The sequence below is a fragment of the Conger conger genome, chromosome 4 (genome assembly GCF_963514075.1).
Source record: "Conger conger chromosome 4, fConCon1.1, whole genome shotgun sequence".
Taxonomy (NCBI): Eukaryota; Metazoa; Chordata; class Actinopteri; order Anguilliformes; family Congridae; genus Conger; species Conger conger.
The window spans coordinates 8,799,215-8,939,972 of NC_083763.1; the positions used below are offsets into that span (position 1 = coordinate 8,799,215).

Below are 140,758 nucleotides of genomic sequence, written 5' to 3' on the forward strand. Positions count from 1 at the left end.
GGTTTACAGTCGCAGGCATTGTGTTTGGGTCTGTGAATGGCCTCTTTCTGCGTCTCGGCCCGCCCGGAACTCGGGGCCTGTGGAGGACTTTGACAAATGATTCGTAAAATGCAAATAATGGGCCGCGTAAAACAAAACTCCTCTTTTAAATCTCTTCCTCAACCCCCTTGGGTGACGGGCACCTTGTGTGGCGTGCGTGCGGTCTGGCCCCGGCGTCTAAATCACACAGGATGGATGCGGGGGAGGGATGGGTTTTGACACCCAGCGAGTTTTTCACCCAAGGCTCCTGCGCTGTCTGAGGAGCTTCCTGTGTGCGGCGTTCTTCGCCTTCCCCCCTCCCAGACGCCGTCTGATCTCGCCACGCGCACTTCACCTTTGGCACCAATGAGCGACGTGTCAGCGCCCCGCTTTTTCAGAGGCTGACAGGGCAGCGTTATAAAGCACGGCCGGCGTCGATAAATTACACGACAACGGCGTCGCGAGCGAGCGAGCAGCGTGGCGGGGCTTTGTGCGAAGGACCTGTCATTGTCAGCGCGGCGAGACGAATCGCCGGTGTGGCCCTACGGTATTTACATTCCTCGCTCTCGGATACTGTCATTAATCTGTCCCTTCTTACCGCGCGTCGTCTGACAATGCGGCCCGTCCGGTGCAGTGAGCTGTCACCGGCGGGTGCAACGCCGCGTGAAGCCACCGCACACGGCGTGGCCCGGGGGCCATTTTGTTTCTGTCGTTACCCCGCGTTCTCCCATGCAGGCCACGTCAAAGTTGGGTGTCAGTCTGTTGCGTTGAGCTGTCACCAGCAGGTACTGCACAGTATAATTGCCACGTACAGGTTGCCCTGGGGGCCATTTTGTTTCTGTCGTTACCTCACGTTCTCTCATGCCGGCCACGTCAAAGTTGGGTGTCAGTCTGTGCTGTCACCAGCAGGTACTGCACAGTTATAATTGCCACGTAGAGGTTGCCCTGGGGGCCATTTTGTTTCTGTCATTCCCTCAAGTTCTCCCATGTAGACCGTGTCAATCCTGGGTGTCATTCAGGGCTGTGAGATGTCACCAGCCAGGTACTGTTTGGAATAACCGCCATGCACAGGTTCGCCCAGGGGCCATTTTGTGTCCGTCGTTACCTCACGTTGTCCCATGCAGACCATTTCAATGTTGGGTGTCATTCAATGCTGCGAGCCAGCCAGTACCACGTGGAGTAATGGCCACGTACGCGGTGACCTGGGTGCCATTTTGTTTCTGTCAGTGCCTCACGTTCTCCCATGCAGACCTTGTCAACGTTGCGTTTCTCCTTCACAGAGCCGTCTGTCCCGCTGGACCCCATCTCCTCCTCCAACTCGTCCTCTCAGATCATCCTGAAGTGGAAGCCCCCGACTGACCCTAACGGGAACATCACGCACTACCTGGTGTTCTGCCAGAAACAGCCGGAGGACAATGACCTGTACAAGTTTGACTACTGTCAGAAAGGTGGGTTCTGGACGTCCTGTTTCAGGAATTGGGCTGCCTTGTGCAAAGTACTCCAAGACTTGTTTTCGCTGCAGCTCAAGTTTCTTTTGTACGTGTTGTTGTCGTGCTTGTACTTTGCCTAGTGCTTAATGAGCGGTGCTTGTAGTGGCGATATCGGGATGCTAACCGACTCCTGATCCGACCTGTCATTCACGCGTTACGTTAGGGATGAAGCTGCCCTCACGCGCGCCCACGCACCTGGACAACGAGGAGGAGCAGAAGTGGAACCAGACGGACGAGCCAGGCCACGGCAGTCGCTGCTGCGCCTGTCCCAAAACCGAGACACAGCTGAAGAAGGAGGCCGAGGAGTCCGAGTACCGCAAGACCTTTGAGAACTACCTCCACAACGAGGTCTTCGAGATCAGGTAGGCTCATCTCCTCGTGCCGGTCACGGCTGGGCGCTGGGGAAAACAGTCGCGCTCAAATGCGCATGCCTTGGGACAGTTGGTAAACGTATCGAGTGGATCGTATAGGGACTCCATTTACACGAGATGCATTTCACATATGTTTCTGAGCGCAAGATAGTGACGCAAACGACCACCATCAACGCCTGTAAAAGCTTGAGTGATTAACGACCCTAACGATAATACCTCTCTTCTCGTACTCTTGTCAAAAAGGCAGCGGGTCTCCCGCCGATCTCAGGTGCCTTTTGTCGACAGATTCGCCTCCCCGTTCCCCCGGCCCGCCTTGTTTTTGATGTGGGAACAGGATGCACTTCTCCCAGGCCCTGAAAGAGAGCTGCATTCCTGGAAGTGTCATTAAGTAGAGTACACGGAACGGAGGTGCGCTGGGTACAGGTTGTGCCTTTCCGCGGTTTTAAATCTCCCCTTACCTCACCCCGCCGCCTACCCAGCCTGTGAGGGTAGGATCCGCCGTGCCAAAGCTCCCCAGAGAAACGCCAAAAGTTCCCCGTGTTCTCAAAGAGCAGATGACGGTCCCGAAAAAAAAGAAGAAGGGAAAAATGGGTTACGGTACTTCGCTTCTCATGTTGGATAGGAAGAGTAGACTCAGGAAGGTCGTGGTTACACGCCCCCCTGCTGAGGACACTACCGTTGTACCCCGGAGCGAGACACCGCAGCTCACAGAACATGATATTTTAAGTAGTTTATCCCACCGTCACTAATACAGACCTCATTCGCCTCTTGGAAGCTCAGCGTCTTTATGTAATAAACCAACCTAACCTGATCTGTCCCCCTCCGCCGCCCCCATCGCCCCTCCCCTTGATCTGGGAACTTTGATCCATACCAGAGTGCAGAAAAGGCCAGAACATGGTCTGGTGATGATCTGTTCAGTTAATGCGCTGTGTGGCGGTGAACAGCAGTGCCCAGAGAGAACCGAAAATCCTGGGTTTTATTCTCCCTGCTCTCTAAACGCTCCCAAACCGGAAAGACTCTTGAGCCTGGCTGATTGAGGGCCCTCTGAACGCAGTCGCTAGTCAGTCGCTTAACGCACTTGGTAAAATTGCGATCGCTGTTCGTAAAATCTCGTTTTTTAGAATAGCTTTCTCAGTCGACCCCTTTCTCAGCTTACTCCTGTCAGTCGACCCCTATGGGTCTGGAAGTGTGGCGTCAGGCAGGGCCACGTGTAGACGTCCTGGCTACCCGGTCGTTAAGGTGACGGGGACGAGGAGCTCTGAAAGTTGGTGATCTCTTGTTTTTGCAGAACGTCTCCCGCCCTGAACCAGGCGTCCGACAGCGGGTAAGAACCGGCCCTCTGCGGTAATGCGCAGGCCTTAGCTCTTAGCCAATGAGGGGAGAAATAACCAGCGACCGTATCAAGCGTTGCAACGTGTAATTTGATGCACTCATTTCTTTTGTTTTCGCTTAATCATTTAGCTTTCCACTCTGCTCCACTTAGCAGGGGGAGTGGGGGGGGGGGGGGGGGGGCGTGGGGCGGGAATAAATAAAATGAATGAATTGTGCTTTAAATCAGAAATGTAATAGTTGGTTATGGTTAAATAGATGCACTTGAGTGTCGTTCGTGAGTGCCGGGAGGCGCCCGGGGCGCGAGTGTAATTGTGAAGCTGCACATTCCCGCTCCGATTGTGACACCCGTGGAACGTGTGAAACTCGCCCCGCCACCCCCAGCGGCTGTGTTGGCAGGTGGAATCATCCGCGTGGCTGGGTTTGAGACGCACGGCTGTCTGACTCCGCCACGTCCCCCCCCCCTCCCCCCCTCCGGCCCTTTTGCACACAGGAAAGAGGTGTTTGCGTTGGGCGCCGGAGCGTGTCGTGGGAAATCACCGGGGCAAAAATCGCCGGCTGAATTGCTCACTTTTCCGCCGCTGCCGTTATGCACGCTCGCTGAGCGCTTTATTAGGAACACCTAGTCGTTCGTGTGATCTAGTCTAATCGGCCAATCGTGTGACGGCTGTGCAGCGCGTGAAATCGGACAGACGTGGGTGAGGAGCTTCAGTTAATGTTCACATCGGCCGTCAAGACGGAGAAAAAATGTGATCTACAGCAGCAGAAGACCAATAAGTCAAAAAGATAAGTCTAATAAATATCTAACAAAGTTCTCATTCAGTTTATATACACTCAGTGGCCACTTTTTTAGGTATTTATTAGACATATCTTTTTACTTTTTAAGTCTTCTGCTGCTATAGCCTATCCCCTGACGTGTTGTTGTGTTCAGAGATGCTCTTCTACATACCACTGTTGTAATGCGTGGTTCTTTGCGTTACTGTCATTCCACGGTCAAAGTCACTTAGATCACATTTCTTCCCCGTTCTGAAAATTGATCTGAAAAACAGCTGAACCTATTGAACATGTCTGCACGCTATTATGCATTTAGTCGCTGTCACATGATTGGCTGATTATTTGCATTAACAAGCCGGTGAGTGTATTTATATATGTATTTTAAAAAGAGGTTATTTTACAATTATTTCTGTTCTGTTTTAATGCCGGCACTCGGAGGTAGCAAGTTAGAAGATCTTTTATCCATGGGAATGCATTTGTGTTTAATTAATTGTGCTAACGGTTCTGCTCGGGCGGGAGATTACGGGGCCTTGGCAGCACTTCACACGGAGAGAAGACGCGGTCTGGAAACGGGCGGGAGGGGGGCTGTGATTTCGGCCGCTGGCTGTGGCCCCCGCGTTTTCGTGCCCGCGGGCCCCCCCCCCCCTTGGCTGGGGCGCTCGCTGTGTTTGCACGGCGCATTCCGGAACCCGGCTGCCGGGGCCGGGGGTCGACGGGTTCGTCCGGGGGTTACCGCGGCGAGGCCGTCGTCACGTGTGCGGGTCTGAGAGGCGGGGCGGCCGCGCGGACGGTCCTCCGCAGAGCGCGCGTCTCCCGCTGGGTTTTTTAACCTCGCGCCGGAGAGAGGAACTCGCAGTTTTGGGAGCGGAGAGGTCGAAAGGGAAACCAGCGACCGCTGCTTTTCACGCCGCCCTGTCGTGTCCTGTGAGATGGGTGGTGGAAGCGCCTCTCCTTTTTTTTTTTTTTTTTACGGTTTCTCAACTTTTCACCCCCCCCTGTCGAGTACAGCAGCACACCTCGAAACTCAGCCCCGAAATGTCTTTTCCGCCTCTTGTCAAGAAAGCGACGGGTTGGAAGGCGCGAGTCTCCCAAGTTAATTAGCGCCTCGGTGCCCCCAGGTGTGCGCTAATGCGCTACGCTAGGTTAGCCTGGCGTTCCCCAAACCTGTGCGTGCGCTCTCTGTTCCCTCGTGACCTGACGTGAGGAGGCATTTCAGATTGAGAGAAGAGGGCTATTTGACGGAAAGTTCACGAGCGAGGGCCTTCTGCTACAAAGATGTAACCACTCAGACAGCTGAGTCATATCGGCCGGACGGGAGCAGTACTGCTGCTGCCTCTCTGCCTGCAACCGAGAATTTGCGGGGCATTATGCAAAATTTGCGCTGAGCTTTTCGCTTCCATCCACATCAAAGCAGGCTACCAACGCCGTATTACGGTCGAGAGCCCCAGTTTCCGAATCACTGTATCAGTGACACTCATCACGGTGCCCTCATTATAACTGCCAGAAACCTCACCATCCTGTTTTGTGTTTGCCGGAGCCTGACGTGGGTTTCGGTCCTAACGGTTGAGAGGTTTGCAGTTCAGTACAGGTTGCACTGCGCGCTGTCCCCTGGAAACGGTCCCATTCTGTTTGGTTCAGCGATGTACTCTTTACCAGTTTGCCTCCTCACCGTTAGCAAACGCAAACGACTAGCAGGGGAAAGCTCTAGGGCGCCACCTTGTGGGAAGCAGCGTCACCTTCCACACGAGAGAGTGGAAACCGATGGAAAATGTCGACCATTTGATACATACATACTTTTTTTTCTTTTCTTTTTTTGTTAAAGTTTGGGTAAAGGTCAGCATAACTGTCGGGCATTCATTACAACCATCTGTGATTTGAGGAATAATTTATTCTTCTGTAATTCAGTCGCATACCTCTGCATGTGAAGTAATTGGAGGGAAATAAAAAAGGAGGGAAATGGAAATGAGGGGTAACGTTCGTTACAGTGTGCACTTGCTGTGTGTTTGGGTGGGTGTGTGGACTTCGCCCGCGGCGAATGCAAGCACAGTCCCGGGCCGACGAGTAGTCGCTGGTCCTGGGGTTCGATGCCGGTGACCTTTGGCCTCACGTTCCCCCTCCTCCTCCTCCTCCTCCACCAATCCGCAGGCCCTCACGACGGCGGAGGTCGGCGGTGGGCGTGGCCAACGGGACGCTCCCGAACTTCCTGACCACGCCGCCCAGCGTGGCCGGCGCCTCCACCACCCGCGGCCCCAAGGAGGAGGAGGGCAGCAAGGTGCCGCTCACCGTCTACGCCAAGGAGTCCACCGTCATCTCCAACCTCCGCCACTTCACCAGCTACCAGATCGAGATCCACGCCTGCAACCACCCCACCGACAACTCCCGCTGCAGCATGGCGGCCTACGTCAGCGCCCGCACCATGCCCGAGGGTAGGCCTCTCTCGCTCCCGCTCCCGCTCCCGGTCCGTCTCGCCTCACACCGCCGCTTAGAAACATGACACGATTCAACACCGTCACTGTGTCCACACCGCTTTATTCACACCTAAATTGCGGTGCTAAACTAATCGTGAAACTAAAGTATTGTAAATGGTACACGCGTTTAGTTTAAGTGCTTCATTTCCGCCATTTCCCAAGTCTCTGTACCGCTCGCGTCCAGAGTTATCCCCCTAATTGCTCCAGCAGACGTTTTTCCACTTGGAAATTTTTTGGACTTTCCGTCCTCCCTTTCCCTATAGCGGAATGCAGGGCAGTAATTGAAGTTAATGAAAAGGGCTGTTAGGAACTCTGTGTGTGTGTAATAATAGTAATAATAATAACAATAATAATAATAATCATGACAACCATAATAATGATGAATATTATTATTATTAATAATAACACCAGTCGTAACAATAATTATACGGCTGATTATGATCATTATTCATTTTTTTATTGATATTGTTGTTGAATTACTGGCTGCTACTCTCTGCCAGGCTCTGCTCCACTGACAGCCGGTCTGTTCTTGGTGTTCCACAGACAAAGCTGATAACATTGTGGGCCCCATCAAAGCGGAAATGACTGACAACCCGGATGTGGTGCACATCAAGTGGATGGAGCCCAAAGCCCCCAATGGCATGATTATCCTGTACGAGGTCAACTACAGGAGACTGGGAGACCAGTCAGAGGTGAGTACGCACATGAACACACACAGAGACAAACACATACACACATACACACACACACACGTACACACGTACACACGTACACATACATATACATACACACACACAGATACACACACAAGCAGGCACAGACACATACATGCACATACACATACATGCACATGCACACACATAGATACACACACGCGTACATACACGCATACACACGCATACACACGCATACACACGCACATACACGCACATACACGCACGCACATACACATACATACACGCGCACACACATACGTACACACACAGATACACACACAAGCACGCGCACACACACACACGCACATACATACACACGCACACACATAGATACACACGCGTACGCGCACACACATACACATACATACATGCACACACGCACATACACACGCGGACACGCGCACACACACACACACACACACACACACATACGCATACGTGCACACACACATACACACACATACATACACATGCATAAACACACACACACTTACACATGCATAAACACACACACACATGCACATACGTACACGCACACACACACAAACACACACACACACATATGCACACACATACACATACATAAACACACACACGTACACATACACACACATTCATACACAAACATACACTCGTGTAATCGCATCGTTTTTGCACAAAATTACTCGTGAATGCATGTTCCCTCAAACTTTCAGAAGTGCCGTGTCCTCTTCAGTATTTTGGGAGCTTTTAGACGACCGCAGCCCCCCCCCCGTTTAATCTGGAATATAAACTTCAGATGCATTTTAAAATACTCGCGTCTCCATTTCCCTCTCGCCTGCCTTTGTGTTGGGTGTGAGCAGGAGTGTGGGCCAACAGCCATCCTCTCTCCTCCTGCACACCGCTTCGCTGAAGTGCGCTCGTAGTATTTCTGTTGCCATGGAGACTCCACTAATTGGCTAGAATCTGGCGGTACCAGGAATAGCTCTGTTTTTCTCTGTAGGCCAGGTGCTAGGAGCTATCTGTGGCTCTCTCCTGTTTGTCTGGTGTAAGCCGTGAACCATCAACCATCTTAAAGCCATGCCGTCCACCCGACATCAGAATGGACAAAATCATTTGTGCAAATATCCTGCCGCAAATTCTATATAAGTGTATATGAATTAAATATCTTCTTTTTTTCCCACATTAAAAAAATATATAAACACCTGGCATGCCTGCAGAAATACTTTGCACACGTGTTGCTTTTGTCCAACTTTTGCAGTTGAGTGGTTAGGGAGCTGTTGGGAGGGGGGGTGGCGGCGGGGGGGGGGTGGTAAATTTAACTGTCAAATTCTACAAGCCAAAGAATTCATCAAAGTGGAAGCTGGCCCTACAAAGACATTCCTCAGATTGCTCTCCCTTTGTGGTTGACTTTTTGCTGGGCTCTGGGGCTGTGTCTGTGATGTCTCTGTTCCTCCTGACTGTGAGTGCCGCGCTCCCTTTCCCTCCGCTCAGGAGCAGCACCACTGCGTGTCCCGGAAGACCTACGAGACGAACGACGGCGGCTGCAAGCTGCGCGTGGTGCACTCTGGGAACTACACGGTGAAGATCCGCGCCACGTCGCTGGCGGGCAACGGCTCCTGGACCGAGCCCACGCACTTCTACGTGCCCGACAGTGAGTCGCGTGCCGTTCCGCTGACCTCAGCCGCTTGCAGTTGATTAGACTAAGCAGGAGACGATCCTCCCCTGGAGCAGTGCAGGGTTAAGGGCTTCGCTCACGGGCCCAGCGTCTGTGCGGATGTTGATAGAGGCTACACCGGGGATTGAATCTTGCAGGTCCCGGTCATGTACCTTAACCGCTCCGCTACAGGCCGCCCTCAGCTTATGGATTTCTTCACAAACCTGCGCAGGTGTAAACCCGTTGTGTAGCGTATTGTAGCCGTGGAGATGCCTCATCTGATTGGGTCTGTGTTAACCTGTGGATGTTGGAGGAGGAGGAGTAGAACGCCTCTCACTGCTGTGCGTCTTTCAGGGGCAGACCCTGACGGCATACTGAAGATTGTGATTGGCCCGGTCATTTGCATCATCCTGCTCCTGATCGTGGGAGGCGGCGTCTTCATGGAGTTCAAAAAGAAGTGAGTTGTGCTCTCCTTGCCCTCCTTTCTCCCCCCCCCTCCTCCTCCTCCTCCTCCTCCTCCCAGACCTACGCAAAGAGGTTTGCCTCCTCGTGACCTTGGATTTATGATCTGTGATCTGTGTAGCTTTGAGATATTGAGCTAATCCATTTCTGGATTCGCGAAGCCTCATTCTTGCATTACTGAAATGCGCACGTCAAACTGAAAGCTACAGCTGTCGCTGATGGATTTGTGGTTTCTCCTTCACTCCCATAGGCAAACCGAGGGTCCCACCGGTCCGCTCTACGCCTCCTCCAACCCAGAGTATCTCAGCGCCAACGACGGTAAGCCCGCCTGCGCTCGTTTGCTCGGACTCCGTGTTCGAGCTTAGCCCTTGGTGCTCGTTTCGGGTGTGACCGCGCGCTTAACCGTCGCGTGTCCGCGCCCGCAGTGTACGTGCCGGACGACTGGGAGGTGGCCCGCGAGAAGATCGCGGTTCTGCGGGAGCTGGGCCAGGGCTCCTTCGGCATGGTGTACGAGGGCGTGGCCAAGGAGATCGTGAAGGGCGAGCCTGACACCCGCGTGGCGGTGAAGACGGTCAACGAGTCGGCGAGCCTGCGGGAGAGGATCGAGTTCCTCAACGAGGCCTCCGTGATGAAGGCCTTCAGCTGTCACCACGTGGTGAGTCCAGAGTCCCCCCCCCCTTTTCAAAATCAGAGCCCAACCGCTTTCCAACTGCCACTCAGCTTCTTCTCTCCGTGTTCCCTCCTTTAAAAATCAAAGGCGAACTGCTTTCCAACCGCCACTGATATTCTCCTCTCCGTGTTCCAACAGGCAGAGCAAAGCCGTGTCGACAGCCTGTCTGTCGTCGCCTGTAGTTTCCCGTCGGTTTTAGTGTCGTTTGCCTGGGGTGTCGACACCTGCTTTGGGTTCACTTGCATCTCAATTGTGTCGGTTTGTGAATATGGATTTTAAAATGGATAAATTCATCTAATTTAGATTCGTTTCCTGAAGCGGCATAACTGAAATTGAATTCACTCCAGTCATGGCTGACATGGCCGTCACAGCAAGAAGGTCTGGGGTTTGAATCCCAGCCGGGGCCTTCCTGTGGGGGGAGTTTGCATGTTCTCCGTGTGCCAATGTGGGATTCTTCCGGGTTGTTCCCACAATAAAGGTTAATAACAATAATGAATAATAGCAGCCCGTGGCCAGTACAGAACTCAGGAGGTGAGCACAGCTGGATCTTGCGGTTGACTTGCGAGAGCGTTACTGACCGACCCCCCCTGGTGTTTTGGTGTAGGTGCGTCTCCTGGGCGTGGTGTCGAAGGGCCAGCCCACGCTGGTGGTGATGGAGCTCATGACCCACGGGGACCTGAAGAGTTACCTCCGCTGCCTGAGGCCGGACTCTGAGGTAAGGCGCCTTTATCCTCGACTAGAACTTCATGTCGCAGCTCTTTAAAATCTCTTGTAATCATGCGTCGCCTCTGGTTATGACATGCCATGACTTTACTGGCTTAGACCATGCTTACCGTGTGAACTAGACTTGATATTCATGGATATGGATAAGTGGATATATGTTACATTACATTCCTGTTTTTGGTTGCTTTTATCCAATGCGACTTGCAGTTCATTAGGCTAATCAGGGGCCAATCCCCCCTGGACCAATGCAGGATTAAGGGCCTTGCTCAGGGGGTCCAACAGCTGCACTGATCTTATTGTGGCTACACTGGGACTTGAACCACCGCCCTTCCTGGTCCAAATGAAGCACCTTGGCCACTCGGCTACATGCTGCCCCCATACACTGCCCCTTATCTGACTTGTGCGTGCACTTAATGTACGTCGCTTTGGATAAATAAAAGTCTGACAAACGCATGTTATGTAATAGAAGGCGTCCTGAGACACCGGTAGATACGCGCACATCCACGGTGCTTACCGCCGTCTCTCTCTCCCCCGGTCCGTCCGCGCAGAACAACCCCGGTCGCCCTCCGCCCTCGCTGAAGGAGATGATCCAGATGGCGGCGGAGATCGCCGACGGCATGGCCTACCTCAACGCCAAGAAGTTCGTCCACCGGGACCTGGCTGCCAGGAACTGCATGGTCGCCGAAGACTACACCGTAAAAATCGGAGGTAACGCCCGACCCAGACATGTCCAACTGGCAACGACGTATACCTAGAGCAAGGCTGCCTAACCCTGTTCTCGGAGATCTACCGTCCTGTAGGCTTTCACTCCAACCCTGACAAAGCACACCTCACTCAACAGCTAGAGCAGGGCTGCCCAACCCTGCTCCCGGAGATCTACCGTCCTCTAGGTTTTCACTCCGACCCTGACAAAGCACACCTCACTCAGGAGCATGACCTTGTTGAGCTGCCAGTTACTAGAATTAGAGTTGAAATGAAAACCTCCTGATCGGTAAAGGCTCCGGGAACAGGGTTAGCTCGCCCTGACCCAGGGGATTTGACACTCCAGGCCTCCTCTCCCGGGGCCTTACGCCTGGTTTCAGGGCCACTCGGGAACAGGGCAGACTGTGTGTGAAACGGGGTTAATGGATGATCTATAAACGGATCGACACCAGAGTGTTTACTCCAGCTCTGCGCTCCGCCAGGCCGGGTCTCTAATGAGCGCTAATGTGCGTTTTTCTCTCTCTCTCAGACTTCGGCATGACCAGGGACATCTACGAGACCGATTACTACCGCAAGGGCGGGAAGGGGCTACTGCCCGTCAGGTGGATGGCTCCGGAGTCTCTGAAAGACGGAGTCTTTACCGCTCACTCGGACTGCTGGTGAGACTCTCTCTCTGACTCCCGTTGAAACAGGGGGGCGTAAATCTCTGATCTCAAAATGATTCAATCCAATTACAATTCTTTAGGAAATGATTCAATGCTTCATGAAATCTCTCCCAACACTTTGATTATTGCGATCCATTTCATTACAGAATCATTTTGGAAAAATACCCTGAATTCGCAAACTTGACTGGATAAAGTGATGTATTGCCACTACAATTAAAACCATAATTCTCAGCTAATTTATTTTTAAGTAGTGGCATATTTAAGTTTCTTACTGAATTTGTTATTTTAATGAATAGTAATCGATTCTAACATACCAAATCGATGCAGTTGAATGACTCTGTACTGTGATTGGTCAGTGCCTACACAAATTCCAGAGCAGCGTGTAGTGCTGTTTGGCTGTTTGTCCTGGGTTTTGATTGGTTGCCTGTCTTCCAGGTCGTTTGGGGTGGTTTTGTGGGAGATCAGCACACTGGCAGAGCAGCCTTACCAAGGAATGTCCAACGAGCAGGTCCTCAAGTTTGTCATGGATGGCGGGTACCTGGACCGGCCAGATAACTGTGCTGAGAGAATGTAAGTACAGAACGTCCGTTAGAATTGGCCTTGAACCCTCAAAGTTTGTCAGTTATTATGACTTTGTGATAATATTGTCTTACATATTATGGCGAGGGCAGGTCCTGTCTGGTGTGTTCTTACACACTTTTGCATTGGACATACATTGAGAATCCCATTAGTACCCAACACAGCAGCAATTATGAAATATGAGCAAGACATACATTCAGTTTTATTTTACAGCTCATGCCCATCTTCAGAGCCGAGTTAATGTTAAAACCCTAAATCAGGTCAGAATGCATGTAAGGAGGGGGCTTGGACCTCACTTATGAACTGACAGCACTTGCAGTTACTGCTTTGAAAAGGTTTTTTTTGTTGATGTTTGGGTCAGTACGCGGGTGCTATCATTTCCACTTTGACCTCAGTTGAGTGCACTCACTGCTGCGACGGCCATTGGTCCTCTTCCAGACTGGGGGGGGGGGGGGGGGTTCCAAGTGTTGCGGGGGGGTGACGCTGTTTTTGGGGGGGGGTTCCGCTTTCGTCTCCAGACACAGCCTGATGCAGATGTGCTGGCAGTACAACCCCAAGATGAGGCCCACCTTCCACGAGATCATCGAGATGATGAAGGACGACCTTCACCCCTGCTTCCAGGACGTGTCCTTCTTCTACAGCGAGGAGAACAAGCCGCCGGAGACGGAGGAGTTCGACATGGACCTGGAGAACATGGAGAGCATTCCCCTGGACCCCACGTCCTCCTCCCAGCGCGAGGGCAGCCTGCTGAGGGACAACGGGCCGTCCGTGGGCCTGCGGGGCAACTACGAGGAGCACGTGCTCTACACGCACATGAACGGGGGCAAGAAGAACGGCAGGATCCTGTCCTTACCCAGATCCAGCCCCTCCTAACATTTCCTCCTCTTCCTCCTCCTCCTCCTCTTCCTCTTTCCTTTCTCCCGTTTTGTAATTATAATTTTATTTTATTATTGTTCTCACAGAGGCCCTTCAACAACAGATCTCAGGACTTTTTTTTTTTCTTTTTCTTTTTCCTCCCGTTTTCCTTCTCCTTCACAGCTGCCACAGCGCGATGACACGGGATGCAAGACTTTTTGTATTCGTTTGAAAAAAAAAAAAAATGAGAGAAAAAAAAGAAAGAGCGCATTCGTCGTGTCATCCGGATAGTCCACTTCTCCTCTGTCTCTATTTTATTTTTTTAAACAATTGCCAAGTTTCCAAGACTGGTCAATGGAAAAAAATAATAATAATTAAAAAAATGTAAAAAAAAAAAAAAAAAAACTGTGAACACAAATCGTCAACAACCAGAAGGCTGCTTGTCCTCCACCTCCTCAGAGCGTCTCGTCTCCACGGCGACGCCTCTGTCCGTGTTTATAAACGACCTTTTTTTCCCGAGAAAGTGGCCTTTTTTTATCTGTGGCCTATACACGAGAGAAGTGTAAATGCTTCATTTCCTCTGAACAATGAAATAACTGTTTGTAACAGTGGGATGACATGAACTCTCTCTCAGTACAAACGTCTATATCCGTAGAGGAAACATTTTTCTGTTTCTTTTTTTTTTTTGTTCTGCGGAATTCCAAACTTCATACATATTCAGTAGATGTTTGGTTATTAGTTTTAATTTATTTGTGTTATTTTCTTTTCTTTTTTTCTTTCTTTCAGTTATATGTCTGTTCTCACATCACGGCTGAAGGATATTTAAACAGTTTTAAAAAATTGGACAAAAGAGTTCCTCAGATTGACCAATAGCTGCTGCTTTGATATATATTTTAGTGGGTATAGAATATTGCATATATATACATATATATGTATGTATATGTATATCAAATATGGTTTTGTACATAGCTGATATTTGTAATGTTTTCTTCAGAGGCTTTGCTGGTTATAGAGATGTTTTTTTGCATTTCTGTCATTTATCTTTTTTATTTTTTTCTAACCCAAAAAATCACACTAATTCACCTTAAAACCTCTACTTTTTTGTGCCCTCTGTACCGTCTGAATTTGAGCTGTTTTCTGGGCGCGTGTAGCCTGAGAATGTCAGCCCCGTAATTTTAAGACCAAATAAAATCCCAGTATAAATACGAGCACGCCGCGCTCCGTCGGTCGGCAGTTGGGGCGGAGACGGGTGTCGAAAGAACCGGGGGCGTCCCGCGTCCTGGCGGGTCGCAATGCGAGAGGCGCTTCCACTGTCGAAGCACACCGACGTTTTTTGGTTTCCGATATCGCGATTTTGTTTGGTCTTAGAGAGTTCGGACGATGCAGTTGACTTCCGCTCCTTGTCTCGTCGGACGGGCGTTGTTGTTGTGGGGGGGGGGGCTGCCGTTCGTGTTGGCGGTGGAGACCTGTGCTAGGCTGGGCGGTCGTTTCGTGGTGTCCGTGCTTGCTGTGGTGGGGGGGGGTTTGTGGGATAGGGGCTGAGGGGCGCGCGCGCGTGATATCGACCCGAGAAAGAGCCCGGCTTGCGCGTGTGCTGCCCTCGCGGTGTGTGTGTGGAAACACTTCCTGTTTTCTTTGGTTTCTGCGCTTCCTGTCGCTCGCCAGGGCTCGAGTCTGTCCTGCTGAATTCATCTCGGCTTCAGGGGCCCATCCATCCATCCATCCATCCTCAGATTCACCAAAAAAAGCTGTCTCAACCTCAACGCTCCTTTTCCCGAGGAGATCCCGCATTCTATCAACCCTCGTTCGAGGTGGCAGTCGTCGAGTCTGGCTCTGCTAGCCAGGACTAAGAGTCCAAGAGAAAGACTCTGAGTCTCAGAGTCCTGTACTGCCCTTGTCAGCCATCTTCAGCCACCTGCCTGTTATCCTGGCTGACTTCCCCAGAGAGGAGTTCCCCCCGCACCCCAACGCAAACTTCCGTCGAAGAAAGATTTTGTCTCCTGCTTTTTCTCAGGCACCTGTTCCATACGACCTGTTTCCTTGCCGTTGAGAGTCTGGAAGCGTCAGTCTTTCTCAGCCCTGTTATATGGTTCGCGTAACGAAACGTTACGGAGCAGTTAAGCCCGATGCCTTTGGCAGCCAGGCCCTCTCTGTGGCGATGTCTCTCCTGTCCGGATTCGGGTTCCTCGGGTCTGTGGGTCTCGTTCCACGGCTCCGACGCTCTCAGGCGGACGAGGTGGGCCTTCAGACCGGCTCCGAACGCGGGTCCACTCTCAACTGCCGTCCCTCCGACCGTTAAAGCCGTGCGTCGATGGGTTCTGCTTGTGAGTCGACGTCGGTGGGAATCGACCGCCTGAAAAGAGAAGAAGGCTCTGTTATGGAAATCTGCCCAGCTTGTTACATACACATACAAAAACATTCCTGTGAGCTTTTACCAAGATATAGCCCGTTCAGCGCATCCACGCGACGCGCGATTCGCAAAAACAGTACAAAAAAAAACCTCATTTACAGAACACTGTAAACTCGAGCTGTGGTGGTTTTTAGGTGAGAGAGCGAGCCGATGCAACATTTCCAGTGAAACACACAGGTGGTCCCTGGGGGGGCGTGCGTGCGTCATAATCGCCTAGGTTTTGATTGGCTGCTGCTTCGTCCCGGAGGCGGGTTCGAGCTGTTCTCTGCACCAACCCCCCCACCCCACCCCACCCCCCCGGCTTGAAAGTCGGACAGTTTCGGAGGTAAACGCGCGAGAGAACAGGGGAAATGATGTTCTTGTTCCTTCCTGTCTAGAGCAGTGAGCCGAATCGGTGCAGTTGTACGTGCATTCTGCAAACCTGACGTCCGAAACGTCTCACCATTCGCTAACTACTAATCCGCATCGAGTGGATGTCCGCTAAGCACACTAAGTAGTGCGCTAAGTAAACGGTGAATTCGGACGGTGGAGTAAGATGGCGGACGGCCAGAATAGTTAGCCGCTTAGTAAATACGGAGCCATTTCGGACACAGCCGTGGTGTATTGGTTGCTTCTCTCCGGTTTGCTGGCTCTAAATGGCCGACACGTTGACGCTGCAGACGTATGCGGCCGTTGCCTAGGCTACCTCTCTCCGCGCTTCTATGCGCTCGCTTCCGCGACCGTGCGGACGGGTGAACGGGAACGGCCGGTGGAAGAACGCGGTGTGAACCTTGCTTTATCGTGCTACAGCTCGGCCGCCCTGCCCGGCCTGACCTCACCGTGCCTCTGTTCCTCTGGGGGCGCCGCCCGTTACCTCCCGAGTGGACCGGCGTTCAAAGAGCAAAGGTGGGACTGGAGCGTGTGTTTTTCCCGCTCGCCTGAGGGCTATGCGCTTATATGCGTGTTTCGGCCATTAACGCCGGCGGAAACGAACTTGCGTCGCGAATCTAAAGATGAACGTGTGGCGTTGAATGGGAGGGGGCCTGCAGCTTGCCCTGGTCGGGGTCGGCTCACACACGCAGTCAGTCTCGCGTTCAAACGTACGCGTCGCTTTGCCACGGTTAACCTCAGCCCGAGAGGCGGTTTAGCGGGGCAAATATTATGACAGAAGGAATGGTGAAATGCATATCTTTGATTCTGAGCACAAGGAGGTTGTTTTGGCTTTGTTTACGGCACCAGTCAGAGACGAGGCTGCCTGCGTTCACGTCACCCCCCCCCCGACTGGTTTTCCCTGAGTCTGATGGAGACTGACTCCACTTCATAGCCAGTGTAGTCCTGCGGACCTGCGGACTCGCTCGACTCTTGTGCTCTTTCTCTTTTCTGCTGTGTAAATACTGTAAAGAATTCATCTTATGTGGTGCCTAGGTCTCTTTTTTTAAGATCGGAAAAATTTAACTTACTCTAAACGGAACACCCTCTCAGTTCTACACACACTACAGTGGCAGAAAAATGTCAAAAAAATATATATTTGAAAATACAAAAAAAAAAAAGAAGAAAGAAATCACACAATTTTGTAATTCAAAGGATTATCTTATATTTGGAAAGACAGATATTAATATTTTATTTATTTTAATATGATATTAATTGTAAAAAAAAAAAAGAAAAAAAAAAAAGACCCAATTAGCATTTTTTTAAAAATGTTTTTTAAATAGAAAAATCGGTCGGTTTTGGTTAAAGAGAAAAAGCAAAAGGAAGAGGAGGTTAGCTGCGGGTGGAGAGAGGGGGAGGTGGAGCGATGTTTTTTGTGTTTTGTGTGTTTGTTCGTTTCGGGCACAGTCTACCTCATTGTGTTGTGATGTTTCCGTACGAGCCCGGTGCACCCCCTGCACGCCCCGCGGTGTTCCAGTCCTGGTCTTCTGTCGGCTCAGAGTCGGGTCAGAGAGTGCAGAGCACAGCCCGTCAATCTAGACACTGATATCATCGCCTTCCAGCCAAGTCCAGATTCCTCTCACCCAGACCTCAACAATGTTCATCTGTCTGGAGACGGAACACAACTTTTTTTTTTTTTTTTTTTTTTTTTTTTTTCTCTCTCGAAAAAGAAAAAGAGGGTACTTCTATTTGGTCTTGATCATTTAACCCCCCTCACAAGAATTGGAAACTTTAAATCTCTTGTACCATGTTACAGCTGTAGAAAGTGTAAAAAAATCATATTGCTTAGATTGCGGTTTGTTGCATTCAGTGGTTAATCTTGTTCAAATTCTGTTTATATTATATTGACAACACTACGATTTTGCACCATAATTATTTGTAAGACCATGTAAGGAAATCAATTTATATTTGTTGATTTAAAAAATTTACAGTAAAATCCTGAAGGTACTGTAAATCTGTGCCATGATGTAGAGTGAAAACACTTCATGAAAAAAACAAGCTTAACTGGCCTTTGACTGAAAATGTTTTATGAAAAATGAAACGCGTTGTTGACATAACGGTAATTGGCGGCCATTTTGAGGTACTGGTCTCAGTGTCTAGTTGGCGTCCCGTGTTGTTTTGTATTGTAAGCTATTCTCCTGTTCTATTCAGTCACCGGTTCTCCATCAACATGCTCAACTTCACGCGGGCTTCCTGCGAAGTGAGATTTGTACATAGGGCTCCTTTTGGATTAGCTATTTCAGTTACTACACAGGCCCAGTTCAAGGCCTGACTACGGCTTCTGCACTTGCTCCTTCCCAGCAGCCTTTGCTCCGGCCCTCAGACAGAAATGTGTTATATCGAGAACAGACGACGTCAGTCATTTGTTTTGACGTGCTGTAGAGAGTTTACTGAAAGACGCGTGCAAAAAAGAAAAAACTAATTTCGTGAAAAATAGCTAAAAAGCTTTGGTGAGGAGCGGACTGTTTTGAGAAACTCGTACAAAGGGCCCTCTATCAACCTAGCATTCTGGGCTGCCCCGAAGTCTTGGAGCAGGAACTTACCCCAGTCAACAAGGCTTTACAATCTGTCTCTCTTGACTAACACTGACCCCAACAACCCCCCTCCCCAACCAGCTTTTCGAGCTGCAGAGCTTCTAAACATGTCTGCCCCCCCCCCCGCTTGTAAATATTTGTTGAATTCTTAAAAAGAGATGTGTTCTGTGAAAATACTGAAATATGATCGTTTGCTTTTTTTTTTTTTTTCCTCTCGATGGAAGGGCTAGGAGAGTCCCGTGTCCGTGAAGCGTATCCCGTGATTAGCAGCGTTTGAGAGACGCAGCTGAAATGTACATAGCTTAGGCCGCGCCCTCTCACTAACAACTTGTAAATAAGGGCGCTTTGAAGCTTCCATGAACATCCACAATCACCAGCTATGTGTCACTATGACCTCAGAAAATGGCATGCTCCAACACTGCAGTGCTCTTCTAAATCTCCTGCAGTGACTCACCTGGGCAAAGCATTCGAAATAAAAACACTGTCCCCCAAGAAGGTGGGCAAAAAAAACTGAAATCTCAGTGTCAAGATGGGGCCTTTCATGTGTGGTCCAAAAAAAACTATAATTGTTAATTTGTTTTATTTGTCATTTGTTTGAATATTGTGCTTTTCTTTTCTTTCTTTTTTTAAACTGTGAATAACAAGAATCACCTGATAGAAATGCCAAGGTTGGAGGATATGAACACTGCATGTCTCCCTAAGTGACGTCTGCTAACTGAATATTCCCAAAGAGATTTGTACTAGGACAATCTTGTGTGCCATAAAAAAAGGAAAAAGGAAAAAGGAAAATTGATGTTGTGATTGAAACTTGCTCAGGGAGGCATGTGTTGGGAGGGGCTGAGAGCGACCTGGCACGGTCCCAAGCTGGGGGGGGTGAACTTTACCCTCCGAATTTTCTCCCTTTCCAGCCGTTTTACGCGGTCAGCTTTTCCCGTTGTTAGCGGCGCGATGATTTGCAGCCTGCTGGGAACGGGAGCGGCAGAGCTGACGCCCGCGCGTGTGCAGCCGGGGCAGTGACCCATAATGCCTTGCACCGTTTCGCATGCCCCTCTCCACCACACGCCCCGCACTTAAACCCCCGGGATTGGATAGTCTTCAAAAAAAAAAAAAAAAACCTTCCTCTGGAAAAATAGAAAACCGCTTCGTCAAAGGAAATACTGGAGTATTGCCGTATTGTGCTTTTTAAGACAGAAGAGAGACTTCTTTATTTGTACTTACAGAAAAAGGCCAATTTTAGGTTAGCACATCTTTCTGCTTGGCTCAATATTACTGTATTTGGATATGTGAATGATTTTTCAAGGTTTAAAAAAAAAAAATGAGAAAAAAAAAGAGTTGAACTTGTCTCTACTTGGCTAAGCCTGGCTTGCTATGTGCATGAATTAAACCATTATAAACTGCTAATTGTACATTTGTCATGGATGAGATTCCTCAGAGTGACGCTATTTCAACCCCACCAACCTGCCCCCCCCCCCCCCCCCCCCCCCTTGCCCCCCCTTGCCCCTAGCCTATACAGCACAAGTCTTAATTTACGAGATTCGCAACAAATAATTACAGGAAATACCATCGAATGCATGCTGTACTGCATTGTCCAATGTAAACGGCAGTAATTTCCCCCCAAAACAAGAAGCACTTACGTTTGGAAACCTTGGGCTTGTTTGAACGTCCTGAAACCGGTTTGACAGAGCAAGTTAGTAATGCAGCGCAGGTTGAGATCAAGGCATTATATGTATTGTATTGTTTTTAAAAGTAAGGAAGAAAAAAGTATTACATTTAGAGATGTTAATTTCTATTTTTTTAGCCAAAATAGGGAGGGCAAATACAATGACTTTTCTGACTGTAAACTTTTACTACTCTTGTACATTATTAAATTTAACATTAAATTTGTTATCGATGTATATAACTTTTACTAAATAAACCAAGTTTGATGTCCTTTGCTCATGACACTATCCCACTTAGAAAAGAGTGTAAAAATGACTCATTGGATATGTAGCCTGACCTTTATGTGACCATTTCACCTCTCCTCCTCCACCTGGTCTGTGAACCAGCTTCATGAATTTGCTGTCCGAGAGTAAAAGCTAAATAAAATGCAAATCTGTATCCCCTGTAAAGTCCGTATACCAACCCACTGCAAGTACTGAGAAATTATTGCTCAGCCGTTTTAATGGGCTTCATTAAGTGGCATATAATGTTTGCTTTTCGACGTGGAAAACTGGCAAAGACCACTGTGCACTCCAGGCAGGGAAATGCATTAATCGAGCGAAATATTTATGAACGGATACGGTGCAGTTCTGGTGTAATAGGGAGGCGGGGTTAGCGACCGTTTTGCAAGGGCCCGAATGATGAAAACGCCACACAGTACGTGTACGCATTACCAATCTGTGTAAAGTGCACCTTGTCGGTAATTCTATGAAATGTGCGTGATTTGTAAAATGGTATGCCGAGACACGACCACTTTTTTAAATAAAGCGTCATTGGTCGAACTGTTCATCCGAATTTACGGTGGGTTGTGCCGGCAGAGCGCCGAGTTGTCTTCGTGTTTTCTGTATTGTGTGTTGCTGAAATGTGACCGTGTGACCACGGGCGGGTGCTCCGACGAGAACGCAGTGGCGATGGGGGAGGTTTAGCGGTAAGGGGCGGCGGGCGCAGGCTCAGTGGTCTTCTCCAGTTTACACGGCAACAACTAACGTCTTTTGCCCCCGTGCGTCTCTTTATACATGGAGTTCTGTACTGTCATTGGTTAAATCTTGCCATAGTTTTATTTGTGTTCTCTAATTGCTGCTCCCTTGTCCCAGAATGCTGTGTGTAGTGTCGCAGGATACCTCTTCATTTTTAATGTATGTCATATATTGTATAAGATATATTGATATACTATTTACACATCATATTTACCTTGTTTCTCATGTATACATATACACATATATACATTGACGTGTAGATGTGTATATGGATTGCCCACACACAAACACAAGCAACCCCACACTGGATCAAGATGTGTTTTTATCCATGTGTATATCCTATATATCATATTAACAGTTGCCTACATGGACGCACACACACACATACACACACACACACACACACACATACACACACATACACACACACACATACACACATACACATACACACATATGTACAGGATCAAAATGTGCCATGATTAAATACCGCTTGACGATTTATTTTTTCTATGTTTTCAAGTAGAGCCAAGCAGTGACATGTACAGAAAATGTTGGAATGATATGAAAATAAATCTTGCTGTGTGTAAATTATTCAACAATTAACTGTTTATATTAAAATTATGAATAAAATTATTGGAGAGTATGTTTCTTGTGGTGTTGCTTCCACCCTGACAGAGTCCCAAAACAGAATATGGGGGGCCTTGTGGCCATCCAAGGGTAGAAACTCTTTTGGGTTGCGCTCATGACATCTTATTTTAGTGTGTGTAACAGGCTCACAAAGGGGGGTATTGATGGGTTTCGTCAACATAAGCAAACTGCACATGCAATGTTTCATTTAAACCACAAGAGGGCGCTGCTGTTAACGCTTCAGACAGGCCCCTGGCAAAGCAGTACGGCTTTTCACATTAGCATTCGATCTGGGAGTTAAAACAGTCAAAACAAACCTCTCTGCAACATTGCCTTTTACAGAGCTGTCTCACCCTTTGGCCTCTGTCTCACGGCTGTATTTGCTCTCATTTTAATCTCGTACTCAACGTGTTACAGTTCTGCTATTGCATGGCAGTCGGTGAATATTGTAAGGCCGCGTTCGCGGAGCTGTTTTTCCTCTGCGAAGGCTTGTGAAATTATCGCCTCCCAATACGCGAGCGTCGCCGTCTGACGCCACGTTCTTCGGGTTTGTGGTTGCTGTTCTCATGTGGAAGTTGTATAATTTCCTTTGAAAGCAGAACCCGAAGTTTAATTTAACTTTTCAAATCCATTTAATCCATTCAAGGTTGGTTTCTCTTTGACGAGTGCTGGGTTTTCCCCATGTTCTTCTTTTTCTCCCTGGGCTTCCCTGGTTTTCCTGGTACACTAAGGTTTGTAGTCCATCTCATGATTTTTAGAAACCAACTGAGGCTTCATTATGTCATCTGTGGCCCTTGATCAAGGATCTTGTGACAGGAGGGAAAAACACCCCTTGTGATGTGACCTGGTATCCTGATGACATCGTGATACCCTCCTCCCCTTCCTGAAACAATGCAGTCAGCTAAAGTCATGGTTCCTAACCCCCATTCCCGGAGACCTGCCTTCCCATATTTTGTCATTTCTACCCTAATTCGGCTAGTTCACTCATAAGCACAGTCAAGTGCAGGAACGTGAAGGCCTGTAGCAGGTTACCGGGCCGACTGTAGTGTAGTGGTTAAGTTACATGACTGGGACCCACAAGGTTGGTGGTTCGATCCCCGCTGTAGCCACAATAAGAGCCACACAGCCGTTGGGCCCTTGAGCAAGGCCCTTAACCCTGCGTTGCTCCAGGGGAGGATTGTCTCCTGCTTCGTCTAATCAACTGTACGTCGCTCTGGATAAGAGCTTCTGCCAAATGCCATTCATGTAATGTAATGTGATGTAATGTTACTGCGACTCAATCTATCCTGGCCATAATCACCCCAATGGTGGAACACGTGTGCCACAGTGGTCAGAACAGGACAATCATCAGAGACAATCATTGTCCATCTTCAGAGGCAGTGCAGAGGCCCACCTCTACAGACTGCATGTTACACATACACTAGAAAAAAAAGGGTTCTAAAAGGATTATTTGGCTTGATTCCATCGGGGAACCCTTTCTAGTTATTAATGGAACCCTCTGTTATCGGGGTGAGTTGTGAAAACTCCCAGACCAAAAAAAAATATTTTTCCTGACAAAGAACCCTTTATCTAGATAGGATTCTTCAATGCAATCACAGAGTTCCTATTATAAACATCAAGAAAATGCACTTGTGTTCTGCTACATTCTAAGTAACATTGTCAATTGGCATACATTGGCATACATTTCAAAGAGCCCAAACAATTCATAGGTTACCAAATTAACTATACTATATACAGTATGCCCTGCGATAGACTGGCGACCTGTCCAGGGTGTATTCCTGCCTTTCACCCAATGTATGCTGGGATGGGCTCCAGCCCCCCTGCGACCCTGTTCAGGATAAGCGGGTTAGGATAATGTATGTATGTATGTATGTATGTATGTATATACTTTCATACTTTTATTATTATGCTTTCTAACACTAAAACATTAAAAATGCAATAAGTCTAAATGTGATGTTCCACGATCATTCTGTGTCAGTGAGAATATATCAGTGATTCCAATGTCTTAGACATAAATGTACAGCCCTTCTCTACATTGATATGATGTCACAAAAGCTCAGCCGCATGACCCTACAGAAGACTCATTCAAAGTGCTAGGTCTTAGCAAATTAAAGAGACATGTTACTCATACTTGAATGGTAGTGATTAAAATTTAATTTGCGCCAGGGGAATGTTAAAATTAATATGAGATACATTAAAGCTACAGTTGTTTGCTTTCAGCTGTTTCTACTGACAGATTCGTTTCGGCGTCGTTCTCGTTAGTTAACGCGTTTCACAGAAGTTGAAAAGAGGAAGCCGTGACAGGATCCTGTGTCAAATTTGCGGTTATTTTTGCACCGTGCTTCATTCTTCTTCTGAGTGGCAGCTGATCTGCTTTCTTACTCCGGACAGTTGGAAACGACTGTAGTCAGAAGTCAGTGGTGGGACACAGAGTGTTTCCAGATTATTTTCTGAAAATATTGTTCCAGAACTTCAACTGGTGAGTTGGCCTGTTTTTTTTTTTTGCGTAGGGCATTAGTGATTCACGCGCCCGCTCTTTTGCGTTTTACGTTTATCATTTCCAAATTTCCTTATTTAATGCGATTAATCTGTGGTTTTGTGTGCGTATGTGCAATTTGATTTGGGTTTAGCAAATCTGCTGTAGCGTTGGTTTCTTGTAACCGTCCATATAGTAACGCAAGAAAGCCCGTGTGATCTTGCATTGAGCCTGCAAGTGTATTGTTAATGTCGTGGTAAATTTACAATTTAATATGTATAAGTTAAGAATTCAATATATATATTTTGAATCGCTGAAGTATTGGCTCCAAAGTAATCAAACAGGTGCAAGTAACCAACGAATGACTGACCCACATGACTCGACTTTAACCTCTTCCTGCGAGTATAAATTATAGGCTAGTTTACGTATCATTTCCTTTACCCTACTTGGCTCTAAATCAGTGAGCTATTTTTAAACTAAAGTAGTTAAGGCTCAATTAAACATTCGTTGCGTATAGAGTTTCGCCTTCAGAAAGCAAAGATGGACACAATGGATTCCATTGTGATTCGCGACCTCTCATTCCGTTCTAAATTTCGCTTGGTTGCACTTTCTATATATATTTATCTGTCTATTCCCCTTCATCCTAAAATTGTAGCTACAGGTCAGCATCATCTTCCTCCCTCTCTCTTCCACTCTTCTTCCCTCGTTTTTCTTTCCCCTCCCTGTCACCATCAGAGAGTCCTCCCACTTTATGTTCCTCCGTTTCTTCGCGTTCCTCCCACCCCTCCCGCTCTCTCCCGCTGGCCGCTCAATTCGCTTGCTCCCGCCCCCGGTAAGGAACCCCCGGTTTTGCATCATATGTTAGATAATCCCCAGCCCTTGATCCAGCTCTGGGCCTCCTGCTCTCCTCATTTGCTCACAATCCCGCTGAGATCACCCGGCTGGCTCCCTGTATTGCCTATGGCGGACTCCCCCTTGAACCACTCCTGGCCCTCTTTTTCCAAACTGTGGATGAAACGATGGTCCTTCAAAAGAGGTACAGCCACGTGACCCCTACCTTTCTGTCCTTCTCGTTTTACCATTATTTTTAAAGGATATTTTTCTCTCTTTTCATCGCTTTCTGATGTTGAAATTTTAGCTCCACAGTTTTAAAAGTTCTGTGTACACTGTATCAGTGGCTTTTTAAAGCTTCCAGGGCATTCATGCATAGGTCAGATAAAATCTTTCATGAGTGAAGAAATGCCATTTTAACTGAAATCATTTTCAAAAGTGAAAATGTGAACTATATCTACAGTTGAGACACAACCTTTTGAAATTGTGTCACTCTGCCGTATTCTGTCTATAGCCTCAGGAAAGTGTTCCCGGGGACACCCTATATTTTGGTGACAGTGTTGTTTGTCACATCATAGTGAAAAAGGGTGCCTTCCTACATACAGTCTTGGTAGCACACATACATTTTTGTTGTGGGTCCATTGGTGTAGTCTTCCTTTGTGCTTTGTGTGAGTTTAACTGTACTTGTCCAGAAAGCTTTGAAAAATAAAAAAATAATAATAATATAAAATCTATAATCAGTACAGTTGGCCTAAAAAGGAAAGTGCCTGGCTGTGATGTCATTGCTTGTCAGTTTCTGCAGTCTATGTCCTGGCAGGGTCCCTAAAGAGAATTTTCCTCCTGAACGGGACGTCTGTGTTGCTTCTCTCGGCCATTAAACTGCAGTCTGGGCTCCAGTGTTCGGGGCATGGTCAGTGTAAGGTTTGAATAAATGTGTGTCCGCTGAACAAAACATGTTGTTGTAACTGTACACGGCCTGATATGGCGGCACGCTCCATCTTAATGATTCATATGTCACCCAAATGGCCTTTTTACTAAGCACATTGTCTTCCAGATAACCTTGTACTAATGTACAGTAGCTGCCCTTGTCACAATAAATCCCTTCCGTCAACTGTACTTGATTTTGCCCGTGGAGCACATTCTCCACAAACCGTTTTGCGACATACAGTACGAAAGTGTAAAATCTACTGCGTGCACATTTTCTTTTTCTTCCCACATATCTTCTGTGTGCCCTCTTTGTCAGGTTAAATCACCTTGGTGTGTTGATATGAAATATAATTGTGCCGTCGGCCTAATCGTTTAGCGGCCTTCGAGTTTCCGTGCGACGCGCTGTAGAACCGCTTCCGTCTCCCTCACACGGCGCACACATGACCCCCCGCGCACCGGTACAGTTGTCAGGCCGTCGGGCGGTTTTGGGAGTGCACCATCTTCTGACGCACTACTGAAAACTGAAACTGAAAGGTGGCGTGGCCAAACCGACTTCGAGACATCGATCACTGGGCGTGGGACTCCACGGGGTTTGGAAATAGAGCCGTGTGACCTCTTTCGAGCACATGGTGGGCACGGTGCTTATCACAGTGCGAGCATCGTGCTCCTCACCGTGTGCAGTGGTGATGGCCCAACACCTCTGCCTGCTGTTCGTCCCTTGTTTGTTTCGAAGGGGATTTGAGGTTGTGTTCGGTGGATATAATAACTCATTACTAAAATCTTTTAAAGGATTTTTTCCCATTAGTGAGCCTATCTGTTTCTGTTTCTCTTGCCAGTCCCCTCCTATGGAGTAATCAGATTCAGTGTGGGCTAATGGCAGGGCAGCTAACAGCTAATGCATCTTCTCTGCTTTTCCACCACATCTACAACCTGCCATATGCATATACCCTCACCCTATATATACCCTATACGTACACATACCCTCGCCCTATATTTACCCTATACGCACACGTATACCCTCGCCCTATATGTACCATATATGTACACATATACCCTCGCTATCGATAATGCTAATTTGGTTAAGTGCTCGAATATGAATGCGTGGAGCTTAGGAAACGGGGGTGGGTGGGGTACGCTCAAAGGTCGAAGTTCAATAGGGCCAAAAACTTTCAATATAGATATGGTGAGATGGGCTAAATGTTGACAAGGTAGCTGCACCCCTCCATTTCATAACCCAGCAAGTAGTGTCACAAAATGGCCCAGGAATGAGACATTAACCCTTGATAACATGTTAGTCACAGTGTCATCCATTACTTTATGTGTATTCATTATTTTTCTTTGTATAAATCCGTCTCTTTAACTTTAAACTGGCGTAACTTTAAACTCACTTGTGCGCAGTCTATAAGAATAGAAATGCACGGTGTTGTTTTTGGCGTTATGAAACGTTATGAAAAGGTGGTGAAAGTTGGCTGATTGCAATCAAGCTAAATGACTGGAGGAGGTGGGGGAGGGTCAGTGTTTTAGCCACAGCAATGCAATATCAGATCGGCGAGGCTGGCCATAAAAGGATATGGAGGCATTTTGAGCATCTGCGGCGCACGGGAGTTTACGTGCAGCGAGAGTCTCAACTGTAAGCAAACAAAGGCTCAGGCCCCATTGGAAAAGCGACGGTTGTTCCCGCGGGATGTGTGTGCTTTATACATTGTCCGCATTTATTGTTTAAAGAAAAGCATCTTTGCCGGTGCTGTGAGATGAGAAAAACGTCTCTGTTGTTTTATAACAGATTTGTGTGGCTAGCGCTCCTGGCTGTCCTCCATGCTGTCTGGTTTTCATCTCACCTGAGCTTTAAAATGAAAATCATCCCTTTCCTGAACTGTACAACTTTTTGTCAGGTATTAAACGTCTCTTATGTAACCGCGGTGGTCGGTTATTACAGTTTGTACATTGCTGACATAGAACATGCAGCTGAAAGCTGTAAGTAATTTGTAATAGCCTGGTAAAATAGCATCAAGCATTAAATAATCGTTAACAAAAAGTAAAGCAGACATGATTAAATTTAAGTCAGTCTTGGGCATAATGTTGTTTTCGTTCTTGAACTTACATCTATTGCAATGTACGACAAGTCACTGTTTAGTCGCTTGGTTTTTGAGGTTGATTAAAAGCGGTAAGCAGATGGAATGACATTACTATGCAGCCGCAATGTGCTTAATGCAGGATCATTGGGGTTGCCAACGGCAACAGCATTTTACAGGGTCATGTGATCGTCAGAGTCTGTTTATGGATGTGAAGCAGCTTTATGGAAGGCACGGATGGAGTTGTCGTGGACAGCCAGTGCTTTACGCGACGGGACTAGTAGCCGCTTCCGCTTCCAATAACAAAACCCCAAGAAAGTCGGTTTGCTAAAATAAACTTTGAAGTCTGAAGTTGGGACAGAGTGTTTGTGCTGGGTTCATCTTGACTTGCAGTCATACACTCCCTCTGAACAGAGTCAGCATATATTTTCACATCTGTCCGTTTGTCTAACAGACAATCGTGTTCGCCTGATCTCACAAACTACAGAGAGAGGGAGTGATGCCACAGGCAACGGTACATGACTTTCTCGAATGCACCGATTGGCTGGTCTTTGAGGAGGCAGTCGACACTGTGACTACGTATATACAATTCTGATAGGATAAGGCTTTCCATTTAAAAAAAGGCAAACATCATCTGCTGGATAACCATGTAGTCAAAGGCAACTTGTCTGAGGAAAAACTGTCTTTTTCACCTGGCAGTAAGGTCTAAATTAAGGCCTCTTTTTCCCCGGCAGACTGGCCTGATTGCGTTTCAGGGTGTGTATCGGTACGTGGCCACGGGACGCACAGTAAGGATAAGCTGTGGAGGAGACACGGGCCTCTGAAGTGTTGGCTTTGTTGTTTTGGCAGCGTCGGAGTGTAAGCCATGTGTCACGCAGCGTGCAACCAGCGTCTCTGGGCCAGGGTCAGCCTGCTCCCCGTCCCCACCGTCCATAGCAGAGGACGTCTTCTTCAGTACGAGTGAGGAAAAGGTTAGCCCTCGCTCCCTCCCTCCCTCCCTCCCTTTCTCTCTCTCCCTGCCTTTCTCTCTCTCTCCCTGCCTCTCGCTCTCTCCCTGCCTTTCTCTCTCTCCACCCGCCTCTCTCTCTCTCTCTCTCGGTATATTGAATAGTGATAATTATCTTAAATCAACAAAAACATTAGAGGCGACCGAAAAGAAATAATAAATAAATGAATAAATGAATAATCGCGGTTAGGTTTGCGGTCACTCGGTGTCCAGGCAACACAACGTGCACAGAAACGGCGAATGACTGTAACGTTACCAAACAAAGCCCTAAACGTAACCGGCTCTGTCCCACTCCCCCCCCCTCCCCCCCGCCCCCCCTGAAGGACGACTCTTGCTGCGAAAGTGACTACGAGGACCTGGACGCGCACGGCAGTGCGGACGACCTCTCGGGCCCGGACTCGTCTCTGAGCGGCACCGAGTTCTTCCGGGACCTGGCGGACGTCTCGCTCAGACTGAGCGTCCCGCAGCTGAACCACAGCGCGCTCCTCAGCCCCCAGCGCCCGGGCCCGGGCCCAGGCAGCATGCAGGTCCTCCAGGCCAACAGCAGCTCCTGCCCCGGCTCTCTGGCCTGCCAGGGCGGCCCCGCGCCCCCGAAACCTGACACGGCGGCGGGGCGCGATGCCCCGGCCGCCCCTCTGCTGGACTCTAGCGCCCCGGGGGGAGGCGAGGAGGAGGACGTGGACTTCGATACGGACACCCTGCCCCTCCTGGTGCGCTCCATGTCGACGTCGCGGAGACACAGCTGGGACGTGCCGCTGTCGCCGTTCGACCCCGGAAGGAGGTGCGGGAGCCTTTACATTACATTACAGTTGTTCAGCTGATGCGTTTGATCAGATTTTGATTCTATTTTGTCTATTAGACTAAGACAGAGCAGAGCAAAAAAACTGCACTGATTTTATTGTGGCTACACTGGGGCTTGAACCACCAACCTTCCAGGTCCCAGTCAAGCACCTTGGCCACTAGGCTATAAGCAGCCCCATGTGTGTGGTGCGTGTGTTATACAGATGTGTTTCAGAGCCTCAAAGCACTGTTGTGCCGATTAATTCTGTTTTATTCTGTGTTTTTCATCAGTCTGGGGTGCATCTGTCATCCTTGCTTTGCCCAACAGGCGTGTGTGTGTTTGGGTTGTTGCTTCACTCACACCTTCGGTTATTCACACTACATGATTTAGCATTTTCTCCCCCCTCACAGCCCAATTTATTTCAGGTTCAAGGCTCTTTGGGTGGCATTTGAAGCCAAAACATTCTCTCTCAATGCAAATGAAGCAGGGGGCTTTTTTTAGACATGTCACAACACCCTCCCAAGACCAGACTTCCACATTCTGCTGAGGCAGAACGAAAGTCAAGTCAAGTAACTCTGCGGTCTGCTACCTTTTTTTCAGCTCAAGCCAAAAGTGTGGTTTGGGCTGCTGAAATGGTCAAATGGAAACATACTAAACATGAACAAGCCCTTAGGAGCAAAGAAAAAACCCACTGCATCCGATGTACAATGCAATAGAACATTAGTGCTTCTGCATGAACTCCAGTTTGTATACATGCAACAGTGATACAGGTCAAGCTAACAACACAAAACATGCACAAGCCATTGGAGTTTAATTACACTCGCCCTCAAAGAAAAAACATCAAACCAACATGCAGTAGTATGATAACAGGCAGCGTATTGCCTGTTGCAATGCCTAACCACCTCCTGTTTCAAACTCCACAGACACACCTAACTGGCACCCAGCAGCCGTGTTGTGGTGAAGGGGAGGGTTTGTAATGCTTGTTTGTTACATCACTTAGCTCACACTTTTATCCAAAGCGACTTGCAGTTTATTAGACTAAGCAGGGGGACAGTCCCCCCCCCCCTGGGAGAACTGCGAGGTTAAGGGGCCCAACAGCTCGCCGTGGCTACACCGGGGGGCTTGAGCCAAAAACATTCTGGGTCCCAGGCCTGTAGAGTAGCCACTAGGCTACAGGCTGCCGCTGTAATGGATGAATATGTGGGTCTGTCAGACTCAGCCTGGACCCCTCAGCCATGGACAGTGACGGGGAGAGAGAGACGGACAGTCCACTGCAGCAGTCCTTCGTTTTCGCCGTGTGCCCCTGCGACTCCATGGGAACGGTGGAGGGGGAGAGCGACCTCTCGCACTGTAAACCAGAGGAAACGGAGTCGGTGAGCTCGCCTTTGTTGTTTGTCACACTACTACGGTTGAGCAACTGACAGGAAACCGGCCGTGGGATATCGCAGTGCGCGTGTCTGCTCGTATGGTTGTTTATGCTACGCTGCCTCTGTAAAAATAGCTCTGCATGCCTCAGTGTTTTAGATAAAAGTTATTTGCGAAAGACAATCCTTTGATCAGTAATGTCGCAGTGTTTTTAGCCCCTTACTCGCAAAGAGTCTCAGAATAGGAGGTCTGAGATCAGAAGTTTGCATTTTAATAATGGATACATTTGGGGAAATCTGATCCTGGCATTCTTTATGAACAGAGGGTCTTGGTTTTGTACCCTGCTGACGAGTTGACCAGTTCAGACCGGCTCCCAGCTGGTTGACCAGCTACTAGCTCAGACAAGCTACCAGCACTGGCTGATTGACCAGCTCATACCCAGCTAGACCAGCTTTATGACCAGCTAAATCTTCAAGCTGGCCAAGCTGGCATAGCTGGATTTTACAGTTCTTGTCCTGTGGGCTTTCTCAGTCTGTTTCCTTTTGCTGCAGGAGCTGGATGTTTCCAGAAGGAACCTGTGCTCCAGGTCTGACATCCTGGCATCAGAGGCCAGCGCTGCACGTCTGTCCCGCGTGCTGGAGACCTCGAAGCAGGCTGCAGTGGTGGAAGGAGGTCAGTTTCAGGCCCGTTCAGGTCCATTCAGGGGACCCGAAAAACAACACGGCACTCGAAGCGTTACCTCACGCTTAACATCATGTAACAATGTTATCTTATGTTATGCTTGTTTACACATTTTTGCTATTTTTGCTAGTTTTGTTTGGCTAGGTAAGCTGTTTATTGTTCCGACATGAGTGTTTATCAATCTATTGTGTGGTTTCGGATGTAATCCATTGTCAGGTTAATCAAATAGGCCCTAGTCCTTATCTTTGTTGTGGTCTTAGCACTTGAAGCTGTACTTTCCTCTAGGGTCTTTCAGCGCACTTGTTCCTGATGATGGGTATGCACTTTGCACTTTGATGTACGTCGCTCTGGATAAGAGCGTCTGCCACATGCCAATAATGTAATGTAATGCAATGTAAACTAGCAGCGGGATATGCACTCAGCAACAGCCTGCAGCTTAATTTTTTGGTCGAGCAGGCTTTCAGGGGGAAATTTGACAAAAGCTCACACCTGAAAGACAACTTTTGTTGTCGTTCTCACGTTCGAGCTGTAGTCCCTCTTTCTCTCACACGTCTCTCTCTCTTTCTCCTGAGGCAAGGTGTTCACACCGCAGATAGAACTGGTGATCTGAAATAAGGTGAGGTTTTTTCAAAGAACAGTGGGGCCCGAATGCAACAGCTTTTTCCTTTGTGCTGCAGAGGATCCCGGCCTGGAGAGCTTGCAGACGGAAGAGGGACAATGCCGCATGTACGTCAACCTGCCTCTACAGCCTCTTTCCCTCCTGTCTCTGTGCCTGGTCTCCGGGCTGTCAGTGAAACTTATTCACATAACACAACACAACACAACACAACACAACATAACACCATAATGAGAACAGGCCTTTCAGCCCAGCAATGATCCTACCACTAATGTGTACCTACTTAGGTTGCCTAAAAGTGAAATAATATCTAGCATCATATCAAGCCTGCTCTTAAAAACCCCCACTCTGTGTGTAAAAAAAAATTCTGTGGAGAATTTATCCTTTGCTCATTTTCATTTATTCCCCCTCGCTCTGCCAACTGAACTCATTGCAGAGGAATTCCCACACTTTTAAATGGCCTACTTGAACTACATAACTAACATTGATCAACATTATTCAAGAATCAAGTTATTTGTTGTTGGATAGCCGTGGAGCTGGTGATTCCTTCCCACCATTTCAGGAAGGCTGGGTGTGGAGAACAGAAGCATTCCTGTGTTCTCCATTGGCGCGTTTCCTCAGTAATATGCCAATTTTTGGCAGTTTGTTCCACACATGCCCGACCTTAATCTCTCAGCCCCTTCTTACAGCTCATAAATCAGTCTCTCTGAGGGCATGGGGCCACTGTGTCCAGGCAGGTGTGTGTGTGTGTGTGTGTGTGTGTGTGTGTGTGTGTGAGTATGTACTGTATATTGTATGTGTGTGTGTGTGAGTGTGTGTGTATGCCTGTGTGTGTGTGTGCATGTGCATGCGTGTGTGTGTGTATGTGCCTGCGTGTATGTGTGCGCGCGCATGTACTGTATATTGTATGTGTGTGTGTGTGTGTGTGTGTGCAAGCGCGTGCAAGCGTGTGCATGTGTGTGTAAGTTTGTGTGTGTGTGTGTGTGCATGTTTCCGTGCATGTGTGCATGTGTGTGCGTGCGTGTGTGTGTGTGTGTGTGTGCATGTTTCCGTGCATGTGTGTGTGCATGTGTGTGCGTGCATGTGTGCATGTGTGTGTGTGTGTGTGTGTGTGTGTGCGTGCGTGTGTGTGCGTGCATGTGTGCATGTGTGTGTGTGTGTGTGCGTGCATGTGTGCGTGCGTGTGCGTGCGTGCATGTGCATGTGTGCGTGTGTGTGCGTGTGTGTGCGTGCGTGCATGTGTGTGTGTGCGTGCGTGTGTGTGTGTGTGTGCATGTTTCCGTGCATGTGTGTGTGCATGTGTGTGTGTGTGTGTGCATGTGTGTGCGTGCATGTGTGCATGTGTGTGCGTGCATGTGTGCATGTGTGTGTGTGTGTGTGTGTGTGCGTGCGTGCGTGTGTGTGCGTGCGTGCGTGCGTGTGTGTGTGTTTTGGTGAGGGAGGGGGTGCACTAATTCACCTCCCTCCCTGTGAGTCAGCGTGGCGGCAGAGCTCAGTGTCAGTGTGTTGTTTGTCTTAGGCTGATGGTACAGAAAGTGCTGCGTGAGCTAAAGCAGTACCACGGGTAAGTAAACAAGCCTGTCCCCCCCCCCCCCCCAACCCCCAGGGGCGGTCTCCCCCCTGGGCCACCCCTCCCCCCCCCCCCCCCCCGCGCCCCCCAGTGCCCTGATTAACACAGCTCAGCTGGTCTGGGTGCTAGCATGGAGGGAACTCACCTAACACTCAGGCTGTGGACTTAACACTGTGTGACGGGGTGGGGCGTGCAGCAATAACGGAAGTGTGTGCGCTTGCCTACGCTTGACTGGGCATCTGCCCTTATAACACGGGCCTGTCTAAAAACTGCTGGGGTCTTTGCTTGTGCGTGTGAACGTTTTAAGTTCTGCGTTCAATTTCCACTCACAACCAAAGGCTGGAGAAACTGGGCTGTATTCGTAAAAAAAAAAAGAGTAGGAGTAGTGGTCTAGGATCAGTTTTCGCTGGTACACAGCCTCACCTTATCCACTGTGGGCTAACAGGCAAAAGCTGATCCCAGGACAGTAGTTCTACTCTAAAGCTGCAGCTTGGGATGGCCCACCGGAGAGCTTCAGTAGCTCTCAAAGCGAGCGGCAGCAGTGTGCTCTGGCATGGTGTGGGTTTTTTAAGGAGCCGTCTGAAGCTCAGAAGAGTTCGGGGGAGGTTAGCGCCCCCCTCTCCAGCTGATGTCATCTCTTCCGCAGAGCCAAGCAGATGCCGCCGGAATGCCGGAAGGAGAAGGTTCCGTCGGAGAACTTCACCTGGTATGAATTCCTCTGCAAGGAGTAAGTTCCCCAGAGGGGCCGCCTCTAAAGATTCCTACAGGACAACCCTGTTACTCGTGGGACTTGGGTCATTCTTTGTGTGAATTTCAGTTACATTACATTACATTACCTTAACGGCATTTGTAGAGCGACGTACAGTTGATTAGACTAAGCAGGAGACAATCCTCCCCTGGTGCAATGCAGAGTTAAGAGCCTTGCTCAAGGGCCCAACGGCTGTGCGGATCTTACTGTGGACCTTGCGGGTCCCAGTCATGTACCTTAACCACTACGCTACAGGCCGAGTTGGTAGTATGTTTATTTGGGTAAGGACGAGGAGCTCTGTATAAGCATTTATTGTTGGTTTTCGTAATTTCCTTTCGATCAGCGGCCGACTGAGGCCTTGGAAAAAAGGTGCGCAGACTCTTTACCCAATCAGTGACTCAAATGAAGCTCGTAAGCTCAGGAGCACATCAAACACTAGCAAATGGCAAATGGTAATGGCTGCCATTCATCCAAAGCGCTGTACAATCAACACTTCTCATTCACCCATTCACACTCACACCAATGGCGATTGGCTGCCATGCAAGGCACCAACCAGCTCGTCAGGAGCATTTAGGGGATTAGGTGTCTTGCTCAGGGACACTTCAACACAGCCTGGGTGGGGGATCGACCCGGCAACCCTCCGACTGCCAAAAGACCGCTCTTACCGCCTGAGCCAATGTGGCCCCTAGCAGATGCAGAGGCCCCTCCAGGATCTGAGTTTGAGAGCCCTGGCCTTGTGCGTACTGCTCCCGTGTGGGACGCCCCTCACCCCGCTGTTTTGCGACAGAAACGATGAAGAGGAGGAGGAGGAGGACCGGACGGAGAAAGTGGAGAAGTGCAAAAAGGTGAAACGCACTCTGAGCTCTCTGAAGAAGAGGATGGCCGGCTCCTTCGTTAAAGACACGGTGAGTAAAACGCTCACTACTGCTTTTCCTGCTTACGGGAAATGCCCTCTGCGCGCGTGAAAATGAAAGGTACTCGGCATTATATTAAAAAAGAACTTCACCTTTGATAAGGGATGTGAATTAAGCACAATTTACATCGCATTACATCAATGGCATTTGGCAGACGCTCTTATCCAGAGCGACATACAGTTGATTAGACTAAGCAGGAGACAATCCTCCCCTGGAGCAATGCAGGGTTAAGGGCCTTGCTCAAGGGCCCAACAGCTGTGCAGATCTTATTGTGGCTACAGTGGGGATTGAACCACCAACCTTGTGCGTCCCAGTCATGTACCTTAACCACTACACTACAGGCCACCCTTAATTTAATAAACGATAGTTCAGCGATAAAGCTGGTGCTAATGAGCTTGACTGGCATTCCCTTTAAACATGTTAAATCCTACTTTGTCAAAGCCCCTAAATGGATGTTTTCCCATTTCCTCATTGAAGATGTAAGATCACAAATTCTGAACGGTTAAGAACATTCTAATGCTGATGTCACAATCACTACTGCTAATTGAAAGCGATGGAGATCTAGAACACAGACTTGGAATTTTGAAAAATGTTTTGATGCAAATGTCTGTGAATCCATAATGTGAAATAAGACTAATGTCCTATGAAACTTACCATGCTTATCTTCTTATACAGAAGCATAGGTATAGTTCTCCTTACTCCTGTTATGTAGCTATATCTTCTGTTATGTGAAAAAAAGAATTCAATACCATATCATTGTGGCAGAAACAAGTGAAGAATCTGTGGAAAACCCATAGCTAACAATGGGCCCTGTTTTTCTGCTCTCGCAGGGTAAGAGTCGAGAGAAAGAGCCTCAGAAAGAGAAGGGGAAGGAGAGGGAGAAGGAGAGAGAGCCCAAAGACAGATTGAAGTGGCGCAGGAATAGTGCCTGTGGACACCAGCTGGTCCCGGGCACCTTCTCCTGCTGGGCCACCTGCTCTCTGTGCAGCAAGACCCTGCAGGGAAAAAACGGGCTGCAGTGTGTGAGTGAGTACTGCTGCTGCATGGCCAAAAAAACACCCTCACACACCCTCACACACCCCTCACACACCCCCACACACCCTCACACACCCCCACACACCCTCACACACCCTCACACACCTTCACACACACCCTCACACACCCCTCACACACCCCCACACACCCTCACACACCCTCACACACCCCTCACACACCCCCACACACCCTCACACACCCTCACACACCCCCCACACACCCCCACACACCCTCACACACCCTCACACACCCCCCACACACCCTCACACACCCTCACACACCCCTCACACACCCCCACACACCCTCACACACCCCCCACACACCCCCACACACCCTCACACACCCTCACACACCCCTCACACACCCTCACACACCCTCACACACCCCCCACACACCCTCACACACCCCCCACACACCCTCACACACCCTCACACACCCTCACACACCCCCACCCCCACACACACCCCTCACACACCGTCACCACACCCCTAACATACCGCACACACACCCTCACACACACCCCACACACCCCACCGCTCAGGCTGCAGTGTGTGAGTGAGTACTGCTACAGCATGGCCGCAAAACACCCTCACACACCGTCACCAGACCCCTAACACACCCTCACACACCCTCACACACCCCCCACCACACGGCCACCCCCTTGTCACACACACACACACCCCCTGGTAAGCCCACCCCCCCTCCACACCCCTCTGGTACGCTCCCTTAGCACACACCCCTAGCACACCCCACACACTGAGAAATAAAGGCCGGAAAAGTACCTCAGCGGGTACAAATGCTTGTCGCTGGGGCAGTACCCGATAGCTGCATAAAGCTGTGCAGCTAGCCAGCAATACTCATTTGTGCCTTTTTTGCTTGGAAAAATGTACTCATTTGTACCCAAAGAGAACATCACTGTACTTTCAGGGTACGTTTAGGATCAGGGTACATTCACGGTACTTCCACTGTCACCTTATTTCTGAGAGTGCACCCCAAGGCCCACCCGCCCGCCCCCCCTCGCAGGCCTCTTCAGAGTTCAGTGTTCTGCTTGCCTGGCACTCCTTCACCACCCTCACGTTACCCACCTCCTGAGTTCCCTGTCCGGAGCACTGATCGGTTCTATTTGTCTCTTGGTGGTCTTGGTGTTGCCGTCTTATTGTCCATCTTGGTTTCATTTTGTCAAGCCGTGGGAGAGTTTGTTAACAGGTCTACGGTTTCACCGGGCCCTTCTCTTGAGGTACTTCTTGTATTTTCTGACCTGTCTGACTAACTTCCCCCTGCATTAGTAGCTTTCTGTTTTAGAGGGAGCTATCAATAGTGCAGAAATATATAGCTGTGGTTCAGGGAGGTCAGGTACAGCACAGGTGGGTTTTAACCATTTAAGGTGTGAGGTCTCATATGTGATTAGAATGCTCTCAACCGAGCATTCTGATGCTGATGCAACAATCACTACCGGTCCAATCGCTCATCCGTTTCAATCACAGGCAGTGGAGTTCCGGAACACTGACGTACGTAGAGTTCTGAAGAAAACAAAACAACGTTCCAAAACAGCTGCTCTTCAAAGGGTTAATGTTGTGACATGACCCACAGTCAGCCGTCTAAACCAGACTGTGCTGTGCCGTTGCCTGATGTGGGCGGCAGGGAGGATTGTTCCTGTTTTGTGCCGCGTAAGAGCGAATCCTCGGGCCGATTGGGGGGCCGAGGTCCGCCCTGGCTGACTGCACAGGAAGCGCACTCCCACGACACAGTCCCTGTTCAGTCAGGGGGGCCGCGGAGCGGAGAGACGCAGGAGCGGGCGGAATGTGCTAGAGAAGTGAACACTTGCGCTCTGTACTCTCCCCTCCCCTCTCTGAGGGGAAACCACTGCAGCGATGAAGCTGGCTCGCGAATATGGGCATGGGTATGCAACATTGGGAGGGAATTACAAGTGGGGAGAAGAAATGGTTGCAGAAAAAAGGTTGAAGGGAAAGTACAGTATGCAGAAGTTCACCAGCAGGGCCAAAAATAACAGTTTGGTGAACAGTTTGTCCTCCGACGTCCTCTTCCCCCATGTTTGTGCACTCTCACAAAAGGTACGAAAAGTGCCTAAAAAGATACAAATGTTTGTCACTGGGGTGGTACCCTATAGGTACATAAAATACCATAGCAAGCAGTATATAATGAATTTGTACCTTATTTGCTTGGACAACATACTAATTTGTACTCAAAGAGAATATTACTGTACTTTCAGGGTACATTTTGATTTGATCCATGAAGAGCAAAAATGTACCTCCACTGTCACTTCATTTCTGAGAGTGTGGATCAGGGCACAGGCGGTGGTGTGCAGTGCTGTGCCCTGATCCACACTCTCAGAAATGAAATGACAGTGGAGGTACATTTTTGCTCTTCATGGATCAAATCAAAATGTACCCTGAACCCTGGGTGCAAAGCTCAGATTAGTGTGCAGCGTAACACTCGTCAGATAACCGGAACTGAAACTCCAGCCGAGAAAAGGGAATTATGGGTCATCGCCCATCGTTAGTAGCTGTAGCACTAGCAGCGTGGGTAATCGTTCTTTAAAATAAACGTGTCAAGTGCACGCCTGTTTTCAGATTGGAGCTTCCGGAAGAAAATTACAGTGCAAAAAGGACAGGGCAAAAAGTGCCCATGATGGAAAAGGCCACATAAGCTGTCACCTGGCTGTGGACACCTCCCTATCGACTGGCCCTACCTGCTGCACGCTCACTCAAAACCATGCGTATGATGCTTACCTGACAGCAGAGGGTAAAAGGCCATGTAATGATGTGTTTGGAAGTTTTTATTATTTTTTTTATTATTGCCTTACGCAGACCAGAAATACCCTATAAGACATTCTGTAGAGATTTAGGAGAGTTGCTGCTTCGGAGCTTCGTATTGCTTGTTCTATTTCCCAGAAAGGCATCGGGAAAGGTCAGTCATTGTCACTTTAATGGAATGTTTTCCTCCATGGTATTGCTGTTGTTAGATTTAATATACAGGGTATTGAATCATGTGACACGGTCCATTATACTGCTGCTCCTTCTCTGGTTGAGATAATATTGGTGTTCCATGGAACCTAATGTGCCTAATGGAGAATTCATGATGAGCTAGTTCATGCCTGAATTTTCTCAACCTTTCCTGCCTATCACATGATTTACTTTTGGGGAATACTAGGCCAATCATACAGCATGTGAAAGGAGAGTCCTTAGTTTTGCTTCTTGTTTTTGTTTTGTTATTTTTGGTGGTGGAATATAGCTTAGATGTGTTCATTTCATACCATTTCCCCCTTTTTAAGAGAATGCGGACATCTGTGTTTTTCCAGTTCTCAGAATTTCTCAGAGTTCTTCCTGATTAGAATCTCTGATCTAGGAATTGTTCCATTTCGGTGAAGTTTGTCTCCCTTTTCCTCATAATTCTGTATTTCCTGTAACATGTATTGAAGAACAAAGAACTTAATTTTCTTTGGCGAAAAAATCCCAATTATGGTTCAACTCTAATTAAGATGCCTCTGTTTACAGATAACAGCTATATGTTAACAGCCTTGTGGAGAGCGACTTACAGTTGATTAGACTAAGGAGACAACCCCCCCCCCCCCTGACAATGCAGGGTTAGGGGCCTTGCTCAAGGGCCCAACAGCTGTGCAGATTTTATCGTGGCTACACCAGGGATCGAACCATGGACCTTGCGGTATATTCTCTCTTTTCCAACCCTAAAATATAGAATATTTTGTGTTTTACCTTTCAAATGTACAGGACACTCTGTACTGAAGTGTCACTGTGAGAGCAGTGACAGAAGACAGAATCTCCACCTCGTCTCTTTGTTCCTTCAGACTAAACTGGAGCTACTGATACACATCTATATTAAGAGTTTGATTGAAATTAAATATTGTGAATCGTACATTAAGCTTCCTGTCCATAAATGGGTTGTGTTTGTTTATACAGAACCAAGCAAGGAGACAGACCCCAGGATCGCCCAGACTCACGCATTAGTTTAGAACAGTGACAGGGTTGTTTGGGAATCTTATTTATGACTGTTTAGATTCAGTTGCTTATTAAACAAGTCCGGCTGATATATTTTACAAGGCTCCGTACATTCACCACTGTTTCAGCTGAATACAATTTAACATTAACCAGTCTGAACAGTGGGAGGACTGCCAGCCGGACACCAGAAAACACAGAGGTAGAATCCGGGGCTATTGAAGTTGGGAACTACTCCTGGTCAAAATGCTCTTCTCAAATCTGACACTGATCCATTTTGCTTTTTTTCCTGTTCTTCCATGCTGGAGAGTACTATAACTCCCCATTTTTTTTGCATGGTACTTCAGTCCTCCACTGGCTCAAACAATTATCCCATAATGCACTACCTCAGTAATTCAAGTTGATAAGGCAATTGGCACTACTTAAGCACAGACAACAATTGAATACATCCTGGCAGTATGTTGTCTGGTAGATTTCCTTTACTGATTTTTGTGAATGTCCTATGGTACTGCTGGAAGACATTAGTAGTATGGGCTGCTCTTTGGCAATCTTATCATTTGTTTCTTTGGGCATACATATAGTAACAGATAGGGTGCGGAGTGTCAGCACTATGTCTCCCTGTGTGTAAAGATGTCATGAGGTTTACCATCTGGTAGAGTAAACTGAGATTAGGTGTTTCATTAGCAAGCAGAAGTTTTATTAGATTTTTTGGTCGTTCATTATTTCCAGAACTTGGATTGTATTTTAGCCACTGTGGGAATCCCCGGAATAGCAACAGGATAGCTGGAACCTATTCATTCATAAACAAGTGAGCTATCGTTCAGAGGGAGTCAAACTAGAGCCTAAACACTATACTTTGCAACACTGCTTTCTGTTGGTTGTTATGTGTACCTCCAGTTGAGATTGCTATCAATTTTGGGTCATCAAGGACGATATGTTAAAAGGGTAATGACTGTTTCAGTATCTAGGGATGTCGTTTTCATGGTGGCTGATTTGTATTAACATACATACATTCAGCTGAGTGCATTTCCTTCCAATAAAATCAGACTGTTAAAACCACACCCCTGGATAACAAGTGCAGACAGCTTTTTCAAAAAGGAGAGAGCAGTCCCATGGTGCACTGCACTGCTCCATTGTGTTTATAAACAAAGACCTTGGCCTTTTTAAATGCAAATAACAAAACAATAAGCAATTTTGAAACAGAAAATGTGTAATGGATATTGCTAATTTACCATCCTCTGTAGTTTAGTTTTCAATGTCAAAAGCATGGTGGCTGAGAAAAAAATTAATCGTTTTACCATACCATGCGGTAAAATTACCATTTCTATATTTAGGAACATAAATAGGCCCACCATTCCTGTTTTCTGATTTGCTATTCAGCATGCCTTAAAACACGACTGAGATGTGCACACATTCAAGTTACTCATGGTTGTAACTGAAGAGGGCCATGTCTGCGGTTGTTAGTTAAAATGACATACTGGACCTACCCCTAGACTTAAGAGATGTAGATTGTACACAACTTGTGTGGTCATTTCCACTCAGTTCTCCTGAATTGAGAATGTGCTTATCATGACACGACTGCCGAAACCGTGTCTGCGCACCGACTCGTAACGTAGATGGTATTCATATACATGTATAGTATTTATAGAGATATGTTGCAAATATACTGTACAGTTTACTGTGTTATGAATACACAAATACGATGCGATGTGCGACCTTAAGTTGTGCAGAAAAGTGTGAGTGTCCCTTTAAATGTGGACCCAGCCCTAAGGGAATCAGGCTGTGGAATGCGTTGTGTCGAATGTGTGCCCGTGATTGTTCCCACAATGCCTTGAGAGATCGGTGAATCGACTCGACTGATTATCAGGGTGAGTGGGAATTATTAGTGTTTTTCTCGTGTTTATGGAATTCATAACATTGGGCATACCTGTCTGTGAGACGGATCCTCGTCAAACGGGAAAACAACAAGCATATGTCACTAAATAGCTAATTGGCTTGCTACCTGTAACGGATAGAAGTACATGTAGATCAGGTGGCTGTACAGTTCTTTCCCTGGAGTTTCGCAGCTAGCTTGTTAGCTTGCTAGAGGTTAGCACTAGCTTAGAAATTATCCCTAATCAACACTCCACATAGCCTGCTAGCTAGGCTTTTTGCTGACATGTAGGCCTTCCCTGTCATTTTAGTTACAAATCACTGCACTCTCAAAAAACTGCTTGGTTGCTAAGTAGCTAGCTTGCTAAACGAAATGTTTTTGCTTTGGAAATCTAGCTTGGGCAGCAAGGTGTGTTTGCAAGTGATTCTTTCTATTTAGCTAGCTAACTAGTTCGAAGGTATAACGTTACTGTTCTATATATTCCTATTTTGATAACTTGCAGAGATCTTCGGCGTTAGCGTGCTAACGTTAGCAATTTAGTCACCAGCTGTGCCCATTCAATTGTTTTGTTGAGCTAGCTAGCTAGCTCGTTGCGTCCTAGCTAGCTATTACAAGCAGTGATGTCGTAATGTAGTTGGTGCTGTTTTCTGAGATGTCTGATAAAGGCTGCCCTTAACTCTTTAGCAAGCTAACTTGTTGGTTTCTGTTACTTACAACTGAACCATCTGCACAAGTTTATCAGTCATTCACTCTTTTGGAGAATCTTCTTAAACGAACCCAAAAGCTTAGCTAATGTTTAAAAACGGCGACTTCAGCTTCAGTTTTCAAATCTGAGGAAAGGACAAGTGAATCTACGACATGTTTATTCAATTAGCATATTTATAGATCCCATTCCTATCAAACATTATGTCAGCTAGGTGTCGTGTTTGACGATGCATATTCTTGTAAATTCAGCTAGCCCAGTTCTCTTAGCTCGGTGTGCATCGTTGATAGCAAGTTACGTAGTTAGAAAATAATGACTTGCGTGCTGAGGCTCACAGTCCAAGTTGGAAGCTAACATTAGCCAGCTAACGTTAGAGAGTTTATTTGTTGTTTTGGTTTCTGTGTGTAGCGCACATAGTAGCTGCCAATGTTAAAGTGACTTAAGGTCATTCATATTTAGGTCATCTATTTTGTTGGTGAGCCCCAGCACCCTGTTTAATTTGTCTAAGCACGGCGTAAGTTTATTTTGTGTCATCTTAAGTTACCGTACAAATGCCTGCGATGCACACGAACAGCCCCTGACTTGCAGACGTGGAGCGTTGTGTGAGAACAATACTACAGTCTAAACATCCAGTCCAAGATCAATGATTGTGTCATTCAGCTCAGTGAATGCCGATTTCTTGCATCCCTCGTTTGGGCTTTTGGAAAGAGTGCTACACTCTTCTTTCCAAAAGCTAAAACACCCTTTCCCCTCAATCAACTTGGTTTCAAACCTCTCCGTATTATCGTTACTTTTAAGAGGTGTGTGGAAAGACCGCCACTTTCATTGTCATCTTATTACGTATCAATCGTTTTTAAACCCTCTGCGTATTTAACGCTGGACTTGTGTGCGACACAACATTAAAGTGGCCACATTTTCCAACTGTTCACAGCCCCCTGGACCTCCAGTGGTCACATGCTGTTAATTGTACTTGGCAGAGCCGCTGATGCATTACTGTTCACATCAGTGAATCTGAGTCTCTGTGAGGACACAGTTCGTGTATGCATGGTTGTCTCCGCCACCGCTGTGTGGATCTGGCCAGTAATACCGCCTTTTTGCCTACGTCCCCTTGGAGTTTTGCTGTGGAATAGCTCGCCGGCAGGTGTCTTTACGTTTTTAAATCAAGTGATTGTAGCTTCCGCTGTAATACATTTGGTCAGCGAGTGGCCCACTGAGGGTTAAGAAAAGTCAGGTCGTAAACAACTGGATAGGCCTGGGGTTGAAACTTTTGCGTTCAAGACTGGTTTGATCTCATTTGTGCTTTGTGTGTTGCTGTATTAGAGGTTTTGAACAAATTAAAGTTACAAGATTATGGGGACTTTGTGGAATTGTTCTGCTCAAGTAAAACAAAGCCTTTGGGTTTTTGCAGGATTAAGGTGTATGGGAGGGGATCCGTGTGTTAGTGTAGTTTTTTGTCTTTTAAATCCAGATGTACAAAGTGAAACTTTGGCCTTGGCAGGCCCTCCTCTGTGAGAATGAGTAATGTTTATTAAATGAATGATATGCGCTAGAGCTAAACAGTGTTGTTCTCTCAGACCTCCTGTTCTACCTGTTTCAGCTTTCTCTGAGGGCAGCTTCCAGTCCTCCAGCAATAATGGAATTCACAGGTTGTTTCAATAGCCAGATTCCTGCTATAGCTGTCTAGCTTGTACAGGTCACCTTATGAAAGGAATTATTTTTAAATTTTGAGGGATCCTGAGGGAGGAAATTCAGCAAAGACAGAAACATGCACCATGCACCCTTTCTCAAGGTGGGGCACTCTTATCGTTTGGTTTTTATTTTATAGAAATGTTAGCATGGAGATTCTCACTTCCTCCTCTGCTCTGTTTTGAATAACCGTGTCCCCCTGGAAGAGACACCTGATTGCACTCTTGCACCTGCTGCAGGAGACCTCTGCGGGCACGTGTGTGTGGTTTATGAGTCAGGACAGCGGTTTGAGAGAGAGTGTGTGTGTGTGTGTGTGCGCCTGTGTTTGTGTCTTGAGTGCTTAAGAGTGTGTTTGTCAGTGATTCAGGAGTGTGTGTGCGCTTGTGCAATGTGAGTCAGGAGGGAGGCGCGCTACTCCTCCCTGTGTGTGTGTGTGTGTGTGTGTGTGTGTGTGTGTGTGTGTGTGAGAGAGAGAGAGAGAGAGAGAGTAAGGGAGAGGGGGAGAGGGGGAGGGGCAGGGAAAGTGAGGCATGCTGAAACTCACCTGTTTAGCTTCTCTAGTGTCTGTCAGCAGGTGTAGCAAACAGTGCGATCAGCAGCTTCCCAGCTTAACATGATCAGCAGTCTCACCGCTAAATATGATCAGCAATCTGACAGTTAAATATGATCAGCAATCTGACAGTTAAATATGATCAGCAATTGGACAGCTAAACGTGATCAGTGGTCTGACCACTAAACATGATCAGCAATGATTATTTTTCGATTGCACTTTGATTTTGTTGAGGTGTTGTATGTAGGGAATGTGTGGTTTGTAGTTTGGCTTTCTGTTGTGTATTAACTAAATTCAAATCACTGTGATTGTTTTTGAGTAATAGCCCATGAGGCATTTTCAGATTTCCTTACACATGTCTATTTTGATATTCACTGTTTAGGCTGTATAGCTAGGCCTAATTTTGGACCAGGCCTTGTAGCCAGCTTAGATTTATTTATTTATTTACATTTCTACCCTGATTACAGCGGCGTCCTGCTGCTGTTTGTCCTAGTGACATCTACTGTCTGAGCCGGACCAACTGTCTGACCTAATTGGGCCCGGAGGGGCGATCCAGCCTCTCCTCCTCTCAGACTGCGTTTGGGCGAACGCTGTGAGATTTGAGATACGGAAGAATGTCGACGCCGACGCTGACGTCCCGTTCCTCCTTTTCGGTCCAACAATAAAAACGGGCTTCCTCCTGCCGCCGCAACACCTTTCGTTAAACGCGGGCCGTCGACCCTCGTGCGAGGAGCTAGCTGCCAGCGAACGGGCCCGTTTGGGGGGGCCGCTCTATAGCCTCACCGGCGTTCCTCATGTCGGTGCCAGCGCATGTTCTGCAGTGACACCGGTGAGTAGAGCTAAAGGAAGCTGTGTGGAGACGGGTAATGTTACGCACGGCATATAACATTTCTGTGAATCTCTTGAGAATCCGCTCCACTTCCTGACACCCAAGCAGCGGCCGTTTGTTCGTAGTCGTCAGGTGCGTCTTCGGAGTGAGCGGACATTCCACCGGGGTTTCGTGTTCTTATCTGCTGCGGAAAGTCAAGCTGGGAGTGCACTTGATAAGCAGGCGAATTCCGCCCAATCGGAACCACGGGCGCCACCTAAAAATGTGTGTGCACTCCTTGTTGACAAAACCAGGCTTCTTTTTTGCAGCTGACGCTAATTTAGCTGGTTTGTCTCCAGTATCGGTCATTCGGACCCGTTTTCACTGTAAAGTCAATGTAAAGGTACAATTGCGGTCAAAATGCGAAGTCAATAGTTTTTTATCCATCCATTATCTGAACCCGCTTATCCTGAACAGGGTCGCAGTGGGGCTGGAGCCTATCCCAGCATACATTGGGCGAAAGGCAGGAATACACCCTGGACAGGTCGCCAGTCCATCGCAGGGAACACACACCATTCACTCACACACTCATACCTATGGGCAATTTAGACTCTCCAATCCGCCTAACCTGCATGTCTTTGGACTGTGGGAGGAAACCGGAGTACCCGGAGGAAACCCATGCGAACACGGGGAGAACATGCAAACTCCACACAGAGAGGCCCCGGCCGACGGGGATTCGAACCCAGGACCTCCTTGCTGTGAGGCGGCAGTGCTACCCACTGCACCATGCATGCCGCCTGTTGTTATTATTATTATTATTATTATTATTATTATTATTATTATTATTATTATTATTTAGTTTATTATTTTTATTTATTTATTTATTTTTTCATAAGAAAGTGTGCTGACAAATCGGCGATAGATTCTTTCGCTCTGTCTCACTCGCTTAACAGAGGAGCCACACTCTGCTTCCCTACTGCGCAAATGTTTGCAACACGGTGGCGTCAGTGAACTTGAGGTTCTTCTACGGTTAGTGTATGGAATAACCGTGAATTGGTCCATATTTTTTTCTTGCAGTCGATGGTACTCTCCTGGCGGCTTCGGGCGGTTCGTTAGTTGACCACGCCAGTGTGTGGCGCTGATTCAGATTCTGTGCTTGTGATAACCACTGGAAGTGGCACCGGTTACCACGGTAACAGCATCGGCTATTGTGAAGGAGCAGAAGCTCTGACAGATGGACGTTGATGATGTTAAAGTTGCTTTCGTTTATTTTGCGGTGCAAAAAAACTGTTTGTCCATTCGGGCACCCAAGGTACTTTCCTTCCCTCAGTGATGCCTACTTTGGAGGTCAAAAGTAAATGTGTAGTTTCATTTTCACCACAAATGCATCATTTAGTTCATTATGAACTAGGCACAGTTCATTTCCTCCACAAGTATAGGCCTACTCCCGGCTTTAGAACCTCAGCGAAAGGCCCGAGCTTGGGTTTAACCAGGCCGGTGAAATGAACTCTGCAGGCTGTGAGGACGCTCCAGTAAAAATGGCAGGCGGTCCTGAAACAGTCCTCATTACATTACATTACATTACATGACATTACATTAATGGCATTTGGCACACGCTCTTATCCAGAGCGTCGCACAGTTGGCGTACAGAAGCGGGAGACACTCCTCCCCTGGAGCAATGCAGGGTTAAGGGCCTTGCTCAAGGGCCCAACGGCTGTGCGGATCTTATTGTGGCTACACCGGGGATCGAACCACCGACCTTGCGTGTCCCAGTCATTTACCTTAACCACTACGCTACAGGCCGCCCCCCTCTCTGCTTCCCCCACGCTGCCCTGAGAGCGCTGGTTGTCGTGGTACCGTGGCGGTGGTGGCAGTGGGGCTTTTAGTTTAAGAGAACTACTCTTAAAAGCATCGTTTTCAACCATCAAGATAAGGTTTCGTTGTGTTCATGCAGCAGCTCAGGTGACACATTTTGACCGGCGAGCGTCCTTTTTTAAAGATGAAGATACACGCGTGGAACTTCGCCTGTTATCCGGTAACCTTTTGTACCGCATTTCATGGAAACGTGAGACATTTTTGTCTGCGGAAAGCATGATGAGTACACATAGACTGAGCCAGTAATTGTATATGGCGGTAAGTGGCATTGTGGGGCACATTTGAACGGTAGTGCCAGGTTTCGCTTGCCAGGTTTCTCTGACCCTGTGTCATAATGAAAACATATCACTGTCGTCACGCTGCAACTAAAATGGTCTGTGAGTTGTCATGGTAACGATGCTATTTCTTATGTGGGTCACGCTTCGCAATAAGCATTAACTAATGTAGCTGTGAACATGAATTTATGACGGACAAATACATTAACAGAGAAAACCATAGGATGAACCATAATTGGTTAACCATTAACAAATGCATGAACTGACTTTTTCATTCCAGTATGAATTGGCAATAACTAATAGTTGTTAACATGAATTAATGATGTACATTAACAGAGCTGTACAGAGCAACTTCTCAGTCACAGTTTAACAGCTGCGTTAGTTCATTCCAGTTCACGAAAGGCTTATTGTGAAGTGTCACCCTCTTGTGTAAGTAAGATAAGGCGTTGGTGCTGTGAGCTGAACAGCAGGTATAGAGGTAGAGCAGCATCGCAAATCCTACATGTCATTTCACAAAAAGGAAGTGATCTTTGGACGCTAGCATGACATCTGAAGATTGCCTTCCGCTACCGCTTCAGGTACCTTAACCACTGCGCGACAGGTCACACATGTCACATTATACATTTTCAGAGCTAGGGCCTGCAATGAATTGGGCACTGCGGAGCGGCAGTGTGAGTTCAGGGACGACCGCGCGGCTGTTGATTGGGCGAGCGTGTCTGGAGTGGGGGGACGGTAAACCGCGGAGATCGAGTCTGATGAGGAAGTCGACGTGGCGCCACGGCAACGGGAGGTTATGGCCTAAGTACCTCCCGCTGGCCGCGCTAACGAGGCCGGCGGCTCCACGCTGCCCGCTGGGCTTGCCCTCCGTGACCGAGCGGCACCATCGATCGCCCAGTTTTCTGTTTTTTCTTCTTCTTTTCTTTCAGAGACGCACTTGTTTTTCCACCATGTTCCCCGAGTCAATATCGAGCTAATAAAGGCCGGTTATTTGTTCGCTTTTGTTCTGAGCTAATGTGCGTGCTCTAGAACGACTGCTTTAAATACATGTCCGCTCGTGTCTTCGTGCCACTAACGAGTCAACATTTTACAACCCACCGGGGGAGCATGTGCAGTTTGATAGCCTTACAAGTGTTTGCTACATTTTAACTTGTGTTGGACACGTTTTTCAGATTTGGTAAACTAATGCGTTTTTAGCTTGCAGCCCTTGCGTTGGGAAACATGACCATATTCATCGGTATGTTTGAAAAAAGATTCCAAGACACCCGACTCTACAAAGACTTGACAGGATACGAAATGGCAAGATTGTGCTGAAACGGCCTTTCCGCTGGGTGTGATGTCCAGAGTTGCTGTCGTTGTTTCTGAAAGCACACAGCTGCTCCCGCACCCTCAGACGCTGACAGGCAGGAGATAGAAACGCTTCCCTTTCTCCTGACAGATTCTCACCTCCCGCGGTGACACAGGGAGGGAAAGGGGCGGGGGGGGGGGTGTTGAAATTGAAAATAGAACTAAACCCCTGTTCACCACCTTCCTCAGATTGCGACGTGAACGTCCACAAGAACTGCAGGACCCTGCTGGCAGAGTGCAGCAACAGCAGCAACATCAACAGGAAGAGCAAGGTACGCACAGTCCTCATGTGCACAGGGGGGGTTTATGTTTGTTTTTTCTGTTGGTTTGTTTTTAAATTATGGGTCGGGTTGTTCGCCCTGAGTCCTGGTCATCGTGTATTGGCCAACCTCCATACTTTTCAAAAATACAGATTTTTGCATAGATTTTCTGGAAATTACTGTTGCTGTGTTTAATAATGCCAATAAGGTTGCTTGACAATGGTATTTGCAACTCTCATTGAGTTACGCAATCGTTTATTTTTTATGTTGTACTTTTTGACGTGTAGGGCTTCATCAGAATGAACCCATGTGTCATTGTTCTACGCCCCGTGATGAAATAACATGCTTTGAGCCCGCCTGTAGCCTAAGAGCTGCAGTACGTGACTGGGAAGCTGGAGGTTCAAGGTTATCTTTGGGGCATCAGCAAGTGTGAGAAAGCATGACTTTTTCCCTCTTTTATTTATTTATTTTTTTTACTCTGCACTAAGAACTTTCTAGAAGCACTTCACTGTAGTTTATTCTGTAAATAACTGTCCGCGCCGCCCTCTGCCCATATTGAAAACCAGTAGAGACCCCTGCCTGGTTTTAAATGGAGAATTGGACGGGTGCAGGTTTTAATGGCGTCCCGCCTGGCTGTCAAATGTGACCGGTGTGGCAGTCTGTCGGCGTGAGTACATGAGTGTGAAATAAGGGCTTTGGGTGTTCTTTTACAATACAGCGGGGAATCCAGACAATGTGCCTTTGATGGTAACGGGCAGTGCTGTTCCGGCCACCGTGACGCAGGGCTAGGCCTGTCTGTTGACCCACATTAGCGCCGGAGTTTCAGTTGAGCTGTTTTGCATTGCCTCGGCAAACGGAGGCGTTATCTCTGGAGGCAGTTAATCATTGACCTGACTGTGGCTCAGGAATCCTCAACAGAGCAGTTCGCCTTTCCAATTCACCAAAATGTTACCTCTTCCTTCATAGTAGGCGAACGCTGTCTTCTGAATGCCTGAATGTGGATGCTAATTTAGCAGAATCTGAAATGACAGAAATATATATATATATACGTTTTGCAAATAACGGTGTACCTGACCGTGTGTGAAAATCTCACATTGAGAATGCGATTGAAGACACAAGAATGTAAGGATGTTGTGCTCGCTCATAATGGCAAAAACAGGCCATTGGTCTCATTGTGACTCCTAGGACTCCTTCGACATTTTATCGCCGGTCCAAATTAGCGGCGAGCCCATTTTCGGGTACATGAAGCGTGTGAAGTGCTTTGACGCAGACGCCCCTCTCTCTGCCCTCTCTGAGAGACAGCTGCAGGCTGGGGGGCGGAGATGAGCCCATGACCAGTACAAATGTGTTTCTGAACTTTACTTAATATTTAACTACCAGGACCCTAATCGCCAAAAACAACCTGCATGTACTCACCTGCCAGTCTCTCTCTCTCTCTCTCTCTCTCTCTCTCTCTCTCTCTCTTTCTCTCTCTCTCTCTCTCTCTCTCTCTCGCTCCCTCTCTCCCTCCTTCTCACACACACACTGTCCGTAGTCGTTTTTTTGGACTGTGGTAAGTAGCCTGATGTGTTTGCAGTGACAAGCACAGTATGCACAGCAGCCATAATGTCACTGGAAATTTTACTTATTTAATCTCTCTCCACCCCCTCCCTCTCTCCCTCTCTCTCTCTCCCTCCCTCTGTGTCCCTCCCTCTCTCTGCAGTTGAGGAATTCCCTGCCGAGAAACACTGGGCTAGTGCAGAGTACAGTTCAGCAGTATAACCAAGGTGAGTGAGGCGAGAGAGCCACAGCCGTGTTTGTCACACGGCGTCCGTTCCAGCCCACGCGCGCGTGCACACGCGTGGGCGAACGCCTCGCGGCGCGGCTGTCTTTGATCCCGGCCTGTCACCTGGTCTCAGCTGGGACGGAGCTTAATTACCTTTCCCCGGTCGAGCGGTGCGCTGCCCTCTGATTGGATAAATGAGCAGGTGACCCGTTTCCACGGGGACTGCGGGATAAGGTCGGTCCGTAGGGATCAAATTAGAGCTGGCAGGCTGCCTGGGAGACGGGAGGCTCATCTGGAAGGATTAGGGGGAAGTGCTACCTGTTTCACTGCAGCGGAAAAGTAAACAACCAGGTGTGGGAATTCATATCCTATATTCCGCCCCAAATTAATTTATTAATTATTACAAATTAATATTCCTTATTAAGTTGCTGTAAACGTACAGATTTGCTGAGCTCTCATTTCTGTTTTGGCTCCGTTACTTTTCATTATTATAACCATGTTTTATGTTCAGTTGTACAGTGGACACCGTAACTCATTGCACCTGTTATTTTGGTTCTGTACAGAAGTTGCTGTCATGTCTAAATGGTTTATCTGATATGGATGGAAACGCCCTCAAATTAAACCTGAGTCTGCACTTCAACCAAGCTTTCATTGTATCATTTCAATCTCAGCGCTAGTGTACCGAACCGAAAGTACAAAAAATGTGTCACTGAATGAATTATGGTGCTCACTGTATTTTTAGAGTGTGATGATAATAATCGCATTGTGCAATGTGTCGGCTATTTTTCACTTGATGCAGTACAAATAACAACCTTAGCTCTTAAATCAGATCTATACCCCCCCACCCCCCAAAAGCACACAAGTGAGGTTCGAGAAATTCCCCTGTGGGATGAAAAACTAAAACGGTTTTGAGAAGAAACTCCCCAGTGGGAGGAAATGTCATTCAGAGGCGTTAAACTAACTAACTAAACTTATTTAATAGCTGGTAAAGTCGTCCAAATGAAGGAATGTTTAATATGGACTCAGGGACCACTGCACTCATAGCATAGAGTTCCACTCTCCTCCTGTAGGTTCCCAGAGAAAAGACAACTGTTCAAGCTTGGCTGTAGTTCAAGGGAGTTTTTCTGCCAGGGTGAAGTATATGAAATAGCCGAAATAAGAAAAATAAATGCTACCGTATTTGGCTGCATGTTAATTGTGTATATTGTAGAATACACTCCTCCTTTATTGCGAGTATTTAGATTTGATTGGAGTATTTTTTTATTTTTTATTCAAAAACGGCCTGACTTGCCTTAATGCTGAAGGCTTTTTCTCTTCGTTTTGAACTTCGTCTGTTCAGTTGTTTGTAGTCCAGTCACACCTCCATCGCTGTATTTGACCATGTGTGGAGCCTTGGTGATTGGCTCATTAGAGACTCTGACACCTCAGCGGTAAGCAGCAGAGATGTTAATGGGTTTAAGAACACTGGCTGGCTCGGGGGACCTGCCCTTCCCAGGGTGCCGCAGTTCTGGAAGCTTCCTGTCGAACCTGGTCTCTTCTTCCCCAGAAGAAGACGAACCGTTTCACACACTCGCTGTCAACTGTCAGAAGGGCGCACTGTAGAAAAGCCTAGAAAACACGGTGTAGTATGCATCATCTGATGGGGAAGTAACAGAAGGTACACAAGGAGAGTAACAGGCAGCAAAACTAGTTATAAATTGCTGATTTTAACACTGGATTTGGGGATTTTGAGCACATACACTTTACTTGTACTTATGCTGCATGGTCTGCTGGGAGATTATTTAGAAGTATTAGCATTTAATGTCTTGTCATGTGGACAGACATGTACTGACCACATGAACACCTCGTTCTAATTCCATATTATAATTGAGTACAAATTACATACGTTAAAATGTTGTAAGAAATTACATTTAAAATGGTAATGCATAAACACAACAAACATAATGGGAAAATTTGAGACATTTCTAAGATGACATCGAGGAAAAGCACTGCACACTAATGCAGTAAGGTTACAAACGATAATGTAAACGTAACCACTGGATTGTGAGGCAATAAAACCTACCTGTAAGCATGAATTTCTAATCGTCAAAAAATCTAAAAATAATAATAAGTCCTGATAAAGCAGCAATATCTGTTTCCAAAATGAAGGCGTTGCATGGTGGTGCGGTGCATGTTTTTAAACTAAAAGCCTTGGTCACGCCACAGGTCACACCATGTCCCAGCTACCCCTGGGGTTGCTAATCTGTGTCAATTCCAGATGGTGGCTGTGAACCTGTCTCAAGAGAGAGAGGCACAGTCTGAGAGAGAGAGAGAGAGAGAGAGAGAGTGAGGGGGAGAGAGGGGGAGAGAGAGAGTTAGGTGGAGAATGTGCATGCGTGATTTCTAGAATGTACGGAGGCAGGGTTATAAAGCCGGCCCACCCTGAGCTTCGCGGACACATCGCGTGTGTGCGCTCACTGGACGCGACTCGACTGGTCCGGTCTGGATTCGCCTCGTCTCGCGGAGACCCAGCGAGGATGGAGCTGGCGGTTAGCAGGGGCAGAGGCGCGCGGGGGGGTCGGGGGGCCGTGTGGAGCCTGTCGCGGCTCGGCGTCCGGGTGACGCTGCACAGGGAGGTCCTGACCTGCAGCTTCCTGGGGTCCGCCCGGCGCTCCTGGCTGCGGGAGTACTGCCGCACTGACGCCCTGCGTCTCCCCACAGCCTTCCGGGACCCCCGGCGAGCCTCCTCCTCCTGCCTCCCTGCCATCGATGGCCCCTCCAGCGCACCGCGCGGAACAGGCATGACCATCACCCCGCGAGCAACCAACCAGCCCGCCAACTCCGCCAGCACCATTCGCCACAACAAAAGCTCCGGGTCAGTGCCTCTGACCGGTGGCAGACATGTACCGTCGGTCGGTCTGTCTGTCTGTCTGTCTGTCTGTCTGTCTGTCTGTCTGTATGCCTGCCTGTCTGCATACCTGGCTACCTGCCTGCATGTCTTTCTGTGTGTCTGTCTCTTTCTGTGTGTGTGTCTGTCTGTCTCTTGTCTGTCTGTTTCTGTGTGTCTGTCTGTGTGTCTGTCTGTCTGCTGTCTGTACATTGTCTGTATCTGTCGTTCTGTCTGTCTGTCTGCCTGTCTGTGTTTGTGCTTGTACATTGTCTGTCTCTCTCTCTCTCTCTCTCTCTCTCTCTCTCTCTCTCTCTCTCTCTCTCTCTCTCTCTCTCTCTCTCTCTCTCTCTCTCTCTCTCTCTCTCTCTCTCTCTCTCTCTCTCTCTCTCTGCATCTGCATCTGCATCTGCCTGTCTCACTCTGTCTGTCTGTCTCACTCTGTCTGCCTGTCTGTCTGTCATCATTGCTGTCTGGCACAAGCTTTATATTTGTATACTATGCGGACTCAGAATGGCCTCTGCCCTGGCTCTGTGTTTGTTGCTTCAGTTTCAGTAGATTTTCATTGCCTGTGAAGTCTTTGTGCAAGCATGCATGTTTTTAATTGCTCAATTAATCATAAATGAGATGCATTTCCCCATTTGGATTCTGAAAATGAATGTCCCTCTTGAAAAATGATGTTTTTATCGTCGCAGTGAAATTATGACTTGTTTATTGCTGCAACTAATCACCTGGATGATTAAAATTGGGTAGCTGTCATTGGACAAGGGTATTGGGTGTAGCTGGCCTGATGGATGCTCAGCCTGGAGCTCTGGGGGTCCTGACTGGCTGGGTCCTGACTGTCTGTCTGTCTGACTATCCTCGGTTTCAGATCCATCGCAGGGGCGATGGACGAACCTGACGCGATGCGGGTTAAGCCCTCTCTGGACGACACCGTGTCACTGGCCTCCTCCACGGCCGAGTCCGTCATCGGGGAAGGTGAGCGTCCGTCTGTCCGTCTGTGTGGCAGCGACGTTAGCGGGGTGTTAGCCGCGCCCGATGTTGTGATCCCTACACACCATGCCTGTTGTCCTGTTTTTAGGCGGAGTGAAGCGTTTTGTGTCATTTCATTTAAACTGTTATTTGTCCCTGGGGGGGAGGTGTTATGGGTTACACCGCACAGTGCACGTGAAAAACGTGAAAACGATCAAATCCTCTCACACAAATACAAAGAGCACCGTGGCAGGGATCTACGGCTGGCAGCCCTGGTCCAGGAGAGGATGGGCTGGCTTTCGTTGTTGCTCACAGCCTAATTGATCAATTAAAGCAGTTGATTATGCAGTAAATTTGCATCACCCGGTTTCTTGGGTCTGAATCCGCTGCTTATTTTAAGACAAAAAAAGCTAAAACCAGCACACCCTGCGGCTCTCCAGGACCAGGGGCTGCCAGCCCTCTATCTACAGTAGCACGCCAGGATTCAGTAAGGCAGCAATAACATTACAAAAACCCTCTGCTCGATATCTGACAATCAAGGCAATATCACAGGCAGCATGAACAACAGTAGTAACACGAGCGGATGTTATCCTGACTGACGGCAGTAACACTGTCATATGTTATCCTGACTGACAGCAGTAACACTGTCGTATGTTATCCTGACTGACAGCAGCAACACTGTCGTATGTTATCCTGACTGATGGCAGTAACACTGTCGTATGTTATCCTGACTGACAGCAGTAACACTGCCGTATGTTATCCTGACTGGCAGCAGTAACACTGTCGTATGTTATCCTGACTGACAGCAGTAACACTGTCGTATGTTATCCTGACTGACAGCAGTAACACTGTCGTATGTTATCCTGACTGACAGCAGTAACACAGTCGTATGTTATCCCGACTGACGGCAGTAACACTGTCGTATGTTATCCTGACTGACAGCAGTAACACTGTCCTATGTTATCCTGAGTGACGGCAGCAACACTGTCATATGTTATCCTGACTGACAGCAGTAACACTGTCGTATGTTATCCCGACTGACGGCAGTAACACTGCTGTATGTTATCCTGACTGACAGCACTAACACTGTCTGATGACAGCAGCGTGTCTCTGCGGCATTGCTAATGTGGGCTGTGGGCAGGGTGCCAATGCAGCGCAGAGATTAGCAGGTTAGCAGGGTTGAGGTGTGAATGCGCTGCAGCCAGTTAGGGACGTCCCCGAAGTGAGCCCCTCTGGTCTGCCCCCCGCAGACGCCCATTATGCCTCCCTGAAGGCTGAGCTAGAGTCTGACGCTCAGGACCTGGAGGCAGAGTCGTGGAGCCTGGCTGTGGACCAGGAGTTCATGAAAAAGCACCCGAAAGAGGCTGTGAAGAGGCAGGACATCATATACGGTAAGTCAGCTGAGCCGTTGGGCTGGATTGTAAAGTAACATTTCCTTTGCATTATCTGAGCCTAGCCCGTGTTTATTATGGGATGCTCATTATGCCCGTGTTTATTATGGGGGGGGTGGTGTTGGTTGTTTTCCGGATATTAGTCTGAGCCTTGTGTTGCCAGGGTAGCAACACCTCTCGTGCTTCATAGCCTTTAATGTTCGATGCAAAATGTACGACAGAAATAAATGATCTCACTTGATATCTGTCAGACAACTGGGTGGGATGGGCCATGTTTATCTCGTATTTGACTGAATATGTTCAACCCAAAGCAGTTATCCTAACAGACTGTTTCCGTTTATGGCAGTTCTCTTCAGAGTTTATCTGGAAATGGCACTTATATTAAAGCAGTGCATCCGGTAATGGCGGTTTATATTAGGTAATGGCAGTTATCTTGAAGGAACGTATCCAGTAATGGCGGTAGTCCTAACCCAGCGTATCTGGTCATGACAGTTATCCTAATAGAGTGAATCCGATAAAGGTAGTTATCCTAACAGAGCATATCTGGTAATGAGTTATCCTAACAGTGTATCCGGTAGTGGCAGTTATCCTAACAGAAAAGGCAGTTATCCTAACACGGCGTAGCCAGTAATGGCAGTTATCCTAACAGAAAAGGCAGTTATCCTGACAGAGTATCTGTTAATGGCAGTTATCCTAACAGAGCATATCCAGTAATGGCAGTTATCCTAACACGGCGTAGCCGGTAATGGCAGTAATCCTAACAGAAAAGGCAGTTATCCTGACAGAGTATCTGTTAATGGCAGTTATCCTAACACGGCTTAGCCGGTAACGGCAGTTATCCTAACAGAGCATATCCAGTAACGGCAGTTATCCTAACGCGGCATAGCCGGTAACGGCAGTCATCCTAACGCGGCGTAGCCGGTAACGGCAGTTCTCCGTGTGGCCCCCCGCTCAGAGCTGATGCAGACGGAGATGCACCACGTGCGCACGCTGAAGGTGATGCTGGGCGTGTACGCGCACGAGATGCGGGAGAGGCTGCAGCTGGAGGAGCGCCGGGTGGAGCGCATCTTCCCGCAGCTGGAGAACCTTCTGGAAAACCACCGCCTCTTCCTGTCCCGCCTGAAGGAGCGCCGTCGCGAGTCCCTGCAGCCGGGCAGCGAGGGCAACTACGCCATCCAGAGGCTGGGCGACGTGCTGTGCTCCCAGGTACCCCGCGGCCCCGGCCAATCCACGGCTGTTTTCGCCCCAATCGGGGCTTTCGTTTCTGGAGCACTTACGCGGGCGCTGTACACCCTGGGTTTTTGGGTTCGATCCCCGGTGTAGCCACGATAAGATCCGCACAGCCGTTGGGCCCTTGAGCCAAGCGCTTAACCCTGCACTGCTCCAGGGGAGGATTGTCTCCTGCTTAGTCTAATCAACTGTACGTCGCTCTGGATAAGAGCGTCTGCCAAATGCCATTCATGTAATGTAATGTAAATGTAGTGGTAACCAGAAGCCTACCGTCCTGTAGGTTTTTCGTTTCAACCCTAATTTGGCACACCTGACTGCTAATTATCAGCTGAACACAGTCTCTGGCTGTTGAATAGAATGTGCTAGTGCGTAAGGGTTGGAACAAAAACCTACAGGATGGTAGATCTCTGGGAACAGGGTCGGTTACCACTGCTGGAGGGGGGGATATGCAATAACTATATAATAGACTTGGGGAAATGTCAAAGTAGTAAAAATGTTTTTGAATATAAGCCTTTTTTACTTGCAATGGGGGTTGGGGGGAGTCTCTGGATCAGAAAAGGTTGAAAAGTGAAACAGGCTTTTTTCTACAGGATTTGTTTTGATTACTGACATTTCCCCTCTTAAAGCTGTGCTCAGCTATGCCCCCTGGTGGTGTTAACCTGATGTGTCACTGCATGCAAGGCCGTGAAAAAAACTGTCTTAAGAAGGAACCCTTAGTACATGACAGGGTCGATTTTAAAAGGATTTTCTGTCCTTTTGAGAATTTATTTATTTATTTATTTATTTATTTTAGTTTTCAGGCGAGAATGGTGACAGAATAAAGGAAAGCTACGCTGATTTCTGCAGTCGCCACCACGAAGCAGCCAACCATTACAAAGAGCTGCAGCAGAACAACAAGAAGTTTCAGAGTCTGATGCGGGTGAGAGAAAAATCCATCGCTCTTCTGTGCACTGTGGTCTGGGAGCACTGAGGTTACGCTTATATATCCTATGAAAACAGGATATATAAGGTATCTAATGAGGCTTTTATGGAAGCACTTTTGTCCCCTAGTGCACTGTGTCTGTATCAAGATGTTATTTAAACTGTACGAATGATTTTCCAATTCTTTGTTCCCCTCTAAAAATGACATTTTGAGAGGGGGGGTGTCTATTAGAGATCATGTGTTTTTTTTCATATGAACTACTATTGTGGGTACTGAGCCGAAATTACATGACTATAAGTTCTTGTCTCCTGTCGGACTCGACAGGGAGTCCGTAACCTGCCCATCGTGCGGAGGCTGGGGGTGCCGGAGTGCATTCTGCTGGTGACACAGCGTATCACCAAGTACCCCGTCCTGGTGGAGCGGATCCTGAACAACACTGAAGGTAAGGAGCCACCTCTGAGAAGAAGTATAATGTCCTGGATCGAGGATTCTGGGTCTGAGCTCCGACTGGCTGGCTGGACGCGTTATTGATTATTTGACCCTCGGTCGATACAGCCGGGAGCTCGATCTGAAGTGCTAAACGGAGTGGAGCCTTGTCAAGCTCTAGGGGACCGGAATAAAAGGTAGCAGGCTCCTGTTTTAGCTGGTGCAGGGGGCCCCTGTTTCGCAAAGCAGGATTACTGAGTTAGCCGGATAACACAGAACCTTCACAAATCTGGAACATGGACTGAAGAAAAATAGAGCTGTTCTGGGTTTTACTCGGTGTAGTTCTCCAGCTAGTTCCATACTCCACAGTGGTATTTCACAAAGCGGGAGTTATGGAACTAGCTGGATAACTGTGCTGAGTTAAATCCGGAACAGGTCTTTATTTTCTTTTAATTTTATTTATTGGTTTATTTGACAGGGACTATGCCGAGCGCATTATAACAGGTTCCAACACCATGAAACAGATGTGTTGCATGTAGGGTTTCTAGCCAAGGCTAATTTGCAACCCCCGTCCCTTCAGTCTATGTTCCACATTTGGGAGGGTTCTGGGTTTTAGTCGGTGTAGTTCTCCAGCTAGTTCCGTACTCCAGGGTGGTATTTCACATAGTAGGAGTATGGAACTAGCTGGATAACTGCACTGAGTAAAACTCATGTTTTTACTTCAGTCCATGTTCCAGATTTGGGAGGGTTCTTGGTTTTACTCGGCGCAGTTAGCAGGAGTATGGAACTGGCTGGATAACTGCACTGAGTAAAACTCATGTTTTTACTTCAGTCCGTGTTCCAGATTTGGGAGGGTTCTGGGTTTTACTCGACGCAGTTAGCAGGAGTATGGAACTGGCTGGATGTGTGAAATGGCGCCCCGGTCTGAGAGTCTGAGTGTTGTCTGTGATCCCCGTAGCCGGTACGGAGGATCACGCGGACCTGGCGCGCGCCCTGGCCCTGATCAAAGACGCCATCACGGCGGTGGACACGCAGGTCAGCGAGAACGAGAAGCTGGCCCGGCTGACGGAGATCGCCGCGAAGCTGGAGCCCAAGTCGCTGGGCAAGATCAAGGACGAGCGCGTGTTCGGGCGGGAGGACCTGACACAGGGCCGCCGCAAGCTGGTCCACGAGGGCACCGTCAACTGGAAGGCCGCCTCCGGCAGACTCAAAGGTACCCCCCCGCCCGCCCTAACCTCCTGAGACCCTTGGGGGGAAAAAAGTGTCACAAGTGTCTTGGACAGCAAAAACATGTTGCGGTGAAAATATTTTCTATATATATTTTATTTAATATTAATTGAATGTCCCTTACATTAAGAGAAATACTGGACTGTACAGAGCTCAGGGAAGCCACGCTATTATGTCCTCGTTTGAGGATGCAGAGTCCCAGGAGTCTAAAGCGCTGTCCCGCCCTGCCCCCTGAACTTCTGCTTTTACACTCCCTGTTACCTGGGAGTCAGGTGTGACAGTCTGGCCACTCAGCAGCACTGAGTGTGAAGTTAAGTACCTGGGAGAAAGGGGCCAGGTCAAGGGCCAGGTTTGAGTTTCTGTTTACAAGCTCATCTCAACACCAGAGAACCTGATATCATGAGCCGCTGAAGACTGAACTGCCCCCGACACTGGCTGAAAGGCACAGTTGCACAGTTGTAAATCTTTACTTGCATTTAAAATGTAAAGGAAATATAGGTCATGAGTTCAAATAGGAAAATAATGTTTTGCCTGAAGACTTTTGTTGTTGAAAAACATAGAGAGTGTTTGGTTTTTAAGTGCTACACTTTTTAAGTGTAGTTTGTGCCTCAACTTCCGCACTGTATAGTCTCCAGATCTAATGAAAGAAATACGTGGTTGTACGAAAAAGGGAAGTGGGACGTTTGTGTGTTGAAAGAAGTCCGAACTTCTGTGCCAGCCTTGTGTGAGCATGTCTCTGTTCATTTCAGACATCCATGCAGTGCTCCTGACCGATGTTCTTTTGCTGCTGCAAGAGAAGGATTCAAAGTACATTTTCTCCACTGTGGTGAGTTTCATAAATTCTGCTTCATAATTTATGTTAAATCTTTTTGCTCCAAATACCGAACAGCCCGTTGTTCCACACAGCCCCATATGAAGACGCTCCACCCAAATCCAAAGGGGTTTTGAGAAAATAGAGAAAACTATAGAGGCTGAAAATGATAGTATAGCAGCCATTGTGATTGGTTGAGAAGGTATAAGGGGCGAGAGTGCGGTATGGCCTGCGGTAGGGCCTGAAAGGGTTAACAGGCCGGCGTGCGTTTCCCCTGACTCCAGGACAGCAAGCCGTCGGTGATCTCGCTGCAGAAGCTGATCGTGCGGGAGGTGGCCCACGAGGAGAAGGCCATGTTCCTCATCTGCGCCTCCTCCAACGAGCCCGAGATGTACGAGATCCACACCTCCTCCAAGGAGGAGCGCAACACCTGGATGGCCCTCATCCGGCAGGCCGCGGAGAGGTAGGGAGGCCCCACGGGTGCCATCCTGTAGTGCTGCATGCAGGTAGACCCAGTGTGCAGGTTGCCCCAGTGTGCAGGTAGACCCAGTGTGCAGGTAGACCCAGTGTGCAGGTTGCCCCAGTGTGCAGGTTGCCCCAGTGGGCAGGTTGCCCCAGTGTGCAGGTAGACCCAGTGTACAGGTTGCCCCAGTGTGCAGGTTGCCCCAGTGTGCAGGTTGCCCCAGTGTGCAGGTTGCCCCAGTGTGCAGGTTGCCCCAGTGTGCAGATAGCCCCAGTGTGCAGATAGCCCCAGTGTGCAGATAGCCCCAGTGTGCAGATAGCCCCAGTGTGCAGATAGCCCCAGTGTGCAGATAGCCCCAGTGTGCAGATAGCCCCAGTGTGCAGATAGCCCCAGTGTGCAGATAGCCCCAGTGTGCAGATAGCCCCAGTGTGCAGATAGCCCCAGTGTGCAGATAGCCCCAGTGTGCAGATAGCCCCAGTGTAGACTCTGTGTACAGGTAGACCCAGTGTAAGCTGGCCTGTACAGGCCCCTCTCTAACCCCTCTCTCTCTCTCTCTCTCTCTCCCCCCTCCCCTCTCTAACCCCTCTCTCTCTCTCCTCTCTCTCTCTCTCTCTCTCTCTCCCCCCCTCTCCCTCTCCCTCTCTCTCTCTCTCTCTCTCTCTCTCTCTCTCCACAGCTGTCCTCACACGGAGGTGCGCCCCGTCAGTGAGCAGGAGGCAGCCCGGGCGAGCAGGCTGAAGGAGTTCCAGGGTAGGGCTCCGTAGGGGGGCGGGGAGGGGAGGCTGAGCACACTGACCTCAGAGGAGGGTTTGGGGCAGGCTCCTCGTCCTGGGGCTTGAGCTCAGTCTGATTCATCGAGCTCTTTCTGCTCGTTCAAATTTGGGATGAACGTCTTCATTCTCACTTTCCTGTAGTTTTTAGGCACCACAAAGCTTATTATAAAGTCCCTCATGTAGTTGCTCATTATTGTTATTACTTTTGGTAAGCTTGTATTAACTGTTACACCGGGTTGTCCAAAGAGTCTCCTGGAATCACGGGTGACTTTTACGATCAGTTTAAATGTGTTTTCACGGTGGGGGTTTGTCATGGGATGACCGTGTGTCTTATCGTGGGTGTAAAATTGGGCGTGATCTTTGTGACCTCAGAGCGTCTGAGTCAGAAGGATGCGCAGATCGCGCAGAGCCTGACGGAGAAGCTGCAGATGTTTGCGGACTGCGCGGAGATGATCCCGGGCCTGGAGGAGGCCGGCTCGCGCGCCCGCCTGCTTCTGCGCGGGGACGCCTCCGACCTCCAGCAGGGGGAGCAGCTGCTCAAGGGAGCCATCACTGAAGGTACTGCGGGCGGGACTGGGGGGGGAGAGCGTCGTGGCTTCCCTAAAACTGCCCATACGTGTGTGCACACTTCTCTACATGACACACCCGTTTCACCAGTTTTGGTAACCTTCATATGGAGAGCAGTCAGACCTGGGTCAGATTCCTTTTCTTTTTTTTGGGTTCTGTGCTCGATTGATCTTGCCTGGTGCAATTATCCCAACTCAGAGGACCACAAGCAGGGGAGTATTTCATAGGTTCCAACACACCAGACAAGTGTAGGAAAGTATTTGAATCCAAAACAATTGCCCCAGGTGTGAAGTTAGTGTTGTAAGATCAGTCATCATTTGTAACAGACCTGGGCCAGGTTTGTGTTTAAAATTTTATTTGTTAATATCATCTCTTCCAAATCTGAAATATTATGCTTTATCATTTTGGATGATGTTTACATTATGATATAAGTATGTAATATGTGTGTTTTTTCAATCTTGCTTTCTACAAAGCTGCTTTAAAAATTTGACTTGTGCCAAGTCTGACAGACACTGAAGGCTACTGAAAGAGACCTATGGTTAAAGGGCCTGGTTTCTCTGTAGAAAGAGAGACCTGCAGGTGTAAGCGTCTGGTTTCTCTGTACAAAGAGAGACCTGTTTGTATAGGGTGCCTGGTTTCTCCGTAGAAAGAGAGACCTGTTTGTATAAGGTGCCTGGTTTTTCCGTAGAAAGAGAGACCTGTTTGTATAAGGTGCCTGGTTTCTCTGTAGAAAGAAAGACCTGTTTGTATAAGGTGCCTGGTTTCTCCATAGAAAGAGAGACCTGTTTGTATAAGGTGCCTGGTTTCTCTGTGGAAAGAGAGACCTGCAGGTGTAAGCGTCTGGTTTCTCTGCTCCTCTTCCAGTGGAGAACCTGCAGAAGCTGCTGCAGTCTGGCGTGAGAGAGACCGCTCCGCGGCCGGAGGAGACCCAGGGGCAGGGCTCAGGGCTGCTTCCCCGCCGTGCGGACACCTTCGGGGGCTACGACAGCAGCCCCTGCAGCCTCAGCAAGAGTAAGGCCTGGAGCTCCCTCCTCACCTACGCCTCACCTACATAACGCCTTCATATAAGCACACCATAGCACATTAATAAGCACTCCATGAGCAGTCATAAGTGCTTATGTCAATAATCTACTTGAGGGCCTTGTGTCAGTTCACTTATGACGTCATGGTGATGTCACTTGCTGCGTCAGTGTTGACATGATACACAACATATCTATTTGTGGGTATTGACATAATACACATGCTGTAATGTAGTGCTTGATTTGTTATTTGGCTGATGTTTTTGTCCAAAGCGGCTTACAGTTGATTAGACAACGCAGGGGACAGCCCCCCCCCGCCGCAATCCGGGGTTAAGGGCCTTTGTCAAGGGCCCAACAGCTGTGTGAGTCTTATCGTGGCTAGTCATGTTCCTTAGCCTCGAGGCTCCAGGCTTCCTCTGAGAGCCTGGCCCTGCGTTGTGGCCCTGCGTTGTGGTCCCGCTGAAGCTCAGCTCAGTGTGTGACGTGAGCTCCTCTCTGTGCAGACGGCAGCGTGAAGAAGACCTGCAACCGGGACGGCCGGCCCCCCCGCGAGCGCAGCCAGAGGGCCAGCTCCGACCCCCAGCTGAAGGAGCTCTGCGCTGCCGAGAGCCTGGAGCAGCCTGTGAGTGCCTCCTCTCTCCTCCTCCTCCCCCTCTTCTCCCTCTCCCTCTCATCTCTCCCCTCCCTCTCCTTCTCCTCACCCTCTCCATCTCCTCTCCCCTCCCTCTCCCTCTCCTCTTCCCTCCCTCTCATCCCCCTCTCCTTTCCTTTTCTTCCCCCTCTCCCTCTCCTCTCCCCTCCCTCTCCTCCTCCTCCTCTCTCTCCTCTCCCCTCCCTCTCCTCTCTCCTCCCCCTCCTCTCCTCTTACCTCTTCCCCCTCTTCCCCCCTCCCTCTCCTCTCTCCTCCTCTCCCTCTCCTCTCCCCTCCCTCTCCTTCTCCTCCCTCTCCTTTCCTTCTCCTCCCACTCGCCATCTCCTCTCCCCTCCCTCTCCCTCTCCTCTTCCCTCCCTCTCATCCCCCTCTCCCTCTCCTTTCCTTTTCTTCCCCCTCTCCCTCTCCTCTCCCCTCCCTCTCCTTCTCCTCTCCCTCTCCTCCTCCTCCTCTCTCTCCTCTCCCTCTCCTCTTCTCCTCCCCCTCTCCACTCCTCTCTCCTCCGCCTCTCCCTGTCTCCTCTCCTCCCCTCCCTTTAATCCAGACTCCATCTAAAGTACGGGCCGTGTCACATATCTGATAGACTGTAACCAAGGGCAGAGGATTCCATCTCCCACAACAAACAAGCCAGGCTAACGTGCTAACGTGCTTGCTTGCCGTCAACAGAGATAAGAGGAAGTCAGATGGGTTCCTCAGCCCTGTAGGATGAGATCATTCCGTCTTGTCTTACACTTGACACGTTGCTTCTGTGTAGATGTTGCTTGTGTCTACTCGTGGAAAATTTGATGATTTTTTAAAATGTTATCTGGTTAGCATTGGTGCAGTGGATAGCACAGCTAGGTATGGGTGTGTGAGTGAATGGTGTGTGCCCTGCGATGGATTGGTGACCTGTCCAGGGTGTATTCTTGCCTCAAAACCCTGACTAGGAATAAGCAGGTTAGATAACGAACGGATGGATGGATTAAATGTGAGCGTTGAATGTCTGTCCCTGTCTGTCCCCTAGGCCAGCGAGACCTCTCCACCAGACTGGAACCCCATCTGGTCAAACACCTTTCCTGAAGCGGAGGTAGGGATCTGGGCTTAAACCCACTCGTGTTTTAGAGTCACGTTCAGCAAGCACATGATGATCGTCAGTACAAACACACGATGCATTATGATTTCATACCACATTCTGTTTGTTTAAGAATGGCCTTTTTGGAAATGTGTATCTTTTCTGTGCATATAGATTTCATCATTTTGAAATGTTATGTGAAATTTGAGAGAGTCTGCTTGCAGTTGCCATGGTAGCAGGGTTATGTTTCCGTAGATCAGCTGAACAGCATATTTGTGGTGAATGTTGGCCCCACGTGTTAATATTGCCTGTTCTCCATTTTGTAGTTTTTCGATCGAGTGCTGATGCTGTCGCAGAGGCTGTACAGCCTGCAGGTGAGACTTGTCGTCGTTTTTCCATATTCGCAAAAAACAATGTTCAAAGACACTTCTCTTGAACGAGGATCCATCACAGAGCCACAACATCACACGTCTTCTTATGTGACCCATTTTCAGGAGTTATTTAGCTGTCATTTTCATCCGAAGCAACTTACAGTTGATTAGACTAAGCAAGACCAATCCACCCTGGAAGTGCGGGGTTAAGGGCCCAACAGCTGCACTGGGGCTTGAACCGCCAACTGTCCCGGTCCCAGTGAATCACCTTAGCGACTCTGCTATAGGCCCAGTGAATCACCTTAGCGACTCTGCTATAGGCCCAGTGAATCACCTTAGCGACTCTGCTATAGGCCCAGTAAATCACCTTAGCGACTCTGCTATAGGCCCAGTGAATCACCTTAGCGACTCTGCTACAGGCCCAGTGAATCACCTTAGCGACTCTGCTATAGGCCCAGTGAATCACCTTAGCGACTCTGCTACAGGCCCAGTGAATCACCTTAGCGACTCTGCTACAGGCCCAGTGAATCACCTTAGCGACTCTGCTACAGGCCCAGTGAATCACCTTAGCGACTCTGCTACAGGCCCAGTGAATCACCTTAGCGACTCTGCTATAGGCCCAGTGAATCACCTTAGCGACTCTGCTACAGGCCCAGTGAATCACCTTAGCGACTCTGCTACAGGCCCAGTGAATCACCTTAGCGACTCTGCTATAGGCCCAGTGAATCACCTTAGCGACTCTGCTATAGGCCCAGTAAATCACCTTAGCGACTCTGCTATAGGCCCAGTGAATCACCTTAGCGACTCTGCTACAGGCCCAGTGAATCACCTTAGCGACTCTGCTACAGGCCCAGTGAATCACCTTAGCGACTCTGCTACAGGCCCAGTGAATCACCTTAGCGACTCTGCTACAGGCCCAGTGAATCACCTTAGCGACTCTGCTATAGGCCCAGTGAATCACCATAGCGACTCTGCTATAGGCCCAGTGAATCACCTTAGCGACTCTGCTACAGGCCCAGTGAATCACCTTAGCGACTCTGCTATAGGCCCAGTGAATCACCTTAGCGACTCTGCTACAGGCCCAGTGAATCACCTTAGCGACTCGTCCCCCAGGCGATCATCTCACAGCAGGACAGCCACATCGAGCTCCAGCGGGCGTCCCTGACGGACCGCGAGCGGCCCGGCCGTCACCGCGGCGACGTGCTCCTGGAGCAGGAGAAGCAGCGGAACCTGGAGAAGCAGCGGGAGGAGCTGGCCGGCTTCCAGAAGCTGCAGGCGCAGCACCGGCAGGAGCAGGCCCGCTGGGAGCGGGAGCGCCAGCGCCAGCGGCAGCACATGGAGGCGGCCGAGGCGCGCCTGCACGAGCGGGAGGAGGAGTGCCGGCGGCTGGAGGGCCGGCTGACCGAGGAGCGGCAGGAGCTGGAGCGCCAGCGCGAGAAGTACCAGCAGGACCTGGAGCGCCTGCGCGAGTCCACGCGCGCCGTGGAGAAGGAGAAGGGCCGCCTGGAGCAGCAGAGGTTCAAGAAGCACAAGACCATCGCCAACCCCGGCATGTTCGCCCTGGACCCGCAGGTGAGAGGGCTCTCTCTCTCTCTCCCTCTCTCCCCCCCCCCCCCCCTCTCTCTCTCCCTCCCCGTCTCTCTCTCTCCCCCGTCTCTCTCTCTCCCCATCTCTCCCCTGTCTCTCCCCCCGTCTCTCCCTCCCTCCCTCCCTCCCTCCCTCTCTCTCTCTCCCCCTGTCTCTCTCTCCCCCTCTCTCTCTCTCCCTCCCCCTCTCTCTCTCTCCCTCCCCCTCTCTCCCCCTCTCCCCTCTTCCTCTCCCTCTCTCTCTCTCTCTCTCTCTCTCTCTCTCTCTCTCTCTCAGGCCGCCTTGCTCTTCATGATATGCTATGAACCTGACCTGGCTTCACTTAGCATTTGTTTTGGATTCAAATGCTGCTGTGAACACAATGATAGGAACACCCAGTGCCCTACGGTGCTCCTATTTTAGGATTTGTGTGTCAACTGGAAACATTATTTGGGAGCACGTCTTCTAATTTGGTGCTCCTGAATTTACCCTTCTCTGAACACACCTCTAGCCCCTACCATCCGTCAACGTTATCTCCTTATCACACAGCAGCACCAGCACTGAGTCCCTCTCCAGCCTGCCTAACCGCCCTGAACACTTCGAGAGGCTTTCACACAACCACATAACACAACACTGAACACAGAGTCCATCTCCAGACTACAGGCCACAGCCCTGAACACTATCAGAGTCTTTCGCAAACCACTTGACGCCACACTAAACCCCAGAAGAGCCTTTCCCCAGACCGCATAAAACAGCACTGAACACTTTGTATCTCCAAACCACGTGACAACTTTGAACACTGCAAAGAGGCCTTCCCTCAAACCACATACAGTATCTCAGCCCTGAGCACACGGACTTTAAAGCGTAAAAGGACCGAGAAGTGAAACCGGCGGGGACATTTCCCACGCTCCTCCCTGGCTCTGTAACATCAGGAGGCCGCGGCTCCGCGGCGCGCTAACAATGCCGCTCTGTCAGGTAGAATAGGGGCCGGCTTGGCCGCCCGCCACGTCTCAGCCAGGATATCTCCCATCTCGCAGGACCTGTTTACTGATGGGGCCGGCGGATAGCGCGCGCGGCAGCCTGGGAACCAGCCGCCAGCCGCCCCGCCCGCCGGCCGCAGGAGCGGAGTCGTACCCCACCGCTGCACCCCGCTCCTCCCCCCCCCCGCGCCGTGGGGCCGGCTCCAGGAAGTACGAGTCCCATGGAGGGGGGGGGGTTAAGCTGTCATTTCGGTAAAACGCGCTTCCGCGTGCGTCTGTTATCGCCGAGATCTCCCTGGGCGCGCTCGAACCCCTATCAGACCCGTGGAAAGAGTTTCGCTTGTGCAACGAGGGTTGGAGGCTCATCGCCAGCGCTGAAAGACCGGGTTTGATCCCGCTTACAATATGTCAGCCGCAGAACTTTATTATGAGTATTATTCTTGGCCGGTGTGTAATTGTTTGCGTACGGCTGACTCCAAGAGAGCGGGTCCTGTAGCTGTCGCCCTGTCTCCCTCCTGAACAGACCGCACGAGCCGGCACGCTCGCTCTCGGTGACACGCGGCTGCGGTCGGTCCGGCGCGGGCTGCAGATTGAGTCGTTTTGGTCTTACCCTCGGCGCCGTTAACGCCATGACCCCGCCGTGGCTCTAACGCCGACTCCCACACAACTTGCCATCTCTCTCGACACAGAGGTGGTTAGCCTCTCTCTCCCCCTCTCTCTCTCCCTCTCTCTCTCTCCACACAGAGGCAGTTAGCCCATCTCTCTCCCTCTCTCCCTCCCTCTCTCTCTCCACACAGAGGCAGTTAGCCCATCTCTCTCTCTCCCTCTCCCTCCCTCCCTCCCTCCCTCCCTCTCTCTCTCTCTCTCGACACAGAGGCAGTTAGCCCATCTCTCTCCCTCTCCCTCTCTCTCTCCACACAGAGGCAGTTAGCTCATCTCTCTCTCTCCCTCTCCTTCTCCCTCTCCCTCCCTCCCTCCCTCTCTCTCTCTCTCTCGACACAGAGGCAGTTAGCCCATCTCTCTCCCTCTCCCTCTCTCTCTCCACACAGAGGCAGTTAGCTCCTCTCTCTCTCCTTCTCCCTCTCCCTCCCTCCCTCTCTCTCTCTCGACACAGAGGCAGTTAGCCCATTTCTCTTTCTCCCTCTCCCCCTCACCCCTCTCTCTCTCTCTCTCTCTCAACATAGAGGCAGTTAGCCATCTCTCTTATTGAGTTAGGTCCGTGCGTATTTGCCGGAGACGTCGGGCTCCTCTGAGCCCCTAATTTGTCTGAGCGTCTGCGTAGTCTGCACAAAGCCCTCTCTGAAAGGGCTTGCCAGGAACCAGCTGACACACATTACCCGCCACACAGCGCTTTATTGGGCCGACAGGCGTGGCTTTCACTGCGGCCCGGCTGTACCTGGAACACTTTCTATTTTCGGCCGGCTGGCTGTCGCGGAACTTTTAAAAAGCGATGCTGATCTCGCAGTCAACGGAATTAGAGCAGGCGCCATGTAGCTACACCATTACCCCGTGCTTGTTAGGTCAGGCCCTCTGCAGGCCCGGCCTGTTCTTTCTGTCACCTGCAGTTTAACAGACATTAGAGCACTGAGAAATTAGGGCTCATTCACCGCTCACTGTTCATCGCGTTTATGCTCGATAGAACCATGTACAGCACTGTGTCAAATCTCAATAGTAGAGCCATTACTGAGACAGAGTTAAGGCCAACTTTGCTCTGGCCTGTTTAGCAAACACTTTTCCGTTATCAGCCTCCATGTTGTTTGTCGCTGTGGGTTTGTACTTTGTTAGAAATATGTGTACAAATACAGAGGTCTGCAAGTCTCTGCGTGTAGTAGTACAGTACCAGCTTTCATTTTAGCCCGCTCCATCGCCCTGGAGACTGTATCCGTAGAAACCGCAGCGGAGGGGTCTGCTACAGGATGTTGGAGAAGATTAGTTAAATTGGAAACGCAAACAGCGGCTGCAGGTGTGTGTGTGTATACGAGCGGAACAGGAAACGGTAGCCTTGCGTTGTGAAATGGCGTGTTTGTCGGTCTCGTAAAATGATACGCAGCCGGTGTGAGTATCTGGCTGATGTATATTTAATGTACCCAGAGAGGACGAGCAGGTGGAGCGGTTATGAAAAGAAACGTGCCTTCGGTGGAAACGCGATCGGTTTGATTCCCTGTCCTTTGAAGTGCCACATGAATGTGGAAACACTGATAGCTTTTATATTTGGCACCGGACGACCTGGTATAAATAGCAGCAGTGTTTGTGTCCTTATCTTTCAGCGAAAGTCAATCTGAGTATTCTTGTGCCTGGTGATTTATTAATATGACAGTTATTAATGAAGAAATAACCGCCACACAGCCTTAAGCGCCAGCCCCCTGTGAGCCGTGGGACCGTGTCTTTAAGAGCGTTACACTGAGGTTTGGTGGGACCGTGTCTTTAAGAGCGTTACACTGAGGTTTGGTGGGACCGTGTCTTTAAGAGCGTTACACTCTGAGGTTTGGTGGGACTGTGTCTTTAAGAGCGTTACACTGAGGTTTGGTGGGACCGTGTCTTTAAGAGCATTACACTGAGGTTTGGTGGGACCGTGTCTTTAAGAGCGTTACACTCTGAGGTTTGGTGGGACCGTGTCTTTAAGAGCGTTACACTCTGAGGTTTGGTGGGGCCGTGTCTTTAAGAGCGTTACACTGAGGTTTGGTGGGACCGTGTCTTTAAGAGCGTTACACTCTGAGGTTTGGTGGGGCCGTGTCTTTAAGAGCGTTACGCTGAGGTTTGGTGGGACCGTGTCTTTAAGAGCGTTACACTGAGGTTTGGTGGGACCGTGTCTTTAAGAGCGTTACACTGAGGTTTGGTGGGACCGTGTCTTTAAGAGCGTTACACTCTGAGGTTTGGTGGGACTGTGTCTTTAAGAGCGTTACACTGAGGTTTGGTGGGACTGTGTCTTTAAGAGCGTTACACTGAGGTTTGGTGGGACCGTGTCTTTAAGAGCATTACACTGAGGTTTGGTGGGACCGTGTCTTTAAGAGCGTTACACTCTGAGGTTTGGTGGGACCGTGTCTTTAAGAGCGTTACACTCTGAGGTTTGGTGGGGCCGTGTCTTTAAGAGCGTTACACTGAGGTTTGATGGGACCATGTCTTTAAGAGCGTTACACTGAGGTTTGGTGGGACCGTGTCTTTAAGAGCGTTACACTGAGGTTTGGTGGGACCGTGTCTTTAAGAGCGTTACACTCTGAGGTTTGGTGGGACCGTGTCTTTAAGAGCGTTACACTGAGGTTTGGTGGGACCGTGTCTTTAAGAGCGTTACACTGAGGTTTGGTGGGGCCGTGTCTTTAAGAGCGTTACACTCTGAGGTTTGGTGTGAGCGGGTTCACTGAGAGCCGCTGCCTGGACGGTGAATGGCGTGTTGTGGCTCTGTGCCAGGGCTTGCCCTCCGCGGCGCTCTGTCACTTCCTCCCGCCGTCGCTGTGCCTGTCTGTCTGGAGGGCCTCACCTCTCGCCGCAGTGCAGAAACCCCCAAAACCCACCCTCTGTGAAGTCGAAGCGCTACCGAGCTCCCCTTTCCCAGAATACCCTGTGGCCGGAAATTAGGTGGTCGCGCTGAAAACCCCCGGCTTCCAGGTGCCCTGTCGCGACACGCCCTGCGTTTCGCGGCTTTGTGGTCCCCCTTTTGTTACCATGACTTGAGTTTTTCTCTCTTCTTTTTTTCCTTCGGCTCTTCAGCCATTTTAAATCTCGCACAGCTGCACGTCTGCTTGTTTTACGGTCGCAGGGCCTTTTGATTTAGGAGCGACGTTTTCTCCGAGAGGCTGACGCGTTTACTCCGGGGCACTGCTCGGGAACGAAATGAATATTTGGCGATAGGTATCCGAGGGTTTCTGAAGACGGGAAACCGCAACGTATAATTACCCGGCAGCCCCCTCTCATTAATCCCGCCGCTGGAATGCAGCCAGCGCTAAATGTTTACGTGATGTCAGTGGAGCCTTTGTGAGCCCGCCTTGTTTAGTGCTCGGGTAACCCTGTATTTAGGGCGCGCACCTTGAGGAGGAACAATGACATCTGTGTGTGCGGAGTCTGAGACCGCCGCGGGCCCTGCCCCCCCCTGCGTCGCCCCGGGGCAGGTGGGATTAACCCCCCCTGCCCGGGCCGGAGGGGAGGCTTTCATTGGCTGGTTGCCGAGCGCGCCGCTGCAGCCCCAGGGAAGCTCGGGAACGTCTGCTCTCCCGGGGAAGCTCATCCGAGGAGCCAGGAACTCTGGGAACGTCTGCTCTCCCGGGGAAGCTCATCCGAGTAGCCTGGAACTCTGGGAACATCTTCTCCCCCGGGGAAGCTCATCCGAGTAGCCAATCATGTCTCCGCGGCGAGTAACCTTAGACCTGGCGTTCCTGGCCAATCGGCCGCCTGGGCCTGATCGCCTCGGCCTTTCAGACGCAGAGTAATCCGCGTTGTGAGGGGGACGTGTACGTGCTGTGTGTTGATTTATGAGACGAAACTCTGCTGGAACTCCCCCCCCCTCGCCCCCCCCCTCTTTGGTTATGATTCAGACAGTGCCGGCACTGTTTCCTGCCGATGATGTCACTGAGTACGGTTGTTTGGCCGTGTCTGATTGTCTGCGGGCCTGGCAGGTTGTACCTGCCGACCGTGTGAAGGGGCTTGTGTTTCCCATGCTCCTCCGGTGCATTGTCCCGCGGCTTCCTGCCGCGCTTCAAAGATCCGTTTCCAGAAAAAAAAAACCGAAAATGGCAGAAAAGAGAAGGCCGCGTGTTTTTAATTCCCCTTTTCATCCCGTGAAACGCCGCGCGGCGGGCGGATCGCGTTTCCGTGACGGCACCTCGGTTACGCGTCTGAAAAGGGCGGCGGCTTCAAAGCGGGATCGCTCTCGCCGCGTTTGGCGGGATTCCCGCTCGTGCGTTCGAGGCCAGCTTCTCTTTGTTTGTTTCACGTTTCAGGTGCGGCGTTGTTTTAGCGACTCCTGTTGGACCGTCTGTGTTCTGTCTCCTTCCCCCCAGGTGCCGCTGCCGTCCAGCTTCAACGGAGAGCTCCTATTGGGCGGGGGCGGCGAGCTGGGCTCCAAGCCGTCCCACGCCCGGCCCGGCCTGGCGGTCGCCCCCGGCGACTACCTGGAGCGGGCGGACACCCTGCCGCGGCGGGAGAGCGGGAACGTCGCGCCCGTGAAGACCGAGGTGCCCATCCACCTGATCAGCACCACAAACCAGCTGCACAAGCAGGGCGCGGTCCAGCAGCAGATCCCCACCAAGCTGGCCGCCCTCAGCAAGGGCAAGGACAAGGCCAAGGGCAAGGGCTCGCACCGCACCGAGAGCTTGGGTAAGAGTTCCCCTCCAACCCTGGCAACCCGGCTCTGCTGTACAGCAGTGTGGTGATGTATGCCCAACCTGGCAAACCCGGCTCTGCTGTACAGCAGTGTGGTGATGTATGCCCAACCTGGCAACCCATCTCTGCTGTACAGCAGTGTGGTGATGTATGCCCAACCTGGCAACCCATCTCTGCTGTACAGCAGTGTGGTGATGTATGCCCAACCTGGCAACCCATCTCTGCTGTACAGCAGTGTGGTGATATATTATTCTCCTCGTTTAGGAACTGTCAAAAGTTGAGGTTTCCCATGTATCTTCATTGTTAAGGTAACCTGTCGCTCTGTCTGCTGCTGTAAGCTAATTGGTTGATTGCCTACATGCCCCAGTTGTGCGGGGACAGTTGGCGTACAGTGGTGTAAATTGGATTTTGGAGAAGTCTTAGCACCCATTTCCCTCTGTCCTGTAACAGCGTCTGTGGACATGAAGCAGATGCTTCCGCTGAAGCTGTCTGGGAAAGAGGACGGCAGTTTACGGGCGAAGAGATCTGTGAGTCCTCTGCAGCTCTTCCATCCAGGTAAAACCAGCAGGCAACCCGATAATCATTCTGATCTTTTCCTCCAGGCCCCACTGTCTGATCTCTCCGTAAAAGGCAGTTCACCCTTTGAAGAGTAGGGTTTTTCGGAATGTTCTTTCAAAATTCCGTGTTCTACTGTGAGTGTTCTAGAACTCCACTGCTTTCCTGTAGTGATTGTGACGTCAGCATTAGAATGTTCAGTCTGAGAACATTCTAATCGCGTATTTGCGATCTAGCGCCTTCGATAGGTCGGAGAAGCTGACTTGTGCTTTTCTTTGTCAACCCGGCAGATCCTGCAGTCGCTCCAGAAAATTACCCCGACACGCTGCCCCCGTACGCCACCAGCATACACAAACCGCCCAGCCAGAGCTCACTACAGAACACACCCCCAGCCTACACAGAGGACGCAGCCAAGGAGGACGTCATCTTTTTCTGAACTCCACCCCTCCTCCGCATGCATTATGGGGCAGAACCAGGACCAAAAGGGTGGGGCTTCTAATATCTAATAAGAGACCAGAGTGATTTGCTTCACTCCTCCCAAAAAAAGAAAAGAAGTATCCTCGAGGTACCTAAATAGATGTATTTTTAGAGTTTTTTACGACAGTTATTTTTTCAGGAATGTATTTTATTATGTCCTATTCTCCGATACTGGCACCGGTTTTAAATTCAGCCCAAAAAAAAAAACTAAAAGATTTAAAAATGGTACGCAAAAGAGGAAGATGGAGATATTTCCTGGTGAATTGGTGTTATGTTCTCACTATGAAAGGTTCACCTAATGTTCTGGTGACTCCGAAGATGATTATGGAATGTCAGGTGGAGGGTATAGGGAAAAGCAGGTGGTGGAAAAAGAGGAAAGAGAGAAGAGGAGAATGGAGTGAATATGAAAAAGTCTACAGACTGGTCTTGTTCAGAAAAGTGACCATAATGAAAAGTTGACTGGATGTTCATTTGCCTGGAAAGGTCTGTGCTGCACAGTGTAGATAACGTGTGGGCATGAAGAGGAACCAAGTTTTTTTCCAGTATTTTAGCTAGAAACGACACAGCGTCAGTTGGCTTTTAAAAACATTTTCCCCTTCTTGGTCTTCATGAAAGTTCCTCGTTGGTCACAACATAGCCAAGCACGCAACTTTTTAAATACGAACGGTCTCGCTGGCTCAAGGCCATCTACATGTGGCGTTCGTAGAAAGCCGCTCGGTTTTCGAGGAAACGTTCCCAGAGAAGCGCCGGCGGCGTCGTTCGTGTTTCGCAGTCAGCCTCGCCGAAGACTTTCGCCTCTTCTCACTGCGGCAGATCTTCAATCCGTGGCCGTAGCTGTAGAAGCCGCGCAGAAACGAATGCTCCGCACATAAAGTATTTACAATCCTCGGGGGGGTGATGACAGGCACCATTTCTGGCCCAAGCTTCTCAATGTACTCTGGTCTAAAGGGCTCCTCCTGTTTTAGTTCGCTTGTGCTTTTAGAGCCAGAGAGAGTGAAATCGGAGCTCCAGAGTAGCTTTTTAATCATGAATGAACTTTGAAGTATTGCCGAGTATAGCGCAGCTGAAAGGCCCGTCCGACCACGGATCTGAAAGGCTTTACTCTCTCGAACCTTGGGAGATATCGCCCGCTGTAATCGCACCGGTTCTGGATCCGCCGCGCTTCTTGTCTCTTGTCTCTCTCCTCACGGCGTGTGAAAGGTCAAAGGGTGAAACCGGAGTGTCGTAGCGTAGCCAGGCACAAGATGGCACCTGTGCTGTTCCGAATGCGGATACGGAGATGACCGGGCGACGCGACGTTAGCGCGCTACGGAGACGCTCAGATCCGTCTCACTGAAGTGAACGCCAGTTCCCCCTGTGGAATCACCTCTTCTGTTTGCAGAAGCGCCAATACAGTTTTAAATTCCAGCAATTTCCTACTTAACCTCCTATCAAATTACGTTTCCACCTGGTGTACACTTTATCTGACGGGTGTACACTTAAACCGGTAGGTGTAGACTTCACCTGCCACTTTTAGACAAACCTGCAGGTGTCCGAACTGTTCCTCTATAGCTCCACAAGCCATTCACCAGGAAATAAAAAAAAGTCTTATTTTATTTTTGTTTCTGACGATGCGTACAAGGGTGCAGATGAGGAAGTATATTTATGTGTATATATCTGGGCGTATGTTATTGTACAGAAGTGAACAAATACATGCTCTCCTCCCCTTGATGGTACGTGACTCAAAGGTAGCGAAGCAGGGTCAAAGTTGCCAAAGTTGAAATCGCTGAACGCCCCAGTCGCTACGTTAACCAGCTGGATCTCCAAGGACATCCATTTCCACCGCGATTGTTTTTAAATCCATTTGATGTAACATTTCTGTGCTTTTGACCCGACTGTATATACTGTATAAGTTTGAAGCTCCGATGTAAATGTTCATGTGAAAAGTACAGTAGCCTAGTCCTACGTTTTTATTGTTATTGTTATAATTTTTTTGAAGTTATGTCCAGCCTTGGCAGTGATAATTCTCTTAACAGATGAGGGTTTTGCGGACAGTGGGTTGAGAGTGCGGTGGTCTTTAGGGGATTCGTTCCTCTTGACTCCATATCGTGTGCCCATATGGACCCAAACGGGGAGGAACGGTTGCGAATTGAGGCGAGTTCACGGGAAAACACAGAATGCAGTGTTTTCCGCTGCGAACCGGGGAAGCCTGGCCGCTCTAATATGTTGTCACGGTAACGGAGGACGTCCTTGTGCGTACACTTCCGTCTCGCTCTTTAATTTCTCTGTCCGAGTGTCGTCAGGGTTACGAATTGGTACATTGTAATTGTTTTAGTGTGTATTTTACAGGTCATTGTAATCATTTTGATAGGCTTTACTTGGTACTAGCTGTGATTTCATTATGTCACCGGTCTGTTGTAAACGGCAGATGGACGCGTTTTTAATTTTGATTACCAAAGAGTTGGCTTGTGACTAGTGCTTTTATAAAATCTTTTTCTTTTCATTTGGTGAGGTTACGTGAAACTGCTTTCCCTTCATGCGGCAAGAAAACAGGTTGTGCTAAATTTTCGGAAGTGTAAAAAAATAATTGAAAATGAGTTCAATTGTCAAAAGTCTAATGTTTTGTGTGATGTTGACAGGATTGTAGTTTGTGTCCTTTCTCTGTCAATCCCTGGTCTGTAGAGCACTTTATATCAGATCTTCGGTGAAGCTCTTTGACATGAGTGACAATCGCCTTCTCAGAGCAAGAAATAAATAAATCTTTCCTGTCCACTAACTAGCCCGGCTAAAACTAAACGTTCTCACAACGTTACTGGAACGTTTTGTCAATGTTATACCATTGCCACTCCATGGCAGCGACATTGTGAGAACGTTTCGTGTTCAGCTCGAAACGCCACCAAGGACTCAAACCGGCCACATACTTAATGCATGTAGGAGATGAGGATGGTGATATGAAGGTTTTTTGTTTTTTTGTTTGTTTTTTTAGATTAAACTTTAAAAGCAATTACATGTGTCGTTCTCTCACAAAACAGCTTGTGCTGTGGATGTAAATAGTGAAGAATTCTGCCAATTACACTAGTCACTTTTGGATAGTTTTGAACTTGAAGGGGAAATTATTGCGTCGATTATGCATTTTATCGTTTGTATACTTTCAACTGTCGTATCATGAAATCTGTAGCAGAAAGATGATTTTTCTCTCGTCAAATGCTGTTTTTTCCCACTGTGAGAGATGGATCCCTGTGGATATGGAACTACTGCCTTAGAGGAAGAATGACCAATTTTAGTAATAAAAAAAATGTAAAACACGCACGTTGTCGTTTGTTTTGTATAACCTCGTGGAGAAGATGAAGTCTGAATCGTTAAATCTAATGTGTGAGTTCCTGGTTACAACAAAAAACCTTCTGGCGAAGTGGGTTCCAAGGACTGGAGTTCAGAAACATTGATCTAGGTAATTAGAGATCTGTCTGTGTGTGTGTGTGATTTTAAACATACATGAAACTATATTCTGTGTTCACCATTTACATTGAACTTACATTTACCTGAGCCTCAGCATTCACTTAAGTTCAAGCGCTTAAATTAATTCAAGTCTTATTCAGATCCTCTCAAATGATTGGCCAATCTGATAATTTAACACTACTGAATGCATCTATTCTTAAAGTTACTACTGAATGGCAAATATGAAGAAAGGCTCACAAATGAGAATAAATATTGTAGTCCAGTAAGTCAGACACTTCTGTGATGTTTACAGTGAAATATCCAGGGGCGGGTAGGTCGATGTGTTCTGCTCTTCCCTGTTCAGAATAAACACCGCAGGGGTTAGACAATGAGCGCACTGTTCTCCTGACTCAGTAACAGGGAAATTTAGTGCATCATCTAACCCAAATCATGCAGGACATGACCCATCTGAGCGGCTTTAGCAGATACAGTGTGCGTATTTACTCAGTGCGGACCTGCAGAGCCGGAATGGAGAGGCTGGCAGGGGATCCTCCGTCTCTGGACTGGGCCGTTTTGAGTTTAATCCTGGGGTCTCCGCCTCCAGTACTGGGGGGGTGTATCACGAAGCAGGATTACTGAGTTAGTTCACAGAGTGAAACCTTGAAAACAGCTGTTTTTACTTCATTACAGGTTCCAGTTTTTTTACATTACATTACATTACATTACTGGCATTTGGCAGACGCTCGTATCCAGAGCGACGTACAGTTGATTAGACTAAGCAGGAGACAATCCTCCCCTGGAGCAATGCAGGGTTAAGGGCCTTGCTCAAGGGCCCAATGGCTGTGCTACATCGGGGACCGAGCCACCGAACTTGCGTATCCCAGTCATGTACCTTAACCACTACGCTACAGGCCGCCCTTTTGTTTTGGAAGGGTTCCTGGTTTTACTCACTGAACTTATCCATACTGAACTGCTATGTGATATACCCCCCTGAAGGGCTGCACTGTGTACTGTTTTTGGTGAATCTTTTGAAGTTATTAATTGGCTAATGTGTCCACATACCCTGTTCCCATAGCCTAAATTGGCATCAGAATCCTGTGGCCTTCCAGGACTGGAGTTTGAGATCACTGGTCTATCTGCAGAGATGCAACTGGTTATTGGTATGGTGTAATCTTGACGGAAAAAAAACAAGCCAAGACCTGTGGGTTTGGCAAGAGATCTTGAGCTCTAAGGATAGCTGTGAGATTTAGGTGATGTTTTCATAAAATCCACCTGAACCTGATGGTCAAGTTCAAGCCCAGGCAACACAGTTGTCCTGACACAGTTGGCAGCTACCAGGTTTTTTTTTGGGGGGGGAAGGGTTTTTTGTGTTACACAATCTTCCTACTAATTATATTTTATATGGAAACCTCAATAAGAAGTCAGTTAATTGCAGTCATTTTGTGGTCAGGGTGTTTATGACTAAGCCATCTTGAACTTCATATTCTTTCCTGTGAAGATTGTGTCCTTAATGCTTCTCAGACGTCTCAGCAGTGGAGTGGCCTCTCTGCCACACATCTGTTCACCTTGTTGATTTATTTGAGTTGGGTCGTGCCATCTCTCTACTGTCTGATGTAAGCATGTGAAATGTGTCATTTCCTCTGGAGCCTCTAACTTGGCTTCCCCCTTGGAAATGAATAGCCGAGTCCATCTGGAATGAAGTTGCGCTTGAAGTGGAAAACTCAAAGCCGGTCCAGTGTATGGGAATAATTACGGGGAAAAACAACGAGGGAGTATGGCATAAAATGATAGTGCTCTTTGGTCTCGGAAAGAGGTTTAGGCCTGTCTTTAAATACAGGTGGCTTTTCCTCAACACATTAACACTAGAAGTAAAGATGGCAAAGGAGAAGCCATCGGTTCCTATTCCACTTTAGCCTAGCCATGCAAGAGGCCGGTAAATTCCATGAGCATGCGTAGTTATGCTAGTCCACTGTTCCTCTCTCAGAAAAGCCAGAGAAAGCATTCAATTTCCAAACACTGTGCATGTGCCACGGTGAACAACCGCGAGATAAACTGATTTTTTCTCTGCTTTAATGCTGTATTTTTCCCAAATAAACCTGCCATTTTGTTCAATAATCTAGGCAATCCGAGTACTTGTATGAACCCGATAAGGCCTTTCCTATAGGGACCCATTGTGAAAACAGCGCTGATGTGTGCATAAGCAGATTTAAGCACAGTGCAATTTAGCCTCTAGGTTGATACTCTCTCTGTTGTTGCTCTCTGCTAGCAGCGTTTATAGGGGGTCAGTAGGGGCCGTATGTACTCTGTTATCGCTAAAAAGGTTTATTTTACATAAAACATTTTGTGTGTTTGGGGCAGCAGGGATGGTGCAATGGCTAGCACTGCCGCCTCACAGCAAGGAGGTCCTGGGTTTGAATCCCAGAGTTTGCATGTTCTCCCTGTGTTTGCATGGGTTTCCTCCCACAGTCCAAAGACATGCATGTTAGGCTGATCAGAGAAATTGCCCGTGGGTGTGAGTGTGTGAGTGAATGGTGTGTGTGCCCTGCGATGGACAACACCATTACCCAGAACTGCTTTTGCATTCATATCTATAGGCAAAACTTATTTTTATGTGTTGTGTTTTTGTGTGCGTGCGTGTGAAAGTAGCCTTTTTGGCCTTTTTGGTGACTTTTCCATTCACTTTGTAACAAGCCAATCTCCCCCTTATGGAACATACTTATCCTCGTTTCCCTCTCTACCAATGGTTGTTATGACATGTTACGTAATTTTTTATGTCTTCACTTCTGTGCGCCGTCTCATTTTAAAGCACAACGCTCTCTTTATTCAACTTGATTGCGACATCGGCGGCAATCGTGAGGTGATAACATGTCGTAAAACACGCTGTGCAGCCCGTCGTCTTGCCGGGGCGATAGCTTTCATGTTCGGTGCCCAATGCGAGAACACACTGGCTCTAGTTATGTAACCAGGGCAACCGAACAAGCGGCTCATTTTCCATGTACTGCGAACACCATAATTTGAATGGATTTGAGCGCAATTTGAATTAAATGGAACGCGCGAGCTCTCCAAGAGTGTACTGGCTACGGAAATGTTCCAAGTGCGGCTGATTTATATGATGTGTGAATTACAAACGCCGGAGCCTGGCAAGCTCTCTTCAACACCAAATATCCGAGTCGCTGTGCAAATGCAATTATCGAGGGCCGGGTGCAGGTCCGGAGGGGCATTGTGGGATATCATGTCATGACAATTCTGTTACCCAGATGCCAGTCTGAGCAGACACACACTCTCTGACCACACCCCTTTCTCCTCATACCTGTGGCACAGATGAAAGCACTCTCGGCATCCCACCGAGGGGAATTCTGGGTAAGAAAACATTCCTGATGAAGACTCTGTCTGAGCATGCCTTCCCCTGATACATTGGCACAATCTGGATACAAACCCACCATTACTCAGCCACGTAGAGTGCCCTCCATAATGTTTGGGACAAAGGCCCATCGTTTATTTATTTGCCTCTGTACTCCACAATTTGAGATTTCTAATTTTAAAAATCTCATGTGGTTAAAGTGCACATTGTCAGATTTTAATAAAGGGCATACCAAGGGGGGTGGACTATGTATAAACACCGCTGTAATTTCTGCATGGCGAAACCACAATGTATTAAAATACCCTTTAATAATACAATCTGAGAATGTGCACTGTACATGCACATGTTAACTGTGTGATTCCAATTCTAAAATCACTGGCAAATCAAGACGTCAAATATTACGGAGGAAGCTGTATACGTTAAAGTAGAGGTCACCAACCCTGGTCCTGGAGAGCTGCTGGGTTTTGTTTTCACCTTAAAATCAGCACACTGTTGAGACCCAGGTAACCAGATAAGGTGAGTTAGCGGTGTAATCATCTGCTCCAATTGATTAATGAAGTGCAGAGTAACAGCGAAAACCAGCAGACCCAGTAGCTCTCCAGGACCAGGGTTGGTGACCTCTGCATTAAAAAGTTTCCAGACGATTCCCGCACCTTCATCCTGAGGGTACAGGGCAGCATTAAAAACCCAGACACTGACCCAGCCCCCCCCCCCCCCCCCCCTTCAGCACAGTCCTTGAAACTACGTTTCCCAGTGGGCCGTGCAAGCTCAATGTTCCGGTGGGTGCTGTGCAAACACTGATAAACCGCTGTTAAGCAGCGCTGTGGAACCCGGGGATGTGGTGTGGAACGGGCGCGATGCTGCGGTTTACACATCCCGCGCCGCGTCGGAGAAATCGCTGGTGTAAGCAGCAAATGTAGCATCTTTTCCCGAAAGTCCTTTTTTCTTTTTTTTTCTTCTTCATCTCCTCAAGAAGTGTCAAGGCTGCAAGCGGGTGGGAGGTCTGAGTGACATTACCAAGAGCTCTGAAGAATTCCCCCCCGCCCCCAGCACACTTTTTTCTTTCTTTTTTTTTTTTACTTCTCAACCTCAAGCCAAAATCCTGTGTTGCCAAAGCAAACACTTCTGCAGCAGAGAATTTCGTTGCGCTGGCAAGACTTTATAAGTGCGAACAAATTTAGCCGTGTACATAATCAATCGGTACACATTGTCTTGTCTGTTTTTCTTACCAGTTGTCTGTTTCAACATTATGAGGACTAGTGTTTACATTACAATTTGATCAGGTGGAACCTTACCATTGTATTGTAAATTCACAGCGCATCAAAAAAAATCCAGTCGAGATACGCAATTAAGTGACTTCATCTGATAGTGACAAAACACATGAGGATTTGCTTCACAAGTCTGTGAACCAATACCAAGGAACAAGGTGATAACAATCTTACTATAGGGCATTTTATGAACCAAATACATTATAAAAGGGTACATTTTCCTTCATAAAATTCTCTGAAGTACAGAAATAAAAGTGGGATATAACGTCGGCAGAGGGTATTTTCCCCTGAGCTTTTCCTTTGACCAAAAAGGACCCACATCAAACACATAGCTTTCAGCCAGCCGTCAAAACCGCTTAGATTAGCCCTGTCTTCTGTGTCTGACCACCCCCATGTCCAAATACCTGCAGGGTAAACACACGGATGTGGGAGGTCACAGAGTGGCTTCCCAGCCCCTGTACTGTGCACACAGCAGTATTAACACGCACACATGCATGCACACACACACACACACACACGCACGCACACACACACACACACACACACACACACACACACACACACACACGCACACACACACACACATACACACACACAAACTCACGCATGCACACGCACATGCACACACATTCTCACACACACACACACGCCCACTCACACTCATGCATGCACCCACAAACCGAGAGAGCATCACACAGACATACACACACACATACAGACACACACACAAACTCACACTCACGCATGCACACGCACATGCACATGCACACACATTCTCTCACACACACACACGCCCACTCACACTCATGCATGCACCCACAAACCGAGAGAGCATCACACAGACATACACACACACATACAGACACACATGCTCACACACTCATACGCACACTCATGCTCACACACACACACACACACACACACACACCGACTTCCATTCACACATGCACACACACAGACACATGTTCATACATACATACACACACACACAGACACACTCGCACATTATCTCACACACACTCATATGCTCACACACACTCACATACACACACAGACTCACGCATACACACATACCGAGACAGTCTCACATGCAAGTGCACACACACACACACACACACACACGCTCACACACTCAAACGCACACTCATATGCTCACACACACACACAGACGTACACATCTCACCCCTGGACCGCTCTGAGGAAGGCCTGCTGCTGGGGGTTCAGGCAGCTCCTGGTTGAGCAGTTGGGTGCTTAACCGGGGCACCAAGCACTGGAGTAGGTCTCGAGCAGCCGCAGAGTACGTCTGTGAGCGACAGTGCAGTGAAGTCCATTGTTAAGCGTTCACTCAAAGGTCTGCGCTGTTCTCAAAACGTGCTCTGTGGATGTTTGAACAGCAGACTCTGAAATGAGGTGAAAGAAAGTGCTGTGAATGAAACTCTGTCCTAGACCCTTATTTTACTTTTAAATCTAAATTTATGGACAATGTATATAGAGCTCTAGGTTTTTTTTTTGTTTTTGTCTCCTCACCTCCGATTGTTATTAGTAGCCCTAACCATATGGCCTGCCGCCATTGAGAAAACCTCTCTTAATCCACACGCACACCTTTTAACCCGGCGGAGGATTTGGTAAAAGAAAAAAAACAGCGGCCTTTTGAAGAGCACGAAAAGGGCGAATGGGGAAACTGGGGCGTGAGTAACGGAGACACAATCCCGCCGCGGCAGCGCCCGCCGTCCTGGCCGAGCACACGGCGCCCGCGGGCCGCCGGCCGCTTCAGGGAGCGCGACGAGCCGGAAGATTCCGCCCGCTGAAAACGGAGCAGTCGCAGAAAAACAAAATGGCCGCCGCGCGCCTTCCGGCGTCTGCCAAAAGACCTGCGGGGCCGAGGCCGCCGACAAACAAACGCCCAGGCACCCAGGCCCGGAGACTCGTGTCTCGCGCACGTGAGCGGGTGTTGGGGGAGGCGGGGGGGGGGGGCTAGGGGTGTGTGTGTGTGTGTATGTGTGCGCGCACGCGATTCTGGGTGAATTATCACTCGGCTACTTCAGATGAAAGCCCCCTCCCTGATTGTGGTGCCAGATATTTACTGAAAGCAGCGTCCCAGAACGGTGGCGTCCCGCCAGCTCGGGGCTCTATAAACGGCAGACTCCTGACTAACAGTCGCGGGACCTCTCTCTCTGCGTTTTCTCCTCCTGTTCCCCCTTTCAGGCGGCGTCTCTTTGATAATGTTCTCATCGCCCTCTCTGCTCTGGAAGCCGCCACTCGGCTGGAAGGGGGGGGGGGGGGGTTGGCAGTTAGAGAAAAAAACCTATTCACCCCCCCACCCCCCCACCCCCCTCCATTCTCCCTGTGTCCTCCTCATTAGCTATATTTGCTGTGTCTTATGCATTGTGTATCCCACAACCCACAGTTATGTCCAGGAATGTTTTTTTGGACTGTGTGTTTTTTTTTGTGCTAGGAGGGACATGTATAATGCTTCAGTTGTGTGAGCTTAAGATCAAGGAGGGTAGTATTTTTTACTACAAAGGCCATCCTCCCCGACTTTGTATCTCGGCCAGAGATCTGATGGAAAGCACAGCTCTCCTCTTTTACTCGTTCTGCCCTTTTCTTTCTTTCTTTCTTTCTTCTTTCTCTCCGTCTCTCGGTCTTCCTCTCCTGCATTCTCCGTCTCTCGGCAGGGCGTCTCATTTATTTCGCAGCCGCCAGCCCTTAAGGGTTTAATTATGCCCCTCGGCCCCCTGGGAATGCGAGCTGTAAGCCAATCGGAGCATAACCATTTGCAACATTTTTTTTTTTTTGTTCCCTTTGAAAATAAACACATGTATGGCCACCAGTGCTCAGACAGACAGACCACTTGTGAGACAAAGCCATGGCTTAACTTAAGGAAAGGACGCGCTTAATTAAAATCCTAAATCTGTGTGTGGGAGGAGGACACACACACTTGTGCTCCTGGGATGGAAACAGATGCAGAGGCATTCTTATCATGGCCAAGGTTGTTTATTTATTTATTTATTTATTATTATTGTATTATTCATACCGTCGTCTGTTTATGTTTGAGCATCCAGATTGACAGCGCTAGGTATAATCAGGAGAAGTCTCAAACGAATTATTCAGATTTCATGTGCATCTGCTAGTAGGCCCCGTCTCTAAGAGCAACGGTCCTCTTTGAGGGATTTAGGCGTCCAATCACAACTGTTCTGACTGGAGACTGCTTTTATTTAACGCATCCTCCTCATCCAATCCCCTCGAGACAGCCCCCTCCCCTTCCTTTCCATCCCAAATGCAAAATTCTTTCCTGTTTTAGTAATACAGTTCAGTGGAATAATGATTAACACCCCCGGCTCTAAACAATACCTTGCTGTAACTCTGCCCAGATGAATAAGTATACAGTGCCGGCCAACCCGGCAGCAGTCCTATTTGAGAACGCAACGCCAGTCCGAAGATTCTCGAGACATACTTGGAATTTCTGTCAGCGTTATGTCATTTGGCTCGAGCAGCCCGCCACCTACGTTATTGTGTATCAGTTGCGTGATAAAATGTGTGATGGCTTCTGTACAGGGAAGAGAAGTGGAAAGAATCTCTGCTGAATTTTACTGGCATATAACATAATCCTGCGATTGTGGGAATCTCAAGCTTCATACGTATTACATAGCATTGGGTTCATACTGTAGGCTACATAGCTACTACTTAGCATTAGTTTCATAACATAAATCATACGTCTCATATAATTAATTTAGATATCCTAACCTGCCAGAGAATCTTGTGAGGTATGGGTTTTTATAATTGCGTTGGTTGTGCGCAGGTTTAGAAAAATGTTCAACCATAGAAAAACCAAACGGATTCCCTAATTCCCCTAAGCAATAAGAGCTGTTTTAAGGCCCAATGTGTCGGGCTTTTGACATATACCTCTAACACGAGGGATAGAAATTTCGGGGAAGGCCACTGGAGGTTGCGGTACAGTAATGAGGCATCAGTTTGACTGGCAGTTAGACGTAAATATGAAGGCGCAGTCTGGAGCGCGTTGCCAGGGGCAGCGCATTAGCGGCGGTGCACGCCTCTATCTCACCTCATTACTGGCGCTCGGCTCTTCAAAGCCGAAACCTCAGCACTTCAAGGCCGCTGTCTAGATAAAGCGGTGGGTGCGTAGGGCTGTAAAGCGCTGCCTCGGCGCTTCTGTTCTTCCGAAAGCCTCTTTACAGTCGCCGTGCAATTTACTCTGTTGTGTAAACAGCCGTTACGAGCGCGAACGCGGCGTCCGCGTCCCTGGCCTTGGAATGTTTACGGCGTCTCTTAATTTCAGCTGCAGATCTGGCCCAGGCTCGCGGTCTCATTTTAAAAATAGAATCCATATATAATATCGCGAGTGCAGAAGCTGTTAAGAGCCTACAGGAAGGGGAGTAAAGAGGCAAGCTTCCCCGGTGAGTTTATGAGGTTTTTTTAAAAAGGGATTTCAGTTTAATTGTTTTTTTGGACTTTTATGGGATCTCTGACAATCCTGCCTAACGACGCTAAAGCTCTGCCTCGCCTGAAGTGAGCCGTGTATTGAGCCTTTTAGAGCCGTTATATCAAGTCTGTCTTCTCGTCCAATACCTTTGATCCTGTATGCACCACAGTCAAACATCACACTTCAGACTCTAGGAGTGCGGGAACTGTTTACGCACTTCTGTTTAAAAGTGGAAATATAACTAAGTCCCTCACATTTCAAAGGAGAAAAAAAATGTCACTGCTTGTGTCAGCTTTGTGCCAGGGCTCTGCATGCACCAGGGTCTGGCCCCAAAAATGTGCCTACAGTACAGTACTGTACGTCTCCTGACTTGCCCCAAAGCTGTAGACCTCCACAAGACCCACAAACGACTCTGCTCACAGCCCCACGGAGCCTCGGGCCCCAGCAGAGCAGGAAGCGGTGAGCTTCCAGCCACAGCCCAAGGTGAAAACACTTCTCACTGTTTTGGAACGGTTGCCAACCTCAGCGGTCGCCATGGATACCGTTTACCCCGTGTTTTTTTTTTTTTTTTTTTCGCTGACCAGCCGAGACGGAACATTGGAACTGTGGAATTCGCGACCAGACGAACCGCAGATGTTTTTTTTGGGTATTTTTTTTTTGTTTTTTTGTGAGGTCTGATACCATCGGCATCCCGAGGCGACCCCTGGAGCCTGCCGGGGCCGGGCACCCGAATCGGCACGTGGAGGGGCGGAGACCGCGGAGGCCGGGGCGGTTACCCCGCGGAGAGCTTCTCTGCCAGGGCTTCCAGCGCTCTGAGGAGCCTGTGGTCCCACCTCTGGGTCCCACGCACAACCTGCCTATTCTGTGGGCCAGACGCCTGGGTAATCATCAGAAAAACAAACAAAAAAGCTCCTGTTAGCAGGACCTTGGTGTGGCTGAGGACGGGGGCGTCATGCCCATTGAAACCCGGGATGTGCCCCCCTCAGATTCTTTGACCCGACTCCTGGGCCGTGATCTCTCCTGCCGTCCCAAATAACCACCATCCCCCTCCCCCCATAGCCAGGTATTGTATAAGTCTGTCACTCTTTGCAACAGAACAGAAAGCAACGAGTGAAGAAATAACGCTTGTACTACGGCCCTGGTTGAGGATCAGGTGTCTACGTAAAATAATCAAAATCTAGATTTTGACTTACATTTTGAATGCCCTCTCTCTCTGTGTGTGTGTGTGTGCATGCATATGTGTGATATACATACATCGTTCCTCCCATTCTCCCCCCTCTCTTTCTCCGCCAACCCCCCCCCCCCCCCCCCCCCCCCCCCCTCTTCCGTTTGGGGCCCTCTCTCCCTGGGGGCCGGTGGCCCCAGCAGCAGAGGCGGGGGCCCCTGGGGAAGACGGGTGGAAGTTAATTCTGCACTAATTCTGCGTCTTTGTACTCTGTGAAGCGGCACAACCGTGGGCTTCACCCTGAGGACACACGCCCATGTTTGGGGTGGAGCGTCGGGGCGTACACACCACATCAGGTCCATATGCACACACACACACACACACACACACACACACACACACACACCCACACACCACGTCAGGTCCATATGCACACACACACACACACCACGTCAGATCCATATGTGCATACATACACACACACACACAGACACACACACCACCTCAGCCCCATTTGCGCACACACACCGCGTCAGGTCCATATGTGCACACACACACACACCGCATCAGGTCCATATGCGCACACACACACACACACACACACACACCATGTCAGATCCATATGCACATGCACACACACACACACCACCTCAGCACCATCTCACTGGCCCTCATTCTGCTGGGGGTCACAACGAGCACTCTGCCCACGCACACACACACACGCATATGCAAACACACACACATGCACACACCAACACACACTCAAACATACATATGGAGGCATATGCACACACACACATACGCACACACACACACGCACACACATATGCACAAGCATGCAAACACACACACACATACATATGCACATACACACATACATACACATGCACATACACACACAAACATACGCACACACATATGCACATACACATGCACTTACACACACACACACACACACACACACACCCCCCCCTCATTCAGACCGGACGAGCGTTCGCATTCTCGGTCTCCCCTCTCTCCGGCGGTGCGTTTGGCCCTTTGTCTCGGGCGACCTTCAAACGTCTCTCTGTGTGCGGCGGTTTGACTGCTCCGCCGGCACGATCGTTTGAAACGTTCGTTTTTTTTACATCTTTGCATAACAATGGCCCCATTGATGGAGCCCCCCCTCCCCTCCCGCTGCCCCATGCCAGATTTCTGTTTGGGAGCAAGATGTTTCATCTCCTTATGCCTGTCCGTCCGCATTGTGTTCCGAGATCCATAAATTAAAAGTCGCTTCCCCAAACAGGCATGAAAACATGCGATGACAAGGGGCGACAGGCATGGCTGTGCTGGTAATGATGTCAGATTGCACAGCGCCAGATTTTATCCTCTTGTTGGTGGCCGTTGTTTTCAAACGGTTCGCTTTGCGTTAGGCCTAAACGTTTTCAGAGCTTTCTGTTGTACTCTTGAGGCCCATCTCGTCTAGGATTACTGTGTAATTGATTAATCAAAAACATAAAATGTTTATGCTATGTATGCCATTTTTAAAAAGTTAAATATCCAAAACCATCCAAAACCAAAATAAATTTCCATTATATTTTTGTTCATTTCCAGCACGTATCTCTCATTCGTATTCAACAAGAAAAAGGTACGTCCCATTTGCTGCATAATTACAGGGTCCAGGAACATGATTGTTTTGGCGTGTGTGTGGAAGACAGTTACATTTCCCCCCCTAATTCCCGCTCCTCCATCCCCTCCTGATCCCGTTTCCGTTGGGGGCGCCCCGCTCTCCGGGCCACGGCGGGGGTGGGCCCAGCTGTTTGTGTTTTTCGGGGAGAGCTGCTCCCATCTGGTGTCTGCGCTGGCCTGTCCGTCACAGCCTCCCTGGAGGCCCTGCCTCTGTCCCGCCTGCTTCAGGGTGTGGGGGGCTTCACTAGGGCACACAGCGTGGCCCCCCCCTCTGCTGCCACCAGCCACCGCCCTCGGGGCCAGGGCCAGGGCGGAGACTGCCCACCCCCCCTCCTGGCCCCTTCCCAGGGCTTCCTGGGGACTCAGTTCAGCCCCTCCGTGTTCGGCTGGAGGCAGGGAAGTGGGAAGATTGATCACCCCACTGTTAAAGTACTAAATCTAGGATCGTCAATCACGGTCCTTTGCGGTCCAAGAACTGCCGGTTTTCCACCCTCCCTTTACCTGGGAGTGAAGACAATCAGCCAATCAGTAGCACTAATTGTTCAGCTAATTACCCGGTAGAAAGGAAAACCAGGGCCAGACTTGGATTCAGACCCAGGTGTGGGTGCAGACAAGCGATTGACGTTATAAGAAATCTGGCAAGTTCAAGTGAATGATTCTCCTTTGTAGTTGTCTGTTGTCATATTGTTGGGAAACCTTTGATTGGACAAGAGTTGAGCCGTCTACACCCCCCCCCACCCCTATGTCTCTGGCCTGGATCATCGCCGTTCTGTCCGTACAGAGTACTGAATACGGGTTGGGCAGCAGTCATCTGTGAGGCCTCATTTCCCCAGAGGAACTGCGCCACACCCCTGCCCCTCTTACCCCAAAGCGCCGCTTTCTCACCGTCACCCCACCCGCTAACCCCCCCCCCCCCCCACACCCCCACCTGCTCCAGGTACTTCTCCCTGCAGCTCTCCGTACTCAGGAATGCAGCACATTCTGGCATTTCCCTCCGAGTTTACTGCTTTCCCTAAAGGAGATATGACAGCTCCACCCTGGATGAATATGACAGGTATGCAGAACATTTGTAATTAAACAGTCAGCTCTGGGCATGTCCTACACACCTCAGTGTACTCATCACACTCAAGATCAATACTTAGTGGAGGGTCAGCATAGGCGAGAGGCTTTTTTTCTGACTAATATCAAAGAACTCTCAGCCTGTTCCACAAAACAGGATTACTGAGTTAGCTGGATAACTGCACTGAGTAAAACCTGGACTGGACCCTTCCCAAATCTGGAATGTGGAACGTGAAAGGACCTGAGTAATCCTGCTTTGTGGAAGACAGAGTTGATACACTGTTTTTTTGGATTGACTTACATGAAAAGACCTATCCCACAAAGCAGGATTACAGAGTTAACTGAACGGAGTAAAACCCGGAACCCTGCCCAAAATATAGAACATGGACTTAAGTAAATCAAGCTGTTCTGGGTTTTGTTATCCAGCTAACTCAGTAATCCTGCTTCATGGAACAGGGGCACAGAGGGGTGTATTATTGAAACTGGCCAGACCCAGACCGTACACAGACCGTGACCTGGCAGCTCCGTTTCTCTGGGCATGTGGGTCTGTGAGAAAATTAAACCTCCGGGGCCTACTGTTGTCCTAGTGACGGAGCGAGAGTTTTTCAGCGAAACAATCTCCGCGTTATTATCTGAGGCGACTGACATTCCTCCGTGCGTCCGCGACGGACGCGGGCGAGGAGAAGCATCGCGGAGCGCTCGCACTGGAACGCCGCCCGCTATCCATCTCCCCTCGCCACGGAAACCAGCCACAACACAGCGCAACGGGAGGCTCCGCGGCACCGAAAAAACCCATTTGTCGTCACCGGTCTTTTGTCCAACGTGCCGGGCGGCACTGTGATTTAAAACGATAATAATTTAGTCGATGTCCCAGACAACTCTCGGTAGAAGACGTGTTTGTCTCCACCGAGTCCATCGGTCTGTTTTAAGCAGTGGGAATGTACCAGAATGCCCTCATATTTATAAGGGTACCCTGATAAACAGCGTATAAATTCTGTGGCCCTTATCACTAACCCGGACATGATGGATAGAGGGCCTACATATCTGTACATTATAGTGCATACCTTTTGATAAATTGATATGAAAACCCTCTACGTTCTTTTCAAAGCTCAAATTTAGTTGGTCATCTCAGAGATATATTTGGAAATCCCAGTTTAGTTATCCTCTACAATTCCAAGAATCATCTGGTTTTGAATGCAGTCCAGGCCTTTAAATAGTCAGGAAATACGAACAGAAGTTTTAGTTTATTTTTAAAGAGTTAATTTATTGTTACAAAAAGTCATTCCACAAATATTTTTATCATGTACATACCTTACAATATCAACAATAGCATCAAAAAAAGCTCATAACATGTAGTAACATTGCTTTCTTCTGTAAAGGTTCAGAAAAAGGTACATATGTAAAAAAATACTCAAAAACATGCTACGATTCTCCTACAGAGTCATTCAAAACTGTCACAGGGAAGAAACAACAGTAACCAATAATTAAGACAAAGGTTAAAAATTATGTGCAAATCAAAGGCCATTTGACCAAAAAAACCCACAAAAAACATATTTAAAGCAAATATTTATCAATCTCGATCCACTAATAAGGCATTGCCAGAAAAAAGGAGCAAAGCAATTTAGTTTCTGTGCAACAGATAAATTAAAGACAGAAGAAAATGCCACTGACACTTAGCACAATGATCCTAAAAAGGCTGGAAAATGCTATTTAGCATTAATGCAAGAAGGTAGATGGGTGCTACATTACGACTGTGATAAACAAACAAATAGAAATCCCTGAGAATTCATACACACGTACACAAACATGGCAAAACAGTAGACACTACATCAGACACGCAGACAGAAACTCTTACAGTGTGGAAAAAGCATCTTCATTCATAAGTCACATTCTCTGCATAGCAATTTTAAGTACAGAAAGAAGATACAAATTTAGATAACCAAAATTGAAGGCAACATGACTCCAGAACTAAAAATAAATCAGGGACATGTTTTTGTGTACAAAACTATCTGCTTCCCGAACACAGCTTCCAAATGTGTAAGCATGGCCTGTATTCTTGACTTAAGAGTAACACAACCCCCGTCCTACAGCTTAGCAGGACTAAGGAACTCTTGGGTTACTGAAGACGTGAAGAAAACATGTCTCAAAAAACTTTAAACGGACAAACAACAAAATGTAAACTGTTAGCTTTTTTATTCAAACTGTGGTAGTTTGTTACAGTAACTTGCAGGCGATTTCGGAATCCGTTGTGCAGATACCGCAAGTAGAATCCTCCACATGAGATGCAGGAGAGTGTTAGCAAACAAAATGGCTGCTCAGGCTATGGCCCTACTCTGCTGGGGAAAAAAAAACAGCTCAAGCTAGGTTTTGAAACAGCTGGTAGCTGGTTGACCAGTTCAGACAAGCTCCACTCTCAACATGGTTTGACCAGCTCAAGCTATGTTTTGAAACAGCTGGTAGCTGGTCATTTCAAGCTGGTCATAGCTGGATTTTACACTAGGCTACACCTCCTATAGCAGTCCCATAAAGCCCGGTTAGCCAGTACCCACGGGGCTTGATTCAGCCACGTTTGTGACAGGCCCCAGTCACAGCCCAGCGGCGCTAACTGCGTCGTAGCCATGGTTACGTGTCCGTTCCCATCCGAGTTGTAGCTCCTGCCCGGAGCGCAGGGACCTCTGTTAGCGTGGAGAAGGGGACGGGACGGGGGAGGGAGATTCCGAGATTCCGGTTTCCACGGTCCGGTCCATGACCTCAGCCCCCTCTTTCCCAGGCTGATCCGATGTGAGATGTCCTTGTGATTCCCACTGCTGTGGAGGATTCCCATCTTTCTTTCACCCTTACTCCAACACCCCCCGCCCCCACCCTCCAATCCCCGAACCCCGCCCGAAAATCCTCCGCCCCACGGCATTCCACCAACGGCGACACACACGCATTCCAGACCGCGGTGCTCATCTGGGGACAGAGAGAGAGAGAGAGAGAGACACACACACACACACACACACACACACACACAGACACACACACAAGGGTTAGGAATTCAAAGAACTCTGAGCTACCCTGCCAAGTAAATCCCCCACATTTCTGTGAAGAGTAGCCATGTGACCAGCACAGATTCTGGTCTGTTACATGCATAACACAGCATGGTAATACTTCAATAATAATAATAATAATAATAATAATAATCATAATAATCAGAACAACAACAATTCATTCCATTTATATAACACTTTTAAAGCTTTCAAGGATGCGTTTGTTATTTTTGAAATGATGTTACTTAAGACTAGTAATTATTAGATGTATGAAATGTATGAGATGCATTATTATGACATATTTGTATTAGTACAGAAAGCATGAACTTGTCCAAATGTACATTTCCTGGTTTATACATGGAGATGTTGGAGTTTTCCATGAGACATTCCCTGCCCCCACTCATTTCCCCTCTGAATCCCCTGCATTTTAATGCCGGAATGTCTGCTCTCTCCGCTATGTGGAGAAAATGCACTGACTCCATTTGCAGAAAATGTGAAATATCTCCATTGGATTCTGTAGACACTGAGACACAATGGCTGGGGAATCTTCTTCCTCCTCCTGTGTGTGTGTGCGTGTGTGAGTGCGTGAGGGGAAAATGCACTGACTCAATTTATCAAAAATTCGAAATATCGCCATTGGATTCTGCAGACACTGAAGCACAATGGCTGGGAAGTCTTCCTGCTCGTGTGTGTGTGTGTGTGTGTGTGTGTGTGTGTGTGTGTATGCATGAGAGTGTGTGTGTTCACGGCAGTTTATTCTTGTCTTTTCTGAAGGAGGAATTTGCAGGGGCTTTACGGATGGCAAATTTAACGAACTTAATGAGGGCTCATTAGCTTTAGCGGGAACGGCTAGCTAATGCCACGGGAGCCTTGACTGATCTCCCAGCATCTGTGCCCGACGCATGTCAACGCAATCCGCTCTGCCCTGAGCTGGAGGGACCACCTTGCTCTCCGTATGTAACAAAAACACTTGCTTAGCGGATATAGTGGCCCGTATGAATCAGTACCCTGCTGAAAAAAAACAGCTCAAGCTAGGTTTTGAAACGGCTATTACTGTAGGTGGTCGATCAGTTCAGACCAGCTCCATCCTCAACATGGTTTGACCAGCTCAAGCTAGGTTTTGAAACAGCTGGTAGCTGGTAATTTCAAGCTGGTCATAGCTGGATTTTACACCAGGGCACCACCATGGTGACTCTCCACTCCCTGTTCAGACCCCATCCCTGCATTTATGTCAATTTTCGTTTTTCATTCAGAAGAGAGTCCTCTTATTCCCTATAGGCGCATGCACCGTCCGATGGAAGTTTCCACAGTCGCGACGCTCAAGAACTGGGCAGTTTTTAACCCTCCTATCTTCACTCCCGGTCTCGCTCCGACGATCAACAAACCCACATTAAAAATACTGCCCTCCCGATATCAGCGTTTCACCCAGCCAGCAGCTCTAAATTTAGGTCTTATCCCAGCTTAGCACTTAGCAGTGAGGGATTTTCTTCTTCTTCTTTTTTTCTTTTTCTTTTTTCATTCAAAAATGAGTTTGATTTCCTGCCCTGCGAGTACATACGGTCTCGCGTTACCCTGCGCAATCACAGTCCCGGTCCAAGCCCCGGAGATATTTTCCAGAAGCGCTGCCGGACGGGGATTTGAATGCGCTAGCATGTGCAGGATGTGACCCGTGCTGCAGGCTAAAGGTCACTCTAAATTCAGGAGCAATAAAGAATAAAGCCAGGGAACAGACCGGATGGCTGGCTCTTTCACCCTCGCCCACACGCCCATCCGTCTTCGCTCTCGGGACGTAAAGAGAGAAACGTCAGCCGGTTTTATTCAAATCGCACGTGTTCTATGAAACGTCCCTGCGTGTGCGAACGGGCGTTCGGGAACAATGGGCCCCGCTAGCTCTGTCGATGATGCGGGTTTGCCTTTCTCACCAGCTGTAGCTTTTCCTAAGAGCGACTGACGAGATGTAAAATAAAAAGAGCCGCTTTTCAACAAGGTAGTGCTCCGACCACTTCAATGCAAAGTGTTTGTGAGACAAAACTTTGGGGTTAGTGCAACGCCGACGATTTCTTTGTCCGGGGGCTGAAGCAAAACGAAAAGATGACGCTCTGCAATCCTTTCAGTGCGGAAACACCGCTGAAAGAGCAGGCTTTCGCTTTTCACTCCATTTTTAAACAATGGAGACGCCGTGCACCATTCTCTCCCGCCGTCTCGCCGGCCAAAGTGGCATCTGTGAAAAAGCAGCTCTTTTCAAAAACATTTTGGATTTCTGTATTTTTTTTTTTTTTTTCGCCCTACTTCTCCATTCACTTGAACACTTCTGGCCGGTGGTGAAGCAGGCTTGCGTCACTAGCTGAAGGAGATGGGCACTGATGTGACACTGGGCAAAGATCGAGAGACCGAGATCACGCTGTTATTTCTCCATTTAGTTAGAGATCATAGACCAGGGCTCCCCAACCCTGTTCCTGGATATCTACCATCCTGCAGGTTTTCATTTCAACCCTAATTTGGCACAATTGTACCTACGAATTAGCAGCTGAACAAGATTGCCGTTGATTGATGTGTGCTTTGTCAGGGTTGGGGTGAAAACCTACAGATCTCCAGGAAAAGGGTTGGGCAGCCCTGCTCCAGCTGTTGAGTGAAGTGTGCTTTGTTAGGGTTGGGGTGAATCCCTACAGGATGATAGATCTCCAGGAACAGGGTTGGGCAGCACTGTCACAGACTCTGGGTGACAGAACGAGGCGATAGAAGTGATCCGCGTCTTCGCTGAGTCAGAGCGCGCTTGACCGCCGGCCAAAAACCTCCAGCCCAAACCGGAGATTCAGGTTTGTTCACCGCGGGGGCGCCACAGCGTGTGGGTGCCTCTCAACACCTCTCCGCAGGGCGTGACTCACCCACGCTCCTTCAGAGCTGTGCCCCGCACCCACTCCCCCCCCAGCGTGCCCGACACGGACAACCACACTGAGCTATCCCACAATGCACGGCTTCAGAACCCTACCGTCTGTGCATGGGTTTTTTAGCTTGTATCACAACCTTCTGTCCCCAGCTCACTACACTGGGGCGGCCGAGTAGTTTAATGGTTAAAAAAAACGTGTTTGTACGTCGTTCGGATTCCCAGGTAGCTGCCAAGCTGTACGCTTGAGCAAGGTGCTGAACCTCAACTGCCTCCGTGTATCCTGCTCTATAAATAGATGTGTAGATAAGAACGAATTCCTGTGAATTCCTGCAATGCAATGTAATGTAACTTCCTCTGTCAGTGTAGGCTGGGGTCTACAATAAAAAAAAAAAACAAGAGCTCCTATAGTATGTTGAAAAAATAATAATAATAAAAAATCAGTAAATGCTAATACATCCCAATTAGTAGGCATAGGTGTGATCTGAAATGATTTTTCCGGTTAGCGCACATCAATATTCAGGATCGAACGCTCCTGAAACGGGAGCGCTGTGGAGCTCTGGTCGGAGCTGAAATGAAAGGAGCCCATTCACAGCCGAGCCCTAGCCGCCCCGTAATCATCGCCTCTCCGTTTCCCCGCAGTACGAGGCCAGCCTGGGGACGGGGTCGGGGCTGGGGTCAGGGTTCGGATCAGAGAGGCCCGGCGAAACCCAGCGGTGCGCCTCGTCTGGCTGAACGGGACGACCCCTCCGCCCATCTGCTCGCCAAGAGCTTCGCCGGAGAGTTTACCGCAGATCAGAGGATTAACCGGGACGCCCGCCCGCCCCCTGACCCACCCCCCCCCCCCAAACCTCAAGACCCCCCAGCGTCCCTGCCCACGCGCACGCCCAAGCCCAAGCCCCCGAGATGTTTATTATCCACCAGGCGTTAATTACGACGCATCGACAGACGTCTAAATGAGGGGCGCACCGTTAACGAACCTCATGAATATTAATCAGGTCTTTCGCTTGGCCCTCAATGCTAAGAGCTCACTGGAGAAATGCGCACTGATTACAGACAGCACTGAATTATTATACTTCAGTCGTGTTATCAAGCTCCCTTGAACAAAGATAATGGCTGTAGCTCAATCAGAGCTATGACCTTTCATGTGTAAATGGAGGTTTTTTTTAACCCTTTGAAGACAAAGTCTTTTTCAGAATTCTAAGTCTTATAGAGGTGTTCTAGAACACTATTCTAAATGGAATTCTAGAACTACATTGCTTTCAAGTACAAGTAGTAGAGAACCCAGTTAAGAACATTGCATGTTTGTGATGTCACCCCTTGAAGGGTTAAGCCTCGATATTGAGTCGTTTGGACGAATGACTCGGTGGGGGTTTGCTGTAAAAACAGTGCTGACAGCTCATCTGTTCATTACTGGTGATCGCATTAAAACCCCCAATATTATTCGCTCGTTTTAATCACCTTTTCCCCTCGCCCTTGGCGTGGAGAAAGGACCCCCAATAAAAACTCGATTAGGTTTATGCAAATGCAGGAGCGCTGGGGGCTATAACGGGGGGGCAGATTGATTACTCGGGGGACCGAGGCGGGGGTGTGCACGCGTCCTGCCCCATTGCGTCCGCTCCGTGGGGGAGGTGACGCACAGATGCCGTAAAAAAGGCTCATTCAGTTGGTTTTTGCGGTGACCTTTTAAGACGGGCATTAATAAAACATTAGCGCTTGAATGGCCCTCCCTCTTCTCGGCCCTCCAGGCTATTAACAGCTGCCCGGGGAAGGCGCTCTGATGCAAGCCCCGCGACCTCTGACCCCTCCCAGGTGTGCCACTTTAGGCGGGGGGGGGGACACAGATTGCCTCATATGGCTCCAGTCCTGATGTCGAAACGGGCCTCTGTGAGCCCAGCTCAGCAGTAACAGATACCCTGTTTCATACTGACCCGTCCAGATGGTACACTGCAACACGGGACTGTCTGAACAAGCTTTTCAGTCTTGTTCTAAGACCTTTTTTTTCCCCCCTCTCAAGTAGAAAATATTACCTTGTTTTAAGTTAATTTTTGCTTGACAAGTGAAGTTTTTTTGTTCCATTGCCAAACATTGTGATGAGATTTGGCACAATTTCTTATTCCATTTGGCAAATTGAAACGAGTCAAACTGTGTTACCTCATTGGCAATAGTCTTATTTAGCAAAAAAGGTGAAAGAAATAAAATTTTAAGTCTCAATATAAGACTAAAATGTTTGTTCTTTTTAGTTTTTTGCAGTGTGACTGAAGCAGCTCTGACACAGGGTTGGCATAGCACAATGTAGCACAATGCATCTTCAAGCAACTTATATTTTTAGTTTAATTTTTAATACAATGCACCCCCCCCCCCCCCTCCTATGTCTGGCCTGATCTCCTCAGACGACAAGAGGAATAAAGGAAAGCCGGGACAGCCCGCTTAGCCTCTGTGTCCAGACTTCACCGTCCTTCTCGACGGACAAACCCTCCCCTGAATTTCTCACATTCAGTCAGAGGTTTACAGTGCGCTGCTCAAACAGAAGCACAATTGGCCGCTGAAGGGAGGTAAAAACCCGGAAATCCCCGATAGAGAATCGACTGCCTCCACACGCACAGGAGCGCATTCACTGCTCCTGATTGACATGCAGGGCAGGTAGGTGTATCCGGGCACTCTGTTAAAAGACAAAAACGGCCACAAACAGCTCTTTCCGTAGTTCTGCGCTGACCCCGGTTGAAAGTTGAATGCTTGAGGAGCACTGGGTATTTTTAGGTCTGCGCTCTTGGCTGCCAAACGGTGCAAAATATAGCCTCTCTCTCTCTCTTTCTGTCAATCCTCGGACATGCCTTACAAACAGGCCGCCCTTTCAGGGCTAAAGACACGTTCGAGCCTGAGTGACTAAACGACTGACAGAGAGGCCACTGCAAATGAAGACCCCGTTTTCATTTCAAGAGCAACACACGACAAAACCAAAATGAAATTCAATTTAATATGTCTGCCAGTCAGTCATCCACCCTGTGGTGCCCAGCTGATACACTGTGGTGATAGTGTATTTTAACGGTTAAGCACCTGGGCTTGGAACCAAAACGTTACAGTTTCAATTCCCAGGTAGGACACTGGTATTGGTATTGTAGCCTTAAGCAAGGTCCTATACCTCAACTTCCTCAGTGTATCCCGCTCGATAAACAGATGTAAAAATGCAAAAGTCAGTGTGGATAAGAACAACCTCCTGTACATGTAGTGCCCAGCTGATTTCAGTCAAACAAAGACCAAAGGGCGGTCATACTGTACATTGCTCAACCACCTCAGATAAAGGCTTCGAGGAGACTCTGGCCTGACGAGACAGCGGCCGGGTTTTCATCCCACGTTACGTGTTTATCGCCCCTCTTGTCCTCTAAGCAGGCCAAACATTAAGACATTTTCTCCTTGATTTACTCTGAATTCAGGTGAGTTTCCCCTGAAACATTTGGCACGTTCATTTACAGACACGCCCGCTCGTTGAGAACAACACAATTACAACAATATGGCCCTGATCAAAGAAGGCATTCAGTGCACAGCGCACAATTCATGTGTCTAAACACTATGCTCAATAATTTCATAATAACATAATTACTCAATAATAACATTGTTCCCTTTCATCATGATGCAGGGCAAAATAAGCCTCGAGCCACAATGAGACTTCAAACCAGTTCTACTGTGTCTATACCAAAACAAAGCACCTCCCTGAATCTCATTTTGAAATACTACCCCTGAGAGAAAGTGTATCAGCTTCAGTATCTATTAATAAGGCATTAAAAAACTCTTGGCCGCCTGCCTGCACTGTCACAGTAAGCCTCTGTAAGAATCTTAACAGATATGGTGCAGTACACCAATAACCAAGGGTGGTGGCACAGAGACCAAAAGCCTTTCTTTTCTCCCGCACATGTGTAATTTGCCTAAAAGGTCAATGCAACTTGCTCCAACTGCCTTCATATTACTGACCCGACATTCCATATGCTCTTACGAACAATGCCCAGTGTGTTCAATACCCAGCAGTTCCTTTAAAAAAAAAAAAAAAAACACACAAAAAAACGGTTCCATTCAAAACCATCACAGCACTGGGATTGAACCATCAAAGGACTCTTTGCCCAGACGAACATTTGCATTAACCCTTCCCCCACCACGGCCCAGAGGGCCACAGAACTCGGCAAACGGATTTTCCGACAACTCAGACAGCTCGGAAGTTAATAGCGCCGGAGTGTACTCTAGAAGCAGGCTAATGAGCTGCAGGAAAACATCTGCAGTATCCGAATGAGACCGCCACATAAGCTCCCAGAGACGCCTCTGCTGCATCCCCAGATTTATGAAGTTCAGCTCGCTTAATTTCAGAAAGGGCTGCATATGTTTAGCATTGCACTATCCTTTCATTCTTTTCCAACACTACCGCGGCTACGAAGATAAAAAAACAAAAAAAAACATGTTTCTTTAATATTGAAGCCTAATAAGTCCGGGGAGAACTGCCATCTTTTCATTTGTGTTTTTTTGTCAACAGATCTAAATTTCTCTGTGCTGCAGTATTTTAAACCGTCTAATTAGCCCAGTTCCTAAAATAAAATACATAAGCCCATTTAAAGACCAGCAATTATGAATAATGACTATTTTCGTCTGCTGAGCTTCAAAACACTACTTACCAACGGTATGTTGTCCTCTCGGCCCTAGGCAGACAGATACTTCCAGGTGCTGACGAACGCAGTGGGGATTAACGAGTACGGGACGCTGGTGATGCTGTCCCAAGTGTCCGTGGAGGGGTCGTAACAGTCCAGGGTTTTACATCGCTGGGCCCCGAAGTAGCCCCCCACCACGTACAGCCGGTTGCCGGACGCCACCGCGTGGCAGCTGATCCGCTTGGCCGTGACGTCCCCGAACTTGGACCACTGGAAGGTCTCGCTGTTGAAGCGGTAGGCCGAGCTGGCGGAGAACTCCGTGTCGCCGCCGATCACCACCACGTGGTTGCCCACCACCGCCGCGGCCGTGTAGCGCCAGAGCTGGGGGCACACCGCGGGCACCGACCAGCGGTTCTGGCACGGGTCGAAGCACTGCACCTTGGGAAACTTCTCCCGGTTGACGCTGGTGCCGCCGAAGGCGAAGAGCTTGTTCTTGGCCCCGACGACGGCGGCGTTGCTCACCCCTTCCCGCAGCGGGGCCACCAGGGTCCACTTGTTGGTCTGCGGGTCGTACTGCTCGACCTGCTTGAGCGACACGGACGGGGAGGCCGGGAAGGAGCCGGCCAGGGAGGTGTGCCCGCCCACCACGTAGAGGATGTGGTCCAGCTCGGCCGAACCGTGACCGAACCGCGCCACCAGCATGGGCGCGGCCTTGGACCACTCGTCGTGCAAGGTGTCGTAGACCCAGACGTCCTTGGAGGCCCCGTTCTCGGACCCCCGGCCCCCCGTGACGTAGACCTTGCAGCCGATGGCGCAGGCGCTGCACTCCTTGCGCGGGCTGGGGATGTCCGTCTTGGGCGTGATCTCCTTGGTCTTGTGGTCGATCATGTAGACCTTGTCGCACATGAAGGTCTGGCCGCCGAGCAGCAGCAGGGCCTGGCTGACCTTGCGGGGCCGGGCGCAGAAGCCCGTCACCACGCCGTCGTTCTGCAGGATCCTCATCTTGCAGCGGACCGCGTCCTCCACGATCTCCCGGCCCACCTTGTGGCTCATCACCAGCTCCTCGGAGGCCACGTTCTTCAGCAGGTAGGTCTCGGGCAGCAGCGCCAGCCGGACGCAGCGGAGGAGCTCGGGGAGGTGCGCCATCCGCCGCTCCACGTCCGCCTTCACCCAGTCGATGACGGCCTCGTAGGCCAGGCTCTCGTCCTCCACCTCCAGCTCCTCGCTGAAGATCAGCTCCTGCACCTTGTCCTTGGGCAGGCCCAGGAAGTCCTCGGTCTTGAAGAGCGTGGCGAAGTTGGCCAGGCACATCCTCCAGGAGAGCTCGTAGAGGCGCTCGCAGCGGTGGGCGTCCGACAGCAGCATCATCCCCAGGCAGTTGGACGGGTGCAGGTTCTTCTCGAGGAAGTCGGCGGAGGCGTCGCGGATGTCGTGGAACTGGAGCATGTCGCCGGCCTCCAGCAGCGACTCGGCGTTCTCCTCGTTGATGATGACGCGGGCCGAGTAGGCGTAGTCCAGCAGCAGCTCCAGCACCTCGGGGTGCAGCGAGTCGTGGAAGTTGACCTCGGCGTCGCGGCTCTCCTTCAGGCCGCCGCCGAACATGGCCTCGAAGTAGCGGCTGCAGGAGGCCAGCACGGCGCGGTGGCAGGGGAAGGCGCGGTGCCCCGCCCGCAGCACCACGTCGGTGAACACCCGCCGTTTGCGCAGCAGGTTCAGCTGCGTGAGCAGGCTGTCCGCGTGGGACGCCTTGTGGAACAGCTGGATGTTCATGGAGCCGGAGCTGGATCTCGACTTCCGGTTCTCGTGATTGCTCACAGACATCTTTCACCTGCGCGGAAACACCACCACCAACGACAAAAAATAAATAAAATCCTGCGTCATTCCTCTGGATAAAGGTCATCGTGACCAGCACTATTGAACTGACAGAGTTCGACCAGAACAGAATGACAATGGAAAACAACCTTTACAAAGTACATGTATACAAAACATTCAGTGGATGATGCACCAAATCAAGCATACTGTACTTGACAAGAATGTTATTTAAATAAATATTTCAAAGTTTCTCTCTGGAAATGAACTCTGGACTTCAAGATAAAATGGCAATGAAACAAGATAAGAACTGTCAAAGCCGGCAAGCCAGAGTGCTTCCCACCCACAATGTGTGCGGTTTGCGTATCTTTAATGGCTAACTTATGTGACCTGCATGAAATTAACAAATAAGCTCAGCAAACCAGTACATTCATTCAACTCTACTACCATGGTAGCACGTATTTGTCTGAAATAGAACCACCAGGGACTAATAGCACTCAAAACTATCAAACATACGGGTGAGTACACCCACCACAGCCCTTCCTTTGCAACTTGTATGCCAATGATTCATAGCTTTAAACGCGCAGCGACGATGCCCTATGGGTCTGACTCTTTAACATGGCATTTCGTGTAAGCTGCGTTGCCCAACGCTGCTAAACACTTGTGTCCAGGCAGGTTAAATTTCTTCACCTCTGAGCAACATTAAGCAATGTCTTTTTAACCCGCGGCAATGTCTTTTTTACCAGTCCGTTTCAGCATTACAACATGAAAGCACAGTGTTGAGAACGGTACACAATTTCTAACCAACTGTCCTTTCAATAACATGTAGCTGTATACACGTCATATAGCTATATACAACCTTATACTTATAGTTTTTTTTTTAATTACTCGCCAAATAACAGTGAAATTCAATAAGCTGCTGTCAAATAGCTGCGTAAGTGCTTTAGATTCTAAACTGAAGAATCGCATGCATTTGTCTCACATCAACATGTGCTAAACGTATAGTTATGGTCATAAGGTACAGCTTAAATAACTTCCTACACCTACAAATTACCGTGCAGGTTATAGTTAAGTTAATGATTAGCTGACTGGAAGAGATGGTTAGTGCATTGTTGCACATGAATTGGTTTCTACTTTGGGTTAAAATTTAAAAGGCACTGTTCATTTATTTCTAGTTAGAAACTATCCTTACTTGTATTAATAAAAAATTCTGAGAAAAAAAAATCATAAAAATCATCACAATCATGACACCTCATGAAACACAATATTAAGCGAGCCAATGAAAAAATAACGTGACTCTTTGTTTTTGCTACCAAGCCAACTTTGGATCCAGTACGTTTTCGATGTTCATACTAGCTAGCTACATACTGTCAGTATAAACATCCGATAGCTAGTCTGTTAGCTAATTAACTAGCTTGTTTATTTACCCAGTCAAGCATTAACTATACATACAAGGTAGCTAATGAAAACGCCGTCGTTATTACCTGGAAAAGTTGGTTCCTCTTCAAAGTTGCGCTGGGGAAGAAGGTAGGAGCCACGGGTGAGCACACAACCTCTATAAGTCATATATATATGTCAGAAATAGTTTCTCTTTCAGCCACAGTGGGAGTCAAGTAAGCGTCCTGTCACTTCTCATGGACAAACGGAAATAACGGTAACCCATCTGGTCAGTATTGCTCGGTTTTGTCCAAGTACACTTTTCACAGCAGTGCCAACGGCGCACGTTGTATTCCGGGCAGGCAACATGATCGAGGCAACTCGGGTAAAGACTCCTCTTTCGATTTGCTCCTCCTCTTTGGATCCGCAGCCAATCATCGCTCGGGAGTAGTATGATGGGCGGTACATTCTGAGTCTGATTTTAAATAGGCCTAACTACAATTTTTCGCCGCAGAGTGTGGCGTTCTCTGTTACTGCGATATTACTGTTTCAGGAAAGTAAAGAAAACCGATAAACCGAAAAAAAATTTCGTTTATTGGTTGATTAGCACTATGTTAAATACAGTCATCAGCGGTCTTCGTTCCGTTATGCCTTTCTACACTATTATTTTGGCAGGAATGTTTGCTGATATAGCTAGTAATTATCTGCTATTTAAACGGACCAGGTGTAGCCTACAGCAGGAAAAAAACATTCCATACCTTTAAAAGATTAGGGGAAATCAGAGATCCTTACACTGGCCTTGTATCTAGCTAGCCTCTTCAAAAGTTAATCAGTTAGTAACTAGGTCCAACAACGTTTTTTTCCCCCAAGTTAACGTCACAGTCCTATATTCCGGTTAAATGTAGCGCTGAATAGCGGTTGAACCTGACATAGAATGGCGTTATGCATAACAGAAACCAATAGGAGGAAAGCAACTGGACAACGGTTTATGTTTTTTAGGTGCTGTAACAACCTCATGCACTGCACAAGACAGCAAAGGAAAGATATTTCCACCTCTGGGGCAAGCAGGAGACATGGTCCAAGAAAGGAAAGAAAAAAATCCACAGTACTTGGAAATGGGAGTTCATTCCAGCAGGAATTAATGTAGTAATACCATGCCACATGCCTCCATAGCTATTAAAGTGAAGTGGGTGGTCAAATTCCACAAGTAGTCTGGCTGCCTCGGCTGCATCATACTTTATTGCCTGGACCCAGTTTTGATGGTTCTATAACATTTCTCTCTTTTTGCAGAACTCTACTGAATAGAAAGCGTACCACTGGTTGTCTGGCGACTGGCAGGTTTGCAGATGGAATATGAGAGGACCATTCTCTGAGACGACATGGCATTTCATCTCAGACGGGAGGTGGGGTGGGGTGGGGGGATGGCTGGAGTGCAAATTGGGATGGAAGTTGGCAGGAGTTGTGAAACTGAAGCAGTCGGAACCCTTAAACTCAAACCACTGCGCACTCCTGCCTGCCAAGTTCCGTGTCACCAGGCTGCTCTGGCACCTCATCCACCTCACTTCGGAGCTTTTCACCGAAGGAAAGAGAAACGCAGGGCACTGCCGCAGGGGAGGAAGAAGAAGAAGAAGAAGAAAAAAACAGACTGACAGGCCCCCCCCCCCCCCCCCCCCCCTCAAGCGTGGTCCCCTGAACAAATTTGCATGTAATCTGAAACACAATGCATTTGTCCTGCTAATGGCCATCACAGACAGTCATATATTTACAATGATTATATTAACTGTGGAACACCAAGGAATGCCCCAAAAAAATCGGAGTATTTGAGTTCATACACAAGTACAAATTAAACCCGATGATTTGAGTTCTTGTTTTTATCATAGAGGAGATACATGAGAAATGTTTTTTTGTGTACAAAGTCCCTGTGACGGTGGTGAAATGGATGCCATGTGTCTGTATTGAGCAGTGAGGCTTGAGGCTGAAAGGAGATCCCAGGGGGGTCTCAGTGGACCCAGCTGTGAGGTGATGAGTATGCTCGACTCGACCAGGGAGTGGGCAATGGGAGAGGCGTTTAATGAAAAGCACTGTTCCACGGCCGTTTCCAAACAGCCAGGCCTGCGTTCGGGAGTGCTTGAGGGAGAGTGGGGTTGGGGGGGGGGACTTAATCGACTGACTCCGTCCACCTCATTGATCTTCAAAGAGAGATGGGAGTTCAATTCTACACCAGCTGGCTCTGGCAGATATGCCGGGGCTCAGATTTCCCTTCCTTTCTCACTCAGCGGCTGCGCCTGAAGATTAAGAAGCGCTGTCTAGAGGACCTCCGTTATAATACTTTGATTGGTAGTTTTTAGATTTTTATTTAATTACTCAAGGCATTTCAAAACAAATATATGTCATTTAAATAGCAAGCGTATTGGTGCATTTGCGAACCATAATCGTGAAAGATAAGAGTTTATCTCACAGAGGTTTAGAAAATATGTTTAATCTGAGCAGAGAAGATGATTGTTTAATCAAGGATGTAAGAAATAATTGTGCTTCCTGTAGACTGTCCTGCAAGGTCTTGAATGTTGGATTTCTCGCAGATAAACAACTCTTAACACAGAAATAACACACGGGCATTATTTTAATCAGACATTTCCCTGCGCTTCTTCCACCTCTCCCTCATTTGAATGGCATTACTCCAACGCAGCCCAGAGCATATGGACACCTTTACATGGGAAAGCCAGACAGGCATGAATTACTCCTGGCTATGCTATACCCCCGCCCATTCTCTACCACATGTCCCCAAAACCAATGTCTCGGTGGCTGAGTTCAAAGTAACGCTGTTCTCTCCCAAATGTGTCCCATTGCTCCCAGTCCTGTCAATCACTCTCACACAGGATGAAGGATGGGCCCAGCTCTGGGGTCCTCTCTGAGGTGGAATTGATGAGGTAGTCAGGGGCTTTCTGTGACCCTGTAGACCTGTGGCTGCCTGATACCATCACTGCACCTGGTGGAACCTGATCCCATCGTACATACCGGAGACCACGAATGACTGCATTCTGCCTTAAAATGTTGACTCCAAATGGTGTATATGTTCACAATTTATCAAGAAATGTTTTATTCAATATGCCATGAAACACTTGCTCATGTATATGTGTGAATGCCATTATGTGAAGGTTACAGACATGTGGATGTGGATGTAGCAGTGTAAATTTTGACAATTGATAAACACTACTAATGGTCCATAAGCTGGATAAAGCACTGAGGAATTTTGCCAGAAAAAGATTAATTGCATATTTGGAAAGGAACAAGAATGCTGATACCATTGGCATCAACATCCAAATCTTTCAATACTTCAGTACGGGTACTGACACTTATTGAAATAAAAAAATCATCCTTTTTCTGTATGTCTGTATAGGTGCCCCTTGTGCGTGTCTTTAATTTGTCAATCATCTGATGTTGTACATCACCCTTTCTAAATCTATTTTTTAAAGAAGCTCAACAGGCTTGTTTTTATGTCATGACCACATTAACTATGCTTACCGGTAATCATGCTATCCTACTTCTTGGTGGATGGGGGATGGATGGGCTGTGTAATATTTGATAATGCTGTGCTACTCCATAATCGTAATCATTCCTCCTTATATGTTGCAAGATGGCGCCACCTTGTGTCCACATGGGGATCACTAAATGTTAAATTCGCGTGGGATTTCCTCATGTTCGTTAGTATACAGCGCATTGGGAACGTAGGGTTTTGCAGTCTGATTAAAAATAAACCAGTTGAAAGTATTGTTCAGTTAGTTAAGAGTATCAGTCAGAGCAACGTCATTATCACCATCACGACCACCCCCAACTAAAAATCACAACAATGAGAATAATAACTAGATACAGGCCTATATTTGTCTAGAAAACAAACTGTTTGCTTGGCAAAGGTTCAAGTTATATAGTTAAATTAGTATATTAGCCTGCTATTCATCCAGCAAACGAGCTAAATTGAGAATATAAAATAGTAGTAGAAGTAATAGCAGTGGTGATGGTAGTACAGCGATGAAAACAAATCTTTGTTCGTTCAACCGTAGGATTAGGCTAAACAAACAAGTTTTACTACATCTGCCTAGCACTACAGTAACATCATTTGTGTAATGATGATACTATCCTCCGTGCATTTTGGTACCGCCCAGAGGAGGTAGGGGTTTTGTGAGGTGAAAGTGAAGACTGCGCCAGTACACCGCATTCGCTTGTTGGCTAGTTAGCTAAACCTAGCTGTCGTGAAGGTGTGGAAGAACCATAGACTGTAGGCAATAACGGTCTGCTTAGCTATGCTCATGTTCCATCTGCGGAACATACACACAAAAAAACATGTCAATGGGTCGCACACACTGAACTGAAATACTCGCATATGAATGACCACAGTTCCCACATTTCATTGTACAGGAAGTTGCGTACGATATCCGGCGCTTTTCAAGGGCATAGAGCGATTTGGTGCTGTAGTTACAATCACGTGTGACTTTTAGTTTGAGTGTTTTGCGCTTACAAAAGGCCACTTTGTGTACTAGACCGAATAATATGGATAACTTTACCTCCGATTTTTCCTCGACCGGCGGATCCGGTAAAATGGACACCGGTACAATAATGGAACAGGTGAAAGTACAGATAGCAGTGGCGAATGCACAGGAGCTCTTGCAGGCAAGTATTACCTTGGCATGCCCACATGCTAAAGCCGGGCGACGGACTGTCCATATTTCCCCAACACGCTTGTCTTCAAAATAAATTAAGCGATTGCTTGAATGTGATTACATTCTTTACATTCTTTTCCGCGGTTTACTTACCTCCCAGCCAACTGATGTTACCTGTACCATATTCTTTTTACAAACGAGACAGCTAGCTAACTACATTACAATTGTCAAGCTTGCTCGTTAAAAGTGTTTTAAGCTTTTTAAAAAGATAGGTTTATGGGGATTGATCCGATCAGACGGCCTGTTCTCAATGATGAATTGTAGAATGTAAGAATGCCTACGTTTATCGTCTAGAACAGTCTCTGGTTATCTAAGTTATAATGGAAATGTCGTAGTTCAGTAGTAGTGTCATAATTCTAAAAAATGGCTTCGTGTCTTGCAGAGGATGACCGATAAATGTTTCAAGAAGTGCATTGGCAAACCTGGGGGCACACTGGATAATTCTGAACAGGTAAATCAGCGTGGACAGCAGTTGGTTCCGGATTTCGTTCTTGTTTTGTGTCTACCTACCTACAGGCGCTGGCTATAGACACCAACCGGCCATGATCGGCATTGACTGATTTGATGTTGAAATCACTTTTGTTTGTACAGAAATGCATCGCCATGTGCATGGATCGATACATGGACGCGTGGAACACTGTATCCAGGGCGTACAACTCCCGACTGCAGAGGGAAAGGGCGCGGATCTGACCATCGCATCGACCCTGTCCTGCTACAGTCCTGTTGAAATCTTATAGCAAAGACGCTTCACCGAGGGTGCAAAAATCAAAACATGGCAGTCCAAGCCTCCATGCCGACTTCCAAGCAGACCTCCACCAGTGCATTGCGTCTGCAGCTGTGGACTGTCTCTGCAGACGTTGTCCTCTTTCATGAGGATTATTTTACTCCTTGATATAATTTTCAATTCTGTTAACGGGACACTAGTTGTAGATGTGATTAATTTGGAGCTTGAACGGACTACACAATACCTCGTTGTTGTATTATGTTATGAAATATTATGTAATGCCTCATTGTCACTACTGTCTGAATGCCGTGTGCGTCAGTACGTGCTTCAAGTCTCAGGCTGTATACACCGGCGCTCTTGGGGGTGAAGGGGTGAAATGGCTTATCATACCATCTTTACTGTATAAACGGTCTAATTCATGGGGAGATTTCAGCCACAACTTTGTTTTGGTATGTGTAACATCAGTGCCCTATCCTGCAAGCATTCCTTTATCAGGATACTCACCGGGGACAAAACGTTTTTATTGCGGTCTTTTCTTTCGTTGGTCACGCTGCCCGTCAGCCACAGTGGCGAGTCGGTTTCCCTCGTGTCCTCTGGGGGGTTAGAGTCGTTGGACTTGAACCAACCTGCCTTGTGTGCTTGGCATATCGGTGTTCTGGGAAACTCTTCCCTTTATTCACTCACTTGACTTATTTGAGGGACCGTTGGAGATGCTATCGGTGAGAGAAAGGTGACTGGAGGACGTGGGTTTTGGTGCAAACGTCTTTTTAATGTAAGCTAATTAAAGCCAGGTGTAACATACTTTCTCATATTTTCATGTAGCCTTTTTTGAAAAACCTCCCTGCAGACCAGGGGTGTCGATTTTAATTAATTTGTATAGCCTTTTTCTTTAATTTGTAAAGCGCTTTACAGAGTAACTGAAAGACGAAAACAGAAAAGCGCAAACGCCATACCCCATAATAGCAAGTTCATGAGTAAAAAAAAAAAAAAAAAAAACACCAAGCAGTGTCCAGTCTTATCCAAAAAGCCAGTGTGGTGCAGGGTTTTGATTTAGCCCAGCACAAAGACACCTGATTCTACTTATCAATGTCTTGATTAAAGACCATGATTAGTCCATTCGTTGAATTGGGTGACCTAGTGCTGTGCTAAACCAAAAAATCTGCACCCACACTGGCCCTTTTTGGACAAGACGGGACAGCCCTTCTCTGGACCCTGAAATACACTAGGTCTGTGCCACATACAGAACAGAAATGGATTGACAATTTAAAAATGAGAGATGAGAATAATAGATTCAAAACTGTTGTAGGGACTGCAGAATAAAGGCACTTTTATTTTACAACCACAGCACCTGCAGTATTTGCATTTACAGATCAAAACATTGAATTATATGACACATCCACACAACAAGTGACGCATATTTTCTCGGTCAGGAATGAAAATAGATTCACACGAGGTTACAGTCTGGTGTATTATACAGTAATACAGTATTTTACATAAACGATGAGGTATTGTCTGCAAGAAACAATGATTCTGATTTGTCATGGAATCCAGTGTGACCTTTTTTTAGAGAAAATTAAAGGCACATGGTTTTGTCTTTATGCATAAATAAATACAGTAAAATAAATACTTTTTATGCAAATATGCATGGACGCTGCTTGGATTGGTACAAGATATCACCAGTACCTCGGTCAGAATTTAGGGGTGATTATCAAAAAGGCCAACAAAAAAAAAACCTATAGTGTACCTATACAAATCCTGTTCCCACTGGTTAGAACAGGAGTTTCACAGCACCAAATTTCAAATGTGTCACCCATGACCCTGTGGAGAAGCAAAAATTGGCCAAGCAAGTGTTCTGCAAATATTGTTCTGAAAATGGACCACACATACCGTATCATGTACTTACACACTGGATATTGAATTCCCATAATCCCACTTTCACATATTTTGCACAGGTAAAATTCCACGTCCTTTGAAGCAGTCATTCAGCACTTTTTTGAAATGGAGGACTGAGGTGTAAGTGGAAAGAAAATGGCTGTTGTGTGACTGTTTTGTCTTCTCCCCTCCATTCATTTTCATTCGCTGTTTTTATTTATTTATATACCTCTGCCGGCGGGGGAGAGAATCTGGCCGTGTTCTCCAGGTAATTTTCGGATTTTTGGCAGGCGTCGTCGGCCGAACCTCTGGTATCCACACAGTAGGTCACAAAGCCGCTTCCCAATAACAAAGGGAAGCGGACGGCAGAGTAATAGTTCACAGGTGGATAGAAGTCAGTCGGAACGGAGGCCTGCAATAAAGGCCCTCTCTTCGGTCCGTCTTTAAAAGGGCAGGTGTTGGGATATCCAGTGTCTGATGGCGGTGACTCGCGTGTAAACCCCCGGGAAGCCAATCCGACCGCAGCCGCGCCCCCAGCTGGTCACCCCCGCCACGAACCACTGGCCCGAAGGCTCCCGGCAGGTCAGGGGCCCTCCGGAATCCCCCTGCGGCACAGGGAGACCGCAGTCACTCTCCGCCAAAGGAAAGGTCAGCTGGATAGATTTTAATTGGAAGTGCAGAGGCACCGATGCACTTGAGATGCTGACCGAGTTACACTATCGGGTGACCGAGGAGGTGCCGCTGTTTTTCGGAAACCGAGCGCTGACAAAGATAAGTATCGTTAGATAAAGTGCAGGTATTTCAGGAGAAAATGCAACAAAATCGGTTTTTTACTGCCAACCTAAAATGGCAAAGTCCAGGGGTCAGAAAGTAAATGTCCTGCCATGTGTTTCTTCCACCCGTGAGCCAGCTGATTTCACTGATTATTTTTACCTCCTGACCGAAGAATTGTGCTAATTAGCAAATATGGGCGATTAGAACTTTTACTTTTTCTGAACCTGGATTTTCCTCCTCTGCTCAAAGTGTCATTTCATGACCCAGACATTTGTGCGGCCATTACAGTTGGCACAAAAGTAGGTCTTTCGTCATTAACAGGGCAGTGTCGCATTGGCATGGGGAGATGGCTGACACAGATTGCCTGCAGTCCTGGAAGGCCACAGTGTGCTGTTTTTTTTTTGGTGTGTTTCAGCACAACTGATTAAGTCATTGATTGGCTAGACTCCACACAAGGCCTCAATTTGGCTGCTGAATTAAAGGACGCCACAAATACTTGCTGACACGTTGGGCTCATTCCAATCACATATTTTTCTCCTCCTTTTTCTTTTTCGTTGCTCCTGAAATCTCTAAGGACATTCCAACCCATTAAATGTTCCTTCTAGGAGCTAGAATTGGATGTTAGGAAACACGAGGGCGTCCTTTGCGGAACAATTTTATTGTGAAATGTATAAATGATAGACCTACAGGGGCCACCTCACCCCATCTGCCACGCTTATGCCACGTCGGTAACAGACGTGGCTTCAAACTGACATTTGAAGGAGCAATTTGCCTAATTCACGTTACGTTACATTCAATTTCCCTCATCTTCACTTATTTTTCTAGCCTCTGTTTCTAGCTTCTACCGATGGGAGAATGTAAGAAGGCATCTACCTGATGCGAGAAGCTAGGAGTACAAACAACATGACATTACATTACATTACATACGGTGTGAAGTCCTTACCATGCAGGTGTCTCTCCCACCCTCTGCGGAGCCCGCACACACCATGCTGGGCATCAGCCCGTTGCCGTAGGCCTGCTGGCATTCGCGCTGGTCGACGATACTGACCGCAGCCTTCTGTAGGAGGCTGGCCAGGGAGCCTGTGTGAGGGAGAGAGGAAGCAGGAACGCTGAGTAGTGACACTACAGCCAGGCAGAGCCAAGCTAGCGCAGAGAGACAGGGGGCGGATATTGGATTACTTGGCACGACGCATGAGAAAATACGTTCATCGTCACTCCTGGAGTTGTCTGGGTAGGGATGGAAAGAGAGTAAGGAAATTGGAAATGGAAATTGGGGAGGTCAAGAAATAAAGATTATTCAAAGAGTAGAGAACTGTACAACAAGGATGGTTTATTGGAGCCAATACAATTCCCTAGATCATCGCTACAAAAGAGTTGTCAGTTGACCTACCGTAACATAAAAATGCTTCATTGGGTGAACCTAACATTTTACTCAGGATAAGCCGGGTGAGGATAATGGATGCATGGACCCTGTTCAGGATAAGCCGGGTGAGGATAATGGATGCATGGACCCTGTTCAGGATAAGCCGGGTTAGGATAATGGATGGATGGACCCTGTTCAGGATAAGCCGGGTGAGGATAATGGATGCATGGACCCTGTTCAGGATAAGCCGGGTTAGGATAATGGATGGATGGACCCTGTTCAGGATAAGCCGGGTGAGGATAATGGATGGATGGACCCTGTTCAGGATAAGCCGGGTTAGGATAATGGATGGATGGACCCTGTTCAGGATAAGCGGGTTCAGATAATGGATGGATGGACCCTGTTCAGGATAAGCCGGGTGAGGATAATGGATGGACGGACCCTGTTCAGGATAAGCCGGGTGAGGATAATGGACGGATGGGCCCTGTTCAGGATAAGCCGGGTGAGGATAATGGATGGATGGCCCTGTTCAGGATAAGCCGGGTGAGGATAATGGATGGATGGACCCTGTTCAGGATAAGCCGGGTTAGGATAATGAATGGATGGACCCTGTTCAGGATAAGCCGGGTTAGGATAATGGATGGATGTACCCTGTTCAGGATAAGCCGGGTGAGGATAATGGATGGATGGACCCTGTTCGGGATAAGCCGGGTCATGATAATGGATGGATGGACCCTGTTCGGGATAAGCCGGGTTAGGATAATGGATGGATGGACCCTGTTCGGGATAAGCCGGGTTAGGATAATGGATGGATGGACCCTGTTCAGGATAAGCGGGTGAGGATAATGGATGGATGGACCCTGTTCAGGATAAGCCGGGTGAGGATAATGGACGGATGGACCCTGTTCAGGATAAGCCGGGTCAGGGTAATGGATGGACGGACCCTGTTCAGGATAAGCCGGATGAGGATAATGGATGGATGGACCCTGTTCAGGATAAGCCGGGTGAGGATAATGGATGGATAGGCTCTGGAGGACGTGCGGCCAGCTCACCTCCCTCGCTCTGCGCGCCCCAGCCGGTGATGTAGCACTCCGCGGTGCTGAGGAACCTGTGTGTGGGGGAGGGGAGGCACACGGGCTGGATGGTGTAGGACTGCGGCGCCGGGATGGACAGCTCCAGCAGGGCCACGTCGAAGTCCATGCTGGTCCCGTTAAAGCTGGGGTGCAGGATGACCCTCTCCACGGGGATGAGCAGCGCCCCGACCCCGGACCGGAAGACAGAGCCCAGGCCCACTGTCCAGCCGCCGGGGTTAGGATCACTGCGGGAGATTCGGGACCCGTGTTGTAATGTAGCCCGCTATTTAAAATCATCACAACGCAACAAGTATTCTTTTTGCGCAATCAATGCATAAGAAGCAAGTGCAGCAGAGAGAACACGATTTTAAATCTAAATATAAGACTATAATACTTGTTAAGAGTTTCTTTTTTTACACTGTTGGAAAATGTGTGATGGCTGCACAGAGTAGAGTCACTTGTAAAAACACTTTTTATTTTTCTCTCTGGTTGAAGATATTGGCTTGTTTTAGTTACTTTGCTGTGTAAAGTGAAATTTCCTTAACCCATTGGCAAATCTTGTAATGAGTCAAACTTTCTTACCTCTTTGGCAATCTTTCTTACCTCTATTAAGCTAGTCTTAATAAGTATCTTAGTCTTATATTTCGACTAAAAATCATATTACTTTTTTGCTAAATGAGACAAAAATAGGGGCAATAGGGATGCAGTGGTGCTTGTACCTGTTGAAGCAGTGTGCGGTAGTGTACCTGTTGAAGCAGTGGGCAGCAGTGTACCTGTTGAAGCAGTGTGCGACAGTGGGCAGTAGTGTACCTGTTGAAGCAGTGTGCGACAGTGGGCAGTAGTGTACCTGTTGAAGCAGTGTGTGGTAGTGTACCTGTTTAGTAGTGGGCAGTAGTGTACCTGTTGAAGCAGTGTGCAGTAGTGTACCTGTTGAAGCAGTGGGCAGTAGTGTACCTGTTGAAGCAGTGAGCAGTAGTGTACCTGTTGAAGCAGTGAGCAGTAGTGTACCTGTTGAAGCAGTGTGCGGTAGTGTACCTGTTGAAGCAGTGGGTGGCAGTGGGCAGTAGTGTACCTGTTGAAGCAGTGGGCAGTAGTGTACCTGTTGAAGCAGTGTGCAGCAGTCAGGAGCCACTTGCAGTGTATGAGTGCAGCTCCACAGCGATGGGAGCGCTGGAACTGCAGGCTGGCGATCCAGGGCCACTCGCCCCTGCGAGCGTTCACCCCTCCCACTATCTTCTGTGAGCCCACGGCCGGGCGGTGCCCACAGTCTACAGGCAGGAGGGAGGGAGCCAGAGGTCTGTTAGGAGTCGCAAGCAACTTACAAATACATAGGTTCTTCATTTCAGTTAAAAGCATGAAATCCATGATTAGCAAAACACACAGGAATAGCTGTTCTAAACAAAATTGTCCTCATAAGTGCAATTTAAAAAATTTGTATTAAGGGTTATGGTTAGACAAGAGGGATATCAGAAGGGGGTGGGTGGAAATCAAGAGGGAGGACTAAGTCTGAAAAGGTGTTTTTTAGTCTGCGTCGAAATATGGGGAGGGATTCTGCTGTCCTGACAGTGGTAGGGCAACTCATTCCACCACTGAGGAACCAGAACGGAAAACGGGCGTGAACGTGCAGCTCGACCGCCAGGTGCTGGTACTGAGGGAGGGACTGACAGAGACACACTCACCACAGTTCTTCTCATCGGCTCTGTTGGGGCAGTCAACGACCCCGTCGCATTCAGGGTTCACCTTGCTGATGCACGCTCCGGCGCCACACTTATAGTTACCACTGCAGTTTACAGCTGCCAATCAAACACATCTCCATGACTGCGTGTCCAAGTAATCACAAGGTACATCCAACACAATTAACTGAATCTAATACAAGCCTTTAACACACTGAAGCGGGGGCGAGGTTGGTTGCTAGCTTGAGCGATCCAGGCTGGGAATTTTTCTCAGACACCGGGGGAATGCCCCTAATCTTGCCGTGGGATTTCCTGATGACCTCAGCGAGTCAGGACCTCGGTTTTAGGTCTCGTCTGGAAAGGTTGGGAGCTGAAGAGGGTATTCGTTACCTGGCAGTGCGGGGGACGTGATCAAGGCTTGGGGATGGGTGTCGATCGCTGTGGCAGTGAGCTGGGTGACTGGGTCCCCCAGAGGATGAGCCAGGTTGGGCTCGCTGTGGCTTAGGATCCAGTTCCGGAGCCTGGTGACGCGGGAGTAGACCCCGGGCTTGTTGATCTGAGCACAGCCCACACCCCAGCTCACCACCCCTGCCAGGAAGAACCTCCCTGGAGCCTCTTCACACACCAGGGGCCCTCCAGAGTCACCCTGTTACCCCCCCAAAATAAAAAAAACAATGAACATATACAGTCAGGAATGCAGTGACAACAGTCTGATGTTATGATGTGCACATTTAATTTACTTTCCCCGGTGTAAAATCCAGCTTGAAATTACCAGTTACCAGCTGTTTCAAAACATAGCCTGAGCTCTTTTTTTCAGCAGTGTTAATTTCACTGGATCTTGGGCAAGTGACAAATAATGCAAAATGTGATGCATTTATGCAAAATCTATGCAAAAGGTTAGTTCTGTTAGTGTATATGTGATTAGAATGTTCTTAACTGAACATTCTAATGCTGATGTAACAATCACTACCGGTAATTGAAAGCAACTCGCATGTTGTAGAACAAAATAAACCTTCAAAAGGGGCTATTCTTCACAAGGGCTAATTTACTTTTAATTAAGTCCTGCCCATCCCCTGCCCCTGGCCCCGGGCCCCGTCAGCTGCCCACCTGACACGAGTCCACCTTGCCCTGCAGGAAGCCAGCGCACACCATGTTGCGGGTGACCGAGCCCCGGTAAACGCTCGACTTGTTGCAGGTCTTGGAGTCGATGATCTTCACCACAGCCTTCTGAAGGTTCGGGGGCAGCTCACCTGCTCGCAGAGGAGAGATGCAGTGAGAACGCGGCCAAACGGAAGACCACTACGAGCAGGGAGACCGCAGATCTGACAGCTGGGGGTTATAATTATTGGACAGTATATAGTATAGAGAGACAGGAAGAATGGGAGCGAGAGTGAGGGGAAGACATGCGACAAATGTCGGACGGTCAGATTCGAACCGCCGACGTCACGGCTCGCAATGAGCATGCGCTCAATGCTCTACAGGCTGCGCCACCAAGACACCCCTCAATTTAGTCAATTCTTCATAACCCTACGAACATGTCTAAAAAGTATACATTCAAACATTGTAATACTTGTACATTTTCACACCAACGTTTTTTTCCATCCACTTCCTGAAAAACAAGATGTACCAGTGGACATGTATGTCAATCAAATGTCTGTCAATTTTCCATTTCCCTACAATCAACATCCTTTTCACACAGCGGCACGCATCCTCATTTGACGGCCCCCTCCTCATTTCACATCAGTCAAATCACCTCCCCCGCCCTTCAGAAATTACCCAGAAAAAGCCGTTCCACTCGCGTATACATCATATCGGGAAGCTAGCACGACTCTAACTTCCGTTTCAGCTCATCTTTAACAGAAACCGTCAATAAAGAGGATGAAAGGGGGCTTCAGATTTCAAGCCCTAGAACCAGAAACTGTCTTTTGAGCCTGTGAGCAGGAGGGAGGAGGGTGTGGGTGGGGGGGGACGTGTTGGAGGATAGCGGGGAAACGCGACACTCGGACTCACTGTTGTACTGATGGAGGGCCCCCCAGCCCGACACCACGCACTGCTGGCCCGAGCTGAAGACGTGCGCGGTGGAGGGCAGGCAGACGGGCTGGATGTAGGGGCTGAACGCGACCGGGGCCTCCAGCTCCAGCACCGTCACGTCGTTATCGGTGGTCCTGGGGTTGTAGTGCGGGGACACGATGATGCTCTTGATCTTCACCAGTCTGGACTCGGACTCTTCCCCGCTGACCAGGCTCGCCCCCATCAGCGCCGTCCACTCCTTCGGGTTCCTGTCCCTGTGAAGTGGCAGGAACGCAACGCAGTTTCTGGACCTGGTAAAAATCTGTGCTCTAACAACGTCAAGCCCAATCTCGAAAGTCCAATCTCGAAAATACTTTTTATTGCATCACGAAAAGTCTAAAGGAAGCACAATGCTCAGGTAGAAAAAGGCTCTATTTGTTTTAAACCTTATGTTTTAGTTGTGGCTTTCATAAGATGAATATTCAATAGTGGAACAGCCTTTTCTGAAGGTTCCAGAAGATGCACACAGGTGATCACAATCCATTAATTATGACCAAAAGAAAGGATGACAGACAAGAGAATCCCACCTGCACAGCGGAAACAAAACTTGCGCCAGTTGAGGCATGCCCTTACAGACCTGTATCAGGAAGCAGGGTTACTGGACAACTACACCGAGTAAAACCAGGAACAGCACTTTTTCACTTCAGTCCATGTTCCGGATTTGGTAGAGTTCTGGGTTTTACTCAGTTGTGCAGTTATCCAGCAAACCCACTAATCCTGCTTCATGACACAAGCCCCAGAGAGTTTGGGCAGTTTGGGTCGAACGGACTTGCTTATGCTGTTTACCTCTCGAAGCAGTGGGCAGCACTGACCAGCCATCTCCTGCTGATGAGGGAAGCCCCGCAGGTGTGCCGGCCCTGGAGCCTCAGACTGACCTGCCAGGGGAGCTCCCCGTGCCGGGCGTCCTCCCCCCCCACCACCCTGCTGCCCATGGCCGGACGGGTGCCACAGGCTGAGGAACACAGTAAAACACAGGTGAGCGATGTACAATACAGGCCCTGCTGAGACCCAGAGCAACGGCCCATCCACACCAAGGACTATAGCTACAATGATAACAATGTGAGCATCCACACCAAGAACTATAACTATAACCGTAACTACGATGATAATGATGTGAGCATCCACACCAAGAACTATAACTATAACCATAACTACAATGATAACAATGTGAGCATCCACACCAAGAACTATAACTATAACCATAACTACGATGATAACGATGTGAGCATCCACACCAAGAACTATAACTATAACCATAACTACGATGATAACAATGTGAGCATCCACACCAAGAACTATAACTATAACCATAACTACGATGATAACAATGTGAGCATCCACACCAAGAACTATAACTATAACCATAACTACGATGATAACAATGTGAGCATCCACACCAAGAACTATAACTATAACCATAACTACGATGATAACAATGTGAGCATCCACACCAAGAACTATAACTATAACCACGACTACGATGATAATGATGTGTGCATCCACACTGATTAACGATAATGTCCTGTAAATAGCCTCTTGGCTATGTCATCTGCCATTTTGAATGTGACGCCCTGTAAATTCAGATGGATTTGGATGTCAGTGTTTTATTGTTCATGCAGCTGGAAAAAATCAAGCCTTAAGCCTCACCCAGGGATCTCAAACTCAAATCCTGGAGTGCCGCTATGCCTGCTGGTTTTTGGTGTGTTCCTCCAAGTACGTGCTTAATTTGAGTTATTGACTGGCTGAAAAGTCAAACTTTGTTTCCAAGCCCTCAGTTGACTGCGAATTGAAAGGAAATCACAAAGACTGAAAGAGTTTGAGACTCCATTTTGTCTTCACGCCTACGACGTTGTGAGGAGAGGCACTCACAGCAGTGGGCTTCGTCTGATCCGTCAGCACAGTCAGGGATGAAGTCACACTCGGGGTTTGGCTTGGTGAGGCACTCTCCGTTGTCACAGGTGAAGGTGCTGGCGGGACAGGTGCCTGAAGCAGGAAGACAGCCACAGGGTCAGGCCAACACGCTGGAGAGTCCCGTCGTTAGGACAACCAAAGCTGGGACAGCGACTACACGCTCACCTGTCTCGTCTCCAATGTGATAGAAGGACTTCCCACTGGCTCCTGTCAAGCCCAAATGAAAAGGAGACAAAATACATTTGTCAATTGCTACCTAAAAAGAAAATTAGGTAAAGTAGATCATCAATGAAATTTAGCGTTACTGAAATTACCACCTTCCAACTGTTCAAGTCAACATCCAAGTTGGAAATATGGGAATGTTCTGACAGCCCAAAATCTCCGACATGGCAGTAAAAAACATGGAAGCGTGTAAATGCTGCAATAAAAATGGCTTCCACGACTACGAACTTGCCAACTGTTCAAGTTAACGAAATCATAATATCATTTTATATGCTTTATATTTTATTATTATACACGATTGTATATTTATTTCACACACGGCTGCCATGTTGAGTTTCCCAAAGACTGTAGGTGAACATTTATAAGTAGGAGCAATGGGAAGTCTTCCGGTCATTCTCCCCATATAGCGTGAACACAGCATTAAACTGACCAAAGGGCTCTCACAATGAACTATAGGGGAGAGCGGGGTCTGTTGTGGCACAGGGTCTGTTGTTATGCAATGTTTTCTGAGCGCAAAAGTGACACGAAACCGGTCCGTTGAAATCCGAGGTCAAAGAGGATGTGTATGGGTATGTGCAATGTGATTTACAGCAGGCTGGCTTGTTTCTGATCGGGCAAAAAACATTGGATAACAATGGACCCCCGTGTCACAACAGACCCCGCTCTCCTCTAATTCGGCACTGGGCCTGTGGTCACTGTACCCAACAAGATGACAGTGCTGATCTCCCCAAAATCTGGCACCACCAGGGGGCGCCCATGGAACAAGGCGGCCAGGCCCACTCTCAGGAGGTCCTGGATGAAGTTGTCAGAGTACTTCTGCGCCTTGGACGTGCGGAAGGTCAGCCTAAACGTCGCCATCACGTTGCCGTTGATGTTCCTGGAATATGAACCGTTACATCAGCAGTAAGTCTAGATGCGATGGAACGTATATTTTGTAGGTTGGAAGGAATTATACATAGAACAAGAGATAAATTAACTGGCAGTGAATTTTTACTTTTTTTAAAAGTTACATTTTGAGTTTATCATTGTGGAAAATGTGCAATAGCTGTGTGGGGGCAACCTATAGCCTAGTGGCTAAGGTGCTTGTCTAGGACCTGGAAGGTTGGTGGTTCAAGCCCCAGTGTAGCTACAATAAGATACGTGTAGCTGTTGGGCCCTTAAGTAAAGGCCATGACCCCAAATTGCTCCAGGTAGGATTGGCCCCTGCTTAGTCTAAATAAACTGTACGTCACTTTGGATATAAAGCTTCGGCTAAATGACTGTACTGGACAGTGACAGTGTAATACACTTCACCTACCCAAAGGCTATGATATTGCAGCCCACGAAATGAGGTGCTATTGACGAGGCAATGAAGACATGTTTGATCTGTAAGTGAACAGAAATAAGTACTCCGTTAGCATGGCAAGCATTAAAAAATGAATGGAGCATGAAAAAACTGAATCTGGGCCTTTAAAGCTTTACGTTTCATATTTTCTTTATTAAACAAAACATATTCATATTTATTCACCAAGAAAATTATTCATTGCACTTTGCTCAAATAACTATAAATAAGTGACATTTTCTACACTGCTACTCAAACATCAGTATTTTTTTGGTCTAAAGGGATGATGGGGAGAGGCTATAGCCTAGCGTTCAGTCTAGCGTTCAGTGCTCTCTCCCTACCTTGGCCTGGATGGTGGAAGAGAGAACGATGGACAATGAGGACATATCGTCTTGCAATACAGTATCATACTTGAGACCCCTCAGTTCCACTGTCTCCAAGAAATGGTGTTCTTCTTGCACCAGGTAAGCTGGAAATAACAAAGCTTTGTAAGCATAAAATTGTTGCATTACAACATAACTCTATATTTGCAACAACAATAAAAAACTTCACTCACCAATTAACAGGCCAACAAAGACCCCGATAAGGAGAAAGACCAGGATGAAGGCCAGAACGATGCTCTTGCACCACACAGTGCTGCCACGGTCATTAGATGGCTCAGCTGGAGGCCATTCTTCCAAATTCTTCTTCAACTCCATCATGGCCTATGAACCGGTCCCTACCGGTAGGCCTGCACTGCTTCTACCAGTACAGAGAAAATGGAACATGCTGCTTTTATAGTAGCTACTCAACAAGGTATGACGACAATGAAAAGAACTGTACTATCCCGATACTACATTCTGCGAATAGTCGTCAAATTTTTTGGTTTCGGACGCCTCTCCATCGCATCATCGCTGAGGGCATATAGTGACAGTGGATTGTGTTACTCGTAACAATTATATTGAACAATATAGGGTGGGCCAAGCTGGAGAGAAAGGGGATTTCATGTCAAATGTTCACGAAGTATCTAGCCCCTCGGCATGGTACCACGTTTCGCTAAGTAAACTAGAATAATGGACCGCATCACGACTGGCTTGGCTGAACGTACAATCAGCATTTAATTACATATTGATGAGCTTAATTAAATTCTTAATTACCTTCTTCGGATTGCAGCAACGCATCATTCCAGTTGCAATAATACTTCATAAGCTATCTGCTAAGCATTTCAACTTCTCAGTAGTCAAGGTTCAAGCTTGTGTGTGGTTGCATTCTACAATGGGACGCTAGGGCTCAAAGTTTTCCCATCAGAATCATCGCTCCTAAATTGCGGACACTCTCGTTCGTGAGCTATAAGGAGGTTGAAAGAATGCGCTTTGAATTTAGTTTAAAATGTCTAACGAACTCCCCAAAACGACAGGGACTCACTATACTGTTCGTAAGTCTGAAAACCCAATAGCCTAACTAATTTAGTCATCAACCTCCCTCCAGCAAAAATAAAATACTATTGATGTTTCTCTAAAACGAAGACAAGTAGACACATAAGATACATTTATAAAACATAATTATGTATAATAATCGGCGTTTAACACTTGTTAAACAAACTCGCGTTACATTTATTTTGTAAAGACATGTCAAACAGGCTATTGTAGATTCAACATTAAATCAACGCCTTTTCTTAAACAGAACATCAGTTGGAACATTGCAACTAACCGCAATGATAAGAACATAAATAACATTTCAATAGCATTTTAAATACTGTAACATCATGCAGAATGTAAAGGGCAAAAGCATCACCTGCCTTTAACGCCGTTCTATTATTCCAGGGAAGGTAAAATATCCTTGTTTCGGCACGGAGCAGCGGTTCCAAGTAGCTACTGAAAATATCAAGGCCACTATTATGTGTTCAACCTGCCGATGGGCGTGTAAGTTGACAGACACAGGTATCTGCTAACCGCCCCGACAAATCCCTTGAGCACCCCCTCCCACAGTTCCGAATCCCATTCTAAACAAAACACTAGCTCTTTTTCGCTATTCCTAGGTACACATAAGGGAGTCCAAATGATGGACTACATTTGTAAATCGATGTATTGTTTAGATATTTGTAAAAACAGACGGTCTCATCCGGGCATAGCATCATGTGGTTGAATAGGCTGTATCTGACAATTGTAAAACATATCAGGAGGGCTCTTGGCTAAGCTAAAAAAAAGCACATGTGCTTCCAAGGTGAAAAGTTTAGGAGCACAGGAATGCATCCCAATTGAATGTGCTCCCAATCATTTTTCCAGTTAGCACATACATTTTCAGGAGCAAATTCTCTGTACAGCACTGTACAGCCATGCACAATAGTATAATGTAATGATTCATTCCAAGACGGGCCTAAATGATCAACAATTTAAATATGGGCTTGGGAGCACTTGATTTGTGTCCATCTGTCTCAGAATAACAGGTGTTTTACAGAAGCGAAACCATACACATTAATTAGACATTAGATGTAAATGAGACCCCTAACAGATGAGAATTGCACCATCCCTTCACAGCAATTATTAGTCGTCTCAGTGTTTAAGAAACTATACATTTCAGAGCAGGGAAATTTAAACCAGATGACACAGCATGTTGTATGTAATCCTCTTTAAAAAGATGTATTCTGCACTTCAGGAGTAAAATGTCCAGAGAAGTTTGCCCGTTAGGCTACTCGGTTAACAAGACTGGGTCCCCTGACACCTTCCAGGTAAGCAGACTAAGAAAACTCTTAAGATTAACTGTCATTTCCAGCTGGGTGGACCGTTATTACTGCAAAGTATGTCATTACAGACCCTCCCCACAAGTGTAAACATGTAAAGCAGCTACAGAATCTGCATGGATATCCTGTAATCTCATAAGAGGGAAAAAGATCTTCTAAAAATATTAGCTCCCACACCCCTCCCTCCACCTAACCACTCACAAACCTACTCAAAATACCTTTAATGTGTTTGACAGACTTTAAAGTGTGTAAATAAATAGTAAAGCAACTATTAAGACTCTTAAATATGTTTGACTGTTTTGAGGTGGTTAAGGCGGGCTGTTTGTTGCTGGTTTTCTTGAATACAGGCCACTATTTCTTCCTAGTACACAGTAAAGTGTACACGTGTATTAACTATTACGGTGTACACGTGGTTCCTGTTGGAGTCGATTTAACACTGGACATTTTACCGTGTATTACTGTAATGATTAAATATATTGGTCAGCACATTTTTCTGCATGCAAAAGTGGGAAATCGCTTGATAAGAGTGACACAGAGGCCATCTTTACTTTTAGGAAAGGTTGCTCGGGAATCCTCTTAAGATTTGGACGGATGCCCGGGGCTCACCGCTCAGAGCAGGTCCCGTTCCCACTCTTAAAGGGATTACATTCTCCCCCCTCTCTCCCTACGCTCAGACGTTCCAGTTACGAGCTGCTCTCCCAGACCACTTCCACTGTGTCACTTAATCTGGGCTTTCCACGGGCGTGCGGTAGGGGTGGCACGGATTCCACGTGTATAATGTCCAGCTATCAGGTATCTATACCATCCCTTCAAACCTACAGCAAGTTCACATTTCCCTGCCGGATGTGCACTAGTGCATTGTTCCGAAGATTGCATCCAGGCATGAAGAAAAATGATTTGTGATAAGTACAGTGAAGCAAAGGTACAGTGATTTGTACAGTGATAAAACCACCTTAGTATTTTTTTTAAATAACATCACCCGTGGAATATTAAATTACTATCCGTTCCACGCAGTGCCAACCAGGGCAAGCCGCATTCCGGCCCGTTTTCTCCCATAATTCTGTCTGCGCCCCCAAACTCTTTTACCTCGCCTGAACCCAGGAAACAGATCTCCGCTTTAGAACCAGCCACAGAAACCCAGTTTTCTTTAAGAGAACTGCCCCTGGGGTATCTGACTGCTCAGGGGTCACCCAAGGCACCCCTAACAAAGGCATTTTTCATAATTCCTCCCATTGAGATATCCTGAGCAGACGCAGTTTAAAGCCACAAGCCTCCCTTTGTGAATGTGCTTGGAGGCATGAACAACTAATCTTCATACACCCCTAGCAGCGGCCGCCAATGAGAGCCCACAGATTGCAATCAACACTCTCTTCCTGCTGAATGAAAAGAGACGTTCATCTCCGGCGAAGGAGCGCCCGCTTCCCGCAACACGTCTGAGAAACCCGCTCCGCGTTCGCACTGGAAACAAAGCAGCTCATAAAACATGACAGATTTACAAGGTAAGTGGGCAAAAATACCCACCACGGTCATTGACACTGCAAACACAATAAACATACAACCACAGCCACACATTTACACTGCAAATACAAGAAACATACAAGCACCATCACACATTTACACTCATGACATCCGCAACATTAAACTATGACCGTTTATTTACTTCGCGGAGCCACGTTTCCGTTTTAGATTACATTCTGTTTAGTAACACATCACACATGCCCAGCAGAAAGACAGCAGAAAAAACTCCTGCAAACTCCCAACTTTTAATGCAGTTGTTCCTTTATTGTTTTTAAACCTCTGTCGAGGAGTTAAAAAAAAAAACAGGCTGTTGCCAGTTAATGATATTAAGTGATATCAGTGAATTTCTAATTACAAGTATCAATGAAGGCTCCCCTGATGCTAGTTGGTTAACTGTTATCCAACTAACACAAAATGTTCTCACAATGTTGGTAGAATATAATGGCAGTGGCATAACATTGGCAAAACATTCCAGGAACATTGTGAGCTGGGAAAAACATAGCCACATAGCCAGAAACACCAACGTTTGGCCAATATTGAAACTATGGGAAGACCCCTCCTTTCCCATATTAATTCTATTAAAAACACTAAACCAACACTGTCACTGCAATTCAGATTCCCATGTTGCTTAAAGCAAGCGCTATTGCTAGTTACGTTTGACAGTAACGATGCAATGGAGAAATACTGCCATCTAGTGTCCCAGCTATGCATTCTCATTCCAAGGCTGTGTGCTCCTTACCCTGAATATGAGACATTTGTCTCTACACATCCTGTACAATTTAGTGCCACACTTACAGAACAAATGAATGGAAAAGCATCCATTTTGATTATGTCTGTACCTCCCTGGCCTCTGGGGCAAAACGCTGTGTCAGACGGTTTTCAATTCATTACGGTCAATGGGAAAAGCACACATACTAAGGGTGTTCAAAGTGTGAACAAGTATTTTTTCATTATGTGTAACAGACAATGTACAATGTTCAAGTAGCAATTTTAGAACAATTTTGGTGTCAAGACAAATGAACAAGATATATATTTACAATGGCAAGATTTCAGAGACCAATCCCTGCTGACCTTCCAAGTCAAGTACTTGGCTGAATAACAGCAATTTACAATAGCAAGGGCCAGCAGATAATCACTGTCACCGGCTTAAAAAATACCTTTTTATATTTCACACAAACAGAACACCGAAGCACATCGTACATAAAGTGCTGAAATACTGTAACGGAATATACTAACACACATTCAATCTCACTACGCACACGAATAAGGCCGGATAGAGGCTCATCATGAAATCTGCTGGCATCGATATCTGTGTTACCATGGAAACGGGGTTTTAACCGTCACACCTCCGTAAACACAGAGCACCTATTTATTATCATAACCTTTAACATGCAAGCTTAATAGAGACCAGGCTTCGAAAGTAAGCAAGACTCAAAAATACCGAAAACCTTAATACTCAGGTACCTTTGGTTTGCACAGATTCGTAATACATAACCATACGGTTTTTTTTCGTTTTTAAAAAGGTCTGACGGCTCACCTACGCACGGAAGTGCTTTTCTGACATGGATGAACCCTGACATGGTGATTTGTGTTTTAGGAAAATGGAAATTGGAGAAAAAAAACATTTTGAAATAAAAAGTCAAGTTTTTGTGGAGCTGTCCCACACGAGCAGGTTAAAGGGTGTTAATGAGGGAGGGGCCGTCTCCTGTGCGCACGGCTTCATGGGATTATTGCGAAGCCGCAAGTACACATGGGACCCATGACAGGAGGCGAGGGGGATATGAGGATATGCACTGCAAAAAAAGTCTTAACAAGTGTTTTAGTCTTGTAATGAGACTTAAAATTGTATTTTACTTTGTCAAATGTACAAAATATTAGCTTGTTTTAAGTTTCTGTTTGCTTCCCTGGTGTAAAATCCAGCTATGACCAGCTTGAAATGACCAGCTACCAGCTGTTTCAATACATAGCTTGAGCTGATCAAACCATGTTGAGTATGGAGCAGCTCTGAACTGGTCAACCAGCTACCAGCTGTTTCAAAACCTAGCTTGAGCCGTTTTCTTTTCAGCAGGGTTGAAATTTCTTTACCGCATTAGCAAAGCAGTCGCACCTCACAATATTTTTGCCTTTTAGTATTAGGAAAAAAAAAAAGAAATAGAAATAGTATTTTAGGTCTAAATATGAGACTAAAATAAACGACTGAACTTGTTGAGACAGGCGTTTTTTTTGGTTTCTGCAGTGTGTGGAGGTGAGTGTGGAAAGCGTGAGGACAGAGAGCAGCACTGTGAGGTGCTCCTCCTGCACCAGCGGACAGGAGACATGCAAAGTCCACCGATGCCCTCTCTGTCGTACCACCGATGTCCAGCATGTACTGTCCATCAATAATAAATAAAACAAGAATGAAATGACTTAGGAAGTGGTAGCATTCTGAAGCACTGTCCTCATTCCGGTTGGCTGGCCTCGTCTTTGGGCGTGGCCTCCGCTTGCGGCAGGGGAGGGGCCTTGATCTGATTGGTAACCTCTGCTTCCTGTGGCTCGGGATTGCTCACTGATTCTTCAGTGGGCAGCTGCAGGGCTTCAGTGTGACTGATCGCTGGCTCTTCAGTGGGCTTCTCTGGGGCTTGAGTGCAGCTGATCACTGGGACTTCAGTGGGTTGCTCTGGGCTTTCAGTGCAGCTGATCACTGACTGTTCATTTGGCTGTTCTGGGGCTTGAGTGCAGCTGATCACTGACTGTTCATTTGGATGTTCTGGGGCTTGAGTGCAGCTGATCTCTGGTTCATTTGGTTGTTCTGGGGCTTGAGTGCAGCTGATCTCTTGCTGTTCATTTGGCTGCTCCAGGCCTTCAGTGCAGTCGATCGCTGGCTGTCCGGTCGAGGACTGCTTCAGTGGACTATTCTGGATGGGTGCCATGACTAGGTGTTGGGGCACGTCCATCTGTAACGTTAAGGAAAAACAACCATGACTCCATATGCTTGTGAAAGACCCACACCCACACCCAAGCCCCCAGCAAGCAGCACACGGAAATACAGAGACAATAAATCCAACATAAAACAGGAGAATCGAGAGTGTGTGCCCCAAGGCAAAGTCCACTGTTAACGTACATGGAGAGAGTACTGCATAAAATACAAGGGTGAATTTATTAACAGTGCCATCTCACAATAAAAAAAAGTAACTCTCAGCATAAGGTGAAAAGGTAGAAGACAGTGCAGGAGAGCTAAAGCAAAAATAGGACTCGGAGTACGTTCGGTTTTTACTCAACTTTAATTTCAGTTACTCTTAATAATTCTTTTTTTTTTTCTTTTTTTTTCTTTTTTTTCCTCTCTCCGTGAAGGCACTCATATCAAACTGGTATTCACCACAAAGCCACTTCCTGTCCAGAACATGGGCAATTCCTTGCGCCACAGTGCCAACGCCAGGCAAGTGAGGAGAGTGCAAGGCACCAGGTACAGCAGGGCCGGCTGGCCTGTCTTCATCACCGCCAGCGCCACGAAGGTGATGAGGAGGCCAATGCCGTACGCTGCAGGGAGAGGCACAGGGTGAGCGGCCAGTTCGTCAAATACAATGCACACGTTTTTAAAGACAAAATGTTTCATATATTGCAATCTGCCAGTTCTTTATTTAGGAGCCCTATTTCAACACTCAATGTTTGATTGCTCAACACTCTTGTCAGCGCCAAGGCTAAATTAACTTCTTCCTACATCTTCTGAGATAAATTATTTTTGGCTTATCCCATGACACAACAACGATACTGATAAAAACAACAGCCCATTGATCATTGACTATTAACGGTGCTTCATGACATCTGTACTTATGAAGCCTTCCCCAAAATGGGGACCATTTCCAGACTCTCATTACACAGCGTTTGCTCTACGCTGGTGTCAGAATGGTCAAATGTGTGAAAAGACGTCCCAAAAAATACACTCACCAATAGTGCAGGCCACAAAATAGATCCGCGACGAATGCATTACAATGTCGAACCTGTGACAGTAGGCCACCAGCAGGCCTTGTGGGAACACACAGTAAGGCAGACGTTAGCATTCATCACACTCATTTTAATTAGTTATTCCAACTATTTATATTTCTATCATATTTATTCTAGCAAATGCAGCTGACAGAGCCTGTGGTCATGCCAAATACAGGGAAAGGCTTCAGGTTGGCCACCATCCTCAAAGCCACAACAGAATCTGTGAATTCCAATCTCCGGATGACATTACCAATCTCGGGAGAATTACCTGCGATCCAATTTGATTTCCAGGTACAGTACCTACATCACAGACTCATTACAAACTAGGACACCTGCGACAGCTCAGTTCTTGTGGAAAAGTGAGTGGGCAAGACAAAGAGGCGAGAAGTGAAGAGTTTAGAAAAATGTGAATTTGCCAAATTTGCTCCTTCAAATGTCAGTTTGAAGCCACGTCAGTTACAGACGGGGCATATGTGTGGCAGATACAGAGAGGTGGATCCACTGGTCGATCATTCATATGTCGTGCCTTTCCGAAAAAATACTTCTGCAAAGGATGTGCTCACGTTTCCTTGCTCAAGAAATGTTCGGGACACAAAATTTTACGGAAGTGTACTTTCCTTAAATCTAATTTCCGGGTCAGGCAAAGAACAAGGAGATAGGAGGTGAAAAATAAGAGATTGGACAGAGTCCATTGACTACATATAATCAAATTGGGCAGTCCTACCTGGCACTAAGATATCTCCAAACCCCAGCAGAGAGAAGGGGCGGTCACACAGGGCCAAGGGGGAGGAGTTCAGCCTGGGCACTTTCAGCACCATTGGAAGCTGATTGGTCAAACAGAATGATGACTCACTTCTCACTCAAATATTTTAAAATGAGCACTCAAGTTCTACACAACACAGCATTACATACAGTACTTCTGGAGATGCAGAATTTAACCGAGTAAGATATATACAAAATATTTCTACATATTCAAAATAGATGCAAAGGTATCAAATGGGAAATAATATATGTACTCGAATCATTAATGTCTTTTAAAAAAAGAAAAGGGGAAGCATGTCTGAAGAGTGTTTTTGCTGTCTGTATATTTCACAACACCATTGTACAATGTTTATGTGAGAGGATGTGTGAATACTGAAATGAAGAACTTACTTTTTCTTGAGTAGAGGAATCTGGAGGACCAGCTGCGACTTGGACCATAATACTCTCTCCATGCTGTGGAGGGTGTTAAACACAGCTTCAGTCTACTGCTACATGTCCTCAGCGGTAGACTGGGTCTCATTTTAAATGATTTAAGTGGCCAGCTGACTTACACTCGTAAGGTGCGGCGTCACAAATACAAAGAAAACATCGTAGACGAACAGCACAACCAACAGCAGGGTGCAGGCCTGTGAGCAAAAGCAATATGTCAATGCAGATCTATAAGAGACCGCAGTCAAAATTTATATCCCTCAAAACCTGAAACTAGAATACTGCAAACCAAAGCCCATTGTGATTAATGTGGGACTCATGTACTGCAAACGGTCACTGTCTTAACCCATTACGGGTAGAAAATACTACTTTGTTTTAAGTTTTATATATATATATATATATATATATATATATATTTAATTGAAAAGTCACATTTTCTTATCCCATCGGCAAATGGGTCAAAAATGTCTTCCTTCATTAGCAATATTTGTCTCTTATTAACAAAAAGGTGAAAGAAGTAAGATTTTAAGTCTCGATATCAGACTGTTTTTTGGGGGGGTTTCTGGTTTTTACGGTGTGGTCCTTCGACTGACTGACTTGCAGCAGACTGATAAAATGCCCAGATGTGTGTACCTTGAAGGTTGGGAGCCTGATGGTTTTGAGCATGTAGAGACAGAAGGCGATTCCCAGAGCGTCCTGCAGAATCCAGGCCCACCTGTGAGGGTCACGGGACAGCAAAAACACACAAACATCGCTCGTGATTTCTCACTGTTTGCAGAATGGAGGCGTGCACATTACAGAACAATCAAAACGCTTTTCAGTGGGAAAATATTATTTCTATATAGGTCTCTACTGTCATCAGACCTGGATCAAATACATACTGTAATTGTTTTGGATTCAAATACTTTTCTATGCTCTTAATGAGCTTGTCCGGTGTATTGGAACCTATGAAATATGAAGTGCAAACCCCGCCTTCTGCTCATATTGGCCAACTGCACCAGGCAAGATCAATCGAGCACAGAAAAGTATTTGAATCCAAAAGAATTATGCATTTGGCCCAGCTTGGATTGGCATACTTTATTCTTTGAAATCAGCTGGTGCTGAAAGTAAGTCAGCATAAAGTTACCGTATGTGAGTACCGAGAAAATACGTTTTACAACTTGTTTCATAGTACTTACCTCTGAAATCAAACTGATATTTGCCCTGTAAATACTGGCTAATCCAACGGTCTGTGAAATAAAGCGTTGTCAGTAATCGCTCTGCGTTTGGTGGCGGACTGGGCCATACTCACTGGTCCTCGTTCCGGAACACTCCCCAGGTGACGCTGACGCCCACGCAGAAGACGGACAGCATCAGCATTCGCACCTGAGGCCGCTTGTGGCAGTACGGCAGGTTGTTCTCCGGTATCCTGTTCCAGGGGCACACCAGACCCGCCACACAAGCAGAACAGCGGGGCGAACGGTTATTTAAAAAAACCACTAGGGCCTGTGAGTAGATCACTGTGTAATATAGCAGTGGTCACCAACCGTGTTCCTGGAGATCTACAGTCCTGTGGGTTCTCATTCCAACCCTAACCTAGCACACCTCACGCAACAGCTAGAGATCTCACCAAGCTGCTCATTGGCAGAATCAGGTGTGCCAACCTTCACGATGGTAGACCTCCAGGAACAGGGCTGGTGACCCCTGGCGTATGGGAATGATGTGTGTAGAATCATTCCCATACGCATTGTCTTTTTCCTCCATGCATTAATTTTTATGCCAGCCCTGACTGCTTGTAGTATAGTTTCTGGTGTTTGTTTGTATTATTTCTAAGAGTGATCCTATATTTTGTACATGCACATATTTTTGAAGATAAATAAAATATTGATTGCAAAAAAGTCACGAGGGTGAGGAAGACATGGAGGGGTGCAGTCAGTGGTTCCATTCGCTCCGAGTCTCACCTGCACTTCCCAAACGGGAGCGAGCGCACAAACGGACACAGGCAGCTGTAGAGCCCAATGGAGGCTGCCAGACAGAAGATCCCAATGATCATGTAGACTGGGGGGGGAGAGGCAAACAGCACGTCAACACATCACAAACCTCTCTGAACATCAATAATATAATGTTCCATGGGTGTTCAATAATGTAATATCGAAATTGAAATGAGGGGAAAAAATCATTTAGGGTCCATTTGTATTATCAATTTATTATTTCATGTTTTTTCTTATTATTTTTTAATACATGTTCACCACTATCATCCCAATTTGGCTGCAATATCCTCTCGTTTCGGGAATGGGCTCACCATAGCACTCCCCAGTTTGGGAATGAGTTCCCCCTAGCACTGGGTTTGGAATGGCTTTGGAATGGGCTCTACATATTTAACTTCAGGACTTTTATCCACTGACCATGAAAACTGATCATGCTTCTGAGAGCTACCCACCCTGCTCATCATATCTTTCAGCATTGTGTGGTGAAAGTGGTGTTAGAAGTAGGCTGTTACCTAGGCGATCGTAGAAGAAGTAGAGCAGCACCAGCATGGAGCAACACATGACCACGAACACGCAGATCATGATGGGCGTGACGTCCACAGTCTCCTCGTCCTGCTTCTCCGAGCTGTCGTCCCTCTTGTGCTTCATGTACCTCCTGCAGGGTCACACGGAGCGTCGATGCCTGAGCGCGGTCTACTGCACGCGCTCAGTAAGGCTATGACATCATAATCACTCGACAGTCCTGGTTCCTTTGCTCTGACATCTGCAGCTGGCCATGATGTAGTTACCTCACACACAAGTGTAAGCAACATCTTACAATTTATCAGTACAGACTTCACATGCAATAGTGGTAGTGGTAAGAGGTAGGAGACCAGGTTGTGCCTTAATAAAGAATGACAGGTCCAAATATTATTACTTTGTCATAAAATCCATGCTGCTATGAAATTTAAATAGCCTACAATACAGCTGCGAAGATGTCCACAGGGTAGCCAAATCAAATTCTCTGGTACAACTAGGACCTCTCTGGCCTGTGTTTTAATCGATTTTATTACCACATCTGACACACATAATTCAATGAAATGATGCCAATGAATACTCAGTTAACTCAACTGTACACTATAAGCAGCAGGGTGAATCACTAACCAGGACTCTATTCTTATATAAGAAACATAATTTTTTTAAATCTAGCCTCTCACTTACTTTTTAATGTCCCGGCTGCCCGCCCAATAGCCACCAATGGCCACTGTGCCCACGGCCATTATGAAGATGATCACCATGTTGTAGTCCAGGACTGGCTCGTTTGGGGCGTACATGGCTACATCTCCACCCATCCCAAAGGTCTGCAGAAAGAGGGGGGGGGGAAACATTGAGATCCTCTTAAGCCCAGGTCAGACCAAATATTTGCGACACAACAAGCCACAACTGTCGACTATTTGCAATGGTATAAAACTCATCATCTGCGATTAGACAAGTTCGCCTGCAATGGCAAGCATTGGCATCAGATGTTCTGAGACGGGTAGTTCACACTGCTGTAACACCCCTCTGCAATATTTTATAATGGTTTGTCGCATCGTAAATCTTTGGTCTAAATTGGGCTTGAAAGTTACAGAACAGGATTGAACTAACCCTGCAGCCCTGTGAATGTGCCTTACCTTGCTGATGTCCAGCATGTCTGCGTAGCTGAGCAGGGCAACAGGAATGTCAATCTCTTCATACTGAGTCTTGTTTCCTGCTGGTGGGGTCTAATAGTAAAGACAGAGCAGTGATTATGAAAGGAACACAAACTGTCATTCAACCCTTTGAAGACTAGTTTAAAAAAAAATTATAAGTCCGTGTCCAAGAATTCGATTGCTTTGAATAACCAGTGGTGATTGTTACATCAGCATTAGGTTGTTCAGTTAAGAACATCTAATCACATAAAATCACCTTAAAGGTTTAGATTTTATAACGCAAACACAGGACAAACTGAACATGCAAATATTCAGGGTAGTAACAGGAGAGTGAGGTTTCATGAGTATGCGTCGATCACGTACTTGTCTGAACAAATCAAAAGGCCGTCTTCTTCAGAGCAATACACAACAGACTTTTTTTAAACCAGCAAGATGCTGATGGCCACAAAATGGCAGCCGCCCGTTTCACGGTTGCATGAAACCACACTGCGCCATGTGAAAGGGGCAGCATGACAACGGTGTTGACCTCACCAGCCGGTCTTTGCTGACGATCAGCAGGCCCCGGGCCCCGTTGAGCTGCGCCAGGCGGACCTTCTCGTAGAAGGTGCAGTTGCCCCTGAGCACCATGGGAATGCGGTTGGTGAAGCCCCCTTCGGGCACCTCGGAGGACGAGCACAGCACGGAGCCCGTCAGGTCGTGGACCTGGAGCCGAGACTGAGGACCCGCAGAGAGAGGGGAGGGGGCCATTACACAAGAAAGTGGCCTCTTTATTCCTTACATTACAATACATTCGTTCGTACAGTCGTTTAGCAGACGCTCTTATCCAGAGTGACGTACAATAAAGTGCAAATCACCAGAGTACATAACCAGGTACAAGTGTGCTGAAGACCCTAGAGGGAAGGACGGTTCCAAGTGCGAGAGTGATCACATAATTAAAAACTTGAACCCTTGTAGAATAATCAGATAATTGAGTAGAAATACACAGTATTGGCATACTTTTATATAATATAATATAATATAATATAATATAATATAATATAATATAATATAATACAATATGTAGCATACATTTGAATCTAAAACAAGTAGCTTTTTGACCCAGGTCTGCCCCACATACACACACATTGCTCACTTCCCTTTCGTGAAGGTGAAGATAATTATAGCTTTCTATAGTGAGAATGACACTTCACTGACAGTGAGAACATGCAAAAGCTGTTAAAAGTGGGCAGCGGTGGATCTAACAGTTCGTCTGACAGCAAACATTTTTTGTGTTTCCTGTCCTTGCAGGAAGCGGTCTACAGTGGCACAGCAGGGGGGCGGGAGGGGGGGGGGAACGAGCGTGGCATGGATGCCAGCGAGCTCCACAGATGCCAGCCTCGCTATCCAGAACAGCAGCACTCTGTTGCCATCCACCGAAAAACCCCAGAGGGCCTGTACTCTCGCAGTGGATTACAGTCTGCTGACTTTTCATCAGGACTCAGCATTCCCAGACAAGTACAAGACGTCTGAAATGGAGCACCGATGCCGGATGCCATGTTCAACAGCTGTATGCCAGTCTGTGGGGGGGGGCAACAACAATTCTTTATGTGCCCTACATGGCACAGCACAGGGCAGAGATGCGGTCAGGAATGCAGACGGGGAGTGGATCTGTGCCAACATCGATCTTCTTCCTTTGATAACAGACCAACCTGCCACTTACCCTGCCGTCAGCACTCTGGATTCAATTACACCCTTAACTCAGATCTGCATTTGCCAAAGATTTACAGTCCTGCAGTCAAAGCAAATCGCAAGGCCAGAGACTTTTCTTTTGTAGCAGCTCTATAGTAGAAAAAGAAGCTACCCAAGCATAGCCAACCATGCTTTTTATTCCCTCCAATAACTTTCCACTCACAGGACCAATGCATTTCATCTATGGCAGTACTTACACAGTATCTTCTAGGAAACTTGATGGTCGTGAGCTTTTGCACAAGCACCATTTGAAAAGTAACAATGCATTTTGAAGTGTCATGTAACACGAAGAATAAAGAACCTTTCACGTTGGAACGGCGCTGTATGGTGTCACAGTTTGTAACGGCAGACGGCAACAGGATTGGCTCACCGCTTTGTTAAGGTCCTGAGGTAGATGTGCCCATTGCGGATTGAAGTAAATGCAGTAATCTTTGCCCTTGCTCTTACCCTTGTTACTGAAATGTGCCATGCCATATTCCCCCAGTACCTGTCAGAACAAGAATACAAATATAATTGATTACATATAATGAAACTGCATTGGGAGAAGTCTCCAAGGCGAGTTACAGAAATTACCAGCTAACTATTATTTTGTGGAATACACCGCCTGGAATATCTCAGACGGCGATATTTCAAGGCAAGGAAGCTGTACCTACTATTCCACACAGAATTTTATGGAAAATGTAACACAGCTAGCAAGCAACTAGCAACTGAAATTATGACATAGCTTGCTGGTCAGTCAGTTCGGATATCAACACTACCGTCTACATGCCACGACATGCTCAATGCAAACACTGTAGCTGCGGCAGTTAGCTGTGATGTACGAAGCAATAATCGGGCTATAAAAACGGACAAGACATTTCTCAACGAGGTCTATTGAACCGGTCTAGAGGCCCTTCGCTGCGAGTCATCTTAGCGCCCCCGTTCGGTGGCACAGTCCTTACAGGACCAGAACACGTTCACAAAGAGATCCAAAGCTGAGGCGAACGGAAAGGTGCATATGCATCTTCGTGAAAATTGTTGCGTACCGGAAAAACTCACCTGTTTTATCAATAAACCCAACCAAATAAGAACAATCGCGTTCCTCATGATGACTGCTTTGTATTATTGTTTCCACAGCTCCACACTCCACAATCCACCAGCTGTTTAGGATTCCCCGCCTACATTCTGCAGTGATTTTTTTTTCATTGGCGGATTTTGATCCAGCGCCTAGGGAAATGCACCATGTGTGGCTAACATTCACGTCGGTCATGTGGAAAATAATTTATTTTTCGCCCTCCTTCAACCGTCTTGTTGGCCAAACTAGCGCGCAGAGGCAGTTTCGTTTGTTTGTTAACATGCCTATCATTAACGTCATCCTGGACGGACTAATCCAATAATCGTATTTTGCTTAATGTTTCAAAAGAAGTTGAGTTGTCAAAATATGGCAAACTGTATAACACTGGTCGTGTTTAAATTATTTTGGATGCAACTCTCTGAAATAATAGGCGCAGAGAGCTTCAAAGGTCAAAGGTCTCATGTCGAAAGGAGGAGGGGCTTACTACATAGTTAGCAGGTCAAATTTGAAAGATGGCGGTGAGTGAATGAGCAAGTCTGTTTGATGCATAATTTTGTTGCTGGTTTAAAAAAATGAAAGCAAGTTTCTTGGTTGCTTTTGCGATTAAGTAACCGAATGGTGAAAACACAGCCATAAATATTTAGCTTATGGCCCTGGTTTTGGCATATAATGTAACGTTAGGCTAGGTAGCTACTTGCTAATGAATGAGCATGTTATGCCTTAGCTGGTTAATGTTGCACTAATCGGGTCTCTACATTTTCAGGACAAGGAGAAAAAGAAGAAGGAGAGTATATTCGACCTATCAAAATACATCGATAAGACCATCCGAGTGAAGTTTCAGGGAGGACGAGAAGGTAAACAAGACAGCGATGTGCTTACTGGATGGTATGCGTGCATAGCTAGATACTTTCGTTTTCATGCGTAAGGTCACTAATTCGTTTATTTCGTCCTGCAGCAAGCGGAGTCCTCAAAGGCTTTGACCCTCTGTTGAACTTGGTGTTGGATGGCACTATAGAGTATATGCGAGGTACGAACCACCAGCAATATGTCTTCATCGTATTTTTCATTTCGGACAATTGAAAGAGCCGAATTAGTCTATGCAGTTTCTATCTACAGGTAGCTAATAACATGCATTCCTAGTCTTTCATAAATTGTTGGGCCATAGCAACTTTCTAAACATTGTACAACCTGATAATCCTGCGATAAACACACATCCGCCATTTCCCAATGGCGACCCTATGA

General features: G+C 47.8%; 7 protein-coding genes and 1 long non-coding RNA gene across 13 annotated transcripts in view; 5 read left to right on the forward strand and 3 right to left on the reverse strand.

Annotated features, from left to right (window-relative positions):
* insrb (insulin receptor b) overlaps positions 1-14,890 on the forward strand; it is a 112,637-nt gene extending 97,747 nt beyond the window's left edge. The window contains exons 9-21 of the mRNA XM_061238109.1: positions 1,299-1,466; positions 1,672-1,870; positions 6,128-6,408; positions 6,994-7,142; positions 8,640-8,799; positions 9,157-9,259; positions 9,515-9,582; positions 9,690-9,919; positions 10,539-10,649; positions 11,206-11,365; positions 11,889-12,018; positions 12,460-12,594; positions 13,122-14,890. Of these exons, the coding sequence (XP_061094093.1) occupies positions 1,299-1,466; positions 1,672-1,870; positions 6,128-6,408; positions 6,994-7,142; positions 8,640-8,799; positions 9,157-9,259; positions 9,515-9,582; positions 9,690-9,919; positions 10,539-10,649; positions 11,206-11,365; positions 11,889-12,018; positions 12,460-12,594; positions 13,122-13,476 (2,249 nt within the window). The 3' untranslated portion in view covers positions 13,477-14,890. The remainder of the gene's footprint in view (positions 1-1,298; positions 1,467-1,671; positions 1,871-6,127; positions 6,409-6,993; positions 7,143-8,639; positions 8,800-9,156; positions 9,260-9,514; positions 9,583-9,689; positions 9,920-10,538; positions 10,650-11,205; positions 11,366-11,888; positions 12,019-12,459; positions 12,595-13,121) is intronic.
* Positions 14,891-30,087: 15,197 nt separating this feature from the next.
* Positions 30,088-79,166, forward strand: arhgef18b (rho/rac guanine nucleotide exchange factor (GEF) 18b). Of its 2 annotated transcripts, XM_061239475.1 has the most exons (29): positions 30,088-30,208; positions 31,422-31,581; positions 32,125-32,245; positions 32,932-32,980; positions 34,390-34,434; positions 35,087-35,167; positions 35,976-36,093; positions 36,933-37,128; positions 50,415-50,497; positions 52,188-52,251; positions 54,951-55,104; positions 55,988-56,094; positions 57,339-57,479; positions 58,435-58,685; positions 59,503-59,628; positions 59,956-60,073; positions 61,016-61,270; positions 62,034-62,110; positions 62,380-62,558; positions 63,235-63,308; positions 63,704-63,889; positions 64,763-64,909; positions 65,421-65,539; positions 66,573-66,635; positions 66,947-66,994; positions 68,105-68,563; positions 74,529-74,844; positions 75,301-75,405; positions 75,696-79,166. In XM_061239475.1, exons 1-29 carry the CDS (start codon positions 30,147-30,149, stop codon positions 75,839-75,841), a joined length of 4,050 nt encoding a protein of 1,349 aa, XP_061095459.1. In that variant the 5' UTR covers positions 30,088-30,146; the 3' UTR covers positions 75,842-79,166. The 2 variants fall into 2 exon arrangements, with proteins under 2 accessions (XP_061095459.1, XP_061095461.1); XM_061239477.1 differs by lacking the exon at positions 34,390-34,434.
* Positions 79,167-93,495: 14,329 nt separating this feature from the next.
* On the reverse strand, positions 93,496-106,339 carry enc3 (ectodermal-neural cortex 3). Its single transcript, XM_061239358.1, has 3 exons — positions 106,096-106,339; positions 102,830-104,630; positions 93,496-95,210 (listed from the first exon to the last, which is right to left on the reverse strand). The coding sequence occupies exon 2, from the start codon at positions 104,621-104,623 to the stop codon at positions 102,854-102,856; it is 1,770 nt and encodes a 589-aa protein (XP_061095342.1). The 5' UTR covers positions 104,624-104,630; positions 106,096-106,339; the 3' UTR covers positions 93,496-95,210; positions 102,830-102,853.
* A 3,881-nt stretch (positions 106,340-110,220) lies between these two features.
* Positions 110,221-112,228, forward strand: timm13 (translocase of inner mitochondrial membrane 13 homolog (yeast)). The gene is made up of 3 exons (XM_061239613.1): positions 110,221-110,653; positions 111,086-111,154; positions 111,295-112,228. Exons 1-3 carry the CDS (start codon positions 110,534-110,536, stop codon positions 111,391-111,393), a joined length of 288 nt encoding a protein of 95 aa, XP_061095597.1. The 5' UTR covers positions 110,221-110,533; the 3' UTR covers positions 111,394-112,228.
* Positions 112,229-113,742: 1,514 nt separating this feature from the next.
* On the reverse strand, positions 113,743-124,404 carry tmprss9 (transmembrane serine protease 9). Its single transcript, XM_061240623.1, has 15 exons — positions 124,263-124,404; positions 124,048-124,175; positions 123,683-123,750; positions 123,087-123,262; positions 122,329-122,370; positions 122,122-122,235; positions 121,039-121,204; positions 120,193-120,467; positions 119,290-119,432; positions 118,573-118,828; positions 118,189-118,302; positions 117,609-117,777; positions 116,489-116,754; positions 115,017-115,153; positions 113,743-113,904 (listed from the first exon to the last, which is right to left on the reverse strand). Exons 1-15 carry the CDS (start codon positions 124,402-124,404, stop codon positions 113,743-113,745), a joined length of 2,358 nt encoding a protein of 785 aa, XP_061096607.1.
* Positions 124,405-127,812: 3,408 nt separating this feature from the next.
* On the forward strand, positions 127,813-134,785 carry LOC133127068 (uncharacterized). The gene is made up of 4 exons (XR_009708584.1): positions 127,813-127,924; positions 131,274-131,478; positions 132,042-132,197; positions 134,416-134,785. It is a non-coding gene; the product is annotated as an uncharacterized LOC133127068 (long non-coding RNA).
* On the reverse strand, positions 128,187-139,965 carry LOC133127065 (signal peptide peptidase-like 2B). 3 transcript variants are annotated; one of them, XM_061239683.1, is made up of 15 exons: positions 139,501-139,965; positions 138,833-138,949; positions 137,266-137,448; positions 136,717-136,806; positions 136,265-136,404; positions 135,577-135,719; positions 135,038-135,134; positions 134,389-134,505; positions 133,731-133,812; positions 133,220-133,294; positions 133,059-133,121; positions 132,631-132,730; positions 131,868-131,945; positions 131,299-131,459; positions 128,187-130,876 (listed from the first exon to the last, which is right to left on the reverse strand). In XM_061239683.1, exons 1-15 carry the CDS (start codon positions 139,546-139,548, stop codon positions 130,382-130,384), a joined length of 1,989 nt encoding a protein of 662 aa, XP_061095667.1. In that variant the 5' UTR covers positions 139,549-139,965; the 3' UTR covers positions 128,187-130,381. The 3 variants fall into 3 exon arrangements, 2 of the variants coding, with proteins under 2 accessions (XP_061095667.1, XP_061095668.1); XM_061239684.1 differs by lacking the exon at positions 139,501-139,965 and adding an exon at positions 139,221-139,352; XR_009708583.1 differs by having other exon boundaries at positions 130,738-130,876; positions 131,202-131,459.
* Positions 139,755-140,758, forward strand: part of lsm7 (LSM7 homolog, U6 small nuclear RNA and mRNA degradation associated) — a 1,866-nt gene continuing 862 nt past the window's right edge. The window contains exons 1-3 of one of the 3 annotated variants that reach the window (XM_061239685.1): positions 139,755-140,034; positions 140,280-140,370; positions 140,472-140,543. In XM_061239685.1, the coding sequence (XP_061095669.1) occupies positions 140,029-140,034; positions 140,280-140,370; positions 140,472-140,543 (169 nt within the window). In that variant the 5' untranslated portion in view covers positions 139,755-140,028. The other 2 variants (XM_061239686.1, XM_061239687.1) reach the window with 2 other exon arrangements.

Excerpts from the sequence above, each read along its gene's own strand:
- arhgef18b (XM_061239475.1), top strand. The coding sequence starts at position 30,147 with ATGTCGACGTCGCGGAGACACAGCTGGGACGTGCCGCTGTCGCCGTTC. Across the intron at positions 30,209-31,421 it reads CCGTTCGACCCCGGAAGGAG|ACTCAGCCTGGACCCCTCAG; the intron begins GTGCGGGAGCCT and ends TGGGTCTGTCAG. Across the intron at positions 66,636-66,946 it reads ACACCTTTCCTGAAGCGGAG|TTTTTCGATCGAGTGCTGAT; the intron begins GTAGGGATCTGG and ends TCCATTTTGTAG.
- enc3 (XM_061239358.1), bottom strand. The coding sequence starts at position 104,623 with ATGTCTGTGAGCAATCACGAGAACCGGAAGTCGAGATCCAGCTCCGGC.
- timm13 (XM_061239613.1), top strand. The coding sequence starts at position 110,534 with ATGGATAACTTTACCTCCGATTTTTCCTCGACCGGCGGATCCGGTAAA. Across the intron at positions 110,654-111,085 it reads ATGCACAGGAGCTCTTGCAG|AGGATGACCGATAAATGTTT; the intron begins GCAAGTATTACC and ends CGTGTCTTGCAG. Across the intron at positions 111,155-111,294 it reads CACTGGATAATTCTGAACAG|AAATGCATCGCCATGTGCAT; the intron begins GTAAATCAGCGT and ends TTGTTTGTACAG.
- tmprss9 (XM_061240623.1), bottom strand. The coding sequence starts at position 124,404 with ATGGAGTTGAAGAAGAATTTGGAAGAATGGCCTCCAGCTGAGCCATCT. Across the intron at positions 120,468-121,038 it reads GCTGCCCACTGCTTCGAGAG|GGACAGGAACCCGAAGGAGT; the intron begins GTAAACAGCATA and ends GCCACTTCACAG. Across the intron at positions 118,829-119,289 it reads GCAAGGTGGACTCGTGTCAG|GGTGACTCTGGAGGGCCCCT; the intron begins GTGGGCAGCTGA and ends GGGGGGTAACAG.
- LOC133127065 (XM_061239683.1), bottom strand. The coding sequence starts at position 139,548 with ATGAGGAACGCGATTGTTCTTATTTGGTTGGGTTTATTGATAAAACAG. Across the intron at positions 137,449-138,832 it reads CTCAGGACCTTAACAAAGCG|TCTCGGCTCCAGGTCCACGA; the intron begins GTGAGCCAATCC and ends GCGGGTCCTCAG. Across the intron at positions 133,295-133,730 it reads TCAGGCTCCCAACCTTCAAG|GCCTGCACCCTGCTGTTGGT; the intron begins GTACACACATCT and ends TTTTGCTCACAG.